Source organism: Pan troglodytes, chromosome 13 (assembly GCF_028858775.2).
Source record: "Pan troglodytes isolate AG18354 chromosome 13, NHGRI_mPanTro3-v2.0_pri, whole genome shotgun sequence".
Taxonomy (NCBI): Eukaryota; Metazoa; Chordata; class Mammalia; order Primates; family Hominidae; genus Pan; species Pan troglodytes.
In genome coordinates, this window is record NC_072411.2 from 139,494,385 (window position 1) to 139,638,342 (window position 143,958).

The 143,958-nt window shown below is 45.8% G+C and overlaps 1 protein-coding gene and 1 long non-coding RNA gene across 3 annotated transcripts; both read right to left on the minus strand.

Moving 5' to 3' along the window:
• Window positions 1-2,422: 2,422 nt before the first annotated feature.
• COL6A3 (collagen type VI alpha 3 chain) lies at window positions 2,423-92,600 on the minus strand. The gene is made up of 44 exons (XM_001153544.7): window positions 92,262-92,600; window positions 75,102-75,222; window positions 72,962-73,579; window positions 65,970-66,572; window positions 59,273-59,857; window positions 56,990-57,589; window positions 55,125-55,697; window positions 52,759-53,367; window positions 50,087-50,692; window positions 46,917-47,531; window positions 45,040-45,639; window positions 44,051-44,388; window positions 42,715-42,793; window positions 41,619-41,764; window positions 40,102-40,194; window positions 39,483-39,536; window positions 38,451-38,522; window positions 37,724-37,750; window positions 37,568-37,612; window positions 37,397-37,450; window positions 36,883-36,945; window positions 36,176-36,241; window positions 35,699-35,752; window positions 33,246-33,281; window positions 31,698-31,760; window positions 30,879-30,941; window positions 29,489-29,551; window positions 28,485-28,547; window positions 26,950-27,000; window positions 26,686-26,721; window positions 26,144-26,206; window positions 24,832-24,894; window positions 23,506-23,538; window positions 23,383-23,419; window positions 23,266-23,277; window positions 22,675-23,168; window positions 20,434-20,530; window positions 18,833-19,531; window positions 17,397-17,499; window positions 14,514-14,911; window positions 13,004-13,267; window positions 11,823-11,921; window positions 3,959-4,123; window positions 2,423-3,213 (listed from the first exon to the last, which is right to left on the minus strand). The coding sequence occupies exons 2-44, from the start codon at window positions 75,190-75,192 to the stop codon at window positions 3,173-3,175; spliced, it is 9,534 nt and encodes a 3,177-aa protein (XP_001153544.4). The 5' UTR covers window positions 75,193-75,222; window positions 92,262-92,600; the 3' UTR covers window positions 2,423-3,172.
• A 7,824-nt stretch (window positions 92,601-100,424) lies between these two features.
• LOC104005429 (uncharacterized) lies at window positions 100,425-113,082 on the minus strand. Of its 2 annotated transcripts, none has more exons than XR_010149685.1 (5): window positions 112,750-113,082; window positions 111,316-111,411; window positions 104,233-104,337; window positions 103,524-103,608; window positions 100,425-100,529 (listed from the first exon to the last, which is right to left on the minus strand). It is a non-coding gene; the product is annotated as an uncharacterized LOC104005429 (long non-coding RNA). The 2 variants fall into 2 exon arrangements; XR_001716133.2 differs by lacking the exon at window positions 112,750-113,082 and adding an exon at window positions 111,529-111,794.
• Between the last annotated feature and the right edge of the window lie 30,876 nt (window positions 113,083-143,958).

The following is a 143,958-nucleotide window of genomic DNA, read 5'->3' on the forward strand; positions in this document are numbered from 1 at the left end:
AAACATCTAGAGAATGGCAGTGAGCGTTCCACAGGAGCCAACCTTGGAACTCTGAGAGGGCTTCTGGGTCACCATAACTTGCCCAGATCCTCCATTAGAACACAGCTGGGTGAAAAGGACCACTCTGACCCTCTGTTTCATCATCTTTAAAACTAGAACAATGACTGCTACTGAACAGCACCACCTAAGATGTGTGTGAAACACCTAGTGCAGCACCTGACCCACAAAGGCTTCTGGATAAAGGTGCGCTGTGTTCGTTACGGTCACACCAGCTGCTAGAACAGCCCAAGACCTCAGTCTCTTACTTCAATAGAAGTTTATTTCTTAGTCACAAAATCCAAAACAGGTTTTCTTTATTGGCAGGCCACCTTCCACGGGCCAGGCTGGAGGCTTCCCCAGAGAGAGCTGAGTGGATATGAGGGTCAGGGACATGTCAGGGTTCAAGAAAGGACACAGAGTCCTTGGCATAGTCTGGCAGAAGAATGTCTTGGGAAGAGAAATCCACGAGCTGTCAAGGGGTTAGGAATCCTGCAGCTCAGATCATGTTTTGCTGAACCCTAAGTTAGGACAGACAATGTAACAAAGGATTTTGTTTTATTTGCTCTGTGGGAATAAATGGGAAAAACTGCTCATCCACCGCCTGAGCACCTTGCCTTACCCCAAGTTAGCAGCACACACCGCTTAACCAGCCACTCACCTGGACTTACATCACTTCCTGCTTCTCCTGAGTCAGGTGAGATGGTGGGTGTGATTGTCCCAGCAACCTTCAGCAGCCAAGGGACACATACAGAGAAGCAATGCATAGATAGAGTGAACCAAGAATGGCAGGGATGGGCATGCTGGCAATAGGAGGTGGAAAGGGAGAGAGGATTCTGGAGCCCTTGGAAGTGAGTCTCCTAGTGATGGGCCCTGCCCCAGTCTATTGTAACACACCTTGAGCAGACCATCTAGGTATGTTACAGATATTGGTGTCCTACTCCTGTACCTTGGGCCTGACTACTCCCCCAAGTTCCACATGGGAGTATCTGCAGGTCTTTGCCAAGAACATTTTCTTACACCACAGAAGGCCCCTTTGCCAGTGTGCCCGCAAGCCAAGAGAACCAGAGCATGAATGCCTCAGTAACCGGTGGAAACAGGTGTATGACTACCCAAACTCCTTCAGCCCTCTGCTGGCCTACGAGGTGCAGTGCCACAGGTGCTCCCAGGGTTTCCCCGAGGGATTAGGCTCTGGGCACCCACAGTGGACGCTGACTATACACCTCTTAACAGTGCTCTCCCTTTGCTTGTCTCACTCCCCACTTCTCAGCCACTCAGTGACTTCCTTCACCTCCCAAATAAACTACTCACACCCATATCCTTAGTCCTAAGGGCTGCTTCCAGAGGAACCCAAAAAGTAAAACCAGATTGTGATGCTCATTTTAGGTCCATAGCAGATCAAGTCAATGGGGGTGGCGGGGGCAGGGATCCCTTGGGAAGTGGAGCACTCAGCCCACCGCTATGGGAGCTGGGCCCACAGCTCTCTGCTCCTGAAGTTCCTGCAAGAGGCTGGTGTTGGGTGCCTGGCGGATCCCAGGGTTGGTTGCCAAGGGTCACAGCTCAGAGCACACTGACCTGAGCACACCATGGTAGCTGCCGAGATAGAAGAGGACTAGGGAGGAGGTCATGGTGACCTTGTGGGGACTAAGTGGCGCTTCTGAAGAGGGCCACACTCCTCTCTCCTTTCCCAATAGACCAACTGGCAAATTCATCCTGATTTTACATAAAACATTTCTGCTGACACCCAAGATTCCTGTAATTCTACCCTCAGCACTTGTCAGGACATACGTATTTTATCCAATAAGTTGTTTCCTTTGTAAGTGGAACTCAAGTGCCACCTGAATATGTATTTGTTGGTTTCTTGTATTATTTCTGAAGAGAGAAAAAAACAGTCTTTAAGAAAAACAAAAAAATGAAAGACCTTGTGCTTTGAAACTCCAGAAAAGGGGTTGGGGGTCGTGGGGCAACACTGAATCTCTCAGCCATTGTGAGAGGAAGCAAATCAACCCCCTGGGAAAGGATCACTGTGGAGAGGAAGACAGGAGGAGGTTGAGGCTCTGAGGGCCAACCAAGAGTCAGAGGAAAAGATGGAAGCCAGCCTGACTCTGAAAATCAGAAACACTGCCGGGACCCAACAGCAGGAACACCTTCCGCTCGGCCATGGAGCACTGGAGCATGTGGGGCTGAATCCACAAAGCGGGGGATGCTTGTCTCCACCCGGTCTCTTTGCACACTGGCTGATAAAGCTCTTTTGCCTCCTCCACTGGAAACGAAAGGCTGTTGCACAGGTCCATGGGGCCAGAACCAAACCCAGTTTCCCCAGCCTAGGGGTGATTCTGACAATTGCTGCTATGGAAACAAGACTGCCAAGAACGTCACACCCAGGAAACTTTCAATATACTTTATTAAAAAGTTTCTTTGTATAAATTTCCTAAACATTTTAAAATTAAAATTAAATCCCCTCCCCCCAGCACAAAAAAAACACACAACATTAGAGGAATGCCAAAAATATTCTCTATTACAACTTTTTTTAATTCTTTAATTAAGGCATTGGTCCCAAAGGTGCACATAGATTAAGGGATTTTGCTTCCTTCTGAACTAGATCATTTGTTAGAGGCTTCAGAAAAAGAAAATTAGCTTGAAATCTAGTCTGGGAAATTGGGGGCAGGGAATGAAAAAGTTGGTCTCTTGTTTCTCCACGATACACAGGCTTCCCATCTAAAGTCATGCTTAACTAAAAGGGAAAAAAAATGAACCAAGCAAAAGTATATAGAGTAGCCGTGACATTTGCATTATTTTCTAGACTTTACATTTGCCTGCAACAGGCATAACATGAAACTCCAGAGGGAATTTGGATTGATAGGAATGTTCACATAAACACCAGCAGTGGCTAACTGTTACACAACATTCAAAGTATTCGAGAGAACTGCCTGGAGACAGAGAGCGAGGGTCCACAGACACATTAGCACCATACTGATAGGTCATGCAGCAGGATGTTCCCTCCCGAGTTCGAGTGTAAATCAAAGCATGAAATGATACAGTGCAAGGGAATCTACACCCGGAGCTTCTACAGAGACAAGTTGGCGATGGCTGACTCCTTCTTCTTCAAGAGGTATATGATGTTGGCCAGCCACGCTTAGGTTCCCATCACACTGATGACTCCGGGTTTGGCGAGCACTGAGCGTCGAGAGAGGGGGTGGGTGGGGTGAGGTGAGGAGCCGAGAGAAGAGAGGAAAAGCCACATTACTGACCCAAAAGGGCACTGTCATTATCATGATACAGTCCCGCAGCCTCTGGTTTCCATCACCTGTCTCACTTTTCTACTCAGTACCATCAAAGGCCCTCTGTGACCTTCTTGGCCTGGGGCCCTGGGGCCCAGGGATGTCTGGGAAATCTCATCCCATTCTTTTGCCCTGCACCATCTACCAGGCCTTTATACGAACTGAACTCTCCCCATTCTGGCACTGACCCCAGGCTCTGTTCAAAGTGTTTATTTTATTACCAGTTGAACTGCACAATATAATGGAGATACTGGATGGCCCCAGTGACAACATTGTTATTTATAGGAAGCAAAACTATTTAAAAGATAAATTTGTGGGGGTTGTTTATCTTTGGTGTTATCTGTAGTTGTTCATTATATTATCTTCCCAGGAATCATTTTTGGTGCAATATTATACAAATAACAGCAACTTAGTAACATTTCTGAAGAATGACAAGGGACAATATGTTTTTAGAAACCCAAAATAGGAATTCAAAAAGACATTTCATGGGTTGTATTTGAACGTCTTCCTTATCTGAGGATACACTTTATCTTCTTTTTCACATGTATCATAATCATTGCACTTCTAATATTTTTCAAGGTGACTTATTGACCTGAATCTCTTATTTGCAGAAGCCATAAACACAAGGAAGAATCACTTACCAGGAGCGCAAACCTTTTCACATTCTTTCTGTGATCCAAATTTGTTTTCGTTTCCACCACAACCTCCATACCAGAATCTTGCACAGCTTTTGGTGTTTGGATCATAGTACCATTTTAATATGAAATCCCTGCAAGTTCCTTCGTCTTTTGGCAACTTGCATATATCTTTAATAAAAACGTGAGAAAAGGATATTAATGAGAACATGTGTGTTACTCGGCTCCCAGTGCTGGGGCTGACAGTCTGATGACCCTACTGTGGCAGAAGGAAAAAAAAGAAGAGCTTCCAGGTGAAAACTCCCTTAACCTGCTCAAATCTCCATTTCCTCACTGCCATATGGACATAGGAATTGCTTACAGCCTTGTGAGAGATAGATGAAATTATATCAATGAAAGGGCTTCATAAACAGCACTCAGAATCCCAAATGCTGGCAATGGTTATTGAATAATTTTAAATGAAATGAATTGTTTTTCCCCTTTCCAATCACTGGGCCATTTGCCCTCCAAGTCCTTCCATGTTAAATCCCCAGAAAAGAAACTGAATTTTAAAACCTCAGGGTTTTATAATTCTTGGCAAAGTGGAAATTCGATTCTGTTGGGATATAGTTCAAAAATAAGGCTCTACCTTTCATTACAAGCCAAGTAGACTAAAATTAAAGGTAAAGCAGAAAAGAAAATCCTTTATGAGTGTGTGTGTGTGTGTGTGTGTGTATGCACGTATGTGTGGTAGCCAAGGGCCTTTGTGACCTGCCAAATGAAACACGTAAAACGAAGAGCTAGCACTGATGTAAAATTCATGATGGCAAAAATGTCACATAGCAGAACTATTTTGAAGACAGAGAAGCATTCTTTTCCCAGTTAAGGAAGTTTATGTTTCAAATGCACACGTCTGATGTAGCCCAGCTGCAAAGTAAAGCAAAGGTCCCCTCGACGCCTGGAGAGAAGAGTTTACAGTTCACACACAGCACGACTCCTGTTTACAGAGTTTTCTGGCAAACTCCAGATTGTTCTGGGAAAGAGAAGCATTGATGTCAACTGTTATCTGTAAGTTTGAAAACGTAAACCTTCTTTCTCCAAAACTCCCTGGAGCCAATAATTCTGCATGTTCCCGTGAGTAGCTAACAGGCTGGAATTATCCAGCTCTCCCCTACAAAGGGATGCTTCTCCATCTCCTTTGTCCCCAGCGAGGCAGGCTGCTCACAGCTGCGGAGGTGGTGAGCATCTGTGTTTCAGATAGATACCAAAAAGGACAAGGAAAACCTAAGTCTTCAGTGGATAATCATAGCTTGGATCACCCACGATGGACCAGACTCAAAGGTGCACAGGACTGAGGCTCAGAATTGGTCTAAAACATTTCCTGGTTGCTGCTGTCACCCAAATTCCAGGCTGGTGGCTGGTGGCTCGTGGCTCCACAGTTACAACACCTCCTAGTTGCAGACGCTCTCAGGGCCCAGAAAGCCAGTGGTCCCCACGAGAGCCTTTGAAGACTCCAGGAAGTCAGAATAAAATGAAGACAATTTACAAAAACAACCTTCTTTCTCTCAAATATGCCAATAACTGAAGGAAAATGCCTGGCTGTCAAGGAAGGTCCTGGAGAGAACTGACAAGGCAAGGTAATTTAACCATCAAAACTTATTCCTCATTTACCGGTGGCTTCCCTGTTAGCGTGAGGCCGGCGTCAAATGATCTCCCTATTCTTCCTTCCTTCCCAGAGCGTTGGCCAATGGACCCTATTTGCTCTATTTTATTTGTTTCAAGTGCACTTCAGTCCTGACCATCTGTGTTTAGCTGTTCAGTTCCCAGTCCCCTGGGCTCCGCTGAACCAGTCATGAGAGGTCTGCCCAGAGCCACGGACACCCAGCCCATGAGTGGCCTCACAGCAGCACACTCCACTCCCCGTCTGATTGGCTTCTCCAGCTTCCTTGGCTCTCCACCCTAGCCCTCCAGTTCCACACCACGGCACTGGTGTTTTCTGCCCTTATTTCAGTGAGAGTCACTACTGAGACCCTGTAAGATTTACTAGTGGAAAATAAGGACACTGTTACTGTGGACAAGCAGATATTTGGAAAACCAAGAGAAATATATTAGTGAAGTGAGAACCCAGCACTATTCAAAGACAAAAACCTGGACTTCTCTACTTCTGAAGCATGAAAACGGAGGATTTTATGTTCTTAAGAAGGCTTCTAATGCAAACTCCACATAATCTTGACTTCTGAGACACGTGGTTTTGGCTGGACTCTACTCAGCTATGAGTGCATATGTTAAAGCAACTGTTTTAAAGCAAAAAAAAAAAAAAAAAAAAGTATTTAAATGTCCTGGAGTACAAAGGGAGATGGCTGGCCCTCGTTGAACTTAACCTGGACTTTTCCCTAGAACGACATGTCTTTGGATGCAATAGTTGTTCATCTTTTCCCTCTGAAATCAGTCTGCCCCCCAGGCATAACCTGTAGGAAGCTAGAGCCTTCTCTTTATCTGAGAGGAGCGCTTGGCTGAGTCTTCCTTAATTTGCTCTTCTTTATTATTGAGAACCTAGTGGGAGCCTAAAAGACAATGGGGACTGAAAATTATCCACAACCTTCCCCGGCTTCCTAACCTAGAATACCAATGTAACTAAGTTTGCTTGGAAAACAGAGGGGAAAGGCTGCCTGACTCAGACCACTGTCTGCTGAAACTTCCTTACTATTGGTCACTGGGCTTCAGGAAAGTAACCAAATAGAAGAGAGGAAACGGAGGCAAGCACAATGTTAGGTTAAAACCCTGTTCTGGGAATCCCACCTGTTCCCAGAAGCCACAGGTTCCTACCTAGAACATCCTAAAAACAACCATTCAAAAACACTGCGGCGCAAGGCACCCTAAGCCCCACAGTCCATTTTTGTAATAATGATGTGCAGGAGTGGATGTGCATGTGCGATGCATGCACCTTCCCACAAGCAATAATATTCATAGAAAAAAATAGGAAGGCTATGCATCGGGTCACTATTGGTTTTCATCAAAAGCCAGCAATGCTGTCACAATGAGAATCGTGTAATATATTTCTCTGTACATCCTGAATGCTTGACAATGCATATCTGTTAACTTTATAATCAGCAAAAAATATATGTATTCTTCAAAGTGGAAAACATATTGATTGGAAAATCTTGTCTTTTTCATAGTTTGATATTCCCATAGTGTTTCAATGCATTTTTAAACGCATCAGCTTTGACATTTCCCAAACATATTGATTTCCAAATCACGATGTAAGTACTTCCTTGAGCAAACTGAAGGAAGACAAACTGAGAGGTGTTTATGCTGCAATCATCAACATGTTCCTCATCAGTTTAATGGTCCCCAAAACAAGAAAATTCAATCACCTTCTCACTCGGCATTGTTGTTACAGTATAAAGTACTTCCATACCTTGGATGCAGGTATGATTTGCCTTAATGAAAACACTTTCCACCGTCTACATTTTGAGCATTGGTCAGTTCAAAGGGTACCAAGGAAACTTACCAAATTTTTAACTTACTTAATTTATTTACTTATTTAGAGACTGAGTCTCACTCTGTTGCCCAGGCTGGAATGAAGTGGTATGATCTCAGCTCATTGCAACCTCTGCCTCCCAGGTTCAAGTGATTCTCCTGCCTCAGCCTCCTCAGTAGCTGGATTACAGGCATGAGCCATCATGCTTGGCTAATTTTTGCATTTTTAGTAGAGACAGGGTTTCACCATGTTGGCCAGGCTGGTCTCGAACTCCTGACCTCAAGTGATCCTCCTGCCTCAGCCTCCCAAAGTGCAGGGATTATAGGCATGAGCCATCACACCCGGCCAATTTTTAACTTTATTTTAAAATGTAGCTGTGGTTAAATTTTACTCTTTCAGATCTTGACCAACGGACTTCTATTTTTTAAGACTTCAAGATAAAAAACACTCCTTTGGGCTCATCATAACCCACACATGACAACTAACCAGAAAACATCCTCACACAGCGATGAACAACAGACAGCCTGGAGAGGACCATTTCCTAAATCCCTGTAGCTATTTAACTTACTTCAGCTGTGGGATTAGTTTGTTCTTTAAATTATTATTAACATAAAGTCAGGTATTTCCCCCAAATATACCATTTTATGCTAATCGATGATATATATTCACATGGAACATGGCCAACCAAATACTGTATTCTATCCAATATAAGAGCTCTTAATTTTATGATGCACCATTATTTTATGTTCCACTAAGTAACACAAAATGCTACCAATAAACCATGATATATTGTCAATTCTAAGTCACATTTCAGTTTCAGAAGTGTCCCAATGAGAAGAAAATTGTGCATCTTAGAATCAATAAGTAAAACGTTAGTAAACACAAAATGATGGTTCCTTCAGGGCTATACAATTGGCCCAGTCATGTCTACTCGGACAAAATGTGATCAGTTCTACAGATTGCTAATTTCAAGAATAAATAATAAAGGACATGATGATTTTGTTAGTTGTTTTGTCTAGTTTCTGCATTGAAACTTCTTTAACACATGTGATTAAGCCAATAATTTAGGATTCATTTTGTAATACTGCAAAAAGTAAATTTTAAGTTAGATTTTTGTTGTTGTTGTTGTTGTTTAGAAATTCTAGACAGTCTTAGCTTTAATAGTAATATGCACAGAAAATATCTATCCAAAGCTTCCTTAGCTAAAAATGAGAAGGGAGAAGAGGGAGGTGGTAACAAAAGCCTAAAACCAAAATTAGCAACTACGTAGCACTGTCAAAATCAGCAGCGACAAAGCAGGTGGCAGAAAGGCCCAGCACACCCATGCTTTCAGGAGGCCATGGTAATGAATGAAAGATCCACTGCTGCTCACTGCCATTTATAGGCAGCAGATGTGTGACAGAAAAGTGGCTGGAGTATAATTCTTTTAGATGCTGAGCAAAGCAAAAAGTGGAGTGAGATATTTTTGTGGGGGTTCATTTGGTTTTATTTAAAAAAATACAAATATTAACCACTGAAAATCAAATCATGTAATATTGTAAAGCTGGAATCCTGAGTGGTTGCTAATGATGCCCTAGGTATATTAATGGAATCAAGGCCTGTTAACAGAATCAACCTTCATCTCAAAGGCAAGAGGCTCCCTGCCACATACCAAACAGGGCCAGATCTTATGGAGGACAAAAAATGCCCCAACCAGACTGCCCTCGCATTACATTCCTGACTCAAATTCCTGATAAACAAGCATCTATTCAATGTGACTGTCAAAATGGGCAAACATTAACATATGCAAATGAAAACCAATGGTAACACTGGTCCTCTCCTCTTCCCCTGCCTTAGGTGCCCAGGACTAGGAACCTTTTCATTTCAGAGTGTTTCTACCTACAAATTCCTTCACAGATTCAAACACAGGTCACCAAGTTCCCAGAATCCAACATGATAAACTATGAAAAATACAGATTCTTAAGACAGCATCTTTTATTCACAGAAGTAAAAAAGCAAACAGTAGCATCTACTATTTAATACTAAGAAAGGGACCCATCTCTGTAAACATGTTTCTAATTAATGGATGCTGCAGAAAGTAAGAGGAATTAAAATGGACACATGTAAATATAAAAAATATATTTTTAAAACTTCATTTTGCCTGAATGGTCTAGAAAATGTATATTTGGAGAAATAATGCATATTGTGGTCATTGGAATTTGGATGCAAAATATACATGCAACTACTGAGTAAGCATGCAGTTATTATCTTGTTTTAGTTATTTAATAAAGAGTGATTCATTGTCACTCCTTTTCCTATATCCAAATATATAAAAACCATTAAAAAATTTTCCCCCCACCCCAGGGGAAATAGTTAAAATGACAATTATAGGAGAAGGTGAGGAGGGGAGGGAGAGAGGTTGGTAGGGGTGGGGAGGATAAGGATTCCTCTCCTAATTCTGGTTATCCATTTTGAATTTTAGACATTTTTAAGTAAATGTCCCATGTATTAGGTCGGCGTGAAAGTAATTCCAGTTGTTGCCATTACTGTCAGTGGCAAAACTGCAATTGCTTTCGCACCAACCTAGTAATTCAAAAAGAGCTCTCAAAAATGCCATAACTGTGTGTACACCAACATATATTCATCAGGCCAAGGCAGGTTAAGTGCTTGTTTGTTACTATGAAGTCATTAAGTTTAAGAGATCAGAGATCAATTATGCAGGGCCTTGTTCTTTTTTTTTTTAAAAAAAAAAAAGGTAATTTATGTCTTCACCCTGGGAAGGAAAACACACATATGCATGTGTACACACATACATACACAGACACACACACATGAAATGGTGAGAGGACATTCACATCCTGGGTCTGAGGGTTATGCCCCAATTAGTATGAAGGAGAAAGGTTTTATTTAGATTCATCTGTATCAACTACTTGCAGCCTTGAAAGAAACACAAGCCCCAATTTCAAAAGCTCTTTTCTCTTAATCACAGGTAGACAGGCGATCTCAGTGTTAAAGGTCTGGATCAAAAGTACCTTCTTAATTCTGAACCTCACAACTCTCTCTCCCTCTCTCTCTCTCTCTCTCTACATATATATATGTGAAAAGAAAAACAAAACAGCCCAGCCAGACCCTTGCTTAAAGACATTGTTGTTTATATGAACTAGGCACTGTTTATACAATCTTGTCCCTTTTGGACCACACATAAGAGAATCAAAAACATCCCCAAATCTTGCTGTCTAGTTTACTCATTATTGATCTCTGATCTCTAGTTTACTCCAAGTCTTTTTCTCTCAATGAAGCACTAAATTGGCTAAAATTTTTCTATTTCCCACACTGTATTCAGGGAGAAGTTAACCAATGAGTGAGAAATGACATACACAGATTTCAGCAACTTTGAAGTTAGAGTTGAATCTGTCCTGACCCACACCTTTGGGGAAAATCTACTGTGTTCTCTGTGGCTTCTCTTTGAGCTCAAGCACCATGGTGGGGTCGCCTAACAGGCTCACTCAACAAACACCTTTAAAATCAATTACAGAAATGAGCATTGTGAAGAGAAATGCTTTCCTCCTCCTGACAGTAGACGATACACCAAAAAATAATGAATTGTCCCCTAGTTAGCAGAAAGCTTTTGCTTCAGGTCTATAAAACAGTATTATATCTAAATTCCCATGGCATTTCCATTTTTTATGTTAGTACCATCATTCTTTGCTGAACACTCTTAAGCAAAGCCTATCAACTATTTTAATAATCAGTTTCTCACGGATGAACAAGCCAAGTCCACATTCTGCTGAATGAGAGATTCCAGGTCTCTCAGAGTTTCACTGCCCAAGAACAAAAGCAAGTAACAGCTGTCAGTTCCTGAATTACACCCAACCAGTCACTAACTTAGCATAGACTATGCACACACTCTGGGGTTCAAGCACATGAGAGACAGTATCACAGACTCACACACTAAGCTGGGGTGTGTGCTTAGGATGTCCGGACCAGAACACCGCATGGGTCAGATCCAAACCCATGCATTTCATGGATTCCAGCCAAATTTGTCTTGTGTTCTTCTAAGCAGTTTTTTTTATTAGATTAAATCACTGAGTAAATGAAACGCCAATCTTCACAGCATCACAGACCACAAATCAACTCGAGTCCCAGTATGAGGCACAGGAGAAATGTCTAATGGATACGTGAATTCTAGTGATAGCCCCAAAAGCACCTCCCATCAAATTTTCACTGAGTCTGATCACAGGTAAAGTAAGACTCCATTTACACCTGGGATTATGCAGAATAAGATGATGTTGGGCTGCACAGAGCTGACGTGGACCTTTTCCCCCATAGAAGTCATGCCTGGGCTAAGACTTAGAACCCAGGAAGTTAAACTGGAATCAAGATGGGTATTTTCTTAGTGCCATTAATGGACCTAATAGTTTCACAACTCACCTGTTTCAGTGAGAGCCAATGGTTCTGTGCTCACCATTAGATTGATGGTTGAACTAGAAGCTGACCTTGCTGGCTGTGGAGGTGGGGGCTGAGATTTCTCTATAAAAGAAAAATATATGCAACTCGTAGGTAAATCAGAAACAGGAGGGCTTGGGAATCCTTAGTGACTGATATAAGGTTGCCTGCTGTGATTAATGTCTTATGTTGGGGAGTGGCGATTGAAAGACACAGATCCAAGACACCTCTACATCCACGACTTATGCTGTGGGCTACAAGTTGGATCCACCTGCTAATAAGCGATGGGAGGGGATCCCTGAACTTCTGAACAAATCCTCTCACTTCCCAGACAGCCTCTTCTGCTGCTGTCCAGGAAAATAGAGCCCTAGGGTTGACTGGGTCTTTGGACTCATATCTCTATGGGCCTAATCCATGGCACTGGTGGGAATTCCCTTTCCTCAAGCTGGTTCTTTGATCTGAATAGCATTGGCCTGAAGAAAAGAGGAGCCTTCCCTTCACATTCCTGGAGCAGTGGGGGTCAAGAAGAATGGGAGGGGGGAACGCAGAAGAATTTAGAAAGATGAGAGAGGGGACCATGAATAATTAAGAAAAGCTGTGACAGCACTCAAGTGCAGGCCTCAGTGAAATGGGGGGGCCCTGGGGACAACAGCCAGCCAAGGGCAGAGCCCAACTATGGTGAGATCAGGGCAGGGAGACTCAGCTATCGACATCCTCCACCCCCGGGGCGGTGAGACTTCAGGGACACCTCCATTACTCCCTAAGGAGCCAGTGACTGGCTGGTGTTTTCCTGAACATGGAAACCTGGACGGGGTGGTGGGCAACCAGGAGCCCTCGCCGGGAGACGTGGCCATCTTTCCCGGGTGCAATGTTGGAAAGGGCTGTGCTCAGGCGACGTGGATCTGGCTTCCTCCATAAAGTAGCCCAGGACCTAGAGGGCAGGACTGCATCCCACATGGAATCCCATTTCCATTCTGTGTTTTATAAGCTTAGGCTGCCACCAAAGCACCCAGGCTGAGTTGTTTTCTTGTTGTTGTTGTTGTTGTTGTTGTTTTTCGAATTTGTGGTTATTTCAGAATAGATTCAATAAGTAAGTGTCTCCTTTGTGTCCTGTTTGATACTCTACGTAGAAATCAGGTACCGACTTGTACTGATCATGTACTTACTTGTACTGAAACTTCCGTGGTAGGTGGCTCTGACCTGAGACCTCAGGTAGCAGACCACAGCCACATGGTATGTCTGCCCAGCGAGCAGGCCTCCAATGACGCGGTCCGTGACCGTGAGGTTCTGCTTCAGAACCAGGGACTGATCATGGGCTGAGGTGACGGTGAGGTCATAAAAATAAGGACCGGGGGGCTCAGGCCTCTCCCAGTGGAGTTTGGCGCTGTTCTCTGTTATCTCAAACACCTGGACTTCACGGGACATCTTAACTGAAAGATAGATCAGAGCGTGAAGATAAAAAATAAAATCCTCCATGACTGTTGTGCATGAGAGAGAGAGGAAATCTGAAAGGGATGTGTTAACAGACAAATTGACTTGAAATTTAGGTGAGGCGGGGAACTAATTTCTTGTTCAAGCCCCTAAAAAACATTGCTCTTATAATCTATCAGCATACATGAAATGTGAAATTCACAGTAATGAAAAATCTCATTATTCATCAACTTTTTTTCTATTAAAAATCTCGCCTGTTAAGAAGATACTTTGGAAATGCAGCATACTAATCCTAAGTTGTGTTTGCTACAAAATGAGCCCCATAATTTAAAATATATTAAGTCATAAAATTTTAGGGTATGACATGAAATTCTTTTAAAGGAATTCTGCTTTCTCTCTTTCATACTGTTCATCAAATGAAGATAATTTCCATTTTATCATGAGCCTTCCTTTACAGCTTGTGACATTCGGTAGTGTCTTCCAGTATCTTCTTTAGGAAAATGATAAAATAACATACTCTTGGTCTCATTAAAGCCATCTACCTTTTGTATCTAATTCAGTCTGAAATATATTAAGTTGGTGCAGAGTCATTGTGGTTTTTGCCATTGCTTTCAATATTTTTCTCATGGTCAGCATGAGCATAGATTTGAGCCTTGGGGAATGACTGATGGTCCAGGCTCTGACTTTTCAAGCTGCTGGACTGAACACCCAGTATTGCCACAGCACACAGCTTAGGGCCCTTTTTCTGTGGGTATGAGGCAGAGACAAAGTTTGCAGTTGCAAAGGGCTCCCCCAGACCTTTTCAAGGCATGTTCTAAGGTAGGCGAGTCCGGCTCCATACACCAGCCCAGAAACATCTGCCTTGCTGCCTAAGAACCAACTGCAGCGTTTTTCTTTCTGTCTCTCTCACTCCCTAAATAGGAGCTAAAATCTTATTTCAACATGGAAACTTTTCCCTTTAGTTTAAGACAACTCAATTTTCAGGTGAGGTGAGCTGTGCCCCCACTGACATTCCAGGGAGAATGAGAGCTTCCTATCCCTACCGCAAGACAGGATTGAGGGCACAGGATGGGGAGTGGGAGGCTGGAATCCCTAACCAACACCTCTTAAAATACATCATCCAGGTGTACAAGCCCAGATCAAGGACTGTATTCTGAGTGTGTTACATGCAGGCTTTGAGGAACACACCCTGGAGCAGGAAATGAGGATGTCACAAGATGGCAGCCCTAGCAAGGGCTTTCTTACCCACGGGCTTAGTGGTGGCTGGCTTGGTGGCAGCTGGTTTGGCTGCCTGTGGCCTAGGGACCTCAGGCTTGGTCGCCACTGGTTTTGCAGCAGCAGCAGCGGGAGGTCTTACAGCTGCTGGCTTTGCTGCTACAGGCTTCGCTGCCATTGCTGGCCTCACCGCCACTGGGGGTCTAACAGTGGCCGTCTTTGTGGCCACAGGCTTGGCAGCCACAGGTTTTGCAGGGGCCGGCTTTGCAGCGGCTGGCTTCACAGATGGCTGATTTATAATAGTCACAGGCTTTGTTGTGGTGGTTACAGGCTTTGTTGTGGTGGTCACCGGCTTCGTCGTAGTCACCGGCTTCATTGTCGTCACTGGGTTGGATGTAGGACTTGAAGTAACGTTATTCGGAACATTTCTGTTAAGACAAATTCAATATTACCTCTACTTTTACCTGCTATCTAAAATAAATAAAGACATAACCCCATGAGCTACATTAAATTTGTTTTAGCAAAATGCATGCAATAGTTTTTATAGATTATGTATAGCAGTGCATATATTAAATTCCTTCTTTTAAGGATCTGTGCCTCCCTAAAAAAAGATATGGAACAGCATATTGAAAAATAGAACCATTAAAAATGAAGCTTATATTGTTCTACAAAAACATCTTTCAATTTCTAAAATAAAGGCAGAGAGAAAATAAGGGACAATAATAAATAATATCCAACAATGTTCTCATTATAGCAATTAACCAACCAAAACATACACCAAAAATTAAATGAAATCAGTAGTTAGCTACTTACATTATAAGAAAATATCCACTCAATCAAATGCTATGTTGAGCTGGAAAATTATAAAGTTAGCATGTACTATTTTGCTCCCAGGGCTTATTATTGGGAGTATATATATTTTTTATTTCTCTTAATTTTTGTGTATGTGTATTTTTTTTTTTTACAATTTCTTGATCTATTACCAATATCTAGAGAGAATAGCAGCCTAATCAAACAGACATAACAACAAGGACCCACACTTCATAGCTTTCTTGATCTTAGAAGAAAATATATTATTTTATAGTCATATCTTGCTACTTGTCCTAGGAAGTATTAATATATTTTCAAGTTAATATCATAAGACTTCAAATACTAGGTTACTTCATTCATTCTGTTTTCCTAAAGATAAAAAGGTTGAGCCAATTTCAGGGAAGGTTTCAGAGAAAAAATACGAATCATTAGAGCCTAGAAAAATAGAGGCTACAAAGCTAAATGAAGCATCCAGTGCCACGATAAGGGTCCTAGTGGCCTTAGCAATGATATTCATTCTTGCTATGCTGAGATTTAAAGCCACTCCTTCTGAGGTCAAAAGAAAGAGCTGAAGGACTTAAGTGGTGATAGACAGAAGGGTCTGCAGTAGGAAGAGATGGGCTCTCTTTCCCCATCTTGAGAGTCAGCCAGTAGTAAGCCAGATAGTCATTTTTGAAGGATCATTTGCGTTCACATCTCATCTGTGTACGAAGTTCAGAATCTGCAGAATCTGCACTTCCCTCCAAAGCATGACACACTGTGACATTCTCTTAAGGAGCACACATTGCTGACACGCTGCAGGGGCTCAGTTCTTGCAGCCACATCACCCCAGCTAGCCCTCTGTTACATGCCCCCACTGCCCTCTTTGCTCCTAGGGTTGGCACCCGAGATGGAGCAGGGCATGAAACACGGCACATGGGCCAGGCAGCAGCATCGGCATGGGTGCCACAGTCCTGCCCACTCCCACCCCTCCCGTCAGTCTTCATAGAACATGCACATGACTTCCTATTATTACCATCATTACATGTTATCACAGCATTAATAATTTTAAGAAGACATGGAGTCCATTTTTTGATGTATCCAATCCTTCTTTTACGTAATCATTTCACACCAGATATGGTAAATTGTTTGGAACTACGGTCTCAATTATCTACCTTCTCTCTGCCCATGCCCTTTCAATGTAATGTGGCAAGTCCTTCCATCAAGCCTAGTTTTCCATTCTTAAATCTAGGTTAGCCTTTGGACATGCTTTGGTCAATAGAACGTGGCAGAAGTAACAGTGTGCCAGTTCTAACCTAGGTCACAAGAGGCCTTGCACACTTGTCTTCTCTCAGGGAACCCTGCCAGGTCACCTGGTGAACAAACCCAAGCTAGCCTGCTGAGAATGAGAGACCACATGGAGCAGAGATGAACCAGCCCATCTGAGACCACTCTAGACCAGCAGCTCTATAGCTGACAAGCAGCTGACCACAAACATAAGGGATCCAAGGAGAAAACAGAAGAACCACCCAGTTGAGCCCAAACAAAAATTGCTAACCCACAGAATTGCAAATTAAATAAGTGGTTGTTGGCCAGGCCCAGTGGCTCATGCTTATAATCCCAGCACTTTGGGAGGCTGAGGCAGGCAGATCATTTGAGTTCAGGAGTTCTAGACAAGGCTGGACAACATGGTGAAACCCCATCTCTACTGAAAAAAAAATACAAAAATTAGCCAGGCATGGCTGCATGCACCTGTAGTCCCAGCTACTCGGGAGGCTGAAGCATGAGAATTGCTTGAATCCAGGAGGCAGAGGTTACAGTGAGCCAAGATTGCACAACTGCACTCCAGCCTGGGCAACACAGCAAGACTCTGTCTCTAAATAAATTAAGTAAGAAAATAAATACGTGGTTGTTGTTTTAAGCCACTAAGTTTTGGGTAGCTTGTTACATGGCAAAAGCTAACTGATAAAACAGATTATTTGAGAAGCATGACCCACATTACCTTTGGGAAGTCACATTTTCTGGATTTCAAGGTCCTCATCCCATAAAGTCAGGAGGTGGTTGGAGGACCTGTGCACTCCCTGCAGCGCTACAATTTTTAAGACAATAATTATAATCACTTACACTTGTTTGTGACCAAACTTCACAAGGTTCTTTGTGGGTTGGTCCCCTTGGAACCAATCACACTGTTTCCTGATATCTGGGGACAAGTAAAAAGCATTTTCACCTAAAGAAAAAAACAAAGAAAACAATTGAACCGCATGCTAATAACATGAAAATTAAAATTAATCTGTCAACAAGTTAAATGAATCACATAACATTTATTTAGCCCATAATTATTGTTGAATTAACTATATCAGACAAACTATGTCCAGTGATTTTAAACATAAAGTATGATGGCATTGGATCCATAAAACATGGTAAGCCAATATGTTCTATTTGGCAATATTTGGGTGATTAAGTTAAAGATATATTTATCCAACATGAGAGAGAAGACAGGGATAGAAGAAAAATCAAGTGGAGAGTTCAACAAGTTCTAGACTCTTGGACATCAGATTATAATCCAACTGCTTTTCAGATTTTCTCAATGCTTTGTTGAACAAAGCTTTTGTTTTTAATCTTTGGAAGACAGGAACAGTGACCTGTGGGTGAACCTGGGGGCTTACCTTTGCTTCACATTTTTCTTTGACTCTTTTGGGGGCCAGACCTTCACAAATGTGAATACTGTTTTCATAGACCTCAACATTGCCTTAAATAATAAACATTTAGCATATACATGTTTACTTATACTTTATAAATCCCCCTCATCTGTTCCAAGCCTTGCCTGTACTGACCCTGGGCTGCACACTGTACACAGGCTCTGGAAACTATAATAGGCTGCACCTCCTCAAAGAGCAGTCTAGGGGACCACAGACCCACAAATAAATGATCAACAGGCCAGGTAATAGATGCCCTAAATAGGGTGTCCGGATTAACCATGAGCAGGCCTTGGGAGCAGCAGCTTCCATGGCGAGCAGAAGCCATTGGAATTGAACTTTGAAGATGAATATGGGTTTGCTGCTGAAGTGCGGTGGAGAGCATTCCAGGGAGGGGGAGCCCCATGAGCAAAGACCCAGTGGTATCCAAGCACGGGGCTGGTGGCTAAGCCCAGATCAAAGCAACTCTTTCTAGAAGCTTTCCCCGGTGCCCCTAACAGAAATCACTTCTCTCGCAACATGCCAGCCTACTATGTCATGCGTAATAAATGTGCATTTGATCCATTTGCCCACCCATTTGTAAACTGTTAAGGACACCAAGAGTGCCTTATGACTAGGTGGCGCTTGGTCAAATGTGGTGGAATAAAGGAATCAATGAGAACAAGGATTCTGTCTGCATGTTCCCTGCTTACTCTGGCTCCTAAAAGCATTTGTGGCATATGGCAGGTGTCAATATATGTCTGTTCAATGAATGAAACAGTTCCTGTCAACACATCGGTTGTCTTTTCCATGACTGTTCCTACACTTCTCCTGGCCCGAGCATAAAGCCAGGCCAGGGCACATGCTGTGCCACGCAGGACTTACTGCTGACGAAGGACGGCAACAGCCTCCCAAAGCGCATCAAAGGCTCCTCGTTGAGCTCGGTGGACTTGTCCACTAATTTGAAGAAGACATCATTTGGCTCACTGGCGAAGGTGTATACCTCCTTGATGTTCACCTTCCTGCCAATGCCCAGGACCACGAAGAAGTAGCCCTTGCATTTGGCCTGCAGGATGACTCTCTGGGCCTCCTCCAGCTGCTGCTCCGGCACCTCGCCCGTCAGCATCAGGACCACAATTTTCAGGTCCCGTGGGTTTGGGGCACTTTCAAAGACATTCTCTATGGTGTATTCAATGGCACTGCCCAAGGCCCTGGTTCCCTGCAACTGTGTCATTCCCCTGCTGAGGAAGTCCACCAACTTCTCCTTGGAGCCATAGTCAGTCAGGGAGAATTCCACCTTCACAGGTGGCATGCTGGCATTGTCCACGGACTCAGAGGGCGCGTGCTGCACAACGGCCACTCTGGCGAAGTGCTGGGAGGCCTTGGGATCTGGGCTCATGTCCAGTTGTCTGACCAGGTACGCTATGTACTTCTTCATCTCATTGAACTGGAACAGGGTGGTGGTCTCAGCGCTGTCTAAGATGAAAGCCATGTCGATGTCCACATCGCTCCCTGCCGCTCTCCTGTCCCTGAAGGAAGGCCTCCAACTGCCAAATCCACAGGATGGGTCGATGTTGCAGACGTCTAGAAAGAAGCATGGCAGCCTATTTGTTCTGTGACACCCACAGCAGGATACACAGCTCATCAATCTGCTGGGAGACTTGGTTGATTAAAATGATCACATAAGATCAAAAGCGGGCCGGAAGCAGTGGCTCACGCCTGTAATCCCAGCACTTTGGGAGGCCAAGGCAGGTGGATCACGAGGTCAAGAGATCGAGATCATCCTGGCCAACATGGTGAAACCCTGTCTCTACTAAAAATACAAAAATTAGCTGGGCCTGATGGCGCATGCCTGTAATCCAAGCTACTCTGGAGGCTGAGGCAGGAGAATCGCTTGAACCCAGGAAGCAGAGGTTGCAGTGAGCCAAGATTGTGCCACTGCACTCCAGCCTGGGCAACAAGAGCAAGACTCTGTCTAAAAAATAAAAAAAAAAATCACAACCAAAACCAATTTATATCTTGCCTTGATTTGATTATGGCCAGATTTCAGTTTCTATCACCTAATACTTAGTAGATGAAACAAATCACTAACCTAAAATCTTTGTAGTATACCATGTGCTGGCATTTTTAAAAGAAATGAAAAATTATATTACTTCTCTGCCACTCTTTGAAGAAATATGTTCTAGAAAGTCACTAGTGCCAATATTTTCATTCTAGATTCTAATGTCAAAACTTAAGCAGAAACTGCCTCCTCCTTTGTTACCTATAAAATGAATTATCCGCCATCAAAGAGAAGCTCTGTTTTGGGAGGTCCATTTTTAATATAGAAACTGCTGCAGTAGTATTTACTCTGGTAAATACGAGGCTTTGTGAATCAATTGAACTCAAGCTCTTTTTACAGATCATCATTATTCTCTCACTCTCCCATGGATATTATGTTTTGCAATTGCAGCTGAGCAGATCTTCCTGTTAGAGAAACAGCTTACCCAAGCAAACATGACACGTGAGGACATTCTCCAGGAAGTCTGTGAGGTCTCTCCCTGCAGGCAGGACAAGCGCATGCCCCACTGCTGTGTTATTGATCTGGTTTAAACAAAAGAACAACTTTGGTAGGGGCGTACATGATCACTAATATCTGAAAATATGGCAGAGGAGTAAATCAAAGCTACATCAATAAAATAGATTAACTTCCCAATAGGGCAGTATTGGGAATATCTTCTCATTTGGGGGTGGGGCTAGGCTCTGAGTATAATAGAAAGACATAGGTTTTATTCTACTAGGGTGAGCTGGAGTTCATATCCCGTTCAAATGGGGTTCAGTTTTTTTCAGCTGTAAAATGGGGGGTAATACCTTCCTAATGGTGTCATTTGGAGGGTTAAATTAGATAATAAATGTTAGTAACTGGTGTATCCTCTGGCAAACAGTAGGAACTTAATCTTATCGTTATTTTTAGCAACAATATGGGAGCTCCATCCCTTCCCCACCCTCTCAGGTGTGGTTAAAGCAAGTAACAAAATCACTCCCAGTGGGTGCAAAGAGTCCTGTCTATCGCCGTACCTGGCACACGATTAGTAATTATTCATTTAACAAATAGCTAGTTTGAATGAATGAATGAGCAAATAATTAATGAATGAACAATTTTTTGATCTCGTTGAAACCATGCTAAGAAACTCACGTGGTTCTGGGTCCCGCAGCCCACACAAGGACAGACTTATGTGAATGAACCCCCCCATCAAGAGCACATGGCCGGTAGCCCAACTTCAATACTGAATTCCCAAGCCCAGCGCTCTATGCACAAATCATCCTGTGTTCGGCAGAACAAGCCCTGAGGAATGGCAGCGATGACCCAATGTCTTTCGCCGACACAGGCTGTGGTAAAAGCATAGAATATCCAATGTGGAAGGAAAGACATTAGCAATCATCCTGCCCCAGTCTCAATTTACAGGTGAAAAATCTGAGACGCAGGGACGCTAAGTGGTGTGCACATTACTTTAAATGGGTGGGGGGAGTGTGGAACCAGGCCAAGGCCTCCTGACTCCCGGGTGGACTCCTTGCTACCCATCACCCATCTGTCTTGAACAGTATCGCCAGAACTGCACTGAATAAATATTAATTGATGTAAGAATTAAACTAGTTGGCTGGGTGCGGTGGCTTACGCCTGTAACCCCAGCACTTTGGGAGGCCGAGGCAGGCAGATCACGCGGTCAGGAGTTCGAGACCAGTCTGACCAACATGGTGAAACCCCCGTCTCTACTAAAAAAAAAAAAAGAAAGAAAAATACAAAAATTAGCTAGGCTTGGTGGCGAGTGCCTGTAATCCCAGCTACTCAGGAGGCTGAAGCAGGAGAATCACTTGAAACTGGAAGGTGGAGGTTGCAGTGAGCCGAGATCACGCCATTGCACTCCAGCCTGGGTGACAGAGCAAGACTCTGTCTCAAAAAAAAAAAAAAAAAAAAAAAAAACACAATTAAACCAGTTACTTAATAGAATTACAAGCGACACTTGGCCTCTCCGTGGGCTGACCCTTGGGGCCTCACTGAAGAAAGCTTTGCACAGTGGTGTAGATTGGGGGTGCTGAGTCGGCATAGTTTTGGGGACCTCATTAAGAGACTGCAGGCCTCCAGAGCCACCCTGGATATTCACCTTCAGGGCTGATTGGGACAGAGTGGAGACTGGAATGGGTATCATCAGCACATGGGTTTCAGAGTCTAATGGACTAGGGTCCTAGCCTCTCACGAGCACCTCACTAACAGCAGGATCTTCCTATCCATGAGGTGAGACTGATGATACAAACCTCACCAGCCAGTTATGGGAAGCAAATGCCCAGTACACAGTAAGACACAGCTCAGAGTGTGCACAGGGGGCCATCTTGGGAGGAGACAGGACGGATCCAAACGTCCAGTTCCTCATGAATAAAGCAAACAAGTCACACCACCTTGTTAGTAGACAGAGAGTGTCACCAACACTAGCATCACTAACCGGCAAGAGCTGTCAACATGTGAGGAGGGACCTGGGGGCAGTGCTACAAGCATGTAGGCGTCCCTGTAGTGCTGGAGCCACGAGGTTGTCCTGGAGACCTCACAAGAGAAGTTCTCAGGCAGATGGCCTCATTGGGGATGTTTTAGGAGCTATGGGACATGAAGCCACAAAGGAGCATGGACGTGTCTGAGAACCTTCTCAGAGCCCCAGAAGAAAGGGAGATGCCAACAGCACGCACAGAGCACAGACCTGCAAAGCGTTGATGAGCTGCCGGTCTTCCTGCCTTGTAAGGAACAAGGGGGTGATCCCCGCATCTGAGAGCTTGAGCACAGCCTCTCTGAGCTGTGGGGATGCTCTCGTGGGCGTGTTGCTGAAGAAAACAGCCACTTTCCTCATCAGGAATCCGTTCCTCACACGCTTAAATGTGTTCCTGGCCACAAACGACATGGCAGTCTCCAGACTCTGCTGTTTGGATGTCAGGGCCACCTGAAGGTTCTTAATCTTGTCCAGGAGGACCGACTTCCTCTTGGAGTCAGCGAACCGGATCTCCGTGGTCACCTCGTTGTTGTAGGTGACCACAGCCACCCGGGCCCCCCGTGGGCAGTTGCTCTCAGCAATGGTCAGGTCATTCACAATACTCAAGACCACATCTCGCATCCGGCCGAAAGTGTCTTGGTTGACTCCCTCAGAGGTGTCTAAAGCAAAGGCTAGTTCTGTTGGGAAGACGGGGCACTCCAGGGGCCCTGTGGAAAGTAGAGGGTGGAGGGTTAAAGACAAACTGTACTTACTACAAAAGGGAGGCTTCCTTTCCTTAGGAGAAAGTCACCAAAATCAACTTACCATAACAGCAAGCTAGAAAAGAAGCAAAGAGAAGAAAGGGTGAGAGACTACTCTACCATGTGAGAATTTCGAATGTAAAAATATGCATTGTGAGACAACAGAAAATCATGTACTTACGGCATTTGTCTTTGATGCTTTGGATGAGGGCACATTGCTTTAAAAGAAAATAAAAGAATACGTAAAGAGAGCAAATCAAAGGCTCATGAGGTTAATGAGTCATTCTGGACACATGCAACTTACATCGATGGAGTCGCCCCTGTTGCCCTTGGGACCCTGTAAAACCAAGGAACGAAAGGTGAGAGGCACAGCAGATGGGGAATTCGAATAAACAGGCTTTGGCCCCCAGAAATACACAGAGCAAGACAAAGGGGCCCCTGGATAACCTTGATTGTTTACAGCCTCTCCCTATAAACCTGATTTTATCCCTTGCAAAGCAAAAAAGAGAAGATTCTGGAGCAAATGTGTTTCCCTGGGAGGTCATTTGGCTTTTGAAATAGTCTCATGTTCTGAAACCAGGAAGCTCACCACCAATCCATGTAAAGCCCACGAGTGAACTTGGGTCTAGATTCTGCTTCTCTTGAGAAAAGAGCTCCCTTTCACACACTTGCTTGATACGCTGTCCCCTGCTGAAGGGGCAGTGAGAGATCATTGAGCTGCCCTGGCTCCCTCCGTCTCTAAAGCATCCCAGCTGAATTCCACCCCGAGGAGCTCTAGGGACTGACTCGTGGCTTCCCTCAGTGTCCCATGCCTAAACCTCACCACCCTGACAGCCCAGCAGGCATCTCATGGGCCATTAGTTGTCTTTCCAGGAGGCTATTTCTGCCTGCTTGGTCTTCTGCAGGAACTGGCTTAATGTGCTCCCCCCAACACTTCACCTACTTAAAGACAGCAATCAGACCCACCTGACCAGCCTTCTTTTCCCTAATTCAACCAAACTAAGCCCTGAACCTTTCCTTCTAGGAATGATTTTCCAACTCCCGAATTATCTTTTCCATTATTTTTTGAAACTCACCAATTTCAATATTGAGGGACAATATATGGAGAAATTCAAATAAGAAAACAAAGGTATTAGCAATAAAGAGGTTTGGAAGGGCTGTGGGAGGATGCCCTCCCGGCTCCTGGTGGCAGCATAACTAGTGGGCTTTAACCACAAATCAGGAGCTCCCTTGGGGATTTCATAGACCACAGGAAGCATTGTCAAACCAAGGCCTGGCATAATTGCACTGCTTCTACAAGATGCAAGCAAAAGGTATTTAGATTTCTCCTCTTTGGTTTCTTCTCCACACAAACCTCAAATGCACCTATGCCAGGAAACTATAAAGGCAAATTACAATACTCCCTAGATGACAGGATATCCCATGAAACCTATTTCTTTAAAGTTTCTTGTTACTCTAAAATTCAAAATCTCTTTGCTGCATCATGATGTCAGAGAGGCGGTTTGACAACCAAGCAAATACAAAGAGAGCACATTTTCTTGTGAGCAAAGCAGATGGTGGGAAGTTTTCAGGGACCACGTGTAAAGCACCCAGGGCCAGGTGGCTGGGTCAGAACTGGATAAATACTTACAGCTGGTCCTGGGTAGCCAGGGTCTCCTTTCTGTCCAACTATCCCTGGAGGTCCCGAATTTCCCTAGAGGGAGCAGAACAAACATTGTTCAACTGTGTCAGAAAGTGGAGAATTTAAGGCTCCTATAGTTGGAAGGGACGGTAAAAGTGATCTAACCCAAGGGACTCCATCACCACGAGAAATCTCTCACTTTAAGGGAGCTAAAGTGTCTCTTAAATGCAAGTTTAGGGACAAGCAACCTCAACAAAGCCAATGGGAGTCCCCCACCAACTATAGAGGTGTTGTATATTGTGTTCTCTGCCAGGCTAAGGTAAGACAGATGCTTTCCCAAGAACCATTAATATGATTACTAAGGACTCCCAGGAGAATAGGTAACAGACAGTGAATTAGCTCATGTGTTCAGTGTAGATAATCATCATCCAATGTTTTAAAGCTCTTTGGGACATTAAATGATCTAGTTTGACTGTCTTCACTGATCAAATTAATAGGATAATTATGTTTCTTTTTAAACTACATTTCAGGCTGAAAATAACTGTTAGCAACATTTACACAGATCTAGGCCACAATTTGCTAATTGAAGACTCTGCCGTTTTAAGAGGGTGAGTAAACATCCATTGAAGAATAATCTGGCCAGGTGTGGTGTCTCATGCATGTAATCCCAGCACTTTGGGAGGCTGAGGTGTGAGGATCGCTTGATCCCAGGAGATGGAGGTTGCAGTGAGCCAAGATGGCACCACTGCACTCCAGCCCAGATGACAGACTGAGACCTTGGCAACAGAGTGAGACCTTGTCACACACACACACACACACACAAAGAATAAAAAGAAAAGAGCTATCAGGGCCAAAAGTAGCTTAAGGAAGAGGAATCTCAGCACCAGTAGTCTGAGGAGCCCATGGCCTTGGCCTGGCTTGCTTGCAAGCCCAGAGGCTTCAGAAGCAGTTGCCATGCCTCATTCACTCCCATTGCCTGGCCGACTGGGTGGGTATGGCCCAAAGTGACTGCACAGACTTCCCAGTCACCCATAATGAGATTGGAGAGTGTAGGTGGGTGCTGTGCCTGGAGTGAGCTGGGCTGGCGACCCTGGAGGTGAGTTGGAGGAAGAGGAATACACCTACAGGAGGAGAGCCATGGACCACAGCCATGGTGGCACCCTGAGGACATTGGTCTGGGGCTCAGGATTCCCTTCCTTCCACCCTGTGCTATCCCTGGCCAGGGTGCAAGTGAAGGATAATTGTCAAAGCCTCAGCAGTTAATCACATTGAGACATACGTTCTCATTCCTCACCTGCAGCCAAGGCCCACGCAAACTTACCCTTCGGCCTCTGATGCCTTTGGGTCCTGTTGTTCCATTTAGCCCAGGCTCGCCTGGGTTACCCTGGGAAGAAAGCCAAGAAGTGGCACAGTAAGCTCTGGAACAGAAGATCTCACTGAGGGTCCGTGGGGTAAGACATCCAGGAGACGTGTGGGTCACACTTTTCCAGGGCAGCCAAGTGGTTAGCTTTGATTCACTTTTCCAGTGGGTTACTACTATATTTGTGGTATTTGCAGATGGTCTTAATTTAATTAATCAGTAATGATACTATCATGTAGGTTATAGCATTTCACAGCTTACAGAGTACTTTGATTGCAGCATATTTTATTTAAATCTCATAAACACCAGGACAAGTATGTATCATGACCTCCACTTGACAGATGAGAGAGTATTTTAGGGAAGGAAGGGTCTTTCTCAGGGTAGCCCAGTTAACTGAGTGGCTGACCCAAGACTAATGCCAAGATATTCTGATTCTCAGTCCATGGACATACCAGAGCCATCCCAAAATCATGATGATGCTTCACCGACCAGGGATTATTTACCTTTGGTCCTGGGTATCCAGGGAATCCTCTTTCTCCCTATAAAGGAAAAATAGATTATTTAATACTTGATTCTAATTTAAATTCATCTAAAATAAATGGACCTTGAAAGAAAGAAATGTCTGCTGAGTCATCAAAAGAAAACACTCACTCAAATACAAAGACAATTTTTAAAGAAATAATTCTTTTAAAACACAACACATCAGAAGTTGTCCTTGGAGCCTCCTGGCAGCAAGGACGCTTGGATAATCCTCAGCAGATACGTACTTTTTTGCCTCTGCGCCCTTCACTGCCAACTCCGTCTCTCCCGTCATCTCCCTAAGAGTGGGAAAGAGATGTGACTATAGGTCGCCATGCCTGGCACACCATAACCACCGTCTCTGCCCTGCCGCTGCCCCCGAGAAGTGGATCCTTGAGCTCCTGAAATGTTTGCAGACTAAGGCACAGGAGTAGGCATACTTCCCACTCCTGTCCTATCCTCCAAGTGTGAACAAGACCATTTCTGTAGGCGGTGGGCTCAAAGGACTCCCGTAGCAAAATGGCACTGGCAGACTAACATAGAAAGAACTGCTGGTTGCTTTTGGTAAAGATTCTGTTTGGATGTAGAATCAAAGACTCGTCAACCCCAAGAATCTTAGAATTGACAGGAATCTTGATGGTTACTTTGATTCTATGCATCCATAAGTCTTTGATTCTACTTCAAAACCAAAACACTGAACTCCATCTCTCAGGCCCAGGTCATATTCCCCCTCCCCATATCCCTTCCCTTCCTTCCAAGTCATCACCCCTAGACCCCCTCCTTTCCAACACCTCCCCCCAGCATGCTCAGATCTGTTCCTGTTGCTCTCTCATGAGGAGCATTCAGAACTGGACGTCATTAATTATGAATCAGAAGAATCAGAAGAATTTGTGTGAATTGTACATTACTATCTCTAACATATGTAGGAATTGCCACTTAGTTAATTTACAGTTTTCAACAGATATCAACAACTAGAGATCTGTTGACCCAAATTAATAGAAACAGAATCAGGAAGAGATTTCCTTCAATGGTTTGAAGTCTGATTTTTTCCCTGTGCTTCTGAGATTAAAAGTAATACAAACAGATTCGTTTTTAAACTTCAGTTAGTTGAAAAGACAAAAATGAAAGAAAGAAAAATATTTTGATGCTTGGAATTAAAACAGTCAGATCAACCTGGTCCTTTTATAGAGTGCTTAGGTGCCATGACTCCTTTTGGAAAAAGTCACAATGGACCGTAGATTTCTTTATTCTTTTGTAACGTAGAAATGTACATTACAAAATTATTGTTGGTGAGTTCTTGGGGCATTTTTAAATAGCATTTAAAAAATGAGTTACTGAGGTAATAATTTCTATTCCTAAGATGTCTCATTCAAAAGAAATTGTTTCCATCTGGACTGAGACCTAATCAAATCCAATTCCATTTTAACCCAAATGACATTTACTTCTTTGCAGAAAAGCTTCATCTAGTTATGCTTGCAAAGCATTTGCGGGACCTAAGATGAAGGTGGTTTAAGCTTCATTAGCCTCTACATTCTCTTGTATCAGGAAAAACACAGGGGAAAAAATGTCTCTCCCCACGGCCCGCCCCACCTCTCTACCCCTGCCAATAAAATAAAACTTGTTAAATTAATTTGCCATGGATGAGCAAGTTTCAGCATTTCCAGCCGTATCCCCAATAATACAAGAAGCAAGGCTCATCTTTATTTGGAACCCTCTCCTGGCTTCCTGCACCTTCCAGCAAAGAGTCAGCGACAGCCTGACCCCAAGCGCGCTGTGACCTTACCGTCTCCCCACGAGGGCCCCGGTTCCCGATTCCTCCTTTTGGTCCTGGCTCTCCGGGCTCACCCTAGACATGAGAAACATGGCTGAGACCCTGTGGCCTGAGGCTGGCTGAGACCCTGTGGCCTGAGGCTGGCTTACAGTGTGATGCCAAGCCATGCTTTTGCTCTAGGTAAGGGTGCTGCAACATGCTGACTTCACCTTTGAGATTTCGGTGGAATGATTTTCTAAATTGCAACATTCATGTGCAAATTCCTGGAAAAGAATCCAGGAGGGTTTGTGTTTGTCCTTTTCACCAGCGTGGCATGGGGGACGGGCTGATGAGAAGAGAGAGTAACAGCTGGGAGAAGAAGGCACGGAAGGTGGTGGGCATTGAGCCCAGCATAAAACCCCAAAACACTCTCCAGGCAGAGACCATCGTGGATTCACAGGAAATCATTTCTTTTACAGAGAACATGCAGTCTTTTCGGACTGGTTATGACAAATTGTAATTTATCTCAAAGCGAAAGGAGGTTCTCAGGCAGCCTTCATACAGCAGACTTGCTGTTATCCAGGACAGTCAGGGTCGGGGCTCTCGGATGATCTAAATGTGATTAGCTGAGCCGCTGTGCGTGCACTGCCCACGTTTAAAGACTGCTCGTTCCATATTATACTGAAACTGTACCAAGCACTGCCCGGCTGCTCTGACGGCTCAGAGGGTGCTGCACTATTGGCACAAGCCAAGCAAGAGAGGAGCAGAAAACCTGGCAGCTGATGGAGGGCTGTGGCCAGGAGAAAGCCAGCCCTCTGAGCAGAGATGGTTGGTGGCAGGGATGGTGGTGGGAATTATGGTGGGGATTGTTGGGGGACAATGATTCCACTGGCCAAGCCGCGATCAACAGGGGAGGCTGGAGTGGGAACCAGTAGTACTGAAGAGGAGGGACAGACAGACTGACCAAAGAGGGAGAGGGGCATGTGTGCCTGGCTGGTCCCTGTCCTCAGGAAAGCTCTACCTTTCTAAAGACAAACCTTTCTTCCCAGGGGACCGGTTCTGCCTCGTTCTCCAGGAGCACCAGCGGCACCTCCGCTTCCCTGGAGCAGGAGGGGAGGAATGGGTCAGTCAAGTGGCCAACCGTCCAGGCAGATTGGTCTCTGAAACCTGACTCTCCCCTGCATGGAAGTCAGAGCCTGCCAGGGGCATGGGACCTGTCCCGCCTGCAAATCCCAAGCACTCAGCTCTGAGCACGGGGCTACGGACTCAAATATAAACATGCACAGAAATGGCATGCACAAATGTAAAACATGAGTATTACCTCTCAGTGCCAGTTTTCACAAATTAATGCATGTTGCAGTTATTAATGTACATATCCTAGGTTCCTGACAGGACGGCAAGCTCCCAGATTTTATGTGACTTTATTCTGCCTCCCTTTTCACACCCTCACAGTGAGCACCTGGTACATATGGGTATGTTAAAGCCTGTTAGGTGAATGAATAAACTGATGGATGAAATTAACTCTTAAAATGTGGTACAGTCTACCCAGCCCAGAAATAACGTAAAAGAGATGGTGAAAAAGTGCAAATTAATAAATGTTTCTGGAGCTACTGGATAACTATTTGAATAGCTTTGCATCTATACCATCTTAAATTGTTGATTAATTACAAGTTAAGTAAATGTTTTTTAAAAACGTCTAAAGATATGTATTTATCAGCTTTCAAGCTAGAGAAGGACTTTCTAAGCAAGTTCTTGCCTGCTTCCACCATAAAATATTTTTGTACATTTATGTAGCAACATATTGAGCTCGTTACCAGTTTATTAGTCATTTTTTGGTAATAAATGATAGGATGCCTCCCTCAATATCATCTCAGACATGAGGGAAACCCGAATACGTAATTCCGTGACACCTGATCCTAGCCCAGCAATGACAGTGTGTCTCTGCTCATCATTGCTGATAGCTGCATTGCAAGATAACATCTGCGGTCACAGCAAGTTTAAGGGCCATCTTCTGTGCTGAACTCATGGGTGAACTTGAGGCACTCACTATACAAAATACATAAGCACAAGGGGCTATCTCCAGGGACCAAAGGTGAAACACCTTGCAGAATCTAAGCATTTTGGTAGATTTACATTTTCCAGGATTCCATCCTGAGGCATATCCCCTGATTTCCACCCAGGGACACTTGGAAGGAGCAGAATTGAGACTTAGAGGCCCGTGGAGCACCAAAAAAGGAAACTCTTACTTTCTTGGGGTGAAGTAGCCAGTCACTGCAAGGCCTGAGGTTAAATCTGGGGGTTTTGTTGCCAAAGAGGAGAGCTAAAGGGAGGTCTGTCTACAATAGCATCATCCGTGAAACTCTCAGCCTGCTTGGCAATGTGCCCTCTGTTCAGCTACAGAGGGGGCTGGTATTAGGACAGGCTTACCCGAGGTCCAGAAATGCCTTGTTCTCCTATCAGCCCTGGAGGACCGGCAGGACCAGCTGGGCCCTGAGGAAGGAAAAGACCATCGTGAGTGCTAATGAGGTGACTTTCCATGAGAAGCCTCTGCATGGCATCTGCCCATCCCACAGGGCCTGGAACCTCACTTCTGCTGGCCAAAAACGGCCACCAAAACCCACAATTCTCCTGTCTTAGCTGCAGTAGCAGCTGCCTCAATCCAGAACGTGAATAGGCAAGTGAGCTTAAAATGTATACAAGCAACAAGCATTCAGACAAAAACGTGTAGGAGAATCTTCACAGAAGCATCATTCACAATTGCCAGAAGGCGGAAACAACCTAAATCTCCATCAACCAATGAGTGGATAAACAAAGTGTGCTGTAGCCACACAACAGAGTATCCTTCCACCATGTAAAGGAATGAAGTGCTTCTACATGCTGCAATGTGGATGAAGCTCAAGAACATGATGCTCCGTCAAGCCACACACACAAAGCTGCCTAGTAAGTGATTCCATTTATACAAAATATCCATAGTGGGCAAATCCATAAAGAGAGAGAGATTAGTGGTTGCCAGGGACTCGGGGTGGAGGGTGATGGGGAGTGACCGCTAATGGGTACAGGTCTCCTTCGAGACTGTGTTTTGAACCTAGATAGAGGTGATGATTGCACAGCATTGTGGAAGTACTAAATGCCACTGGATTGTTCACTTTAAAATGGTTAACTTTCCGGATATCAATGCCACCCAATCACTTTTTAAATGATTTGTGAAATATCAGAGAGCACACAGTCACACACGGGAGCACTCACCTGTGCACCTCTGGTCCCCTGCTCTCCCTCAAAGCCCGGCTGGCCAGGACCGCCCTTGTTGCCCTTTGAAATAAGAGAAGATGCAGGGAGGAGTCAGGATGGTTCCTGTCAACGTCAGCTCTTTGCTCTACAGTCATTTCTGGGCCAGGGACTTGGAAAGCAACCAGGGAAAACTCAGCTCTTCCAGAGGTAACAGATGATCAAAGCGGTAACCCCAGGCGAGACACTAAACACAGGAGCCAGCTGTCTCCCTGCACTTCTACAATTGTTCCTCACTCTTGCCTCACCTCTCCTCGGACAGCTTTGTGAAACAGGGATCATTTAGACCTAAAGCAGAGGACCGAGACACCGGGAAGTTGCGGGTTGCTGATGGCCAGATAGGTGGGCACGTTCTGGAAGAGGCGCCCACCTGGGACACTACTGCCTCAATCATGTTTCCTGCACTTGGACCCCAAGTCCCCACTGGGCACCATTTTCTCTAGACTCTGCAGAAGAGGCTGTTTAAGGAGACGGCTGACAGAGCCTCGGGAGCCATGACAGCCCAAGGAGGATGAAAGAAAAATAAATCTCAGAACCCCAAAATCGCTAAGCCAAAGGGAAAAGTCAAGCTGGGAACTGCATCAGACAGAGCTGCCTCCCATTCTGTTCTTAAATAAGATAGCTACAAAGAATTTTTTCTTTTTTTTTGAGATGGAGTTTCACTCTAGTTGCCCAGGCTGGAGTGCAGTGGCATGATCTTGGCTCACTGCAACCTCTGCCTCCCGGGTTCAAGTGATTCTCTTGCCTCAGGCTCCTGAGTAGCTGGGATTACAAGCTTACAAGCATGCACCACCACGCCTGGCTATTTTGTATTTTTAGTAGAGACAGGGTTTCTCCATATTGGTCAGGCTAGCCTCGAACTCCCAACCTCAGGTGATCCGCCTGTCTCAGCCTCCCAGAGTGCTGGGATTACAGGCGTCAGCCACTGTCCTGGCCAGATTTTTTTTTTTTTAAGCTGCATACCTCCCTCACATTCTGCCCACAGGGAAATTCCTTGTGGACAAAGGACAGACAGAACTGAAAGTCATCCCTCTGCTCATGGGAGACAAAGGCATATCCAATTGCTTCCTTCACCTTATTTTTCACTAAGCCTAACTAAGGCATAGGTGACTGTTCTGGTAAACTGTGTATTCAGTGAAAGGCTAATCAGAGACTCAAAAGAATGCTACCTTTTGTCTCTTATCTACCTATGACCTGGAAGCCTCCTCGAGTTGTCCCACCTTTCTGGACCGAACCAATGTATATCTCACACATATTGATTGATGTCTCATGTCTCCCTAAAATGTGTAAAACCAAGCTGTGCCCCGAACACCTTGGGCAGGTGTCATCAGGGCCTCCTGAGGCTGTGTCATGGGCATGTCTTTAACCTTGGCGAAATAAACTTTCTAAATTGATTGGTATCTGTCTCCGAAGCTTTGGGTTCACAGGAGAGAGTGTTTTTCACTCCTGGGCTGGGCGGCATCTGGGCTGTTTGAAGAGAGTCTCCAGGGGGCACTGCATGAGGCTCACCTTAGCTCCGGGGGGTCCCCTTCGGCCAAAGCCACCCTGTGGAAGAAAAAGTCCCACAAACTGTGAGGGGGAGCATGGGACGCTGGGCATGGGGCCTAGAGCTCTTTCAGACTTCACCCTCTTATTCTGCGGTTACTCAGGGGAATCTTCCCAAGCACCCACATCGTGCCAAGAACCAGAAACCACGCCTCATCAGCCCTGGGGAAACTTGCACACACAGACACCCTTCCTCCACCCTCATCCGGGTGAAGTTTTGCTTCCTTGCTGCTCCTGTTAATCACGCAATGGAAGTTTTGAGAATTACTGCAGACTTGCCAAGCAAAATAATGACTCCTTTTGGCTGCACGATCCCAGCCAGTTTCAAATGAGGAATATGAAAAGGAATGTCAACCTGTCTATTTTTCTTCCACCTTCCCAACTGTACTGAGAAGTCATGAAATACGTTAATTATAATGGAAGGGAGTCCCAGGTTCTCCAAGTGATCCCGGCCAAACACAACACACACTCGGTTAAGTAAAATATCTGAAGTGCACACATGTGCACCTAAACGTCTCGTGTACTTAGGTAGGGCTCACAACTTGGCAACATCTTCCTGGATGCTCCAGAGGTGACCTTTAGTTCAAACATGTGGGCTTACTTCACAAGTAATCCATTAATTTCCACCTCAAAATTGTTTCCTCGGCAGTAGAAAGGTTTGGGGTGGGACTTTATGAATGTCCCAGGCGGTCTTTGCAAAGTTAGGGTTGGTGTTGCAGAGGCTGTGACCGACTAGCTCTGTTGTGGGGCTCAGTCATCTGCTACATCAACCTAGGAACCTCACTCTCCACTTCCAATGGAGCAGCCCAGTGATCTGCGGTGACCAGTTTGCCATTATTCGCTGTAATGCCACCTGCTTCAGCAGAAGATCTTGGCCACCTTCCATGGAAAATTTGAGACAAGGGGACACTGTTCTCCTCTACAAAGCAACAATCTGGCCTGGCCCCTCCCAAAAGAGACATGCTAGAGTTCCATGAGAGTCCAGCAGCACTCAGTGATACATTGCTCAGGCCAGAGGCCGCCTGTGGAGACTCTAGAAAGGGGATGTAGGCATGCTGAAGCCCAGTGGGAGGGACACATTTCAGCTTGGCCTGAGCCTGGCACTGTGGTCCTAAGGGAAGGGATACCAGGCCATTAGACCACAAAAGGAAGAACTGAGTCCTCAAGAGCCCGTGACTGAAACCGAATTCAAATCCAGTTTCTACCTTGTGTGTAGAATTGAAATTAATTGTATGAACTACTCAATTTTAAGTCATTTCATGAAACCAAGTTTTGGCTCTGCTCACACGCTGAGTTGTAATAGCCCACTGTAGCATTTGATGAGTATTTCTTCTTTTTCATTATATAGCTTCTTTTTCATTATATAGCATTATTCAAAAATAATGCTCACTTCCAAGCAGTTGATCCAGGTCTTTACAATTTATTAAAAATAAATAAATAAATAGTGCTCAAACATTTTAAAATGATATTTTCAAAATTTCTATTTTCTTCTGAATTTTCAAAGCAAAATGATGCCCATAGTCCATCATTTGATTTTGGTGAGTCGCTCCTTTTGAAAGCCCCTCACCCCAGCGAACTCTACTGGCCCAAGTGCTGGGGCCGAACGAGCCACTGCCCCTCAGGGCGTGGCTGAGGGCCCAGTTCCCAGCACCCAGCCCCAGCTTGCAGCCTTTGTGCTCTGTTCATTTCTGAGCAGAGACCTCCCCTAGGCGCCCACCAGCATCCTGAATTTCCTCTGAGAGGTTACAAACTTCTACACCACTGCCTCCCTGAGCAGGGGTCTTCTCCCAGCTACAAGGCAGACGCTGTCTGTGCCTGAGGACCCTGGAAGCTTTTGGTTGGCTTCAGAAAGATCATTCACATCACTTTGACTTTAGCATTTATTCAACAAGACTGAGGATTAGGCATACAAGGAGCTATTCTGCCACAGACATTTCTGAAATGTCTTGAAATTGCAAGATGCAATACGCCAGAAAAAGAAGAAATCTAGTTTTGTTATTTCACTTGCAGCATCCCCCCAAAAACCCACAGATAATTACAAAAACAACAAATCCACAACTCCCTCAGCCTTCTTGCCCCTTATTCCCTCCCTCCCCCAGTATTAGGATTTCCATTTGGGTTTCTTAAATATTTAGTTGGATCAAACCTGGCCCGATATTTGAAAGTAGCAAAGATATTATTTTTAAAAGCATCTGTTCAGTATGTTCTTGGGGAGAGCAAGAATTGGGGAGAGAGAAGAGATGAAGCACCAAGGAAATTATAAGAATGAAAATAAATTGGAGTAACGACCGTTTCAGAAATCCTTTTACATTCACCCAGTGCAGAGCTGTGGACTAACCATGCACCAGGTCATGTTGGGCAGATCTTATGGCACTAAGAATTGTCACAGAGCCCCCCAAAGCCCTAATGGCACTCACATTCTTCCCAGTTTCTCCAGGTCCTCCAGGTACTCCATCTCTCCCTGGGACACCCTGGTGGGGCAAAATTAGCATGAGATTCTCATCTGCAGAGAAGAATGTCTAGCTCTGAAATGCTGCACAAGACATTGCAGGGAAAGGGGTCGATTCACAGAGGAAGAGCCCGTCTGCAGGACAGTTGCACACTTTGCAGGATGCACCGGACTTCAGTACACTCCCACCTCTACAAGCCTTTGGCTTAACAAGCACCTTCCGTAAATATCTAAGGGCACAGATTCTGCTGAGAAGCCCCACTTGGCAAGGGTCACTCTGGTTCCCCACGGAGACTTCCTTCACGGGGACTCTGCTGCTAATCTTAGGCTACGCTGCAGTGTTAAAGGCCACGTCTTTGGCCTCTGTGGCTGCTGATGAGCCGAGAAGTGTGTCCTTTCTCTTGCCCTCAGTACAGGGAGAGTCTAGGAATGTGCAGCACCTTACCATGGGGCCGAGGTCACCGGTTTCTCCTTTGGGTCCTCTCTCCTGGCTGTCTTGTCCTGGGTTACCCTGAAAGCAACATGGGAAAGGGAAATGAGCCACATATGGAAGGAAAGCAGCTGCCACTGGACTGGATGGTCAGGGAAATATTAGCAAGGACCTGCATGCAAGGCTTCGAGGGACAAGCCCTTCGGCCACAACCCATCCAGGTAACATCCATGCAGGTCTTACGAAACCCAATCACGGGATCAGCAAAGCACTCTTAGCCCCAAACAGGTGCAATGGTTCTTCCCCAGGGAGGAGGATGCCCCAGGCTCACTCTTGCTTATCCTTGGCCACAGAGGCAGGATGGACTGGAAGAAGAGGCGAGCTTGTACTGCTCATTTGCTTAAACGTTTTACAGAGACACAAAATGAGAAAAGCTGCAAACTCTTCTCTTTTCCAAAAGCAAATTTGAAGTGCCCTGATACCACATTTTTGGAAACTTCTCAGATATTTGTATAACAGGACTTGCAAATGATTATCTGGTTAGCAAGAGAACCAACACATCTCCCCAAACCCCCAAACTGCAAGAAAAAGACAAAGCACATATTTTATCAACATGTTTTAAAGCAATTTCAAAAGTAGAATTCTTCCTTTCATCCGCCTTTCCCAACAACCCTCTTCCCCAGGCTCAGGTCTGAAATCGTCAATAAAGAAATCTTCTTTACCGGGTCCCCTCGAATCCCGACATCTCCTCTTTCTCCTTTCTCTCCTCGAGGTCCTTTATCACCCTAAAGAAAAAGCACAAGTGGATGCTAAAAACTAGATGTTTCCATTTTTATCTCACCCTAAAAATCACATTCTTCAATTCATAAATCTTAACTAGAACAATGTTTACAATTTACTCATTCACCATGAAGGCAAATTCACTTCCACGTATTTTTCATTCGTTTAGTAAATCCATGAATATTTATTGGGGACCCACTTTGTGCCAGGCACTGGAGATTTATTTATAACAAAACAAACTCAGTCCCTGCCCTATGGGATGTGATCTCGAAACAAGAAAATGTACTGTAATGTGTCAGAGCTGAGAGGGGATGTAATGGGTGCACTCACAGGGGAGGTCAGGGAAGGCTGCCTGGAGGAAGCGGGCTTGATGTATATGAGGAAAGAAAGTAACTATTCCCTAAATGAAATGTTTATATTCTTTCCATAATAGCACCACCGTGGAAATACACCTACCCTTCTTCCAGGATTCCCTTTCTCTCCAGAAGAACCAGGCAATCCTTTGTCTCCCTGCCAAAGACAAGGATTAAAGGTCACACCTGCTGCAATTTCTATCACAGACTGAGTTGTTAGTTTCTGGAATCTTCAGAACCAAAAGCAGTTTGGACTTAGAGTAAAATCACTTACATCTTCACCATCCAGACCATCCAGTCCAATTTCTCCTACTTCGCCCTAAGAGGGAATAAGGCGGACAGGTAAGTATAGAAAGCTATTCTGGCAAAGGAAGAAATGAGAAATACTGGGAGAGTTTTCCATTTGTAAAACAAAACCAAGCTTGCATACCTTCTCTCCTGGGAATCCCCGAGAGCCCTAGAAGGCAAGGGGATAGGGGAAGCATTAGCTTTTCCTGCAGGGCTGGTCCCTCGGGCAGAAGAGGCCAAGGGCTGTTCCCCCACTCCACCCCATTTGAATGTTGCAGTGTCTGAAAATTTAATATTAGAGTCCCACCCCTTTGGATTCCTCTCTCACCACCACGTGCGATGTTTTAAAACTAAAACTAGAACTGAATGCTTGGGTGGTCTTGGCTCCCTGGGCCGGCGGGGGTGGGCCCCAAAACCCAGGGCAAGGAGCTGACTTTGTAACTTTGCAGCCCTTCCCTTCAGCACCTGCCTTCAAACTTCAGCAAACAGAGAAGCAAGTTCACCAGCCTTCAACCCACCTGCTGTCCTCTCACTCCACTCCCTTCCCTGACTGCTCCCACGGTCCAGGGCTGGGGCCGTGGGCACCAGCCTCCCCTCCACCCTGGCCCATGTTCTCCCCTTGTGAGGGTTTCCTGGCTTCTTCATGTTTCCATAGGAAACTATTTCTCCATTCTCAGGCTCCCCACCAGCTGCAGCCCCTGCTCCTGAACCCACCCTGCTCAGAACTGCCTTCCAATGAGAGGTCACGGGCTGCTGAATGCTGAGGTCAAGAAGCCTGGACCAGCGGCCTCCCTCCCTGGCAGCATCTGGAGAAACTGCGAGTCACCTGACCCCTCCCCACGCTAGCAACCCCATCACCCACGCCTCACCTTTACTCCTCTCTGGCCCGGGCAGCCCTGGAAACCTTGAGTGCCGTTCACACCAGGCGGACCACGCTCACCCTGTTGTGAGAGACAAAGGCATTTTGCAAGCTGGAGCCCTTCATCACCCTTTCTCTGCCGGGCTTGCAGCAGCGTGAAGGGTACTGTGAACAGCATGCAGCAGAAAGCAGATTTCACCATGGGGAACGCCAATCGAGGCTACGTGAGCCAGGGAGCCTCTTGGGCCCCTGCATGAGGCCTGGCCTGGAACCTGCAGTTTCCCTGAAGGGAATGAGATCTGGGAGGGTAGCAGCGCAGACAGCACTGCCCTGTGGGGCAAGGGTGAGTGGCCCCCAGCACTGTGTCTCTGTGGGTGCTGAATCCCAGGAAGACCCACTGGGCTGACAGCTCCTCCAAGTGATGCTTGATTCCCAGTTCTCTAGCCGAGCCCTGCCGGCTGGGCCCTGGTGACCACACTGTTCCTCGTGAGCCCCTCTGTCCCCTATCCCAGGGCTGGACCTTGATCTAAGGTCCCAAAGCTCCCCAGACAGGCGTCTGTCCCGGGCATTGCTCCCATGGACCCTGCTACTGGGGTCTGTCCATCCCCAAGACCCTCGGACACTGATGATCTGATCCAGCAACATCCCCTCCAGGGACTACCCTTAACGGGGTAACCCTACAGCCCTGGTGAGGTCTCCTGCTGTGTCCCTGCCCCTCAGCTCACTCCCATCTCTACTTCCATGTCTTAATCTAGTAGATACTGGGTGTGCAAATTCGGTGTCCCTCTGGCTCAGAAACCAATTAATCCCTCCTTCTGAAACAGAGTAAGAACAAATCCCACCCTTCAGGCCCACATTTGTCATACTTCAATTATCGTACTTAGACATCCGGGCAAAGTTGTTAAGAAAAGTATAAATTAATTTTTCTCCCAAAGGGAAAGCCATCAGCAACTGAACAAATGATGAAATCCACAATGCAATCCCAATGGGTAAGGATCAAGGAGGGGGTGAAATTTTAGGGACTAAAACAATTTTTACTTACGGGCCCACCCTCATCACCAGGATAGCCTCGGTAGCCGTCTTCTCCAGGAATACCCTGAAACAGAGTAAATCGGGTCCTCTGTTTAATCCTGTGGTCTTCTTTGCTCTAGAGTAAGAATCCCTGTGGTCCCCCTTCATTTGGCAGAGCAGCACTAAAACTCAGCATGGCTTTCCCTGTTACTGCTTTTCCCCTCAGTACACCATGTCACGATTCTCTCTATCAGGATCTCTAAGGCTCCTGCTCTGCCAAGAAAGCCTGTTAGTTCCTACTGACTCAGAGCAAATGCTATGAGTTCCAGCTGCCATTCGCAGCCAGGCTGCTGTCAGGGACGCCAGCTGCCTTTAACATTACTTTATGAAATGAAGGACCAAGATGTTAAAGCACAGATCCCCTTATCCTGTGCAAAAGGAGGGTCCCGCCTGAACCATCTTCACTGGAACAGGCCCCAGCAGAACAGCACGCGGGTCTGCCCCTCAGAGCTCCTCCTTCTAACATAAGAAATGGTCTCTCGTCTCCTCCTTCATCTCCACACTCTTCTGTTAGAGAAATTACCCCACCAAAGTAATGTCGGGCTTCTGACACCTCATCTCAGGCGTGGGCAAGGGTAAAGCCACCGTACCTTTGGCCCAATGCTGCCGATGGGCCCGCGGTCTCCCCTCTGCCCAGAGCACTTGCAAGGAACCCCACAGCAAGCTTTCTCGGCAATGTTGTCCTACCAAAAGGAAGAGAAACCAAATGTTCAGATCTCAAGAAATGCCCAGCAGAAAATCATAAATGCGCTTTAAGGGTCAAAATCGGATGCATGGGGGTTTCACGGTGTGAGATGAAGTCCCTCCAGGTGACATTTGCTGGACGACTGACGATATGATAGAAATTGCCAGCGAAGTCAGGAGGGCCCAGCTCCTGGCGGTCGGGGTGCAGATGGGAGGTCACCAATGGGAAAGTAAAGAACAACCAAAGTAAGATAGATCTTATCCACAATATCACTGCAGGCTGGACCTTATTTCTAGAAGTTTCCATCATCAGATCTTAACTATAACTTACATATGTTCCAGTTCCAAAGTGCAAAGCCAAGCAAATGGCAGATGGCCAAGACTGAAGGTGGTTCCAGAACAGATATCCATGACCACCCTTCCTTGGAACCAGGGTGAGAGTCATGGGATATGGTACCAGCCCAGAAAGAGGCTTCCAGAGCAGCCATGGTGGGAGCAGGCACAAGTGGTCCTGGCCTCGGAGCCACAAGCTTCTCAACTCCAGGTCACACAGACACCCTCTACATTCTCATCCCATCTGGCCCCTGACCTTATGTGGGAAAGGGCATGCCCAAATACATTTCCATCTGCTAAACTAATGGTGGGCACATGCACTTTCTTCCAATGAGCTTCCAAGAGCTTTCCCTTTCTCCCATATCCCAGATTTGTGAGCTAACTCAACCTACTTCCACTAGGAAAAAAATCCTGATTCTAGCCCTGCAAAGAAGTATGGAAGAAAGGAAGGAGCCAGGTCCATTCCTCCCATTCTCGTAGCCACAGTCCACTGTTGCTACCACCAAAGAATCTCTGAGTTTGCAGCTCAGCCCCACATCTTCCAAAAGCTCCATCCCCAGTCTAAACCCAGGAGGTCACACCTCCAGCTGAGAGAGGTTGGCCCTGGGGAGAATGAGGAAGCCTCAGAGGGAGCTTCATTGACACAGAGGGAAACTAGGGAGGGCAATTAAAGCACTTCTCCACCCAGAAACAGCCTTTCTTTTCCTGCATGTTGTCTTTATCATGCAAGATTTCAGATGCTGTTGACATGGTTTCCAATGGGAGGATGGACAATCTCGATGGTTTGCAACCCAGCAATGGTGTTAAAAGAGGCCGTTGCTAAGGGAGCAGAGAAAATGCTAAGGCCACAACCTCAGCGCGCCCAGGATCCCCTTCCAGCTCGCTGGATTTCCAGTGATTTGCTATCTCCATTTCCAGATTCACATGTGTTATGGCAACAAGGCAGTTCCCAAGTGAATTAAATAAATTTAACTATCTACCAAGGCCCCACCCTCCCATTCACCTGCTGATAATTAACTTCATTCTCTTGAAATGCCAAAAGGTGTGTTATCTACACTGGTCTGCGGATAAAGACATAAAAAAAACTCACAAGCTGCTCCGCTAGTTCATAATCCAAGTCCAGCAAGTTAAGCCTCAGGGGCCTGTCATACATAAACCCTCGCCCAAACTCCAGATGCATTAGCCGCTCCAAGTTGGCCACTCGTTCAAGGCCCACCAGGATCAAGGCACGGACTCCTGCAAAGAAAGACACATTTAATACAGCTCACCTAGGCGCGTGGAAAATGCAATGTCCTTTTTTCCTGACTACATTTTTAAAGAAAACTTCAGCGTAAAATTTAGCTTTTAACTTAAATATATTTAATCAAGTTTATTGGCTACTCTGAATTGTTGAAATACTCAAACTTTGGACTCTGCTGAATAATTGTTTCCGGTATGTCAATAACTAAACCTATTACTAAAAATATAGGAAGTGGCATCCATGAAGTGTATTCATGCATGAGTTCTCAAACTCAGGCCCTCTGTAACATGAGTATGCTGTGGGAAGTATTGAAATACTAACACCTCCGAAATCAGATAATAGCAGCCTCATCTCCATTGCTTGGGAAAAGTAAGCTAATAAATAGAACGTTCTTAGGATAAATTACACCTCTGTAATGGCATCCACTTTCTGATAGTCAGTGCTAGCAAACGCCAAAGCAAGTGAAGAGTCAAAGATCACATCTGATAACAGGCATGGCTGTCACCTTATGTTTGGTACGTCATTGCTTACATTATTTTCTTTGTATTATTTGGGTGTAGTGTTATTAAATGTTGAACTGTGATAACTGCAAACCAAAAATAGAACAATGTATTTTTATTAGTAATTAATTCCTAGTTTATATGATGAAGTTAAGTGAATCAATATTTCATGATCTTTTGCAAAAGCATCATGCTTTCTGAACATTCTACCACCTGAACAGCCACAACACAGCAGTAAAGCTGTCTAAGTACAGAAAGAATTTTTGTTAGCTCCATCCCACAGCTCCAAGCAGGTGATGAAGGGCCACGACGCTGGGAGGAAGAGTCTCCCAAGACACGCTGCTCCCTTGGGGCACTGCATTAGCAGAGAGGTTTCTCTCCAGCAGAGCAGTACACCCCGCCTCACCAGGGTTTACTTGTCATATTTAGAAAGCCTTGGCACCTACCTTCTTGGCGGAGGTTCTCAGATGCTCTGTGTAAATCAGCCAGATCTCCGTCTGCTCCATCAGTAAAATGAATGACCACCTGCAGATAAGAGAGCTGTCAAATCCCAGGAAAACTAAAAAGGAGTGTTGCAGACTGCTGATAGAAAACTGAGAGACTCGCTGTCTCAAACCCTTCATTTTACACTTAAGGAAACTGAGGGCCCAAGTTGAGGAATGATTACCCATGTTCACAAGACTTTGATATTGCACTTAAAATGGAGGAGTATATTTGAGTGCTTAATTTATTTAAAAAAAGACAAGCAGCAATGACAATAAAAACAATTTATCTCATTCTCATATTTCTAAGATGTAGTTTCTGCAAATCATATGCATATGTGTGCATGCATGTGTGCGTGCATGTGTGTGCATGTGTGTGGGTACATATGTGTGTGTATGGGTGCATTGTGTGTGCACATGTGTGTGTGCATGTGTGGGTGTGTGGGTGTACATGTGTGTGGGTGCGTATGAGTGTGCATGTGTATGGATGCATGTGCGTGCACGTGTGTGGGTGCATGTCTGTGGGTGCATGTGCGTGTGTGCATGTGTGCATGTGTTATGGGCTAAATTGTGTCCCCTCAAAATTTGTATGTTAAGTCCTAAACCCCAGTACCGTAAGAATGGGACTGTATTTGGAGATAGGGTCTTTAAAGAGGTAATCAAGGTTAATGAGGTCTTTAGAGTGAACCCTAATCTAGTATGACTGATGTCCTTTTAGAAGAGGAGATTTGGACACAGACATGCACAGAGAGAAAGCCATGTGGAGACACAGGGAGAAGACCCCTGCCTACAAGCCAAGCAGAGAAGACTCAGGGGAAACAGCCCTGCCGACACCTCGAGGATGTCAAGCCTCCAAGACTGTGAGAAAATAAATGTCTGTTCCAAAAGCCCGCCAGGCTGTAGTACTTCATGATGATCCCTAGCAAACTCACATGGTGTGTGTCTACACAATATATATGCATGTATATACACACATGCATGCATGCACACATACACACAGAGAAATGAAAGTGGAGAACATACCTGACTGGACTATAATTAAACATAAATCAATCACAAATTCAACTCATTCAAGTTAAACTACTGATTTCCTGGATTCTTTTAGAGCTTATGTAAGACTACCAAAATGAGGAAGACAGTACATGACATTAGATCAGTTAATAACTAAGAGATTTTCCATATAGACACTAACAACCCAGTGAAACATGAAGAGGATTTAACTTGGGGGAAGGGCTTCCTCCTTTCCAGTAAAAATCTGGAAATTTCCCAGGGAGCACCTGAACCAACTGGCCCCACAGACCTTCACGCTGTCCGGCGAGGACTGTCTGAACTTGTTCAGGTAGACCTTCAGGGTGTCCTCCGTGAGGACGTAGGGGTGCTGGCTGCGCATGTTCCGGAACTTCTCGAGCATCTCTGGCTGGTACTCGTCAAAGTCAAAGGCCTCCACCGGGCCCGAGGGCGTGTTGGCCACCACTGACACACGCACAGTGGGTGAGCGGCCACCGCTGCAGCTGACCCTGTGCATCTGGCTGATTCTGTTCAAGATGGCGTCCACCTTGGACTCGAAGCCCTTCTGGGCCACAAAAACATTCTGGTCTCTAGAACCATCAAACCCCAGAATCACATCCAGATTACAAGCTGGAAAAGAGAAATGCAGGTGATGAGTTCTCAGCTGGGGCTGAGGAGATGAACTCTACTTATACCAGCAATAGGGACAACCCAGGCAGAGGACCAGGGCATCGCACTCGAGTGCAAAATGAGATCCTGTGTGTGTGAGCTTTGAGAAGCAATTCGATCCACCCCTCTCACAGAGAGAAATGAGGGTAGCTGTTAGGTGCCAAATAGTAAGCTATTTTAAAAAGTCAGCTTTGTTGGTGGTGTTAATTAACTTTGGTGTGATGATACACCATTGGTGTTTAGATGCACCCCAAGTTTGTGCTTTAAATTAAAAGCACTTGAAAATCAAATATTCTGATCTCAAATACTTGATCTAATAAATCTATAATTAGACACAGGAATCAATAAATCTGAATTGTTTGAGGGATTAAGGAATAGGGGAGAAAAGTAAATCTTATAAAAGCAAAATATGACAGACTTCTACTCTTGTCTTGGAAGAACGCCCTAGGTAGTGGTGAGGTGGGTGTCAGGACCAGTCCCAGTGGGTATAAGTAAATGTATGAAGCTACCAAATGCCTAAGGACTCCAGAGGTCAGCACCAGGGACCAGACAGCTAAAGAGGCACAAATGTCAACAGGAAAGGATGGAAAATATGCACATAATGGGAGTTACCTTTGGCAGCATCAGTTACACCAGGGCAAAGGGTTTCATGCATCGCATCATGCAAAGTTTCCAAAACTTGCTCGCTCAGTTCGGACAGCTCCTGGACGTTGCCCACGCGGAACGCTGTGGCGCTGTTGGACGCTATCTTTCCAACCTCCTCCGAGTCGATATTCCTCACTCCAACAGCAAACACTTTGACCCCCCTCTGGGTGAGGGCCAGGCTCACATCCTGTGCATCTTCCACCGACTTTCCTCCCGTGATCACAAAGGCAATCTGAGGGACCCGCTGGTCCAGGCGGCTGCCTGCCTCAGGCACAAAGTGGTTTACACGCAGGTGCTCAAGGCCCACCTTAGTGTTGGCGTGTCTTCCCCCTTTGTAGACCACTTTGTTGATGGCGTCAATAATCTGCCTCTTGGTGGAGAAGTCCTTCAGGAAGAATTCGTCAGTGGGGTCAGAGTTGTACTGGACAAGCCCCACTTGGATGGAGTCGCCATCTTCATAAACTGTGTCCACTATTTCAGACACAAAACGAAGCACTTCCTGGAAACTGTCCCTCCTGAAGTTGATGGAACCATCCAACAGGAACACAATGTCTGCTTTCTTCTTCTCTAGAAGTGATTAAAGTGAAAATAAGGAGAGATTAGGTTTCCAGACCCAGAACATAAATACACAAAAGGTAAAATTAAATAACTGAAATAAGACATTCCTAATAATTTATTCACAGTGAAACCTTCACTCAAATCCATGCCTCTTTAGCCTGTAGTTCCTGAATTTGCAGCTTCCAAACATGCTAAATACAAGAAGATGAATGATAAATCTTCTAAACAAAAAGGAAAGGAGAAAAATTATTTGATGTCACACTCTGTGAAAACTCAGTGACAGAGAACTTCAGTTATCCCGTGCAAAATGGCATTGTGACAAGAATTCAGTAGGGACCTGGCTTTGACATTTGTGATCTCAGGTGTTTTACAAAATGCCACTAGAACTTTCCTTTGTGGTCAAGAATTTTAAATGGTTCCTGGAAGTGAAGAGATGTGTGTTAGGGGCAAAGCAAGGAAGGACTGGGAGAAACAGATTGGAAAATAGGAAGAGACCCCTTAACTTTTGGATGATGGTCTGAGAGCTTTGTAGGAGCTGGCTGAATATCAGTGGTGTGGAGGGTAATTTCTTGATTATAATTAAGCAACTGAGACTGGAGTAGAGAGGAGAAAGGATGAGACACAGTGTGAGGGATGTGAGATGTGCCACAGGCAGCCTGGTAGGGAGCAGTGAGCTAGGGAAACAGGCATACTGCTCCCCTTTGAAGAAACAACCCTAATGGTTTGCTTCAGATGTCTACATGGCAATTACTTGGAGGAGGGACAAAGAAAAATATGGGCTGGTGGAGAGATCCACTTTGCTTTTGCAGCCCCAAAGGCGAGAACCAGGAGCACGGGGTAGAAGCTGAGGTGGACGACTGCAAGTCTTCCAGGAAGGTGCTCCCTGATGGTCCCACCAGGCCAAGGAATGAGGGGACCTGGACTATATTGGGCATCTGGCCAGTAGGCATGGGCCAACTTCGAAGTCATGTTCAGTGGGCCATGGACTGGCTGATTTCAAAGATGCCATCCTATTCTGAGAGCCAATGAGTTTGTAATTATCTCAGTGCAACACTACAGAACCTTTCAATGGGGCTATGATTAGTCTCAGGAGTGATGGAAGATCAATAATATGCTTCCTTCTGCAATTTCAATGGAACTACTTTTCCAGTATTTAATTTCTAATATTATCTGAAGAAACAACCCAGAGAGAAGAAAATTATTAAAAATGACTACTGATTACTTTTTTAACTAAAAAAAAAAATGTTGATGTCACACTCTGTAGTCATGGGTCACACAGTGCATACCTGGCCGTGAAGGAGGAGGGGTGTCCACCCCTGGAGGTGCAGGAGTGGCTGCGGAGGGTCCAAACGAGTTCATGATCCTTTCTTCTATGTTGGGAAGCTCTCTGAACTCTCGCACTGTGAAGACCAGTCTGGGGTCATTGGTGATGGTCTGCAGCTCTGTTCTGTCGATGTTCCGGTCTCCTACCCCTAAACTCACAATGCCCGAGGAACGGATCACCTGGGCGAACCTGGACACGTCGTCCTGGGATTTTCCACCCAGGACCAGGACCAGGTGTTGGGGCACCCCGTCTTCTATGCGACTCCCCGCAGACTTAACAAAGAGGTTTCTTGCCACAAATTCGAGAGCCTTGCCAGTGTTCAGTGGGGACCCCCCTCTGAGCCTCAGGCGCCGTATGGCATCCAGCACCGGGGCCTGGGATCTGTAGGTCTTCAGATAGAATTCTGGGAAGACATCATTGCTGAACTGCACGACCCCAACTCTCACTTTACTGGGGCCGATGTTGAGTCTTCGAACAATCCTGCTAACAAAATCTCGAATATGTGCAAAGCCATCTGGCCTAACTCCCTCAGAGCTGTCGATCAGAAAGACGATGTCTGCAGCATCACTCTCAACTGCTGCAGATCAAAGAAGAAAAAGGGAAACATTCAGTGTGTAAGTAGCCCTCACCCAGGTTTGGTGTGCACCTTGCACCATAATCCTAATCAACCTTAAGATTATATCCCAAGATGCCTGTGTTGTTTGTATCTCGGGCTTTTTGAAATTAGCCGTTAAAAATTGGACCTTTTACACCAAAACAATTTCTGCTCCTTAAAATATTTGAAGTTATCCAAAACATGTCTTTCTGAATTTACTCTATTTAAATTTTGGCATTGTGGTCTGGGTTACTACTGATTTCTAAAATGTAAGCAACATTTAGAAATCAATCTTGGGCTACCATAATCTACAGAATCATGAACTGTTGCTACCAGAAGAGACCAAGGCCACTGGGATCTATATCTTTGTTGTACAAGAAGAGAAACAGCTGAGGCCAAAGGTTCTCGCCTTGTCCAAGGCCATCACTTAGCAAGTGAGACCCCTGAGGAGCCCAACACCATCCCAGCATGCGGCCCAGTCTCAGCCCATGGGGGCAGGGTACATATAACACAGTGCCATATCCAAGGGGTCACATTAATGCTCCCCAGGCATTTGTGCCCTTGTATTTCCTTTTTGCTCACACATCTCTAGCATTTATATGAAGTTTTTATTTTTCACTATTATTCCTCTGTTTCCTTTTCTTTCTTTTTTTTTTTTTTTTCTGAGACATGGTCTCTTTCTATCTCCCAGGCTGGAGTGCAGTTGCACAGTCAGAGCTCACTGCAGCCTTGACCTCCCAGGCTCAAGCAATCCTCCCTCCTTATCCTCCAAGTAGCTGGAACTACAGACATGAACCACCATGCCCGTGCCTTTATTTTTTAAATTTCATTAAAAATTTTTTTTTTATTTTTTGAGATGAGGGTCTCACTGTGTTGCCCAGGCTGTTCTTGAACTCCTGGGCCCAAGTGATCCTCCTGCCTCAGCCTCCCAAAGTGCTGGAATTATAGGCATGAGCCGCCATGCCCAGCTTCCCCCACCCACCCTGACTCATTTTCTTTACATTAGCGCATTTTTAAAAATATTTAATTCTATTAAATAACTGGTTTAATTTTTTTTTTTTTTAGATGGAGTCTTGCTCTGTCGCCCAGGCTGGAGTGCAGTGGCACGATCTCGGCTCACTGCAACCTCTGCCTCCCAGGTTCAAGTGATTCATCTGCCTCAGCCTCCCGAGTAGCTGGGACTACAGGTGTGTGCCACCACACCCAGCTAATTTTTGTATTTTGAGTAGAGATGGGGTTTCACCATATTGACCAGGCTGGTCTTGAACTCCTGGCCTCGTGATCAGCCCACCTCGGCCTCCCAAAGTGCTGGGATTACAGGCGTGAGCCACCGCGCCCAGCCTAGTGCATTTTTAACAATAAAATTAATCAAAAGATCCTGAGAAAGATGAGCCACATTTTCCTATTAGTTAGAATTTTAGGTACTCCTCAGATGCTATTTTATTAAACTTGTATGTTGCTACTCCACACATTTCAACCTGCCCTTTGCCTCATACACAATTGGGCAATTTACAGTGTAAATGCAGCATAGTGGAAGCTGAGCAGCTCTTGTGATGGAGCTGTTTAAGAAAGAGAGAATCAGCCCCTGCACTGGGGAGCTGGTCCAGCACACATGGCCTTGGGGTTCTCCTGTTGAGCACACATGATCTCACAGAATCCCCACAACAGACAAGGCTACTCTGTGATCACAATGGGGCAAGATGAAAATGAGACCACATTGTAACCCTATCTGAACACAGACAAAAAGAAAAACATGGTGCAAACCACAAAAAGGACAAAAACACCCCCTGTCCTGGTTAATAAGAGTGACTGCTCTTCTCTACCAATCTATACCAAGGCCATCCTGCTTCTAGGTAAGACTTAAGATACAGCTACAGAATCACCTCCACGTCTTGACAACATCCAATCCAGGCCACAGTTCCATTTCTTTAAGCCTTCCACAAAATGACCTGCCACTAGCTCAAGTCCCCCCAGTCCTTCCGGCCACCCTCCTATGGAGATGCCCCCATGCTTTGCCACGGTATGCATTCTCCCTGGATGCCATGAGCAATAGACCCAACTTGTTCAGTCGCAGGTGTGTCCTGGTGGGGTCTGGCTGGTGGGCATGAAGAACATAAAGGTGCTGGGCGCGGTGTCTCAGGCCTGTAATCCCAGCACTTTGGGAGGCCGCAGCAGGTGGATCACTTGAGCTCAGGGGCTTGAGACCAGCCTGGCCAACATGGCGAAACCCCGTCTCCACAAAAAATACAAAAATTAGCCGGGCGTGGTGGTATGAACCTGTAGTCCTAGCTACTGAGGAGGCTGAAGTGGGAGGTTGGCTGGATCCCAGAAGGCAGAGGTTAAAATGAGTTATGATCATGCCACTGCACTCCAGCCTGGACGACAGAGCCAGACCCTGTCTCAAAATAAAAAACCATAAAGGTAAAGGCATACAACCTTTATTTTAATTTAATTTATTATGAGTACCATGGCCTTTGAGCCTGTTATTTTTCATATGGAAAATGCTCCAAGGAGAACCTCCGACGCCCCCATCTCACCTGGAGGTGGATAGCGAGTGCTGGCTAAGAGCTTCTGGATCTGCTCTGAGGTCAGGGTCGTGATGGGCGTCAGCAGTTTCTGCTCCAGGCTGGGCAGCTCCCGGAAGGTGCTCACCGAGAACACATATTCGGGGCTCAGCGAGATCTTCACCAGCTCCTCCTGGTCTGCGTTCCTGGCGATCGTGAAAGGGGCCACGCCAAACTGCTTGAGCTCCACCGCCGGGTCGTCCACCTCATCGTCAGACTTTCCGGACGAGATGAGGACCAGGAACTGCGGGACGCCCTCTTCAATGCGGCTCCCCAGGGGCCTCTTGAAGATGTTCCTGGACACGTACTCCAGGGCGCTGCCCACGTTGATCTGCCGCCCTCCCTTGGGCCTCAGCCGCTGCACCGCGTTCTGCACTTCATCCTTGCTGGAATGGGCGTTCAGCAGGAACTCCACCTTGGGGTCATCGCTGAACTGGATGACGGCCACCCGGGTGGTGTCAAAGCCCACGTCCAGGTAGTCAACCAGCCTCTCTATGAGGGTGCGAATGTACTGGAACTCAGGCCCGGCACTTTGGGACCCATCGATGAGAAAGACCACGTCCCTCTTGCCGCCAACACCTGCGAAACAAATGTGAGCATGGCTTCACCTTCATCGTCACCAAATTCTTAGCGTTCATGAGCCACCGCCCAGTTTGTCATGGATTCACAGGCAGGGGATCCTAACACCACTGTTAAAAGTCCAAGAAGTGGGAGTCCTGGGCATTTCAGTGTTTACACATCAGAGAGAAGGGGAGCAAAGGATGAAAAACCCGACGGAGGCGGAATCAGAAGAGCTGCATCAGCACTAGCGAGGATGGTACTTGGGAAGGAGGTGACCTGCACTGCATCAGGTGCTGCTCAGGGACCCGAGGGTCAGCCACTGGGCTTCGCCAGAGACGGGGACCTTGTCAGATGGAGTGACCTCAACTGGAGCACTTGGGGGAGGAGCAAGGGTGAATGACAAAGTAGGTTGGGCGCAGAGAGGATGAGAGGAAAGGAACTTTAGAGTATAGATAAGTCTTTAGGAGACAGGTGCTGCTGGCAGGGGAAGTGGCGCATCAGAGAGGGTGTTTAAGAGAGAAGAAGCAATGCATTTTATCATGGATGGAACCATCCAGCACAGTGGAGAAAGGGTGACACAAGAGCAAGAAAGGGAACTGCAGATGGTGCCACTGAGCAGGTGAGAGGAAAGGGAGCTGAGGAAGCAGAGACAGGCCACCCAAGGAACCATGGGATGACGTGGCCGGGGACAGCTCTCTTCGGGTTTACTTGCATTTTCTTGGAGAAATAGGACTCAAGATTACCAGCTGAGAGTCAGCTGGGTCAGGAGAGGTGTGAGAGAAGCCTCCGAATGGGGAGAAGGGGGAAAGAGGGAGGCTGTTCTGGAGCGCAGGAGAGCGAGTGGGCAAAGAGCCACAGTGTTGTGGAAATGTACGTTCCTGACAACAGAAGCTGCACCCGCACTGTGACAATATTCCCAAAGTCCATTCTCGGCAATCTGGGGCCAAGACACAGCATCACAGAGGCCTCCTGCAGGCAGATACATTTTGGAAATGTTGCATTTCCTTTCTTGTCTTGGAGACACACAAAGTGCCTTAGTTAGGAAGAAAGAAAGCCTCTTTCACTTTGTTTATCCCACTGTTGCCCAAATTTACCTGATCATAAATGCTCAGGAACATCCCACAGAAACCTGGTGGGCCACACTGCTCTCTTCCCCAGACACCAGCGAGGAGAAACCAAGCCCCTCTCAGTTGCACCCAAATAGTCATCCTCACCTCCCTCATCACCCACTGTATCCTGCAGTGATTTCCTTTCACTTGCTTTTACTCCTTCCTCCGCTCCTCCCCAACTTTCCTTCTTTTCTCTCCTCTTGGAAGAGCAGGCGAGTGAGTGCATATGAGGAAGCAAGGCCGCATCTGCCTCCTTCGCCACTGTGAACCCCCCAACCCGAGTGCCCCAGGAGAGTGGCCCTTGGAGGACATTTATTGAGAGGTAGATATATCTTTCCTCCTTCCTTCTCAGCACCAGGGCTCCCACCATTTTTTAGTTTATTGTACCAGGCCTAGAAAGAGGGAACAGGAAGAAGAAAATAGAATAAACTATGGTCATAAGAGCCAGGTGGCCTTCCTGCCAGTTAAGACACTTCTCAGCACCAAGCAAAGTCAAAATTATCTTCACACCTTGGCTCTGGAGATACCAATATTTCAGAGTCTATGTCCCAGCTTGCAGAGTGTCCCTGGTCAGACTCCTTCCTGCCTCACAGAAGGCTGCTGACCAAACCTACCAGGGGGCGCAGGACTGATACGGAACAGGCGTTATCAGTTAGACGGCCACTCCCTTTGGATATCTAGACAGAAGCCTTCATGCAAAGTTAAGGAGTCCTGAACTCCAAGCTGCATATATGTCCCTTTTGGAGAATTTAATTTGCCCCAAAACATGAATCTTAGCATCTCCCCCCTTGAACCTCTGCCATTTCTGCCCATCGAGGCCAAAAAGGGCATGTGGGTTCCTAAATTTTCCTGTAATTTTAGTTTTCACTTCATATGGCAGGAAAAGCAAAATTGAGAACACCTTGTGGCCCACAGTCCAGACAAGTAGCCCCAGACAATGACACCGAGTGAGGATGCAAAGAGTTCCCTGCGTACCTGGGCTCGGTAGAGGCTGCAACACCGGCTGCAGCCTGCTCAGCTCCTCGCGGGTGAGCTGGGTCACCCTCTCAGAGATGACCTGTTGGACGGTCCCCAGCTGGCGAAAGGTGGGAATGGCCACGGCAAAGTCCGGGATGAAGGAGATGGTCTGCATCTCTGTGATGTCAGCGTTCCCAATGCCAATGCCAATGGGCACAGCCCCACCCCTCTTCACGACCACGGAGGGGTTCCGCACATCATCCCCAGACCTGTCGGCCGTGAGGACGATCAGCAGCTGGGGCACACCTTCTGTTATCCTGCTTCCCGCAGAGCTGACCAGGATGTTCCTCAGGACAAACTCCAGGGCGGCCCCGGTGTTGGGGGTCGGCCCTCCCAGCAGGGTCAGCTGGCGGACAGCGTTGACGACGTCCTGCTGGTTCATGTATGAATTCAGGTAGAACTCGGGCCTGGTCCGGTCGCTGTACTGCACCACGGCCACGCGGACCCGGTCCTGGCCCACATCCAGGCTTTCCACCACTCTCTGGACAAACTCTTTCAACAGAGGGAAGCCGCTCCTGACACCCTCAGAGCCATCAAGCAGAAATACCACGTCCTTTTCACCTGAAACTGGGAGGAGGACAGCCTGGTAACTCACACAGGACATCAGAGCAGCAATTTCATATCAACGAGGTGGGCTGCATAAGAGCACCCCAGGGATGTCCAAGTCCAAATCCCTGAACTTGAGAAAAGGACTTTGCAGATGTGATTCAGGTAAGGATTTGGGGATGGGGGGATTACCCTGGAATTAGCCAGGTGGGCCCAATGTAATCAATCACAAGTGTCCTTATAAGAGGGCGTAAGAGGGTCAGAGTTAGAGAGAAGATGTAAGGATGGAAACAGAGGTCAGAGAGGAGAGAAAGTGCCAAGCTGCTGGCAATGAGGATGGAGGACAGGGCCAGGAGGCAAGGAATGCAGGCGGCCCCTGGAGGCTGGAAAAGGTGAGCAGATGGAGAGTCCCTTAGAACCTGCAGAAAGAACACAGCCTGTTGACACCTTGATTTTAGCTTAGCGACACTGGTTTCCAATTTCCAGCCTTCAAAACTGTCAGATAATAAGGTTTTTTGTTTTTGTTTTTGTTTTTGTTTTTGTTTTGCAGTGGAGGGGTCGGGGGGTGGACAGAATTTCGCTCTTGTCACCCAGGCTAGAGTGCAGTGGTGCAATCTCAGCTCACTGCAACCTCCGCCTCCCGGGTTCAAGTGATTCTCCTGCCTCAGCCTCCAGAGTAGCTGGGATTACAGGCACCCACCACCACACCCAGCTAATTTTTGTATTTTTGGTAGAGACAGGGTTTCACCATGTTGGTCAGGCTGGTCTCCAACTCCTGACCTCAGGCAATGGGCCCGCCTCGGCCTCCCAGAGTGCTGGGATTACAGGTGTGAGCCACTGCACCAGGCCTGTTTTGTTTTTGGCCACTAAATTTGTGTTACTTTGTTATAACAGCAATGGGAAACTAATACACCAATATAGGGACCCCTTTTATTTTGGAACTTTTCAATGCTTGAAGAGTATTGTTAGCTTTCAAAGATGTATTCAAGAAAAAACTTGGGATGGGAGGAGAGATATGAGATGGCAGCACCTGCACAACCACTAGCATTTTATCGATGGGAGGTTTCAATTGAGTTGCTGCAAGTCACAAGTGGGTTAATGGGAGGAAACGGAACCCAGATGTCGGAGTTACCATCCCAAGCCAAGGGCCAATGGGCCCAGTAATCAAAGGAGAGGCTCTGGAGTCTTCATTTTTCATCAAAAGGCATACAGGGGAAATTACTCTCTTCACTGCATTTTTATCACTAAATTAAAGTGGTTAAATGAAAAGTCATGGCAGTGTCAATTAGCAGTTGGGGGATTTTAATGCAGAGTTTATGGTGGAAAGTTATCTGCCTCTTCTACTCCTTTAATTTTTAATGAATGTAATGAAGAAATTATAACAATATAAAGGCATTGGGTGAATATGAAGATGAAGGCTGTTTTAGGTACAATGTAACCATATGATATGGCTTTTATTATGCATACCATAAAAACTGTTTTTAAAAAAGGATTTTAACCACTGATATCTAAATCTTTATAACATGTCTTACTATGAAATAATCTAATGCCCTTAAAAATACTCACCCTCATTCTCCTGAGAGAGCAGCTAGAGAATCAAAGTAAGGAAAGACATCTCATATTCTATTGTTCCTGCTGAAACCAGCAGGTGATTAATTTTCCACCTTTCCTGTAAACTCAAGGAGGGCTTCTATCTGAGGACCAGTGGCCAGCAGCCTACCCTCAACTCATGCATTAGAGAACTGAGTGGCAGAGCAACTAGCATTTCTCTACCATACCTGGTGCTGGTGCTCCGTTGTGCACTGATTTTAAGAGATTCACTATCTGTGGTTGAAGATCTCCAATCTTGGGAAGCGACTCCGCAGCCAGGATAAACGCTGGAGACAGCACGATCTGCTCTAACTCAGCAGGGTCCGCGTTCTTGGCTTGGAAGATGAAAGGCACAACCCCACTCTGCTTCAGGTTACTTGCTGGCCCATCCACACGGTCAGATGACCTTCCCGCGACCAGCAGCACCAGGAACTGAAGCACTCCATCCTCGATCCGGCTGCCAGCAGACTTCACAAAAATGTACCTCTGTGCATAGTCCAGGGCGTAGCCCAGGTTGAGGGCTTTGCCCGTCTTGATCTTCATTCTCTTCACAAGATTCAGGATCTCAGGCTTACTCTGGTGCTCATCAAAACGGGACTCCACCTTGACATCATCGCTGTACTGAGCCACCGCAATTCGGGTCCCCTCTGGCTTCACATTGAGCTCATCGATAATCTTGTAGAGAAAGTCACGGACAACAGGGAACTGGCCCACAAGATTGGCTGAGCCGTCAAAGAGGAACAGAATGTCTCGCTTGCTCTCTGCAATGAAGGTAGATTAGGATACAATGAGGGACGAGAGCATAACAGGCACCAAAGCGACTTCAGCCCAGCACCATTTGACAACAGGAGTTGGTGAAACTCATCTGATGACCACTGTGCCAGCAAGAGAAGAGAAAACCCAAATTCATACAACTTGTCTTGAAAATGTCCTATTTCAAAGCAGTGCATATTTGCAAAGCTAGTAACTAGAACAGCCTATCCCATCTAGCATCATGCTTCTTCAATAAAGCAAGCCAGGGAAAAGCCCCACCAGGTTGTGTTCTTACATCAGGTGGCAATCGCTCCAGGAAAACAGACAGCATTTTCAAACTGTTACAAATAAAAGTATTGAAAACATGGCCCTTAATATACTTTTGCTTAAAAAAATTGATCTCAATCTCTAGAAAAAAAAAGGGGGGGCTGATATGGGTCAACCACTCAAAGATAACTGGGTTGCCATGAATCTGCTGTAATTGAATGATCAAATCATTAAATTTGAGGTTACGGGCCAAGACCCACAATAGTGCCCATTACTGCTGTGTGGGTCAGGCTCCTTGTCAATGCTTCCCAATCTGTTGTAATGAGACAATAGGAAACATAGATGACAGGCCCTATGGCACCGCAACGTGTAATGTAAATAACATTCTCAGTTCAAACAATTCTTAGAACTATTTTGATTAGGTTTCAATTGGTTTAGTCTTGCCATTCATCTGTGTGATGTTAGCAGACTGGTAGATCTGATACAACCATATCTTACCACCATAATAATTTGCAATAATAATAATAAGTTAGCCTTCCCCTAGAAACCATTTTACCATTGCATGAAGATGCACCCTTTGTTTGTTTTATAACAAATAATTTTCTAGATACAGCAGATGTTGAACATTTAAAAATCATGTAAAAATACAATTTCAACATTTAAATAATCCCAAGGCATATTCATGTAAGAAAAATCTCTCTCTGTCTCCCTCCACCCCATGATCCCCAACTCTGGATTCGAACTCCAGAATCCTCACAGTCATTAGAGGCAAAAAAAATCCTTCTGAATAAAGGGTGAGGCAAAATGGACAGAACATAAGCTGGATGTTCTAGACTTTCCTTCGTGAACACCCTTTAGACAGAGTCCAGCCTTGCTGGTACAGTGTCTCAAGTCCCCATTCAAACTATTTCAATGGAAGGGAGCCAATTGTCTTTGTACAGTCCACAGTGCTCTTGAGTTCAGACTGGCAAACTACCCTCTAGGGTGGTGTCTGAGGAAGGAGAGGGAGTTCCCGGCAACAGGGGAGGTTTACCTGGCTGAGCGAGTGGTACTTCCTCCACACCTCCACTAACATATGTGGTTAGGGGCTGAATCAGCTGCTGAGGCAAAGCTGGCAGGGAGCTGAAATCATCCATGAGATACACCAGGCTTGGGTTAAAAGCAATCTGCTCAAGCTCTGCCTTATTCGCCTGGCTAGCTCCCACACAAAAAGTCAGGATGCCCGCGCGTGTCAAGGCGTTGGCAGCTTGCAAATAGGAGTCCTCAGACTGCCCAGCTGTGAGCAGAAGCAGGAGCTGCGGCACGTGTTCACGGATCCTGCTGCCGCCAGCTTCCATGAAGTGGTTGGCATAGACATAGCTTAGGGCTGAGCCTGTGTTCAGGCCCGAACCTCCCTGGAGCTGCAGCTGCCTCAGATGACCAAGGATATCTGACTTGGTCTGGTATGTGTTTAAAGAGAACTCCGTTACAGGAGTGTCACTAAATTGCACTAAACCAACACGAATATTGTCATTTCCAATATCAAGGCTGTTAACTAGGTTCATTACAAAGTCGCGCACATAAGGGAAATTGGTTTTTCCAACGTTGGCTGATCCATCCAAAAGAAAGATGATATCCCTTTTGTTTGAGTGAACTGCAGTGAAGCACAGAAAACAAAGTGAGACATACACAACCACGGAGAGTTTTATCATGTGTGCCTACAACACGTGCACACATGCCAACATTTAGAACACAGAGAAAGTCAGCATGGCAAAGCATGTCCATCTTGTAAAATATGGCAGATGGCTGCATATTTTCCTCTGGTGGTGGCTGGTGTTTGTGAGACATATTGGTAGCCGAGTTTACAAAACCAAGTTGGCTCAAAGAGAGCTACAACATCAAAGTTAGAATGTTTACAGACAACAAAAGTGATCAGAATCCTTGAAACCAAACACTCCTTCCCTAAAAATGAATACTATGAAGGTGCTGCATCAGTCCATATCACTCATCCCAGCCAGGTTTAAGTTTGCCTGGCTGGATCCTCTGGGGCTCACCTCTACCCACTAACAGAGGGTCTTCCATCCATAGCTCAGAAGCAGTTAGCCCTCACTAACCTGAGAACACGAGTTCCTTAAGGCTAAAAAAAATAGCGAAAGTAGGCTGGTCTCATATTGAAGTCTTCTTCAGACTTCCCCATTTGTCATTCTCCACTGGGACTCTTCTCCTATTAGGAAGTCACAGTCTTGCTAGGCAATCATCCAACAGGGGAATTCCCCCAAAGTGAGATGATGGGACCGTAAATACACAGCAAAATAGAAGGAGACTAGTTGCTAGGCTTGGCCAAACTTATACACATTAAGAATAAAAAGTATCATTCTCAAAATAGTGTATTTGACCCAACACATTTAGCATGTGCCTTTAAAATTTTATTTTTTATTTCTTCCCTGATGCCCTACTGTAATTTAGACCTCACAACTAATTGTATCCTAAGTTGAACTTTGGCTATGAAAGTGTGGATTAAAAGTTTTGAGAAAAATTTTAAAAGAGAGAGAGAGACAGAGATGGATATAGAAGACCAGGGAGTGTGAAGAGAAAGCATGCATCCAGGCAGCATGGGTCATGCCTGCATCAGGCAATCCTCTAGTGATCGAGTCTGCAAGGTGGGAAAGCATCATTCTGTGATGCTCATCTTCTCTTCATTAAGGGCAGTGAATTGTATTTCTTCAACTCATTAGCTCATAGATCTGTATAATGTCTTTAAAAATAACTCTCCACTGGCAATCATATTAAATGAGGGATTTGAAGAACCACTAGGTTTGAACTCCACACTTAGCCATTCAATATGCTTTCCCATTGAGGGTAATCCCTTAATGAGAGAGAAGAGAGGGATTAAAAGCTGAGGACACTGTGCCCTAAACAGCTCAGACTGGGGCTGTTTAGAAGTAGATGGACAACTCAGGAAAGGAAAGCTACATCCTGGTGATGAGGAGGAGACTGGACAGAAATCACCAGTAGAAACAGAAGAACACAGGGATCTGACAAGCAATAAGAACTGAGATGTGACCTCCTCGGCCAGAAGCTTCAAAGACATGTGGTGGCCCATGGTCCTATGGTTTAAATCATATGGTTCTTATATGAAATTTTATTGCATGACATTGTAAACCATACAATCCTCAACCCAGTGCAAAAGGAAACCTGGAATAAATCGTGTTTGTTGCTGCTGTTTTCATCATTTGTTGTCTCTTAGCTAAACACAAACACACTTCATTTTGTTTTGTTCTTAAAGGCCCTGCCTGGAGACCACCCCATTGTGTGTCTGAAGCCATCACCACCATACCTTCAGGGGTTCCAGAGAGGGTCCTGAGAGGTGCCAGCAAGCCAGGCAGCATGCCTTGCAATGGGGCGGCTCGGAACTCAGCTGGGATGAACACCAGGGAGGAGTCGAAAGCGATCTCTTCCAGCTCAGCCTGATCGGCACCCTTGTTCCCGATGGCAAAGGCCATTATGCTGCTTCTCTTCAGCTCCTGGGCAGGCTGGCTGATTTCATCTAGGGACTTACCACCTGTGATCAGCACCAAAAGCTTAGGAATCCCCTCGGCAGCCCGGTAGCCGGCTGAACTCGTGAATAGGTTGTTACGAACAAAGTCTAGAGCAGAGCCCGTGTACAGGGCCGAGCCGTCCAGGGGCTTCATTTTCCGCACAGCGGTTATGACTTCCCTTTTTGTTGGATGGGTATTGAAATAAAATTCAGGCCTCACAGTGTCTGCATACTGGGCCACTGCCACCTGGATAAGATCCTGTCCGATTTCCAGCCTCTGGATGACTTTAGCAATGAAGTCTCGGATGGCATTGAAGTTGGCCAGTCCCAGTGCAGATGAGCCATCCACCAGGAAGACTATGTCTCTCTTGTTGACTTCAACGACTGTAGGTGGCAACATTATAAGGCAATTAGAATGGCCTTACCAAGCACAATCAACAATGACTTTCTACAAAGCTAACTCCATTTAAAGGACACCCTCATTTACTGTGGCCAATGTGACCACAGGGCCACCCCAAAGGGAATTTGTCCTAATGAACACATAAGTTATGGTTGCCTCCCCACCTGCTGGAGGAAAGCTGGCTCACCTTCCACCCTGCCCAGTCAGTACTTTTTACAAAATAGTTGCACAAAAACAAATTTAGTTTTAGTAGCCACCTGTTTTGTATGCTGTCACTGAAAATTCAATAAGTTCTCTTCTGCCGTAAATACACAACTTGGCCAGAGTGAAGTCATTGCTTGAATAATTAAAGAAACCACTGATGTCTGCTCAGAGAACCCTTTGCCTCACAGTCTTGATTTCAAAATGCTCATTGTCAAGTGCAAAAGCTGAAAGAGCCTGCACATCCCTGTTCTCTTCAGTTCTATATTCCCTGTCTTCATTTGACAGACGAAAGAATTACTTAACATAAAACTTATAAAAAAGAAATCAGCATCAAAGCCAGCAAGTGCCGCAAACATTTTTCACTTAAGAGACCTGCGTTTTGGCCAGGCACAGTGGCTCACGCCTGTAATCCCAGCACTTTGGGAGGCTGAGGCAGGTGGATCATCTGAGTTCAGGAGCTCAAGACCAGCCTGGCCAACAAGGGGAAACCCCATCACTACTAAAAATACAAAAATTAGCCGAGCGTGGGGGCAGACACCTGTAATCCCAGCTACTCAGGAGGATGAGGCATGAGAATCACTTGAACCTGGAAGGAGGAGGTTCCAGTAAGCCGGGATTGCACCACTGCACTCCAGCCTGGGTGATAGAGTGAGATTTCATCTCCAAAAAAAAAAAAAAAAAAAAAAACACCTGTTTTTAAAGATCCTAAGTAATATGACAGTGATAACTTAAAGGCAAACCATAAAGCAAAAACATCTCAATAAGATAACTGTCTCACAGTGACTGTGAACTGCTGTATCCATGTGCAGGCACCCCGCCCATATTGCAAGAACCATGAACTCTGTTAAGACCACAACACCTAACCCAAAAACCTGACAGAGCTTCCAAGAAGTAGAGGAACATAAATGATTAAACCTGAGATGGACTGTTTTGCAAAAGAGTCCTCTGTTACTGTATTCCATCAGATAGATTGCATGGCAAGTTGATTTTGTAAAAGCAGACAAAGGAAACAAAGTTTGGGATGAAGGTAAGGAAGAACTTTCTAAGAATCAGAGCTACCTTCTAGAACATATTTTTATTTTCATTTTTATTTTAGGACAGAATGTCACTCTATCACCCAGGCTGGAGTGTAGTGGCACGATCTCAGCTCACTGCAACCTCCGCTTCCTGGGTTCAAGCGATTCTCCCACCTCAGCCTCCGGAGTAGCTGGGATTACAGGTATGCATGACTACGCCCGGCTAATTTTTGTTTTGTTTTGTTTTGTTTTGTTTTGTTTTGTTTTGTTTGGTAGAGATGGGGTTTCACCATGCTGGTCAGGCTGGTCTCAAACTCCTGACCTTGAGTGATCCACCTGCCTCAGCCTCCCACAGTGCTGGGATTACAAGCGTGAGCCACCACATCCAGCCTAGAACACATTTTTGAAATGCAGTTCATTTCTAGTTGTTTGGACCAGAAGCTGGGAGCGTGATGCCTGGGGTGAGAATCGCTGATACATGCCAAATGAAGACAGCAGTGCCTCATCTGGGTGCTCACCTGTAGCATCAAGACAAGGTCTATGTTCTAAGAGAAGGGTAACATGTTATGCACCAACGTCCTTAATACAATAACACAGTTGCCTACTGGTGTAACAATGTGTGCAGAACATCATTGAACCTTTCCTCAATATTTCATGGTCATTGTTATGAACATCCATTCTGGGCTTTCCTTCCTTCATTTAATTTAGACCATGCTGTCTCTCTGGGCTACCCCTTCATTTTGATTTAAAATATCTTTGCAGATAAAACTAATGTGTAGATCTCTAGAAGACTTATACCTTTGTACCATTAGAGAGAATATATATGTATATAGATAGATACACACATACACGTATATAGACACATATAAATTCCATATATGCTATACCATGAATCTACCACTCATGTATTTACTATGTATATCACACATGACAGAAAAATAGACAAATACTCATATAACAATGACCTGAGAAGCTCCTTGCTCCTATACCAAGTGGCCCAGATTGTTATATTCTTCTTTATAAGTACCAGCAATGGCACAACTCTTGGGGTGGGAGAAGATAAATATCATCCCCTCCCCTCCCACGTTTTCCCTCCCCCTACCACTGCATCACTAAAAGTTCTCCCGATGAGCCAGCGGGAAGGAATACCTTCCAGATCTAATGAAACAAGTGGCCCAGTCTCCTTGCACCCAACAAGGATTCAGCTCTGGGAACCCTGAAATGCACCTCTGGTTCCCAGAGGCTCTGTCCCAGAGTCCCCTTTGATTAGGTAAAAGGTCATTTACGTTTGATTTTTATTCAAGTCATGGGAGCTCATAACAGATGATATGCCTAGAACCATGCTTAGCCAAATACAGTAAACACTGAAAAATATTGAGTAACTGGAAGAATAACTGAATTCCTATGTTTGCTTCATGACTCTGACGCAATTCACCTAGGCTTTGCAGAATCATTTCATTTCTCTGGGGGCTGCACCATGAATCTCCTCTGACCCAGTGATAAAAACCTTGGGATTCTCACAGCTCACTTCTGTGAGCCACGTCAGGGATGCATACGCATTTCCTTCCACTTGACATAAATATCAACCCAAACACAGCTGTCTTATCTCTTTAGTGTGGCTCTGCAGGGCCTGACTTCACTGCCTTGTTGGGAGATGAACTTGAAGGTCCTGCTACTCCTCACTAACATGGCACAACCCTCTTCAGCCCTCCTCCCACGCCTCTCTCTGTTTTCCTCCATGCCTCATCCCTGCACCTCCATCAGACTCTCCTGAAAGCCTCCATCAGGCCCACGGTCTTCCTCATGCATCACCCAAGCAGTGGACATTCCTGGAGAAGACCACACAACCAGGTACCTGCATGCCACGCTTGGAACTCCAGACCCCCATCAGGAGACCTGTGCCTGCCCACCATCCTCCCATGCCTCCTTGGGAAGTTGGCTGTCCTGTCCTCCAGAATGACTGTCTCATGGCTGTGCTCTCTGCTCAGCCCTCTGCCACTGCCTCCAAGGCCTCCTCATCTGTCTCTGAGAAAATAGAAGCCCTCAGAGGAGAGCCCCTGCCCCCACCACTAACCCACAGCCTACCTTCCTCTGCCATTGGCTCCCAGCCCACAGGCTCCACTCCCTGTGGCTTCTCATCCCCCTACAGCAGCTGCTTCTCCAGCTTCCATGCATCCAGGGAGTCTGAACCTCAGGCTCCCTGTCCAGTGTGCTCCAGCTACACTGCCTTCTGACAGTTCTGGGAAGGGACTAAGTGCCTTCGTGTTGCAGGGCCACCCCTCCTGCTCTTCCTTCTGCCTGGACCACTCTTCCCCCTGCTCTCCGCATGCTCATCTGCCTTCGGTTCCACACCTTCTCAGGGCCTTCCATCCACCTGATCTAAAATTCCCTTCCCCAGTCTTCCTATCACAGCCCTGTTGAATGCCCCAATGCAACTTATCATGCTCAGAATATTTTGCCTGGTCACTAGTTTATATTATTATTGTCTCTTTCCCCATTATCCTGTAACAGACGAGCAGCCACATCTGTCTCATTAAACAGCACCATATCTCCAGTGCTTGGCATAGTGTCTGGCACATGCCAGATAGTCAAGGATATTTGTTGAATATTTACAAGTTAATCATTGATATTAAACATGATGTTTGTAATCAAGGGGTTGAAACTCTACTTGGCTAGGGAAAATCTGAAACAAGGGTCATGTGCTGCCCATTTTCATTAAAAAGTTGAAACTTCTCCTGGTACAGACATATCTTCATCTGGTGCAATTCCTTTGTCATAAATTCAAGAAATCGAAACCCAGAGAGGTTGCATGACCTGCCCAGGATCACATGGCAGGTCCACAGAAGACCCAAGACCAGAGACCAGCTTTCCCATCTACAGCCATGTTGCATCGTCGGTGTCTGCAAAACATAGGGAAATCTCTGGGCTTCTATACTTTGGGATGCACACCAATAGTATGCAAGCTCAGAGAAACCTCAGCAGGTCATAAATTTTCACTTGATTGTTTTCTTAATTGCCAGAGTCACAAAACGGCACCATGATGGAATGAGCATGAGCAGCTCCAGGCACCGGGCAGGTAGTCCTGCACACTGTTTCCATTGCTTCTCAATGTCCATTTGCATTCAGAACATTATTTTCAAAATTCTAGTCTCTCTATTAGCTCATCTGGAGGATTTGGGCCAATTTTATGGTCCCATCAAGTGAGAGGAAAAGCTGGAAAACTGTATGCAGCAAAAGCTAAGCCACACAGAATTGGCCTTTCAAACTTAAATAAATGCCAGACACAGCCTTCTCCGGAAGGCAACACTCACATATACTTTTCTTGCTACATCACCAGGTCACAGTTCCAATGTACAGATTAAGTAGAGATGCCATAGCCTGAGCTTTCTACCTGTAATTTTTATTACAACAAAAGCTGTGGTTTAAAATCATTTGAAGCAAATTCAAGCTAACTCAGTGTGAATTTTGTAACCCTTGTAAGGAAATGTGGTGTGTTGCCTTTACATGAATGCAGCAACTAGAACTAATGATTAGCAAGGCACTATTAAGTAGAGGTCAGTTCCTTAAATAAATAGATAGTGATGTTTTTAATTAAGACTTTAAAATCTTCTACTCTTAATTTCATACAATGGCATATTCTCCAAAAGGGCTATTTTTAAATTATTTTCACTCCTTTATCAAAGGAAAGCCTCCCTTGATCAATTGTAATTGATACAATGGGTAAAGCAGTATCTTCTTACAATATTTATCTTGTAGACCCAGACTTTACTTATAAAGTTAGCAAATAAGAGTTGTGACAATGTGTTATTTCACCCAAGAAAATTTAGATGATTGGTTGCAGATGATAATCAGAGTCTTATAGGAGCCTCGGTATCCATTCACCAATTTTCATTGAGCCCATACTCTGGAAGGACAATGAAGAATAAGGTCTTATAGTCAAGGACTAATCTCATTAGAGCATCCCAGTGTGTAAGCAACACTGGAAGTGAGTTGGGTGTTTCTGGAAACTGTTGGGGGCCACTGTGTCCCTGATTTACCAAATGGCATCCTATTGGCCTGACCTAGGTAATGAAATTGATAGGTCTGAAAAGTGACTGATGTCTCAGAAAACAGTTCAAAAGGTAGAGGAGGCTATGCATCCTGATGCCCCCACCATACCTCCTATGTTTGTTAAGTGCATATTTTTTATGTGACTTGGTTGGTTTTTTTGTTTTTTAAACCACTCCAATTGGCTGTTTTGCCAAAGGCCCTCCATTTGAGCCTGTATCCTAATATTGTCACTCAGGAGAATTACTCCTACACTTCACAAGCACAAGAAAAAAAAAACTTCATAAATATTTCATCAAGTGATTGCACTGTTATTTCTTACCTTCAGAAGTATAACTCTCAGCACCCTAGCACAAAAGGACTTTGAGGAGACACCCTCACTCCATCTTTGCTTTTGGAAAGATACTCTGTCTATGAGCACACTTCTAACACTGACTTTTAGAGCTCAATGCCATGGTCCTGGAGTAACTTTCTCAGAACTGTAATGAGCCCCTCAAGCCCATTTTTAGGAAGACTGGATTATAAGTAGTTAATACGGTGATGTTTAATAATCTCAAAGCAACAGGTTTGTTGAATTAGCCTTAAAAGCACGCTTTCTCAGCAACTCATACTCTCGTAAGAGCTTTCACTCACTCATTGGTCTTTAGTTTTTCTGCACACATGACATCACAAACATGACATCCAGGACCCAGCTCATCAGGGAAGGACTGGACTGTGGGTACTTACAGCTTCTCCCGTGGCGAATCATGCTGGTACCCACCTTACGTCTATGTAAACCAACACACACAACACCCCACTCCCACACAGATGGTGAGAAGAGGATACATACCTTGTGTGACAATGGTTGGCGGTTTCAAGACAATGTGCCTTTGGGCCACGCCAACAATGTACGGCAGTAATTTCTCCTGGAGGTCCCCAAAGCTACGGAATTCCGGGACAGTAAACACCAAGTTGTCATCGGTAGCTATGTGCTGAAGCTCTGCCCTGGAGGCGGCCTGGGCTCCGAGGCCGAATGAGAACACGCTAGCCTGCTTCAGTGCTACCACCCCGTAGCGAATCTCGTCACTAGAAGGCCCGGCACTTATGAGGACCAGCACCTGGGGAACCCCTTCCTCCACGCGGCTGCCCCCTGCCCGGGTGAAGTGGTTCTCCACCACGAAATCAAGGGCGAGGCCGATATTGGCCAACTCCCCACCAGCAAACCCGAGGGCTTTCACTGCACCCAGAACCTGGGCCTTGGTGGAGTAGGTGTCCAAGGAGAACATGGTTCTGGGCTCATCGCTAAACTGGACCACCCCCACTCGGATCTGCTGAGTTCCAATTGGGAGTTTCTCAAGGAGATTTACAAGGAAGTCGAGAATGACTGCGAAATTGACACTTCCGGTGTTGTTTGATCCATCAATAAGGAAAATAATGTCAGCAGAGTCTTGTGCTTTAAAAGAAAGAAATGCAAAAAATGTGAAAGCATTAGAACAAGTGACCACATGCATTATTCAGTGTTCTGACATGTTTCTTTGGAAACCAATAAGAAACACGAAATATGGGCAAACAAAACACATGTTGATGAAGGAATGTGAAATTCTCTTTCAGTTCTGCATTCTGAATGGATAAGAGGCAACCTCTTAGAAATCATGGTGTAAAAAAGGGACATTTATAGCAATTTTTCATTTGTGCCATCCTCATAGTTAAATTTCCAAACATCATATTCACTTTTCTGAGGGGACAATCTTGGGTACATATTCTAGAAATTTCCACTAAATTTGGAGGGAAAAGTAGTTGCATGAATTGTCCACTACCAAACCTACCAGGGAAAATCAATGAGTAGGTTAACAAAACTTTAGAGATGATTTCTAATTTTTGGTCATTTCTCCTGCCTCCTCAAATGATTAGAATAAGTTTTTATACAAATCCACAGCTACAAAACAGAGTCACGATTTGGTGATTCCTCAACCCAATATGTTGCTGGATGCCTTAAGAAACTATTGTTTCTTCTTCTTTTCTTTAAAAACCAAAATGACCTTGTACATGCAACTTTGTGAATCAGAACTCAAACTACATTTAAAGTTTTCATGTAAAAAATACTTTGATGAAATTTTTGTTGTTCTTTTTTCTCAAATGATGTTTAGTTGCATAAAACTCAAATGCAGGTCTGGGATTGGGCAGGATGTTTTGTTCATTTATTTTGTCATTGCCTCTATATTCAGTCACTTAATGCAGAACAATGTTAAGCAGAGTGATATGAAACCGGTCATGACATAATTATCCAACCTTGTTTTTATGACATCCTAAACTAGTTACCTAGAAGGACCATGAGCATCGAATAAACCCTGATCAGAATTAGCCTGGGGTTATACAAAGGGCAGAAAAACAGCTGACCAAGACCTCTTCTCTCCCCCATAATGGCAAACAGAGAATTCCCAACCTGATGCTGAGAACGGGGTTATATAGCAGCCCTGAGGGAGGAATAGGGATCGAGAAATCTAAAAGTCAGGGCCAGAGATTTCACAGCATCAGTTCGAATGTTTAAATTTGGCTGATTTAAACTCAAGGAGGAGCACAATTATTCTAGTCAATGTTTTTGATAACTTGAGTATGTGTTAGGGACAAGAAGAGATTATATGTGAGCTTATCTATTTATATTCTGGGATTCCAGAAAACTACACTCAGTGTATCATTTTTAAATGATGGTAATATTATAGGTAAGACCATTCACTCTGATCTCTGATCTTTTCAATGACAGTGAACATTTTATATTTAACATTAATGTTTCCTTGTGCCAACAAAATTGTTTTTGTTCTCACTGTAGAAAAGGATCCAAAGCTTGTCTCACAAAATTGAAGAGTTCTGCTCTAGTGAAATTACATTCTTACCCAAGCTCTTCTCATTGTGTGAACTGAAACAGAGATTGCCAGGTTCGGAACTGCCCTCTTCCCTTCCTAATATACAAGAAAGTTCCTAACAATATATTTGCAGATTAATTCTTTGCATAGGGAAATATATTAACCTGGCAACATTGCTATCACAATCCTTCTTATAAGATACAACGAGTAGGATAATTGTTGTGCTGCAGTAATTAAGATCTTGTGTTTTTAGTAATTGCCACACAAAAGTTTTATATAAGACTAGGCCCTTGATTAGGGCCCAAAGCATTTGCCACTGTTCAGCCAAAATATAAGATTCCTGAAGTATCTTCAAGAGAGTGTGGTGCCAGGGGGTGTGAATTACACAGAAGGCCATAGAAATGGCCTACATCATTGTATAATACAGAGGCTCCACAAATCCCACAAAATTCTTCAACATTTCCCAGGCCTAAACCAATGACCTCAAAGGACACGGAAGGATTTGCCACTTCCTCAGCATATCAAGACGTTTAAAAGAAGGATTAAATATGATCAATACAGTCAAGCTTTTAAAAATGATCCCTAAGTCGCAGGATAACACTATTTCTTCTCCATTTGTAACTTACTTTTGGGTTGAAATTTATAGTCGTGCAAATAAGATAAATGGACCCTGAGGGAAAATCCTTGAACATTCTCTTGTAAAAGACTGAACATCTACAGTGGCCAGTCATAGAAACACGTTGGATAATTTGTCATCACTGAATAACAACATTATCCTCTTACACACACAATAATGGGACATACAAGGGCATGCTTTGTTATTCAAGAGAGCTGAAGCCTCAAGGGCACACAGGGGCCATGTGTGCTTGTGTACAGCAAGGCGGACCAATGACCAATGTTAATGTTACAAGGAATCAGATCTATGCACAATTTAAAAGCTTTAAAGTTGTCTGGTTTTCTGCTTCTATGCTTTGTGTATCACATCCTCTATGGTGTTTTCTACAGAAAAGTTTTACAGTGTCCAAGGAAAATTCACAGTTTCCTTCGACATCCCTGGAAGCTCTTTTCCCGAGCTCACTGGTGTGGGCACAATGCCTTTCTTAGCTCATGTGATGCCTCCTTTCATTAAGAAAAACAAGTTCACATTCTTGTTTCCTATGTAAAACACAAAATTGTAGATATATTTTACAAATTTTAAAAATCTTCATCCTTTACAGAGAAAAGAAAGCTGATGCCAAAATCCTCCCTGTCACCTTTAGCTTTTGTTTTAAAATAAAGGTTTTATATCTCAGGTATATTCATTTTTTTAAAGAATGACAGAGGGATTTTTAAAAACACAACCATTAGAGATTGATTATTTGAGTAGAGTTCATTGACAACAGTGGTGATCGTTCATATTTTACACATATGTGTGTTTTATAATCAAGAACGCTCTATGGGGAAGTTACCCAGCAGACAGGTAGTAAGAAGAGGCAGCCCTAACTAATTAGCAATCTCTATAATGCCCTTCTAACTGGCTTTCCAAAAAACTATAAGCAGAGATGTACTGTTCTTCCTAAGATTATTATCCTATGTTTTTGCCGTGGAACATGCAGCGGGACGTGGTACTAGGAGGAATTGCAGAGTGATGTTAATTAGAAAAGACACATGAATGGATTAATTTTCTGCCCTGGTGCTGCTAGTGGCTTGGACACTAGAAGACAGAGATGCTTTCTTGGCATAAAAACAAAGGTTTTATCATCTGTGTGGAAACACACGATGTTGGTAGTTTCATTTAGCATTCACTATGGTAATCTCATTGTTTGTCCATTACATAATGGTTAAACATAAAGGCAAACTCAGCTATTTTTGTGAGTATAACAAAACGTCAATAAAAGATGTTCCATTTCTCTACTGGTCCCTTTCACTGTTTGTTTGTTTGTTTGTTTGTTTGTTTGTTTGTTTGTTTTAGACAGAGTTTCACTCTTGTCACCCAGGCTGGAGTGCAGTGTCACAAATTTGGCTCACTGCAACCTCCACCTCCTGGATTCAAGCGATTCTCCTGCCTCAGCCTCCCGGGATTACAGGCACCCACCACCACACCTGGCTAATTTTTGTATTTTTGGTAGAGACGGGGTTTCACCATGTTGACCAGGCTGGTCTCAAACTCCTGACCTCAGATGATCCTCCCGCCTCAGCCTCCCAAAGTGCTGGGATTATAGGCGTGAGCCCCTTTCACTATTTTTTGGTAGGTCTTTGTTATTATCCCGATATTCCGAAATGTGATGGATCAGGGAATTAATGATACTGAGACTATCGTAGCGAGAAGTGCAGTTCATTGTAGATACCCTCTTGTCATTTCCTGGTAACCTGAGTGTTTGGTTTGGGGTGCTCTTGGAGACACCCAGCTTTTCCTGTCATTTGGCAGGACTGATGCCTGTGTGGTAATGCCAGGGGTGAGGCCTGTCATTTGGAAGCAGGGAACACTTTGCAGTGTTTGAACTGCCTCTCACTCTTTCCTATGGAGAAGCAGACCCACAGGTAAGGGCATCAGCACTGCCAGCCCCGTTAAAGCTGAAATCAGGAGTAACCACTGGGAAAACCATTTTATGAACAAACTTCTGAAACACCCTGGAGCTGGCTAGTTCTGAAACCCTCTTCTTCATCAAGCTCTGCCTGCTCAAGACAGCTAGTTCCTTTCTGCTGATGTTGGGTCATCTCTCTTCAGCTCCTGCTTTCTGAATCCTTGTTATGAAAAACTGACATCTGGTACTGCTTCTCTGCAACTGCTCCAGTATTCTGATTGCAATCTTGCAATTCTTCTGCTGTCCCTCCCATGTGGTCCTGTAGAGTGATGTGTGCCTCCAAGCCTCAACTCTCTTTTTTCTGCCCCACCATCCATGTGTATTCACAAGAGACTGACTCTCCATCAGTCACCTCACCTCCTACCTCCTGTCCCAATGGCCATCTTGGTGGTAACCATTTTTTAAAGTGTAGGAGAAAAATCTGTTCATAAATCTTGCTTCCTATGATCAGTTCCCCTATGCCATGTGGTTGCCCACTCATTCTTTTTTGATTCAAATTATCCACTTCCTCATGCCTACTAAATACACAGAAGAGAGTCTCCAACATTCCTACGTGATTTAGTTACATTATGTTCAGCCTGTGTTCACACTGCAGACTCTGTGGTCATCTCCAGACTTTAAGGTCTGTATGGACAACCTTTGTGAGCACCACCCTCTCTGGTTTCTGCAGTGGCTGGCTGTCTATAGTTCCTACACATCTGAGGACCACACTGAGCACCATTGGAAACTCCTCAAGCCCCGCGATTGGCCCTCAGAGGTCTCCCTGTCTACACACCAGCAGCTTCTCCAACTTGCACACTCAGCTGTCTCCAGGACTCTCCTTCCGAGACCTGGCCTCTCATCCTCTGGCTCTTCAGAGGTCTCCTGGCCCATTCCAGCTCTCATTAGCTCCCCATGCAGCTAGGACACCATGGCAGGCTGTTTCAGGAATTTACTAGCTACCACTCTGGATTTCCTTACTGAGAAAATTTTCTTCTGTCCTCTCTATTGTTCCCTCTTTGCAAGTTCCAGTTCTGGGAACTCCTTTGATCCTGGGAGTGCCTGAGATATCTGCAGAAAGGCAGGGATCCACACTAATGGAGACACCCACTGACTCGTAATCTCTGATAGCAACTGGATGCCACTTCAAATCAGCAGTTGCTTCCTGAATGTTTTGTGACCCCTCTTCACATCCCTATAGCAGCTGATCAAAAATAACTTCAATCCCTCCAAGCCCCCAAGCCCCACTGCTTCCCTCCTTTATTGAGATGATGGATGTCAACTCAACTTGAACTCTCTCAATGTGCCTCTTATCCACCTGAATATCTTGGAAACACAGCCCCTTTTCTCATGCCTTCCCTCCATCTCAGAGAACATGTGTGTCTCCTTTCTGGAGCTCAACTCTCCCCCTGGATTCCTCTCTCATTTCCTGCTCATTCCACCCAGAATTCTCTGCTACCAACTATCAAATGGCTGCATGGACTCATTTTCTAACAAGGGGAGGTCCCTCTGCTCTGCCCATCGCTGATGAGTAAGCTGTGGGCACTCATTACAGTTGCTGTGGTATGGTAGAGTTTGAAATTGTACTTGTCAAATTCCTTCCCCACTGGCCATTTAGGCACTTAGCCCTGGAAGGAGAGCTAACAGGCTTAACTGGTTAAATAACCTGTCGGCCAATTAGCTCTGTACATGCAACTGCACATGACACATCGATGCAATGTCCGTGTGCTCTCAGTACTTCCAGAGTGGTTCTCATCAACTCCATTAGAATTAGAAGAGTCTCTGTGGGCACAGCCATGATTACCGCATGGAGAAGAAATAAGAAGACCAGACCCACAGCCCAAATGCACAGCCTCCAGCTCCGGCTGTCACTAACCATCCAGGACTAAATTTTTTCCAAATCAATCTAGACTGGATCATAGCTGAGGTTTCTTGTAATTCCGATTCTACCAACACTCTTAAATTAACTCCGTAAAGTAGAAGAGAGAAGCTCTCTGCTAGTCCACTGGACACAAAAACAGATGCCCTCGCTCCCGTCTCAGTTCACGCACTCTCCAACAGGGAGCTTTCCTTAAAGGAAACAGATCCCAACACCAAATAGAGGAGTTTGATCAGATGCACACCTCACCACTCTGAGGCTTTCTTTTCTAAGGAAGGCAGAGGTATTTTATGGGATCATAATATTAGAATGTGGGTTTTTTTAGACTGAAAATATTAGTTGTTTAAAAAAAGACTCTTCTTGTATGTAGGTGAATGCCCTACTTGGGGAGAAGACTATGGAAGAATATTCCAAATCAAACCTTTGTTTTTAAACCTGTGAACACTCATCTCTTCCCTGGCCCGCGCGCCATCCTAGCTGTTGCTTTAAGGCCAGCAGTTGCCAAGCTCATCTCCCAAGAACAGCAGGGCAGGGCATAGCTTGGTGGCGTTGCCATTACCTGTGATGTCTTTAAGGGTTTCCGTGTCCCCAGCCCTTTCTGGACTCACGGATGAATGCACACAGGACACTAAGTTTCCTACTATGTCATGAAGTGAGGTAAAATTCTCTAGGTTGAACATATGCATATTGAGCGGTTCACTTGCTATTTCTTTTAACGCTCCTTCATCTGCATCCTCAACTCCAATTGCAAACACGTTAACATCAGCAGACTTAAGTTCCGCTGAGGGCAGAGCAAGGCCATCCTTCGAGTGTCCATCAGTTAACACTACGATAACCTGAGGGACTCCGTCACCGGCCCGGCTTCCAGCAGCCTTGGTGAGGTGGCTTTGCATTATGTATTCTAATCCTTTTCCAGTCTGATTGGTTCCCCCAATATAAGACATGTTGGAAATATGAGAAAGGACTTCTTGTTTAGTACGATACGTATTTAACAGGAACTCGGTATGTGGGTTTCCGTTGAACTGGACCAGAGCAAAATGGAAATCATTTTCTCCCACAGCTAAGGATTTTACAACATCATATAGAAACTCTCGAACAAGTTGGAAATGTTCCTCTCCAATGGTCCAAGAGGAATCCACTAGAAATATTATATCAGCAGCCGCACCATTTTTGACATCTTTAAAAAAAGACATTGGTTTAGATTTTTCTACTATGTAAGCAATTACTTCCTATCAGTGCAAAGCCTTCCTAAACAAATTTGGTTTACACTATACTGCTACTAAACACTTCACACCTCACTGATAATACAGGAAGGTAGACTCACTTACCTGGGAACCAGGGACCTGAGCCCATGCACTCAATAGTTGCTGGTGCCCAGTCACTAGCCCAAGTTCCATACTCAGAGACCATCATAAATGGGCCAGTAGCATGCTCCAGATTGGGGAAACAATTTCCTGGGCTGTCTTTAACTCAAGTATGATTCCCTGTGGCAGTTTGAGCCCCAAGACCCACCTGATTAAACCAGAAGGAAGTCTTATCACAGACAACCAACCATCATTTTATAAATTCATTTTTTAGTTTGGAATACGAAACCGGGCCTTGACAAAAAAGGAAAAGTAAAAATTGCTATTTTCCATTCACTAACCCCCAATGCTTTGGGTAATTTGCGTGAAAAATAAATATAATAAATACATGTTCTTTAAGCGAGGAGGACTTGTGTAAATGTAGAGAAGGGAAAAGACGTATTTTTTCCAGATTTTTTGAGCATGAACAAACTGTACTCTATTAGTTACTGCATATTTTTCAGAGCCGGAAAAGTCTCCATAGATGTCAAACATTATCTATCTCGTTTCCAGATGAACCCAGTTCTCCCTCAAGGGTGGGAGCTCAGGGTATCAGGCTGTCAGTGGCCCCAGGAGGTGCCCTTCTGCAGCTGTGAGCCAGGCTTGCTGCTGGACTCTACTTACCTCAGGCTGACCTGATGCCCCAACCCACGTTCTTCTTCCATTGAAGTGACACTAGACTTCCCTCCATCTAAGAGCAACCTGGCCTGGAGGAAGAATCCCTCAGAGGCCAAGCTCTCTGGGTCAAGGAGAGGGAGACCCACCTGAATCCTTTCCAGCTTGCAATGCATGAAGCATTTCCCACTTTTCTAAAACTCTGAAATCAAATTCTTAATAGAGTTAATTAGAACCCATGCTTTTAATTCGTTTTGGGAAACAGAAATCTTAAAGATTCAAGGATCCTAGATGAAAAATGCATTCCTGCATCTGGAGTTAGAGAGAGAGGGTGATCTTTGTATTTTTCAGGGAAAATAGTTTTTACTCTCAATCATTGACTTCTCCCTACTTTATGTGCTCAGAGACCAGCCAATGCCAGAAATGTGGAAAGTCCCTTCAGGTGGTAAAACATTTGAGATACAAACTTTCCGTTCACATCCAATGTAAAAACAAATCATTTTCAAGCCAATTCCAAGATACCAAACCCAAGTTTTAATAAAAATAGGTCATCTCTCACTGGATAAAGAGTATCTGAAAAGGTCTATAAATCCTAGAACTATCCTATCTGACTATCCTATAATAAATGGCTTAGCTACCTTAAAAACATATCTAAGCTCTATGTCAGTGCCTGATGTCTAAGATCTAAAATCAAAGAATGATATTCCTTTTTACAAAATCAAGGACGTTTCTGGCTCTTACCTGCTTGCTGCTGCTGGGCATGAGTTGTAGGAAAGCCTGAGAGAAAGAGGCAAAAGACGGCCACTAAGGGCAAGTGCCGATGTTTCCTCATTTTGAATTTGTCTAAGCACCAAATATGAACCTAAAAGAGAAAACAGGGCAAAGGGAATGATCAGTTTTTGACTCTCATTATGCAAAATCCCTCAAAATCCCATGCTTTCTACGTCCTTTTTAGACTTCCAAGAAGACTTTGTATCTGATTCATTCTTTGAACCAGCAGCAAAAGGATGGATGATAGACAGTTAGATAGATGATAGATAGATAGATAGATAGATAGATAGATAGATAGATAGATAAAAATCTATACAGATACATACATGTGCACATATATGCATATATAAAAGGAAGGGAGGAAGGAAGGAAGGAGGGAGGGAAGGAAGGAAGGAGAAGGGAAGGGAAGGGAAGAGAAGTGAAGGGAAGGGAGAAGAGAAGGAAGGTAAGGGAAGGGAAGGAAGGAAGAAGTGAAAGAAGGGAAGGAAGGAAGAAGTGAAGGAAGGAAAGGAAGGGAAAGAAAGGAAGGCGAGAGGGAGGGAAGGAGGGAAGGAAGGAAGGATGGAAGGAAGGAAGGAGAAGAAGAGAAAGAAGCAGAAGAAAAACGAAGAGGAGAGAAGGAAAGAAAGAAAGAGAGAGGGAGGGAGGGAGGGAGAGAGGGAAGGAGGGAGGGAGGAAGGGAGGAGGCAAGGTGGGAAGGTGGGAGGAAGGTAAAGAATAGGTAAGTGAGAAGTGAATAGGCAGAGCTCTCTGTCTAAAGGGACCTCAGACCTCTTCTTGTTAGCAGAACATAGGTCACCTGTAATGGCACTGCTCACTCTCCTCTCTGGACATTCTTAAACATAGTTCAAAGAACACAATTACATTTTTAGAAAATAGGCATTCGTAGTAGTTTCTCCACAATCTGAAAATATTCTCTTTCTTTTTCAAATTACTAATGAATGAAAAATTTATCCATTATGAAAGATAGTTTTGATTAAACATATAAATGAGAATTTTTGAATCTAGTGACTATTACTTTGGCCACAGCTAAAAGCTATGCAATTAAACCTTCTTTTCCTCCCAAAGTGATGTACACAGCAATTTGGAAATAGCATATTCCTAAGCAAAGAGCAGAATGGAAATGGGTCAGGAGTAAAAGCACTCATAGGCACAAGGCATCAGGTTTTGACACCCAGCTTAAGTTTGTAAGTCATGTTTAAAAGAACCTCAGAGGAAAGTTTCAGTTTATGGAGAGAACGGGCTTTGCCCAAATTACACCAAATGCAACCCAACCACAGCAGCTGGGACCATGTCAAGCCTTGTCCATATTCTCTATTAATATTTAGCACTTTTCCTCCAAGGAAAATCTGCCATATGCCAACCTCCAATCTCACAGTGGAATGAGCCCGGGGTGATTTAATTAGTAAGACTGTGAAGCCAGACCTGGAGGCTAACTGCCCTGATGCAGAGTCTCCCATACCCACGCGCCTCTGGGGGCCGCACACATGATGCCCCACCAGCCAAGTTCACGTTCACTTGAGCTCAGTAGCGTGCACCATCAGACCTTTCCCCTGCCAACACCTTTTCTTCCTACCACAAGATTTTGTGACAGCCTCTTCACTCTCCAATCTCCAATCTAAGAGATCAGCTTGGGGGCTGGGGTCTCCCTTAAGACCCCTCCAGAGAGCTAGGGTCTTTCTGTCTTGGCTGAAGTCCCCTTGCCAGGACAGCATCTTTTTTCTCCTCTCCTTGACACAGGATTCTGGTTTCCTTTAACTTTTTCTTAGACCACAGACGGGGCTGCCCACAGGACCCTGTGCTCTGAAGGGCCCCATGCTCAGTTTGATGCTTTGATGTTGCTATCTTGGAATTCTTAAAACATTTGAACAAGAAGCTCATTTTCATTTTGCAATGATGTGCATGTCAGTGACTCTTCTTACCCAGACTGGCCAGGGGTTCCCCAGTTAGGAGCTGTCTGGTCAGGGGTTCCCTTTTCAGAGGTTTGGGTAACAGTACTGGGGAACAAGGCCATTGGCGACACAGGTAGGCTAGGATGTTATTAAACCGCTGTTTTGGGTGCCATGTTATCAAAAGTTATTCAGCATCTACTATGTGATAATTGCAGTTTTTCATAATTTTTCATAATGTGTGTTATTTATCTTTACATTATCCTTAGAGGTAGATGCTGATCCTCATGCTTACAGGAAAAAATGGGGGTGCAGAGAATAAGTGGCCAAGGTGCACAACTATTCAGACACCTTGGTGCTCAATAGCACCTGCCACATTGAGGGTTCATAAGATGAGAGGATAAGAAGAACATTTTTATTTCTCCATGAAAACCCCATGATTCCATAGCAACTTTTCAATCAAGTTCACCAGCCTGAATTTGGGCTTTTTAGGAATCAGAAAAGGAGCCAGAGATGTTGGGGAAAGACAAGGTGCTTGGAATCAGATAAATCTGGATCCTGGATCCACCACACCCTACCTCAGGCAGGTGGTATACTTGCTCAAAGCCTCCATTTCCTCCTCTATAACACAGAACAATGATAGCCATGCCTCTCTTCCAGCCCTCTGTGAGGAGCATGTGGCAGGCTGTTTGGTAAATGCCTGACGCGGAATGGATGGTAAGTGAACTCTAACTACAATTCTCCAGCAACGTTTCATTCATCAGCATTTCCCAAAGCACATTTCATGGAACACCCATTCCATTCGATGTTCTAAGGGGAAAAACAGGCGTTCCATAAGCAACGCAGTTTGGAAAGTGCTGAATACCAAGCCTCCTTCTGGAACAGTTACAATATACCTTAATATATAGCAGTTCTGAAAAATAAAGTAAAGAAACCTGCTGTACTTGATTTAACCGAGAATTCCCCAAACACATTTCATGGGCTATTCCTCTCCATGTCTAATTTTGCTAAGCTCTTACTCCTCTGAAGCAGCAACCAAAGGCATCTCCACCTGCCCAGGCCTCCACTGAGCCCAGATCACTGGGTTTGCAAATATCTGTTCTCTCGGACTCCATTAACTGTAAGTGGGACCCATGTCCCTTGATGGTGGAGCTCACCGCCTCCCTGTGACCAAGTGAGAGAATTAGAATGGGTAGACGACTGACGTTTCCCCGGAGAAGCCCAGGGGAAGGACCAGACTCAATCTCATTATCAGCATGAACTTTCATGACACTAGTTAATATTGTCATTTTTTCTTATACTGAGTTTCAGGAAGAATTATTTGATATTGGAAATGATATAGTGTAGACTACAGTTAAATTAGAAATTCCATTTGACTTAAGAAACTGAAATACATATAATCTAGGGAGATTGAGTTTTCATCATCATTTCACTGTTAGGGTTTGAAGGTTAAAAAGAAGTCTGTTTCACAGATTACAGCATGTAAAGGCATTCAGCATCAGTGTGAATGAAAATCAAAAACATCTTTCTGGTTATCAAGTATATGTCAGATTTTGAAATGTGACTTTTTTCATCTTATAATTCTAAAACTCCAAATGCTTACAAATTGGTTTTATATCCCCTGCATCAGGAATAATTTGGCAATTCCCTGAAGAAAGCAAGGAGAAATGAGAGCAAATCAGGCACGTGAAATTGTTTATACAAGACTTTGGAAAGACTGACAAGACTCCATGAGATCTGAAAGAAGTGAGGAAAATAACACACCAAGAAACTGGATAACCTAGAAAAAAAATAGATATTTGCTTGAAATATACAATCCACCAAGACTGAATCATGAAGCAATAAAAAAAAATTCTGAACAGACTTAAAATTAGTATGGGGTTGAATCAGTAATCAAAAACCTTCCATAAAAAAAAAAAAAAAAAAAAAACCCAGGACCAGATGTCTCTCCTGGAAAATTCTTCCAAACACTTAAGGAAGAATTAACACTAATCCTTCTCAAACTTTTCTCAAAAAAATTAAAGACGAAGGAACACCCCCAAACTCATTTTTATAAGGCCAATATTGAAAAGAAAAATACAGACCAATATCCCTGATGAACACTGATGCAAAAATTCTCAACACAATACTAGCTGACCAAATCAACAGCACATTAAAAGGATTATACACTCTAACCAAGTGGAACTTATTTCTAGAATGCAAGGATGTTTCAACGTATGAAAACCAATCAATGTGATACACCACATTAACAGAATGAAGGGGTGGAAAATAGCAAAGCTTGAGACCTCACACTTATAATTTCAAAACATATTACAAAATGGCGTAATGAAATCAATATGATGCTGACTTAAAGACAGGCATATGAACCAATGGAACAGAATAGAGAGCCCAGAAATAAAACCTCATGTATATGATCTTTGAGCTTCAACAAAGCTACACAGTGGGGAAAGGCTAGCCTCCATCGTATGAATGTTCCTCAAAAAACTGAAAACAGAATTATCATATAATTCATCTATCCCACTTTTGGGTATATCCAAAAGAAGTGAAAACAGGATCTCAAAGATATATTTGCACACCCATGTTCATTTCAGCATTATTTGTAATATCCAAAAGGTGGAAACAACTTAAAAGTCCATCAATAGATGAGATGAATAAAGAAATTAATTCATTTCAACAGTGTTTTATAGTTTTTAGTGCACAGGTTTTTTTCTTCCTTGGTTAAGTATATATATGTATATATACACACACAATGGAATTTTTTGCAATTATGAAATTGATTATAGATTTCCAAGGCTGCTTTATCACAAACAAAGAGTCTTCCAGGACTGTGAAGCTCAGCCACACTCTGAGCACAGAGTATGGCAAAATGCCTGTCTGTATCATTGTAGGTGTATAATAAATATTTGTTAAATTCATTAACTGCTATTCCTACAGTTCTCCTAGGACTTTGCACTGTTATTACACCACTTACACTGTAATTTTTTTTTTTTTTGAGACAGGGTCTCACTCTGTCACCCAGACTGGAGTGCAGTGTCACGATCACAGCTCACTGCAGCCTCAACCTCCCAGGCCCAAGAAATCCTTCCTTCTCAGCCTCCTGAGTAAATGGGACTGCAGGCACACACCACCCCACCCAGCTAAGCTTTGTATTTTTAGTAGAGACAGGGTTTTGCCATGTTGCCCAGGCTGGTCTTGAACTCCTGGGCTCAAGAGATCCTTCCACCTTAGCCTTCCTAAGTGCTGGGATTACAGGCGTGAGCCACTGTGCACGGCCTACTGTATTATACTAAGTCTTATACATGCCACATACAAGGAATATTATTCAGCTTTATAAAAGAATGAAATCCTTTTATCTACTACAACATGGATGAATCTTGAGGATATTATGCTAAGTGAAATAAGCCAGTTACTAAAAGACAAATACATTACTTTATAATTCCATTTATGTGAAGGTATTTAAAGTAGTCAAAGTCTTAGAAAAAGAACTTAGAATGGTGTTGGCCATGGGCTGTCAGGAGGCGGGCAGTTGTAGTTACTGTCCCATAGGTATAGAGCTTCTGTTTTGCAAGATCAAAAAGTTATAGATATTTGTTGTAGCACAAGGTGCGTATAGTTAACACTGCTGTACTGTACACTTGAATATAGTCAAGATAGTATGTTTTATGTTATATGGTTTTTACCACAATTAAAATAGAAATGAGGACAGGAAATATCATTTGCCAGGTTTTAAAAGCATGGGTAACTACCCCTAAAATGTAGCCATCAATTTAACAGGAATGATGTAAGTGCAGCATCTCTTTTTTGAGGTGTGATAGAGTTTAAGAGCTACTAGGAGAAAACAGTACAACTAAACATCCTAAAGTGTGTCTACATGCCGCTGTATTCAAATAACACAATGTTTGCCCTTACTTCTAAATAAGATTTGGAAAGAAATAAGAAAAGAGTATATGTCATGCAAAATGTTAGGCTTTGGCAAAGAAGATCAGAGTCTCATGAAAGTGGGAAAGAATCTAATATGAACATTCAGACCTGGTGCAAACATGGCTTCTGCCTTGACTAGTATCCTCTGAGCTTTGGAATCGGCTCCACCCAAGGCCTGAGCTTTCGTATCTCTATCTTAACCTTCCTCTCTCCACAGGTGCCCCCATGGGCTCTGCAAGTCTTTATGGTTGTCTGTTGTGTAGCACAGGAATTCCATTTTCCCCATACAGCTAATGAAATCAGGGATGAGGATGATCTAATGTTCTCAGCCTTGCCATCTGAAGATTGATAGCAGAGGAGAGTCTGTCCGGCTGATGAGTGATGTAACTTTGCCATGAATGGAGCAGCAGACTAGTGTCCAGATGGACCACTTAGCAAAGGTACAGGGAGAGCCACAGAGAGTTATTGAGGCTGCCAGTCAAGGACAGGAGCTAAGTGGGTGCAAAGGAAACCTGAAGCTCAGTCCCGTGGATTTGCCGTGAAATTCCCCCTGCCTGAGGTCAGGCCCAGAGGGAGAAGCTGGAGTCCAAATCTCGTGGCCCAGCTATGAGGAAGACGGAACACAGTGTGGGCCCTGGGCCTGACCCGCCAAAAATTGGTGAAATGGAGACAGATGAAGCCATAAACAAGGGAATGAACACCAGGACCCATGTGGCTTTGGATTTCCAAAGAAAGTCAACAAAAAGTACCACCTGTGATGAAACAAATGTACCCTGTGATTCAGATTCTGAGAACTTGAAGCCATGATCTCAGCAGCTAAAATAGAACCACCTGTCAATACAGCAGTCTCTTGGAAATGCATCAACAGTGAGAAAGGAATGCTGTTCTAATGATGCTCAGGAGGCCAGTTATCAACAGAACAGATTTTTTTCTGCAACAAAGTGACAGCAATGAGTGGTGATAGCGGCAGTATTGCAAAAGCTCAGCCCGATTTTTTTGCCTTGCCATGGTCACTGCCTTTTGGACATGGATATATGTTAATACGATGTAGAAGAGCAGTCTCCAGTGCTTGTGCTGTGGTTTGACAATGCTCCCAAGCTTTAGCCCGGTCGCAGCACAGCAGGGCTCAGGGACCCCCGACAGGCTAGACTGCCTGTTCTCCTCCCTCCACTTAGGTTGACCCTACCCCCACCGTGCCACAGTCCCAACTTTGCCCCTTCACTCTCTAGGAATCCCTAAAGCCCATGCAACCCTGGGAATCTTCCAGACTTTTCCACCAAGCTCTATCTTTCTTCCCTACAGTCTGTTAGACCCATTCCTGAGTGTTTCTTCAAATAAAAAAAAAAAAGCAATTACAATATCTAACTTTTTGTATGACCTCAATTAAATAATGATATATACTTCAGAATAATATAAAAATACATTTTATATGTGCTATTCTTGATTCTTTCTATCAAGCTTGAGCGTCAATTTTTTTTAGCAAAGGTAAGCTTCCTGCTAGATTCTTTCCAAGAAAATGGCCTGTTCTTTCCAAAACAACCTGTATTATTGTAATTGGTCCAGATCAATGTTTTAATATGGGATCAACAGATTCAAAGAGTCTATGATCCTCCCACAGTTGAGTGCAAAATTGCATCTATGGATGAGGGTTTTTCTGGAGATAAGGGTCCATGTTTGTATGTGATTCTAAAAGGCAGTTGTGCCACTCCTCACCCCCCAAAAGTTTAAGCATCACTGCTTCAATTAAAAATTTTAATGCAAATCTTCTGGAAGATCCAGTTTGATTACTTTAAATGTTTAATCCATGTTCAAGAGGCATGATTTTAAGTGGTATTTTTGTTTGTGAATGAGAACACAAGAGTATTATAGAGGCTCTTTGTAAAGCATTCGGCTTTGTAATCCAGGTGGAAAAAATAGGACGTGATAAGATGAGAGCTGTCTCCTCACTGTTGAGTCTGGGATGGGAAGAGCTGCAGACACCTGTGCAGGGAGCACTGACAAAGAGCACAAGTGAATTATGCCTTGAGCAGGTTTTGCTAATGGTTTTCTTAATCATTCCCATACCTCACACAGTGAAAGCCTTTGAATCCACTGATTCTGTCACATATAAAGCATTGAGTGGGCTCACTCTGGAGCAATTCCAAAATTACATTTCTCATCTTCCAGAGTGCTCAATACAATCTAAATAGTTACAAAATAAAATCCGGGAAGTCTAAGACATCACTCAGTTACTTCAACCATTCTGAGTAAAATGAACTTTAAGTTCATTGAAAATCATATGTAAAGATTTTTATTTTCAAGATGTGAATCTTTGGAGGAGTAGCCCCCTCAGTGGAGATACTTCCCATTGGAACACAAAGTAATGGGATAAATACACTGTGCACAGGAATTATTTTATCCAGAATATATCCAGATATTGAGGGAAGAGGAGGCGAGGGAAGAAAAGGAAAGGAGCCCTTCCAGCTCTGAAAAGGACGGGAGATAATGCCTGTAGGACAATGCGTTATCCAGGCTCCACTGATGATTCAGAACCCATATGGTTTGACTGAGCTGAATTCCCAGGTGGGAAAAACGCCTTTGGCCCCACACACTTTCCTGCCATCATGCGGGAAGCAGGTCTTGTGGCTCGTGGGCTCCTAGCCCAGCTGTTGAATATTTGCTGATATTTTCGTTTGCAATTAACTCTCTTCTATTGTTTGTCATGTCCTCGAGTCTCCATTTATAAAAAAACGAAATTCCCTGGCAGCAAATTTTGGAGAACTTTTTCATTTAGATTATTAAAAGATGTCAAACACCATCTCCCCAGATGACCACCCGCCCTCTTCAACAAGGGGGAATGAGGCAGCCATCCGAGCTCATTCCCCGACACCACCCTCCCGGAGGAAGGAGAGAGGAGAGTGCTGGTAACGTTTCCTGGGCTTCTGTCTTGTGGGTGGGATTTCACGCCCTCCTCCCAACCACCCGATGGCTGATTTCCCTCCATTTTATAGCTGAGAAATTGAAACCCCAGCAAGGCAAAGTGATTGTTCAAAGCTACATAGATAAAAACAAGATAGAACCAGAACCCTAACCCAAGTTAGCATTTCCAAAGCTCATGGGAAGAACCCCGGGAAACCCTAGAGGCTGTGCCAGATTTGGCCCAGATCTCAAGGAAACTCCCCATGCCTTTTGGGGAAAAAATAGACTTCCTTGGTGGTGACACACCACAGATTCTATGTCAATGGAAGTCGGCTGTCTACTATCATTCTTTCAAATATGAAAAAAAGACTCAGAATTGGCTGCTTGAGATCCTTGGACTGGAAGGGGTCTGTTCCTTCATCCTAGATTCTGTGTCCTAAAGGCAACAGATTCAATAAGAGACATTCATCACATTTTCATTCTCATCTTTCTGTTTAGGATTATTCATCTTTTTGTTTACTCTGCCTCATTCTAAAAAGGATTTGAGGTGCCTTTTTCCGTTTAGTTTCTATCCCTTTGAAATTTAAAAGGATACCTTTCATTACAAAGATTGCCCTACATGGCCCTTCAACCTGATATCATATTCAATCATATTCCAATGAATATGATTTCCCAAGCTATTTTGCAATTCTGTAAATTAGTTTTCATTTAGCCTACTCAAAACCTTTTTCATTTTCCATGTCTGGAAATCTTTTTTAAGAAAGAGACACACACGCATGCACACAAGGAAATAGTTTGAAAACAAAGACTGAAATAAATCCAGAGCTTCCATTTTGAAGGCATTTATTTGGTTTTCTCCAAGCACTGCTTTTTAAAATCAGCCTGTCCCTCCTATCAAGTTCCGGGACTTCTGTTAGTTCCTAATTGTCCTGTTTAAAATGGGAGCAGTAGAAATAGTCAAAGCCCACAGTGGGAGAGCCGTGCACACTGACTGTGAAAGAGAAAGTCAAATTTCAGTAAATTTGAGGCACTCATCCGCCCTTGCCTTTACCACGCCCGTTCCTAGACTGCGAGAAGGAGCGCCCCATTTTTTCTCTTTTTCTCACTCTTTCTCTCTCTTTTTGCATGAATCCTGGGAAAGGAGTCCCCGTTCTTTTCCTCAGGGAGGAAGCTAAGAAAGGATTTATTAAGTCCTGCAATTAGGGTAGGAGGAGAGTGGAATTTAATATGCTCTTGGTGTTTGAAAGACCCAAAGGAGAATCCTCAAAAGTAAATGTTTTGGAAGAGCTCCAAGAAACCTCCAAAGAAATATAGCAAATTTTGTTTTTTTACTGTTTATTTAACAACTTGGATTTCACATTTCTTTTTTTCTTTTTTCCCTTTTTTTTTTTTTTTTTTTTTGAGACAGAGTATAGCTCTGTTGTCCAGGTTGGAATGCAGTGGCATGATCAGAGCTTACTGCAGCCTCAACTTCCTGAGATCAAGCAATCCTCCCACCTCAGCCTCCCAAGTAGCTAGGACTACAGGTGTGCGCCACCACGCCTGGCTAATTTTTTTTGAATTTTGGTAGAGACAATATCTCACTATATTGCCCAGGCTGGTCTCAAACTCTTGGGCTCAAGGGATCCTCCTGCCCTGGCCTCCCAATGTGCTGGGATTATAGGCATGAGCCACTACACCTGGCCTTTGAATTTCTATTCTATGAAAATACTCTAGAACAATAATCTGTTTGACTCAAACTGAATGTGTATCCTGTGATAGCAACATTTTAAAACTCTTCTCGTCAGGCAGGGTAACTAGACCTCCTTTGTCACCTACTGGGGTCCTTTGTCACTTACGGGGGTCCTTGTTAGATATGGAGTAGCGGATTCGAGATCTTCAACTCTTCCTGGTAAAATCTAACAAAGCAACACCTGTTCTGCAACTTGTGGATTATAACAAAGCAATGCAGAAAGATAGGGCCTGGACATCCCCTAGCAATGCCCTCCCTCTGTTAATGAGAACACCTGTAAGAACATGCCGACCTGCAGCCAGGCTTAGGCCAAGCTCCTCAGAGGTGGGTCTTCTTCCCATTACAAAGGCAATTAAGAAACTCCAGATTAATTACCCAGATATTTGAAAAAATTACTTTAAAACATATTCCTAGCATTGCAGATAATAACCATGAGGCAGAAAGTTCCATATCTGGTGTGATTTGAAAAGCTAGACGCCACCATGCAAATGTAAAACACATTCCACATTCTGAAATATACAGCAGCCAGACAAGATTTTGTCTGCACTTATACTGCTAATTATAAACATCAGGCAGAGACTAGTTCCATTTCAACATTAAAGAAGAAAGGTACATTAGAAAATGCTTCAAGAAATATTGCACAAATGCCCACTCCATTCCAACTCCTTGCCACGTGACACTGCTGGATCCAAATTGGAGCTTGGCACTTATTCCTGTCTTTTCCTTCTTGGCAATGAACTAGGGTGCTACTGACCTTTCCAAAACTGTGGTGTTCCATTGTAGATGATTAAAGTGGCTGAAAGGTGCTCTCTTTGTAAAGAGAAAAGTTAGATATTTTGTTTTCTAGTCTAATTCATAATCAGGTAGAGAAGATAAAATTATTCTTGAAAACAGAAACCTTTTCAAAAATCAAGTTGGAACATCTGATAAAATATCATCCATGCTGGATTTATTGCAGTAACCTGGGAAATTCTACTTCCTTACTGCCTCTGTCAGCAATGGTCGGCCAATCTCTCCCAGCCTCCCTTTTGTGTAAAAGAAGGCTCCTTGCCTGTTGCTCGAACAGGCCATAGTCCTGCGACTGCTCTCTTCCATCTGTTGCCCTGGGCTCTGATGAATGATGGGTTTTCTGCAGCCCCAGTTAGAAACAGAGCACCCGGGTGCACCGCCGGGCCGGCTGTGGGTTTAGCTGAGTTGGCGCTAACTCTGGGTACCGGCCCTGGGCTGCTGAATCAACTAATGAAGATTCCAGAAGTGAAAAACCAGTTTCCTGGAATGGTTTCCCTTGAGATCTGAGTCAACTCCAGCTGCTGTTCAATTTTTAATTTTGAAATTAAACCGAGCCATGAGCTCTTCCTTCCAGTGACCAATTCCTGATGCTCTGGGTTCCTGAAAATCTAATGTATAGCACACACAGGGGGTTTTACAGAAACATTTCCCATTGTACTTTTCCCTGGCCACTTGCAATTCTCAAATGTTTCTCTGTATTTCATGAGTTTAAACTTCAGGAGAACAGTAGGATCATACTATGCTGAATGCAGCCAGACCCCTACAAGACTAACAATTTGCCTTTGGGAGAGGGTTTGGCAGAACTTTTCGTATTTGTTTTTTGCTTCTCTCCTTTTTCTTTCCAGATTTTTTTAAGCAACAGTTACTCCTCTGCTGAATCAACTTAAAAGAGGCTACTCCAAGGAAGACTGGGAATGGGAAGAGTACCTTTCTCCACATGGCACCCTAAAATACACTCTTAAAGGCTTGTCCCCCTTGAAATGTCCAGATTCCAAGATGTCTGCATATTGGAAACATCAGACAATTCTGCTACTAGCTCTGTGGCCCTGTCACTGGGCATGCCTCTCTGAGCTCTCTTTCTTCATCTGAAGCATAAAGGGCGTGGAGAAACCATCCACCAAGGTAGTAGTTTTTTTGATATTTCAATTAGCCAAACAGAAATTATATGTTTGCCAACCAGAAGAGAGGGGGCTATGTCTTAGTCATTTTTTTATATTCCCCAAGAATGTATTCTCTTTTTTTATTATTTTATTATTATTATACTTTAAGTTTTAGGGTACATGTGCACAACATGCAGGTTTGTTACATATGTATACATGTGCCATGTTGGTGTGCTGGACCCATCAACTCGTCATTTAGCATTAGGGATATATCCCCTCCCTGAACCTCAGCGCTCAAGGCCATGATGCACAATAGGTCTTGTTAAACTTAAGTAAACATGAGAACACAAAGACCAACCAAAGGGTTAGGTTTTTGTTTTTTTGTTTGTTTGTTTGTTTGTTTTGCTCTGAGCTAGAATTCTCTCCCTCAGAGTCTTAATGCTGGTTATCTCAAGCGAACAGACATAAATCTGAGAGTCAGTAATATATATTTGTATTAATAAATATTCAAGACGAGACATTCATAATTATAGCTTGTGTGAATTTTTAAAAGTATGTTAAAACCCATTGTCCATTATTAGGGGAAAGTATCAAAGGACATGTCACGAACACCCTTACAGTTCTAAAATCCGGTAATTCTACAGGGATACGCAATGGCATGAATATGCAAACTTACTTTGGTTCTCAAGCACCCGACTGTTCATTTAAACCTCTGTAATTAGATATGGGTAAAATGCTTCCTATAAAATGTCTTATTTGCTGAATACCCTTGTAATGCAATTGTTTGGGAACAAAGATGCCTCCTTTGATGGCACAATTTCATCTCAATACACTTACACCTGAGCAGAGAAGAAAAACAAAGCTCTAACGTATGTACACTTCCGTTATTATGAACAGCCACAATAAATATAATAATGACAATCATGTATTGAAATATCAGTCCTAAAACTGCCCGCAAGCTCTGCTGAGATGGTCATCACTGAGTTACTGCAAACCCTGAAACTCCACCCTGGGAGACTCCAGGCACCACTTCAGAGATTTTTCTGAAGCTCGCAGAGATACACCTCCCTCTAGAGGAAAGAAAACCAAACTGCCTTTTCAAAAACAGACCAGGATGAACGTGCTAACTCAAAATTTCTTTTCTTTTTTTTTTTTTTTTTTTTTTTTCTGAAACAGGGTCTGGTTCTGTCGCCCAGGCGCTGAAGTGCAGTGGCATAGTCACGGCTCACTGCAGCCTCAACCTCCCAGGCTCAAGTGATCCTCCCAACTCGGCCTCGTAGCTGAGATTACAGGCACATGCCACCATGCCTGGTTAATTTTTTAAAACGCTTTTGTAGAGACAAGGTCTCCCTATGTTGCCCAGGCTTGTCTCAAACTCCTGGGCTCAAGCGATCCGCCCACCTCAGCCTCCCAAAGTGCTGGGATTACAGAGATGAGCCACAGTGCCCAGCCCTCAAAATTTCATCTCTTTCCCAAAATGGACTATAAGACCAGAATGTATTAAAAATTATATTTTTCAAAATTAACAAAGTGAATTGTTGAAGGGAATATCTCTGCAAAATCAGGACCTGCGGAATACTCCCTGGAAATAAGACATTCATGACCACACATTAGAGGGGGCAAGCAACATGTTTTATTTAAAGAATAGGATTGTCCTTTCTTTGCACTGAATTTTTACACTGAATTCCACTGAAGTTTTACAGTGGAAACAGAGAAGCTGTATCTAGAAACGGGAGAATGAAGATAACCATTCTTGTCTAGTTCATGGCTGTCTGAATTAGTAGGAAACTTTAAAGCTCCCCCACTTTAAAATTTGGAGGGTTTGCGGCTTTCATTTCCTTAGCTAGAGCTAATAGGATTTTCTTTAAATGTCAGGTCCCTCCTCAAATCGTCAGCTATTTATGTAGCAGCGATGTGTTTTTTACTGCCTGCTTGCTGCAGCCAGGACACCGTGAAAAGTTTGCTCCCGTAAGTCAGGGTGGAAAAGCTGCCTGGTACACAACATCCCTGTCAGATGGAAACCGCCTGCAATCCTTCCCCCAAGAGACAGCAGATTTTCAGCTTCTTCCAAAAAGAGCAGTGACAAAACTGAACTTTCAAATAAAAATTTTTGCTACAGCTGTTACTGCGCCTGCAAGGAAGTGTCACGCAATAGTATTCACGACTTGCCGGTGAATTTTAAGTCCTAAACATGGAATTTCACATATAAGTGGGAGGTGATATCAACCGCTGGTGAAGACTACGCTTGATCCAGTTGTCTAAACACTCTGAGCAAGGAAACAAATGAAACCTCGCTGGCAAAAAGCCACTGCCAGCTTCCAAAGCTTCCAAAGAAGGCGGTCTTGTTTCAAGCTGGCTTTAGGCATCCAAGTCTATGGGTTCCGTTCCTGAAACTAAGGTCAGGATGAGCAGCCTCATTGGAACCACAAATCAACAATCGACTGAAGAGAGGAGCTTCTTCCTACTTTCTCATCGGGGACGTATTAAGTTCTAGGATAGGAAATCACAAAACGCACTGATGATAAAGTCAGTGCAATTTGCTGAGTCCTGAATGCTTTAGAAATAAAATGAAGCGTGAAGTAAAGACAATTTTTCAGAAAGGTGCCTACCTCGTATCAAAAATATCATTCAGACCCCAGGTTTGGACATTTGCCACACGTCCCCTCACCTGTGGGCCACAACCATAGTGGGGTGGAACACGCTCCCTGCCAAGCAGGGGAAGAGCGGGGCCAAGGGCTAACATTCTAGAGGCTTCCCCAGCCACCTCCCAGAAAGGTGCTGTAGCCACACCCTCCAATGCCTGGATAGGAAAAGCCAGGACAGCCTCACTTCACCCCGACATGGAATTCCTTCCCAAGCCCTCTGCTCCACTCAGTGTCTGCTTCCTGGCTTCTCTCGACCATGAGTGAGGAAAGGAGAGAACTAAACCTCTGGGTAGCAAGAAACCCCCTAAACAAAGAAGTCCAGACAGGCAGCTGTTCCTAGATCCTGATCTTTGTAAAAGCCACGCCTCCCCACCCCAGGCTTTCATCCTCAGCTACAAGCCCACTTCAGAAAGAAGAGCATACAGGTCCCCTCCTTCAGTGCCCTCCACCCCCAGGAGGTGGCCTGAGCAGGGCGGCCAGCCCCGGTATTCTGGTCACGGAACCGATGCCCCCGCCCCACGGTCCACCTCCCTTCTTCCTCGGTTCATTGGTAGAGTCTTAGTGAGCCCAAAGCAGTTTTCCCAACGAGATGTGAGTTATTTGGGATCCTCCGTCACTGGCTTGTCTGCTCTCCTTCAATGGGGAAGGATTTCACTGCCATCTCAGGCACTCGCTCCCTGGCCTGGGCAAGGAATTCCGCATCTCAGAGCCCCTGGTTGCTCATTTTGAAAACCAGGAAACTACTGCATCAGTGGCTTCTGATCAAAAATCTCTTCCATTATCTTTAGCCCAACAAAAACCTCAGAAGTCCCAGTAATGTCATCAACGGCCACCCACTCAGTTTTCAATATAGTTTTGCTTAGGAGCAATGTAACTTCGATTTTAAAGCCATTTCGGTTGTTTTTTACAGCATTAAGAATGGGACCCTGGGGAGCTGGGGGATCCCAGGTTGAGCATCCACCATCCCCGTGAGCTCTGAGCACCCTGCAGCTCTAGCACCCTGTGGTCCTCATCGGGGTGAGCTGTATGTGGGGAGAGAAGCCGGTCAGCCGGGGCCACAGCCCTGCCTCCTCATCCAGCACAGCAGACTCCCCTGTGCTCAGAGGGGTTTGCTCCTGGGGTCTGCACCGGCCTCGAAACTGGCTCCTGGGGCTTCCTGTGGAAGCAGATTTTTCTTTAACCACTCCCTAGTCCCTCCCAGCGACCCCACCCACACTTCAATACCCGTTCATTATCTAACATAGTAGGCCCCTTGAAACAGGTTCCCCAAACAGGCTGGCCACTGTCAGTGAACGTGTCCATCCTCAGCAAGAGAGGACCCGAGCCCCACCCTGCATCCTCCGGGTCAGAGAACAGCCCTCGGGGCCTCCCAGCTTGGCACTGGCCTCACCTCCGTGCAGCATGGGCTGGCCCTGCAGCCCCAGGGGCCCTGCCTTAGACACTCAGCATGCTGCCCAAATGCCCAATTCCTTCTTCTCCTCTGACCCCTGCAACTCCTTTAAGCAACCCCAAGGGACAAAGTCTCCAATAGAGACTTCAGGTTCCTGGAAAGACGAAAGCTTGACGGCAATGACTGAGCGACCCTTTACTTGGCCCTGATCCTGAGCACCAGAGTTACTCCAATCTCGTGAAAGCAGCAAATGTGCTCCACCAGCACCTTCCCATGGGCGGCCCTGGGCAGAAAACCCATGCAGGTTGTTGCACCCTGACCTAGTGTCACCACCCAGAGAGCTCAGAGAACATCTCCCAGCGGAGCCGCCCGGCAGGGAGCTATTCTAGTCCTCAGCAAAGACGCTTCTGCAAACAAAGCGGATCCCGAATGGGTTTTAGAAGGCGGCAGTAACTTAAATAAATCATGGGCCGAAACACGCTGCCGCCCGGAATGCACAGGGCGCGTGTAGCAGCCACAGACACGCGGTGGAAAAGTGCTCACGCTCTTAGGCAATCATGACCTTAACCAATTTAAGGAAATCCCATTGCCATAAAGTGAGAAAGAAAAATCAGCAGAATCTTCCAGAGACCTAAAGCATGTACAGAAAACTGGCGATCAGCATGAGCGTAAGAGCCACTAACGCTACCTAGAAAGGATCACTTCAGGTTAAGAGCATTTCCTTCTAGCCCCAAACCTGGAAAAACAGAAGAGAAATCACACTTACCCCTGAGCAAACCTGAAGGCGTGTGTCCCTGGGCTCCTCGATTCAATTAGGTTTGAATAGGATGCATACTTTTCCCACTCACTGCGTCTCTTTTTCTTTTTGCAGCCTTTCTCCACCAAAAAAGTGGAGACTCAGAGCTGCGGAGGAAAACTCTTGCAGTCCTTGCAGGAGGCTGGAGCCCAGGAGAACTGAACGGCCTTTGGTGGAAGACTGAGCTCCAAACTGGACTGGGGCCAGGGATACCAGTCAGGGCTTCCTCCAGCTCCTCCTCCTCCTCCTCCTCCTCCCTCCCCGACCCCTCCTCTCCCCCTCCTCACTGCAGAACTGACCCAAAACTGTAAATGAAACCAGACTCCTCCACTCTGTTTCTTCTGGCCCCCGCTCAGGCTGATGTCACCCTCTGAATTCTGTCTTCACCCTACAAGTGTTTAGCTGGACTCCTGCAAGCCCCAACTCTTAAAAAAAAAAAAAATTGACCACTCCTACTCGTCACCTTTTGGGCTGGGCCCTTGGCGTCAAAAAGAATAAATTTTGGAATTTCTTCGTGGGTATCCATGGTTTTCCTGCAATGTTTTCCAACACCATCTGAAAGGAAAACAGGAAATGCAGTCCCCCCCTTACCCTCACCACACCCTCCCATTTCTTCTTGAAGTTTCTGAATTGAGACTTCTACTAATAACTTCCCCCTTCAAATAGAAAAACCAGCAATTAAAATCGCCTTGGTTTTCTGTTAACCAAAGCTCTGTTCACCGGCAAAAAAAGGAGGCTACATTTCTTTTAATTTCTATATCTAATGGTTCTGATTGTGGCGCTTATAGGCCCATTCTAGGCACAGACGGGGTAATAAAAATGGTTATCTTGCCAAAGCTTCGGGAAAATACTTGAGTAAGAACTTCTGTTTCTAGAAAGCTTTGCACATTTCAAAACACTTCAATATACATTCTCTCCTTTATCACAAACATCAACACCCTAAGCCCTTTTAAATAGAAAGATGTCTTCTTTTATTAGGTGAAATTGTGGTCCCATTTTACAGATGAAAGAAACAGGCTGGGCACGGTGGCTTATGCCTGTAATCTCAGCACTTCGGGAGGCTAAGGCAGGCAGATCACAAGGTCAGGAGTTGGAGACCAGCCTGGCCAACATGGTGAAACCCCATCTCTACTAAAAATATAAAAATTAGCCAGGCATGGTGGCAGGCGCTTGTAGTCCCAGCTATTTGGGAGGCTGAGGCAGGACAATCGCTTGAACCCAGGAGGCAGAGGTTGCAGTGAGCCGAGATGGCGCCACTGCACTCTAGCCTGGGCAACAGAGTGAGACTCCAAAAAAGAGAAAAAGGAAAGAAAGAAAAGAAATGAAAAGAAAAGAAAAGAAGAGAAGAGAAGAGAAGAGAAGAGAAAAAAGAAAAAAAGAAAAGAAAAGAAAAGAAGTTCCGAGAGAGTAAGTGACATCGTCATTGTCCAGTCTGGGTTAGTAGCAGAGCTCAGATGACAACCCAGCTTTGGCCATCCCCAAACTTCTCACTGCTCTCCCATCATGTGGTCCTTATGAAAAGTCCATTAATGTGAAATATCAAGAGACATCCGAAAGGTTCTTTTTGACTGAGAGATCCTTCCAAACCAAGTTTGAAGAGCAAAGAAATCATTAACTCCTTTCCATGGATTATCTCCCTCCAATTTAGGGAAGAAAGGAGACAGCACCCCAGAGAGAATGCCTGCTCCCCTCTGCAGCTCCAGGGCTCCCTTCCTCTCCCATAAAGAAGCCCAACCCATCTCTAAACCAAAGGGCTCACTTGCAGAGCACTGGAGTAGGGAACAAGGATGGAACCTGAATTATGGGGTTCTTAGGTGAAGACACGCTGAGCAGAGGCTCCGAGTATAGAACCGCGCTGCCTGCATGACATGTAGAAGGACAACACGCCCCTCCAGCGGCATCCAATTCTCTGCCCTCATCCTCTCTGCACAGTGCAGGCATGGACTCAAGCCCCTACAGAGACCGGGGATACTTGCTGCCACCCCCTTGGTTAGAGTCTGCAACTTCAGCACTAAGGAGGACTATTTCTCCCAGAACATTGTCTGCTGCAAAGAAGACAACCTTTGATTACAACCCCATGCTCCAAGCAGCTCAGCAAACTGAGGTTAACTGAACAAGCACGTTTTAGGTGTTTCCACTCCACGGTTTCTTTCAAATACAAATACACTCTTTTTCGCAAAATCGCTAGGCAGATGCATTCCTTGGTATTGAAAGTTTCTATTACAGTCGACCTCGTATCCATGGGTTCTGTATCCATGGATTTAACCAACTGTGGTTCAAAAATGCTTTTTAAAGTAGATGATTGCATATATACTGAACATGTACAGATGTTTTTCCTTGTCATCATTCTCTAAATGACACAGTATAACAACTGTTTACATGGCATTTACACTGTATTAGGTATTATAAGTAATCTAGAGATGGCTTGAAGTACACAGAAGGATGTGCATAGGTTATGTGCAAATACTACACCACCTTCCTTCAGGGATTGGGGCCTCTGTGGATTTGGGTATCCATGGAGGTTCCTGGAATCAATCCCCCATGGATACCAATGGATGGCTATATTTAAATAGCAAGGGCAAGAAATCATTTAGAACATGATTTAAAGAAATAAAAGCTCCCATTCAGTAGGAAACCATAATCTTTAATATTTAGCTGCACCTACTCATTGATGATCCAGATCCTCTTCAGCACTGCCCATGGCTCTAGAAACTTCCAGAAACTCATGGTAAACCTCCCTTGTGCTAACAAGAGAGAATTTGGGTTTTATGGCAGCTTTCTTCCTTAATCACCACTATGTGGATTCCCACTTGCATTTCCAGTTCCTCTCTGCTACCTGATCCCAGGAGGAAAACAACCTCAAAAGTTTGAGCTGCCCTAAACGTCCTGAGTCCTGGATCTAGGCCCGGCCATCGGTGGGACCTCATAAGTCACTGAATCTCTCAGTTCACCTCATAAGTCACGGAATATCTCAATTCTGTTTCCCCTTCACTGCAGGCTTGAACTGGCTCTTGGCACCTCTTCCCATTTTCTTCCCTTATCTTGTCCTTAACTACACAAGTTAGCAAGTTCAGAACTCCATTTTCCAAGCTCCCTTGTAGCTGTGGCCCTGATGGGGATGGGGCCTCCCCATCCAGATACACGGCTATGGGATTGGAAGGTGGCCTGAGGGATGGTGATTTTCTGAGACTTTGGCTGCCCTTTCTCCTGTGGGCAAGGACAGCATGGAAGGTCCCATGGGTGCTTCTGCAAGACTCCCCTCAGATGAGAGTCAAATGTTAGTGGTTCACACCCACGCCCTTTCCTGGAGGACTGTTCATGGATGCTGGGAACTGTCTCTTCTGGACACATTGGGGTGTGTGAGGTGGGTGGAATTCCAAGATGACCCCCAGGAGTCAAGCCCTTGTGTAATCCACCCCCCTTGAGTGCAAATGGAAGCTGAGCCCTGATTCCAGCCTTTGAACACGACAAAAATGAATGGTGTCCCTTCCTGGATTAGGTTACAGTTGGGTCGTGGGAAGTCACCCAGGGATCACAGAAGACTCTGTCTTAGGAAACGGCAGGGAGAGATTATCTTGCTGGCTGCTGGGGTCTGGATGTCATGTCCCCCAAAAATCCATATGTTGAAATTCTAACCCCCAAAGTGATGGTATTGGGAGATGGGGCCTTTGGGAGGTTATTGGGTCGTAGAGGAGAAGCCTTGATGAATGGGATCAGTGCCTTATAAAAGAGGATATGGAGAGACTGCTCCATCCTCTCACCATGTGAGGACACAGAGGGAAGGTGCAGTGCATGAGTTAGGAAGCAGGACCTCTCCAGACACTGAATCTGCGGGCACTTTGATCTTGGGCTTCTCAAACTCCCAAACATGAGAAATCAATTTTTGTTGTTTAAGCCACCAAGTTTAAGACATTTTGTTACAACCATCCAAATGGACTAAGACACTGGCCTTGACAAAGTAAGCCGCCATCCTGTGAGGGCCCATGGCAAGGAAATGTGGGGGCCTCTGGGAGCTGAGAGCAGCTCCTAACAAGCAAGGAAGCAGGAACCCCAACTCGACAACCACAAGGGCCTGACTTCTGCCAACATCTACGTGAGCTTTGAAAAGACTCCGTGTTTCAGAAAGAAATGTAGTCTCCCAAACGGAGGTTTCAGCCTCTGAGACCCCAGCAGAGGACCCAGTGAAGCCAAGCCTGAACTCCTGACCCAAGATACTAAATGCATGTTGTCGTAAATTGCTAGTTTGTGACAATTTGTTACACAGCAGTTGATAACTAGTACAGGGTTATAGCCCATCTCCCTTGGGGTGGCCCACAGCCAGTGATGTCTGATGTGGGATGTGACACTCCAGTCCATTGCCTCTGGGCCAGAAAAACTTGGCAAGAGGATTCTCACTGCAGAACACCTGCCATGGGACCAGCCTGACTTCTCAGAACCCACTCTTTGCCTGGCTTCTTCTCCTGCCCTCATCCTTCTTCCTGCCTTCCTTCTAGGTTTCCCCTGGGAGCTCTCCCTCAGTAATCGCTTGCACAACACCCTGTCTCAGGCTCTGCTAGAAGGAACTTGAACATACACACAGTCATAGAGAAGCCAATATGAAGACTCCAGCTCCCTGAATGTTAAGAGGCAGTGGCAGACTGTGTAACAGACTAAGCATCCGAGTTCCATCACAGTCTCCAGGACTCAAAGGGAAGTTGCAGCCACAGCAGCAGCATCTGCCACACCCCGCATCCCAGCATCCAGACAGTTGCTGAAGGGTGCCTCGATCTTTGTCCTGTAAACCCTGGATTGCGGCTGTGCAGTGTGTTCCTAAGTTCAGTCTCTCCAGTACAGGCTCCTGTTTCCCTGCCTCCCAGAATAGACCAGAGGGTTTATGCTGGGATATCCTGGGAGATATTCCTGGAGGGCCAGCTCAAGTCCACTCTTCTCACCCTCCCAACCAGCTCCCAGTGATGGATCTGCAATCATGTTAATAGATTTGCTTGTTGCAGTGAGGCTGGAGTTTCCTCTTATTGAAGAGGAGGTATGTGAGATTCCAAAATCAGCTTAAAGTAAAATGCTCCACTGAGGCAACTAGGCCTGTTTCAAGACAAGAAGGATTAGAAGCCCAATCAAGGAAGAGGACTTGAGGCTTCCACTGACCCCACAGCCAGAGGGCAGCTGGGGTTTCTCATTCCATCCCTGTGCCTGTTTTAAGCCTCCTCGAGTGTCAGAGTGGAAAGTTGAGCGGATCTCTGGGAATGAGGCCCTAGTGCCTTCTTTGCTACTAACTCACCACAGGTTTTGGGCACGTCAACTAAGCTTCCTGCCACTCGGTTTTCTCTTCTGCAGAGTGAGTGGTAGCTGTGCTCAATAATGTCCAGAATCATCCAGCAATAACCCCTCAGGGATCTGGGCTGCATCAGCCATATTCGTCTCTGCCTCATTTCTAGCCTCAACTTCTATCCCTGCCCCAATTTGCACATTTCAAAGCTCCCACCTCTAGATTCAGTCCCACTGAGACCCGGGCTCAGGAAGAAGGATGGACCAGCTGCCCCTCCCCATTCCCTAAACACTTCATATGGACATGTTGGTGTGAATTTTTCCTACTCTATTCTACTGCACAAATGATGCTGTTTCTGCGATTTTCGAGAGTCTAAAACCAAATAGCACTTCACTTTATGCTACTAAAACACACCAGGCTATGAAGGAAAACGTAGTGCCAGCCATGCACAGAAAGCTGTTGGGTCATGTGTCTAGACCAACATTTCTCTTATTTCAGGAATGCCCATCCCCTACTTTGACCAGGGGTTCAAATGAGAGCTGCTATCTTCCAGAAGAACCTTCTAGCATCTCCTCTACCAGGTGATCCAGAGTTGGTAAGCTCATCCCCAGGTCTGCCTGCTTACATCTTAGAGCCAGCCAGTCTTGAGCCCTCTCTGATAATACCAGGAGCTTCCATATTTGCTACCATTTGGAGGAAGCCAGTCAGGGAGATCAAAGCAGAGAGAAGTGGAGAGGAGAGAAAGAGAATGCAATCGGCTCTCTGATTTCAGACATCCTTTCTATACTAGTTCAAGTTAAGTTCCCAACACTTACAACCAAAGAAGTCCTGCCTGGTGCACTAATACAATCTGTTTGAAGAAGACACATTTCTGAAATAAGTCCTGGACTAGCAGATCAGTCAAGCCATTACACTAATTCCCACTGTAATTCCATGATTTCTTCTGCTGTGGTAAAAGTGTAGCTATTCTTGATTTTCCTTGACTTTTCTTAAAAACTTTTCTCATCAAAACAGGCAGGATTGGGAGGCCGAGATGGGTGGACCTCACCTGAGGTCAGGAGTTCAAGACCAGCCTAGCCAACATGGTGAAACTCTGTCTCTGCTAAAAATACAAAAATTTGCTGGGTGTCGGGGCAGGCACCTGTAATCCCAGCTACTCAGGAGTCTGAGGCAGGAGAATCACTTGAACCCGGGAGGTGGAGGTTACAGTGAGCCGAGATCGTGCCATTGCACTGCAGCCTGGGCAAAAAGAGCAAAACTCAGTCTCAAAAAAATAAATAAATAAGTGAAACAGGCAGGAAGGGAAGTCTTTGTTTCTGAGTAACACAAAAGCCTGAAATATAAAGTAGATGTCGAGTATGTGTCCTAAAGCATCAACCCAGGGAGATATGGGCGAGGACTGGGGGTCCTAAAGGGAGTCTTTGAGTGTATGGGAAACACCTTATGAAAATAAATATTCTTGTGAAGAAAGTCTAACAAACAATTTTATATTCATCTTGAATGATTAATTTTGGGGGGACATGTGAACCTGGACATTTGGGGAGGATGAGAAGATTGCATTAAAGAGAATGTGCCAGCTTTTAGCTGGCTCTAGGAAAAATCAGTGTAAAATTGCCCAGTTAAAAATATAGCATTTTCCTGGCCGGGCGCGGTGGCTCACGTCTGTAATACCAGCACTTTGGGAGGCCGAGGTGGGCAGATCATGAGGTCAGGAGTTCGAGACCAGCCTGACCAATGTGGTGAAACCCCGTCTCTACTAAAAATACAAAAAAAAATTAGTCAGGGCGTGGTGGCGAGTGCCTGTAATCCCAGCTACTCAGGAGGGCTGAGGCAGGAGAATCACTTCAACCCGGGAGGCGGAGGTTGCAGTGAGCCGAGATCACACCACTGCACTCCAGCCTGGGTGACAGAGCAAGACTCCGCCTCAAAAAAAAAAAAATAAATAACATTTTCCCTAGATTTTTGTGAGCTATAAACCATGCTCAGCTGATTAATTTTAAGGATGTCAAGCCCAAATGTGAAAAGATCCAAGAAACTTTTTGCAGTTGATTGGAATTCAAACATTTTAGCAAGGAGATGTTTGGTTTTATAATTATAGAACGACACCAAAGTGCCAATTTGGCCTTTTTCGGTTTGAAATATAAATTTCCATGTGTAAAGGATGGGTGGACCAGTTCCTTTATTTAACAATCTTAGCCTTAGGAAGAATTTTCTCTTAGGCACAAAGTCAGATGTCTACTCATTTTAGCTTCAAAGTCATCTCAACTCCTTCATTCCTTCACTTATTCAACAAATGTGCACTGAGGGGCTATTGTGTGGGGAAGCCCTGCCCTAGGAAGTGGAGGTGACGCCAAAATGAAGCAGGCGTGGACCTCGAGGATCTCATTGCAGACCCGCGGAGAACCGGAGCTAAGGGGCCGGCCGAGACGGGCCGGGAGGATGCTGGAGACGCCAGAAGAGGGCGCCCTCACTTCCACCTGGCAGGAAGCCCTGAGGAACGTGTAAACTGGAAATCCGATCTGCAGTGATAACAGATCGCTCAGGAACTGGGGGCTCCCGTTATTTTCCAAGACTGAGCTGAGGCTGAAAGCACAGGGATGAGTTGGGAGTTTCAGTAGGGAGGACTTAGGCCCCTAGGTCCCCACCCCACGCTGACCACTCCTCCCTCCTCACCCTGGGATTAATTTCAAGAGCAATTAAACCAGAGAAGCTCCAGACCCGGGGACAACAAGCACAGAACAGGGCCCGGGGAGACCTACAGCAGGCGCAGAAGTGGAGTGGGGGTTCAGGAAATGCTTCATCAGAAGTGGAGGAGGTTCGGGAAAGTTCTTCCCGGGAACTGGAGGGGGTTCGGGAAAGTGCTTACCCATCAAGCTCCTGTCCCATTGGCCAGCATCTTGGGCAGCAGTGGGCACACACACTCTCTGTGTTCGTTTGCTAGGGCTGCTGTAACAACGTGCTACAAACAGGGTCTCCTAGAACAATAGAAAATTATTTCTTACTGTTCTGGAGGCTGGGAGTCTGAAATCAAGGTGTTGGCGGGGCCCCACTCCCTCCAGGCTTCTAGGGTAGGCTCCCTCTCTGCTTCCCCCAGAGTCCCTTAGTTTGTGGCTGCCTCACTCTGATCTCAGCCTCCATCTCCATAAGGCTTCTCCCTTTGTCTGTCTTCACACGGTGTTCTCCTCTGTGTCTGTCTCTCCTCGTCTGTAAGGACGCCGGTCATATTTGATTAAGCCCCCCTACTCCAGCATGACGTCATCATCGTCTAAATAATTACATCTGCAATGACCCCATTTCCAAATAAGGTCACATTCTGAGGTACTAGAGGCTAAAACTTGAACAAATCTTTCTGGGAGGACACAATTCAATCTGTACCACTCTACCAGCGGAAATGGCAAAGTTCCTCCGTGGAGAAAGTGACTGGACCAAAAGAAAAGATAGAAGATGCTAATATATAAGGTCTCCCCACAACCACCACCCTGAAAAAAATAGGTAAGTCTTCAGCCATTGGGAAACTCACTACCCACCAAGTCCCACCCATAAATACAGAGCTCTGACTAGCTTTTCAGGGACTCATTCTCAAATATGAACAGCCAATCACACCCTCTAAGGATATCCCTAAATAAGCAGCAGAAATGTAAATGAAAGTGGGAAAGAAGTCAGGGCACGGTGGCTCATGCCTGTAATCCCAGCACTTTGGGAGGGTGAGGCGGGCAGATCACCTGAGGTCAGGAGTTCAAGATCAGCCTGACCAACATGGTGAGACCCCATCTCTACTAAAAACACAAAAATTAGCTGGGCATGGTGGTGGGCACCTGTAATCCAAGTACTCAGGAGGCTGAGGCAGGAGAATTGCTTGAACCTGGGAGGCGAAGGTTTGTGAGCCGCTATTATGCCATTGCACTCCAGCCTGGGCAGCAGGAGTGAAACTCCATCTAAAAAAAGAAAAGAGGGAAGGAAGGGAGGAAGGGGAGAAGGAAGGGAGGAAGGGAGGAAGAAAGAGAGAGAGAAAGGGAGGGAGAGCAGGAGGGAGGGCCAACAGACTTGGAGGAAACAGACAATACAGAAAAAAAGAGAAAACTGTTCTACAGGGAAACAATATTCACAGGGCTCAAAGAAAAAATAATAATCCGTGAAACAAGACAGGAATGTTACTTTTGAAATGAGAACATTTACAGAATAAGAAATCTTTTTTGTAGTTTTAGTAGAGATGTGGTTTCACCATGTTGGCCAGGGTAGTCTAGAACTGACCTCAAGCAATCCACGCACCTCAGCCTCCTAAAGTGTTGGGATTACAGGCATGAGCCACTGTGCCCGGCGTGGTGGCAGACACCTGCAATCCCAGCTACTCGGGAGGCTGAGGCAGGAGAATCGCTTGAACCTGGCAGGCTGAAGTTGCAGTGAGTCAGGCTCAAGCCACTGCACTCCAGCCTGTGCAATAGAGTGAGACTCCATCTCAAAAAAAAAAAAAAAAAATCTTTTAGAAATCAAAAATACCATAGCAAAAATTAAAAGTCAATAGAAGTTTTTACATTAACTTGAGAAAATCCCTGAGAAAGTATAATAAAAAGTCAAAGAGAGGTAATAAAACAGGGAAGCCTAGAAAATTACAGGCTCATCCAGGAGGTCCAACATCTGAGAAACAAAAGTGACAGAATGAAAGAACAGAAAATAACAAGAAGGAAATGATCAAATAAATAATATGGAAAAATTCCCAGGATTGGACAGTGTAAGTTTCCCGATCGAACAGTGAAACAGTGAATGAAGAAGAATTCTCATGAGGAAACATCCCTGTCACATTTCACAACACTGATAATAAAGAGAAAATCCTAACAACTTACAGAAAGTTAAAAAGAAAAACAAGATTGCATGGGTTTATACAAAGCATCAGGAATCAGAAAGCCTATCAGACATTCTCATCAGCAGCACTGGAAGGAAAGAGCCCATGGAGCAATGCCTTTGAAAGCCTGGAAAGAAAATATTTCCAACCTAAAATTTTACATCCAACCATTAATCAAATTCACTGCTAGGTAAGATGTCAAAAGTTATTATCCATTATCTTTGCTCAGAAGTTCACTAAAGGCTGTATTACACCAAAGATGTGTAAAACCAAGTTGAGAGAGAAATCAGGAAAAAGGAAAACAAAGATTCTAGAAGACAGGGAACCCAGAGAAGACGCAGGGACAGTGCATTTCCAATACATGAGAAAGAACAACTGCTAATGCAGTGGGCACAAGGTCAAGATCAATGAGCCAGGCCCAGAGCAAGAGGATAGGGAGGTCCCAAAAGGGAGGCCTCCATGAATTTAGAAAGCAGATGGATCAGTGTTGCATTTAATGATTATTGAAGAGTTTTGGGGAAATATATATATATATGCACAAGCGAACAAACCAAAGAAGAGGTTGTTTTAGCTCTCGTGATCATGTAAACACTGAAGAATTCTTTAAACAACACTTGTGATACAATTATCAGGGAGAGAGGAATGGCTGACATAAGACAAGGAAATGCTCATTCCCATAGAAGGAAGTCAGAGATATTTATAACTGGAGAAGCTGAGATGAACAGGATAAGCATTTCACAGGGAGGAAAATGACAGAAGAAAAAGTGAAAAGAGTTAAAGTGGCTTCAGGAAAGACAGAGGGTTGCTGGATTGTGGTTTATTTTTTTTAATCCCTTTTTAAAAAGAGAAAATCAAGACAAAAATTTTTTTAAATGTAGCTCCCTGTCAAATAATTCGTTTTCAAAATTTCTGAAGATGATTAAAGGGTGGAAAACTGGGGAAAAGGGTCCTAGCAACAGTATCAAGTTTATTTGTTCCCAAGCACTACTTTTCAATTTGGAGAGATGGAATTTTGGGCTTAAAGTTTAAAACTTTCTGACATAAATTTATATACACATATCCTTTTTACCATTTTAAAACAGAAAGAAAGAAAAGCAACGGATTGGCACATTCTTGAAATCCACCATACCTTTCAAAACAGCAGTAGAAGGAAATTGTGTGCAGTCTCCAAGGTGTAGTTTTCTGTCTTGGTGTCTCAGTTTTAAGGATTTGCCCTATAGCAAGCCGAAGCAAGAAGAAATTTATTTTAAAATGCCTTTTCTCATCTGTTCTTATTCTACTGAGTCCCTCAGTCATAAGTAAAACAGATAGATTGTGTTTTCTGAAACAGATTCCAACCTTATCACAAACTGATAAGCATATCCCATCCTTGGTGATTTGAAGAGACTCTGGAGTGGCTTGGGGCACTGCCTATGGACTAGAACTGCCTGCCAAGGAGACCCATGCTGTTCACAGGTCATTCCTGATATTTACATGTACTGGTAGTTTTAGCTGTGCCACGCCAATATGCCTTCCAAAGGTGTTTTTCATCATTCTTCTAAGACACGGGGCTTAGTTAGGGAAGGTTCTGAAGACTAAACTATAAATATCTGCTTTTCATTAATTCTAAATGAACAGCCATTCTGTGTTCCCAGAAAATTTTCCTGCTTAGGAAGGAAATCCAAAAGATAATTTGGAGAGTTGCTCCCCAGATGTACTATATTTTGTGAATGAAATTAACTGCGGCTTTTGTGTTTTAAAATCTGAGACAGCACAAATAAAACAACTACTAAAGAACAGGACACATGATCATCTCAACTGTGTCTGTGTTCCATCATTCTTTAACTCATTCAACATACCTTTTATGCAGTAGGCACTATATTAACTGTAGGGATGCAGTCTGGTGAGCGTCCCATCCACCATGTGAAGCCAATCTGAAATTTCCAGTATCTGTGACTTTTCCCCTGTTTACAGGAAATAGAGGACAACCTGCTGGGTGTGGCGGAGGGTATGATTGTTCCTCTACCATGTGTGCTCCTGCCTGGTAGAAGATTGTATATTCCCTCCAATCATCATTGATTTACCGAACCCACCTTTATGCAGATTTTAATTCTTTTTTTTTTTTTTTTTTTTTTTGAGACAGAGTTTCGCTCTTGTTGCCCAAGCTGGAGTGCAATGGTGCGATCCTGGCTCATTGCAACCTCCACCTCCCAGGTTCAAGCGATTCTCGTGCCTCAGCCTCCCAAGTATCTGGGATTAAAGGCATGTGCCACCACGCCCGGCTAATTTTGTATTTTTAGCTGAGATGGGGTTTCACCATGTTGGTCAGGTTGGTCTTGAACTCCTGACCTCAGGTGATCCACCACCCCACCCGCCTTAGCCTCCCAAAGTGCTGGGATTACAGACATGAGCCACCTTGCCCGGCCTAGATTTTAATTCTTCATCGCACTGCCAGCCTTGACTATGTGACTAGCTTGAGCCAATGGAACTTGAGAAAATGTGATATATGAGAAACACATCACAAATTTCTGCAACCCCCTAACTCTCCTTTCTACATGCTACAAAATGAGCACATATGAAATAGGAGCTGTTTTTCCAGGATACTGGATTCCTAGAGTCCAGCTGCAGCAGCCCCGCTGTTAGCGAATCCAAGGCCACTTTTTGTGTAACATAAGGAAGAAAGAAATATTCAATGTTCAAAGTCACTGAGATTTGGGGGTTGTTTGTTATCACAGCAGAGCTCACTAACAGACCAGGTTAGTAGTACCATGGCAACAGCTGTGTACTGCAAAGATGGTGGAAGATAGTTTCCTAAAACATAAGGATCTTCTCTTTCCACATCCTCTCTTTTCCCAAAATACATTCAGGCTTGCGCCTCTTAAGGTCTAATTCTACTCTTCACTTTTAATCTGTACCCAAAGATCTGGATTGAGCTCTTTGAAACTTCTAGTTAAATCCAAAAGTCTAGTAAAAGCCCTTATTTTCTAAAAGAAATGATTCTACTTGGGCTGGGCGCAGTGGCTCATCCCTGTAATCCCAGCACTTTGGGAGGCCAAGGCGGGTGGATCACCTGAGGTCAGGAGTTCGAGACCAGCCTGACCAACATGGTGAAACCCGGTCTCTACTAAAAAACAAACACTATTAGCCAGATGTGGTGGCACATGCCTGTAATCCCAGCTACTTGGGAGCCTGAAAATGGAGAATCGCTTGAACCCAGGAGGCGGAGGTTGCAGTGAGCAGAGATTGTGCCATTGCACTCCAGCCTAGGCAACAAGAACGAAACTCCATCTAAAGAAGGAAGGAAGGAAGGAGAAAGAAAGAAAGAAGGAAAGAAAGAGAAAGAAAGAAAGAAAGAAAGAGAGAAAAGAAAAAAAAGAAAGGAAGGAAGAGAAAGAGGGAGGGAGGGAACAAATCACAATACCATTTAAGACTTCTTTTGATTTAACTTGCCATTAAAAAATATGGTGGCCAAGAAAATGTATAATGAACAAATCTTCTGTAGGTAGCTGTTGATAAAATTTAACAATTTCAAAACAGAAATGGGCCAGAGTATACAAAAGTCATGGCCATCCCTGTGGAAGGGGAGGAGAGTAAGGCCATGCTTGCTCCAAGAACCATCCTTCAGAGATGTGAGGCCAGGTCACGCCTCACTGGCCCTCATTCTCCTGAAGATGGACATTGGGATGAGCTTTATGAGTCCTGAGTGGTAGGCAGACCAAGGAATCATTGTTGTTCACTCCCACTTCTCAGACACGGACATTACGCAGCTCCAAGGGAGTTAGGACTCAGCAGCTGAAAACCACCAATTCATGCCTCATCAGTGTCAATGTCAGTCCCCACACTTGTTCTTCCAGATGTCTATGAGGTTGTGTCAAGCAGCCCCTCTCACATGCCTTACCACTGGGTTCCAGTGGTGTCTCTCCTCTGGCTGTGAAAGGCCATGTAGTGCAGCACAGTGGCCCCTCAGCCATTCTGGGGTGGCTTTGGTTCATCCCTTTGATGTGAAGTCCTACCCTCATCTCCTGCAAGGTGGCTATCCATCTCAGTCCATAAAGTTCCTGCATGGCTGTGAGTCTCTGCAAAGATGCAGTTCTGTCCCCTCTGATCTGCTTGGTTAATGACAGGACAGCAGGCAAGCTGAGTTTCGGGTCTTGTTTCTGGTTTGAGGTTCGGTTTTGGTATTGATGTTCTTCACTACCCAACAATGCCAACTCCTTCTCTGACACCAGGTGCCTCCCTGACTCATCATCATGGGGGAGCCCCACTCTCTGGAAAGTGGCCCCAAGGTCAGGAAGCCTCATCTGCTATAGGCTCTGTGCATTCTGTGGGGGCCCCTGCCACCTCCATCAAGTGGCAATGATCAGCACTGAGTGCAGGCTCAATGGTGGGAACATCACATGCTTTGCCTTCTCTAACCTCACCACAACACCATGAGACACTCTTGTCACCATTGACATCTACAGATGAGGAAAATGAGGCTTGGAGCAGTTAAGAAATCTGCCCAAGCTCACTGTTCTAATAAGTGATAAAACTGAGATTTGAACCCAGACAGTTGAGCCCTGCACAAACTCCCAAGGGGGGAAGATGAAGACAGACTTCAAATAGACCCAGAGTTCAGTCGTAAAGGTGCTTGAGATTTAGATGGGCCTGGGAAGAGAGCCCCACAGCCCCAAGCAGTCATTGTGCATCCTTCCTCTATTCATAACTCTCTCAACTCTCCATCCCTCTCCCTCCTCTTAAAATATCAGGGTGTTTACTGGGATTATTCTGTAAAGGAGCTGGAGAAAATCAAGCTTCCTCAATTCCTAGCATTGAACAAATGCTTTGCCAACCAAAACCATTTCTCCTCACAATTTGATTGGATGTTGGCAGGTGGCAAAGGAAGCAAGTGCTGAGTTCTCCACTCATTCTTCTGTCTGATGAGTGTCTTGAGCCTCCTCTTTCCCATGAGTCTCTTTGAATCACTGGTGCAATAGGAGAGCTTCATGTCCCACCAAAATATGTCAATCCACAGAATTCAAAAATTTCATCATTAAAAGCCTCCTGAGAGAGCATCTAGTGCAAATCTTCATCCTACAGATGAGGAAACTGAGGCAAGAAGAGACCATGACTGGCACAGGAAGGTCTAGCTGCAGATCCACTGCAGAGCCTCAGCCTCCAGCTCCCTGCCAGTCCCAGCTCTCTTGATGACCTTCTCATCTTTTTGTGGTTCTCCATGTGGGCTGCTGCATACTCTCTAACCCTCAACCACAAACTTCCTGAGGAGAACATTGACTTTTTCTCTATATTTTCAGCGTCAACATGTTTTTACTTTTTTTTTTTTTTTTTTTTTTTTTTTTTACTATTTCGATCTTTGGTAGAAGATACACTATAATGATGCTTCTTCCCTATTGTAAATCAGCCTTGGTTTTTCCCTCATGTCATGCACATCACCTAAGTGACACTGAGTCACATCCCTGCAATGTTCATGGGGAAAGAAACGGGCTTCTTCTGCCCTTTTGTCCTTGTTGGCTTTCCAGCCCTCAGCCTGTATCCAAGATGCAAACAGTTGAAGCTTCTATACAGTTGCTTGAGATCACAAGTCTCCAAGATACTGAAAACATATGAAACTCAAGTTTCAGATACAAAAATTACAGGCAGAATAAAGACAGGGTTGAAGGCAAAATTCTTTTATCCTATTAGCCCCAAAATAAACATAAGTGTGTCCCTAGCTTGGTGAGAACTTTTTGCAAAGGCTGCTGAGCAGCCCTGTGGGACTCTGGGGATTGTTGGTGCCCTGAATCCACTTACAACCCAGAAAGGAGGCACCCAGCCAGGAGGCAGGGCCCATGCTCACTGGAGTCCCTCAGCTTGCACCACTCCCTCACCTCTTGACTATGCTTCCCGTGACTCTGTCTCTATAGCATCTGACTTTTTTATCTTTTTAGACAAAATCTCACTCTGTCACCCAGGCTGGAGTGTGGTGGCACAATCTTGGCTCACTGCAGTCCTCACCTCCTGGATTCAAGCCATTCTCCTGCCTCAGCCTCTTGAGTAGCTGGGACTACAGGCATGGGTCACCACACTCAGCTAATTTTTTTGTATTTTTAGTAGAGACGGGGTTTCACCATGTTGGCCAGGCTGGTCTCAAACTCCTGAGCTCAAGTGATCCACCCACCTCAGCCTCTCAAAGTGCTGGGATTACTGGCATGAGCTACCACACCCAACCTAGCATCTGACATTCTCAACACTTCTTCCATTGCCATTCTGAGCTTATTCCTTGGGCTTAAGATGATCAGGATGTCAGAAATTTGGATCTATAACAAGGAAAAAAAGAGCTAACTTCTTGGTAGAACTTGACAAACTGATTCTAAAATTCACAAGGTACCCAGAATATCATGTAAAAGTAGAGCAGAGCTGAAGGACTCACTCTTCCTGATTCCAAAACTTACTACAAACCAACAGGAATCAAGACCACATGGGACTTACATAAGGATAGACATATAGATTAATGAATCCAAAAAGGCCCAGCAATAGACTCTTACATTTATGTTTAATTGATAACTAAACCTTTACATTTATGTTCAACAAGAGCACTAAAACAACTCCAAGGGAAACAGTTGTCTTTTCCATCATTCTTGGGAAAACAAGATATCCACATCCAAAAGAATGAACTTTGATCCCTACCTCACCTCATATACAAAAATTAACTCAAAATGAATCAAAGACCTAAATGTGGCTTGATGCAGTGACTCATTTCTACAATCCTAATGCTTTTGGAGGCCAAGGTGGGAGGATCACTTGAGCCCAAAAGTTCGAGACCAGCCTGGGCAACATAGTGAGACCACGTCTCTACAAAAGAGTTAAAAAATTAGCCATGCATGGTAGCACACAACTGTAGTTTCAGCTACTCAGGAGGCTGAGGTGGGAGGAGCTGGAGCCCAAGAGGTTGAAGCTGCACTGTGATCACACCACTGCACTCGAGCCTGGACCATGGAGCAAGATCCTGTCTCAAAAAATAAAAACAAAAAAACAACTAGCCATAAGAGCTAAAACTATAAAAACTCCTAGAAATAGATATAGGGGTATATCTTCACAACCTTAGATTAGCCAATGGTTTTTTTTTAGATATGACACATAAAAAAGCAACAAATAGAAAAATAGAAAAATTGGACTTCATCAAATTTTAAAACTATTGTGTTTCAAAAGACACTTTTAAGAAAGTGAAAAGACACCCCACAGAATGGGAAAAAATACTTGCAAATCACATATCTCATGAGAGATTTGTATCTAGAATAAATTATGAGTTCTCACAACTCAATAAAAAATAAAAAAACCCAATCTGTAAAATGGGCAAAGCGCCTAAATAGACATTTCTCCAAAGGAGATGTACAAATGACCAATAAGTGTATGAAAAGATGCCCAATGTCACCAGTCATCAGAGAATGACAAATCAAAACCACAAAGAACTACCACTTCCAATTCACTAGGATGACTTAGATAACAAGTATTAATGAGAATACAGAGAAACTGGAACTCCCACACACTGCTGGTGGGAATGTAAAATGGTGCAGCCACCTCAAAAAAAAAACTTTCTGGCAGTTCCTCCAAAGGATCAACATAGAGTTATCCTATGACCCAGCAATTCCACTCCTAGGTATACACTCAAAAGGATTGAAAACAAATGTTCACACAAAAGCAAAACAAAAAAAAAATGTTTATTTTAGTAGCATTATTCCTAATAGGCAAAAAGTAGAAACAACCCAAATGTCCATCAAGTGATGAATGATCAAAATGTATTACATCCATGCAATGGAATATTAATCATCTATTAAAAAGAATGAAGTATTGATACACGCTACAACGTGGATGAACCTCAGAAACATTACGCCAAGTGAAAGAAGGCAGTCACAAAATATCATGTGTTCTATGATTCCATTCCTATGCAATGTTTGAATAAGCAAACCTGTAAAGACAGAAAGGTCAGTAGTTGCCTAGAGCTGGGGAGCAGGAGGCAAGCGGAATAAAGTGAGACGAGATGAAGTGAAATAGGATGAAATGAAATCATGCATCTTGTGCATTGACCCAGCAATGGAGAAGTGGGGGGCAGGCTGCAGGCTGGGGGCTGTCACTGGTCTGAAGGAGAGGATGTAGATTGTTGGCTACTCCATCTGACCTCCAATTTCTCTGTGGTGAAATGACAATAATGCCCTCATCTTTCCGGCCTCCCAGGGTTATCATGGAGATTGGTTGAGAGGAGTAAGTAGAAGAGATTAAAGGCCACAGAATGTTTTAGCACATGTAACAAATAAAGAGCCTTGGAACTTCACAGCCATTCATACTGTTCTCTTTGCCTGGAACATCCTCTCCCTCTTCTCCACCCAGACACTTAACAATCACTTCTGCTGTGCAGCCGTCCTTGGCAACCCAGACAGAGTGATGCCCTCCTGCAACAGGGCTGCCAGCAGGAGTGTACCCGACTTCCGTGTCATCACTTGTGCACACTGTGATAAGACCATGCACCTCTCGCAGACAGGACATGAGCTTTCACCTCTCTGTGTCCAGCCCACTGCTGACCACAGCACTGCAGGAGGATGAGCCCCTGCAGGAAGGAATGCTGGCTCTCTGGGGTAGATAAAGAAGGTTCTGGGGAAGAGAAGGGAGGAACAGGAACATGGGCTCCCTGCCAGGCTGTCCCAGGTCCGGGATGCCATCGGCAAGTGGGCGGGGACAGGCCTGGGTAGATGACATGGTAGTGAGTAAGTGGGGAGGCAGGCCAGCAGAGGAGCCAGGCTCACCTCCCGCCCGCCCACCTCGGCCACAGACCGGGAGGGGTCGGAGCACTGCGTTGGGGTTGATGAGCAGACGACTGCCAGGCAGCCGTTCACAGGAAATGGCACAGACGCACCTTGTTCCAGCTACCCCCCATCCTCCCTCAGGGGCAAAGTGAATGAGATACTCACCAAGGAAGCCGTTAGCAAAGGCGGACACTGATTCATGGTTTATAAGCAATGGTGAAGTCCTTTTTCCACTGGCTGCAGCCACGAATGGCCGAGAAGCTGTAAACAGTAACCGTAACCATGCATGAGCATCCCTACCTCGCTGTCTCCTCGACTCACCTCTCCAGCCCCGAGCGGGGTCACTGAGCATTGGAGAACTGCCCCGTAGCTTCTCACCTGCACGTTGGCAGTCTGCGTCCCCAGGAAACACACATGATCACTCTCTCAGACACCCAAGACCTGCATCAAATCTGCCAACTAAACTCTGGGAGGGGTGGCGACTGGGCTGCAAGCCTGTTTCTTAGAAAGACAGTGAAGGAGAAGATAACAAGGCCTCAAGTTTGCCCAATAGGCTTTCTGGACAGCAGCATGGCCGGGAACTTGGTGGCAATAAGGTTGATGGCATCATTGCTTTACTCATTCATTCATGCCACTAAGCTGTCCCTGAGAGCTACCATGTGCCAGACTGTGCCATGGGCTAAAGGTACAGAACACAGATGCCTGCGTGTGACTCTTAGTGCAGGGGAAGGACTTTGCACTCTCAGGACATCCTCTGCACCCTTTTGCCACCTTCAGACTCCCAAGGAAGGAAGCCCATCCAGGTGCCGCCAGAGAGAGGTGCCTGGTAATCATGTCTATTGATGGCAACCACAGTGGAGATCCCGGAGCGCAGGAGAAAAAAGCCCAGGAACCTTCCCTTTCCAGAATTGTCTGGGCCAGGCTGAGCTGCCCAGATGGCTTACAGCTCTGCACTCTGTATCATGGCTAAGGATGAGGGCTGTGATGGCCACATCATTGGCTACTCCCCCTCCAGCCCCTAGGATTCACTGTCCACGGGAGAGCCCATCTCCCAGCTGCTGCAGGTGCTGCTAAGCACTTGCACAGGTAGCCTTCCCTGGAGAATCATCCCTGAGCAACAGCGGCCCCTCCCCAGAGGTCCCAAGAACTATGTCTCCCTCCAGAGAAGGCCCAAAGCCAAAGACTGGCAGAGGGAAGGCTGCCAAGCACTACAGGGCAAATCTAATGAATGCCCCTGAGCTCCGTGAGAGCCGGCTCGGCTGCACTTCCCGGGCACACCCCTTGCCCCACTTCCTCCCCGACCTCTCCCGCTCCCCTCCCTCCTGTGCTAGCTTCTCCCACAGCATCCATATCCCTTGATCAGTCACTTGCACTGAGAATTTGTCTCAGGCACTGTTTCCACGGAGCCAGACCTAAGACAGGTGTAAGCCAGAGGGTCTGGATCAAATCCCAGGTGTGATAAGTCACCGGGGGCCAAGTACTCAACCTCACCAGGTCTCACTGTCTTTCTCTGTAAAATAAGGGTAATAGTCACACTTGCACATAAGGGTGCAGTGCAGAGTGCATGCGTGCATAACACTTAAAGTAATTGGAACATACCTGGCCCATCAAAAGCACCTGGAGGAGACATCAGTTCTTACCACTGTAGCCAGAAGGTTGTCTCTCTGAGCTACAAATAAGACACTGGACGCCCATTTAGTCAACCTTCTACAGACGATCATAGCCCAACCCAATCAAGCACCTATGTTTCACATTAGGCATGTCCATTTCAGGGTGTCTTATCCAGCGGCTGAGTTTGAAGGATCATTTTCAGGGTGAAAATTGGAAGAACTGATGAAGCTTACAAAAGCAAATAAATAAGCACGGCCTTTGCAGGATGCTTTGAGCAGAGCAGTGCTGGCAAGCCTGGCTGCCTGTCAGAGCCACTGGGGGGCTTATTAAAACTGCTAGCTCCCCTCCACCACCATCCCCCACCCCTTCCCCAGCTCCGCCCCGAAGGTCTAATTCAGTCTAGTCAGCTGGAGTCATAAAAGCCTTCCTGGAGAAGAAGACACCTAATCTGGGTCTGGAAGGATGTGTGGGAGTTGTTCAAATGGAGCAGCCGTGCGGGGGCAGGACATCCCAGCACAGGGGACTGTGAGAGCCACGGCGTGGGCCCTGGAACCCTGTGGTAGATGCAGAGAACCACAAACATTTCCGTACGGCTAGAAAGCGAGTGGGAGTGGCAGGAAGTGGTGGGAGGGGCTCACGATGCCAGTAATGGCCATATTCAGGGGTGCTCCCGAGCCCTCCTGCCTTATGCCCCACGTGCTCCCACATCACCCCAGGAGATAATAAACGAAGACGTGCACATGGGGGTCAGGCCCCTGGTAGTCAACAATGACTTAGGAGACCTCAGAGAGTCTGCAAGAAGCTTCCCTGGCTGCGTCCCTTGCCCCTTTAGGACCTGTAGGGGCCGTCTTTGCTGGGTGAGGTGCAGCTGAACTAAGGGTGAGCTGCTTTCCTCTGCCACCACAGGACTCAAATCCCATGGAGCCCCAGAGCAGGTGGACGGTGGTCCCCTGGCTTCTGCATGGCTGTGCCAGCCCACCCTTACAGGGACAGCATCACAGGCAGCAGAACTTCCAGCATTTTCAGAGGAGCTAGAAATTCCACCTTTTTTGTGAGATTTGAATTTTTACATGTTGGAGCAAATTTTTTCTCTGAAGCAAAACACATTTGCAGAGTCGCGACCTCTGCCAGGGAAGTGGGACAGAAGCTGGAGCCAGAAGACCTGAGGACAGATCTCAATTCTGTCCCCTGGCTCACCAACAAGGGAGGGGTGGGCCACAGGGTCTTTCAGTGCCTTCCCAGCTGGACATTTCTGACCCCTCCTCTTCTCCTCTCCAAAATAAAAAAAAAATCCTTAAATTTTCTAACCACCTCGGTGTAATTTTACTAGAGCATTAACTGAATTATAAATGTGTCTATTCAAACAAGGGCCTGGCCAGTGAAATTTTAACCAACTACCTGATTTCCAACTGTTTTCCATTGACCCATATATTAAAATAGTAGAAGGCCTTGGTCTCATGAGGCTTCTGGAGAAGCCTGCATGCAGCAGGAATGACGCCCCGGTTGTGGAATTTCACTAGGCAACAGGCTCCAAACAGAAAATGTTAGCACTTTTGAGGACAAATACAGTGTTTCTGGTACACTCTCTCCCCACCCCTTTCCTTTATCTAGTTTCTGCTCTTTCTTTGCTCTTTTATTTTTACTACTCCTTTTAAGAGTTCGTGTGTATTTTTACTACCTTAACTTCAGTAGTACATATCCCCTCACCAAAATGCTCCCTTCTCACTTTACACACTGCTGAAAATTATCATGCTGGCCCCTTCCTTGGAGTACAGCTCTGCCCTGTTGAAATGCTCACCCAGGAGGGGGCACCGAATTCCTGCTTTGTCACCAGGGACTGGGTGTTCAAAGAGTCGTTCATGGGGTGGGGCGTGTGGCCATGCCAGATAGCTGGTCAACCCCGGAGGAAGGCCAGCCCCAGGAGGGAGCAAGTGCAGTGTAGGGTCCAGCCAAGGGTTTATGAGCCTGAAGATTGGTTCAGGCAGCGGCGCCATCCTAAGGGAAAAACAGATACACCTCGAAGAGAAGCTGCTCCACCACTGCACCTGCTCTGTGCCACATGGAGGGTAAACGTCTGCTAAATGAACGCAAATGAAGAGGCCACCCCTTCATACTGTTGACTATCCCACCTGTGAGGGCCCAGGAGCAGAATGGTCACCTGGAGATCCAACAAGGTGGCTGTTTCCTTCATAGTCATTAGTAAGACTCTGCAGAAAACTCACTCCACAGGGATTAGGCCAAAAAGAGGATGTGTCAGGAGTTTACAGGGTGCCCTGGGTTGAATGGTGGCCCCAGAAAGGTATATCCATGTTCTAATCCCTAAACCTCAGGATATGGCCATATTTGGAAAATGGGTCTTTCAGGTGTAATTAAGAATTTCGAGGCCAGGCGCGGTGGCTCATGCAGGTAATCCCAGCACTTTGGGAGGCTGAGGCGGGTGGATCGCCTGAGGTCAGGAATTTGAGACCAGCCAGGCCAACATGGTGAAACCCCGTCTCTACTAAAAACACAAATAATTAGCCAGGTGTGGAGGCACGTGCCTGTAATCCCAGCTACTTGGGAGGCTGAGGCCAAGATTCACTTGAACCCAGGAGGAGGAGTTTGCGGTGAGCCAAGATCGTGCCACTGCACTCCAGCCTGGGTGACAAAGAGAGACTTTATCTCAAAAAAAAAATTTTTTTGAGATGAGATTATCCTGGACTGCCTAGGTGGGCCCTAAATCCACAAATAGTGTCCTTAGAGAGGGGGAAGAGAGAAGACTTGCAAGGGGAGCAGGAGGGGAAGGCCCTGTGAAAATGGAGAGATTGGGGCCGAGGAACACCAGAGCCACCAGAACCAGAAGAGGCAGGAAGAATTTTCCTCCAGAGCCTCTGGAAGGGAGCACAGCCCTGCCCACACCTGGATCTCAGACTTTTGGACTCTAAAACTGTGAGAAAATACATTTCTGTCATTCTAAGCCATCACATTCATGGTGATTTGTTATGGCAGCCACAGGAAACTAAGAGAGGGTGTCACCCTTAGAAGGGGTCCCATGGCACCTTGCCCAGTGAGGACAGGAGCTCAAATAGGACATGGGGAGGGTCAGAGAAGCAGCACTGGCTGGGGGTGATCTAAGCACCTGAGCCCATTTCTGTGGGCAGCCCCAGAATCAGCCATGGTCAGTGGACCAGAGAAAGGCCACTCCACGGAATAGCTTTTGGGGACCCAGGAGCCCGGTGGGTGCTGCGCCTGTCCAGGACAGCTTGCTAAGGCATCAGTCATCACCAGAGTGACCCGCAGGCTGCCAGCTCCAGATGGTGTCTGCCAACCATCCATCCACAACGTGAGCCCATCAAGGCCCCCATCCACTCTGAGCCTCTCAGACCTAACTGTTCAGGCACCCCGGGGAGACAACCCCACAGCCCCGCAGGCCACTTTGTGCCTGGATTTGAGGAAGAAAGGAGCTGCTGTACTTAAACTCTGGGGCCAGGCTGCATGATAAACCCCTTCAAAGCAGGCATGAGTGCAGAGAATGCCCTGTTACATTTTATTTTTGAATTTCTAATTTAAAAAAATACACAGGGGAGTCCTAGTTTTAAGATACTGGAGTAGAAGCTTTTCCACTCCCAACTTTTCTCAAAAAGCACATTTTAGCAAGGAGAACAGGGAAATAGGGACACAAAAGATATTTATAACCCCAGTTCACAACGTGAAAGCAGGAAGCAGGCAGATGAATGGGAAACTTACAGCAGGGCCAGAGAGAGCGGGACTTAAGGCCGGTGGGAGAGAGAATAGTGAGAAGCAAATCCAGGAAGGCTTGGGAACTGCAGGTGACAGGTACCTGTGCAGGTAACTGCAGGTGACTTAGCCTGTAGATCCTCCACCCAGGAGGCGAGGGCAGGGGTTGCTGGAAATAGCACATGGTGTAAACATCTGTACAAGGAGCCCTCTGGCCTGGGTTCCACATCCAGGTGGCCCCAAGATGCTGAGACAGGAAGTTTATTCTCTGGGGAAAGTGAACCAAAGGAACCAAACCTGCAGGCACATTGGGAGAAAAGAGTGGCTGGACTGAAACCCAGCGGGCCAGGAAATTGTGCATGCCGAGCCTGGAAATTCCCAGTCCTGCCTTCTCACCCAGATCACCAGTAGCCCTTGCCCCAACCCAGCTGGCAATCAGAGAGTCCTTTTCTACAGAAACCAAACTGCTCCAGAGAAAACAGCCACAGAGATTGACCACTGGGGGTTCCTAATGAACAAGCCAGTTAGCCTGCAGCTCACCCTGCAGTAAAGCCCAAGTTACTCATGTTTAGAAACCCTCCCACCATCATCCTGAGGCCCCAAATTTACATATGTGCCTGCCATAGAAGTCAAAGACCAAGGACAATCAACAAATGGGGAGGGGGAGGAGTTAAAGTAAGCAATAAAGAGAGCAGAATAAAACTTCAAAAAACACTATATTTTATAACCTCAAAGAAAGAAAAAATAATGCATTCTTAAAACAAGAGCAGGATGTTATTTTAAATTTTTTTAAAGGCAGAATATTTAACTGCCACTTTAGTTAAAAATACAAGGATCAAAAGCAAAAAAATAGGCCAGGCACAGTGGCTCACACCTGTAACCCCAGCACTTTGGGAAGCCAAGGTGGGCAGATCACCTGAGGTCAGGAATTCAAGACCAGCCTGGCCAAAATGGTGAAACCCTGTCTCTACTAAAAAATACAAAAATTAGCCAGGCGTGGTGGTGGGAGCCTGTAATCCCAGCTACTTAGGAGGCTGAAGCAGGGAGAATTGCTTGAACCTGGGAGGCAGAGGTTGCAGTGAGCCCAGATCACTCCACTGCACTCTAGCATGGGCAACAGAGCAGGACTCCATACCAAAAAAAAAAAAAAAATAGCAAAAAGGATAGACAATAATGTTGAGAAAATCTCCAAGAAGGCTGAACAAAAATAAAAGGAATTTACAATGGAAGGGAAAAGATAAGACCATTAAAGGATCGATCTATCCCAGAAGCCTCAAAATGGAGAGAAGAAATTATTAAAGAAATAACACAAGAAAACTTCCCAGAATTGAACGACTTGCATTAATAGATTGAAAGGGTGGCCAGGCAAGGTGGCTCACACCTGTAATTCCAGAACTTTGGGAGGCCAAGGTTGGAGGATCTCTTGAGCCCAGGAGGTTGAGGCTGCAATAAGCCTTGATTGGACCACTGCACTCCAGCTTGGATGATAGAGCAAAAGCCTGTCTCAAACAAAAAAGAAAAAAGAAAAGAAAATATAAGGAAAAAGAAAGGGCCTAAAACAACCAACCATTAACTCTTGCTATGCCTCTTGAATCCCATGTTATAACAGGACATGATGCCCTCATCTTCCCTCTGCCCCTCCTCAGCACCTTCCACCACCCGACTCTGTGGAATCATTGCTCTTATTTTATTATTTTTAAAATTTTGGGAATATTAACATTCAATGCTGTTTCCATATGGAGTAAATTATCCAAAAATTGAATCTGAAAGTTAAAAACCTATCACCGCTACACACAGATATCACACACACACAATGTAAATGTGTGTCACTGCACAGCTGAGTAGGGTGCTGGTGTTGCATTTCCTTCTCCAGAAGGCCAACAATGCAACTAAAAAGGAATTGTCTCTGGACATGAGTCCTTTTTGCACTCCGCTAATTGCCTTATATCTTTTCAAGACCCTCCAGGATCTCAATTGCTTTATCTCTTTTACTCTTTCCTCCTTTCCCAGAGACTTCCTCTCAGCCTTTCCCTCCAGCCTGTGCCCCACTGCCACCATCCTTGCAGAGAGTATGGTGCTCTTACAATCAAATGCACCAACTGCTAGAAGTCAGGTCTGGCTCTTTCTTGATTTAATTTCTTCTCTTTTGGGAGAATGCCCTCCATTCACCTCCCGTGAAAGATGCATGAGAGGTAAACTTGCTTAGTTAGTCCACGCGTGAAAAAATCTTTGTTATTCCCTCACACTTGAGCAATAGTTTAAGGATGTTGAATACTGAGTTTAAGGTGTCGTAAACTAAAGTCCTTTTCCTTTAGAACTCGCTCCATTGGCTTCTAGCAGCCAGTGCTGCTGGTGAGGATTCTGAGAAGCCTAGTATTTAATTCTTCATGAGTGATCTTTGTCACACTCTCTGTCATTGAAAATGTCTTCCCCTCCATGCTCCCTGGTCTTGCTTGTTGTCTTTTTGAGGCATGGGAGGACAAATTTAGAACAAATTGAAAAACAAGGAAGTGCCAGATGGGAGATAGAAAACATCACCTATATTACTGGGGGAGGCCAAGTTGGAGGATGTGCCTCATGGTGAAAACCAAATGAGACAGCTTCAGAAACAGGACAGCTTCAGAAACAGGACAGCTCCAGAAACAAGACAGCTCCAGAAATGACACAACTCCAGAAATGAGACAGCTCCGGAAATGACACAACTCCAGAAATAAGACAGCTCCAGAAATTGCACAGCTCCAGAAATGTTATAGTTCTAGAAATAAGACAGATTCAGAAATCACACAGCTCCAGAACTGGGTTGACTCATCCACCCAGTTTCAGTGGCACTGGGGTCACAGCAGACCTCCTGACAGGGGGACAGAGTAGAAAATGCTCCTAGCAGGAGGCAGTTCCCTCTGAAGAGGAAGAAAGACAGGGCTGCCCTTGCCCAGTAACCTTCCAACGTTTACCCATCAGAAGGGTCACAGGGCCCTTCCTGGAGAGAGATCTGGGAGAGGAGCAGGGAAGTGTGAGTGCCACATCAGGGAGAGAGAAAGGCTGTCCCCGCATTGTAGTCTCTGAAACTGCGGATAGTGAAACATCAGAGCTTCTGCCTTAAGCCTTTGTGGCTTTTCTCCCATATTCTTTATTTCTCGGTCTTTTTGTACTATTTTCTGGGAGATTTCTCCTACTTCTCTTCCAACACTTGTACTGATATTTTTCCCACACTTTAATTTCGCTGCACCTTCTCGTGTGACTGTTCTATTCTCACAGCCCTCTATTCATGCTTCGTAAATTATCTTTTTACAAAATTCATCTAAGTTGCTCATTTAGATGGGGTTTAAGGGTTTGTTTGATTTCTTTTTTATTGTTTTTCTTGCTGGTTGTGTGTATGTGTGGGAGGAGGGAGGGAGAATTGGGTCATCTGCAAGGCAGACAAGAAGACAGAGTCAGAGAGAATGAGATGTGTTGGCAGAAAAGCCTGTGATGATTAAGATCAAAGGGAGAAGGAGGCTTTCCAGCCTGCCTCCAGATTCTGAGCTGAACCATCTGTAAACCAGGCTTCAGCTTTTTGTTTCTCCTCTGGCAGAGCCTATCAGACCCACCCACAGGGCTGCTGATGCTAGCTGGGGGAGGGCACTGGCCCATCGTGGCAGGGGACGTGGTCATCTGGGACCACTGCTTGTATAGCTCACTTATGTCCTCTGGTCCTGTTCAGGCTCCATGCCAGCTGTGCCATTTCCATGTGAAAATGGACTGCCCCAGGCACACCCAGCTATATGATGTGGTGGGTCTGACCACCAATCCTGCACTCTTAAAATCCCCAAGGCTGAGCCTGATCCATCCTCCTCCCTTCCAGAGTATGGAATTGTGATTCACTCTCATGGTGAGTGGGGAGTAGAACTTCAGAGCACTCTACTTGGTCTTCCTCATCACAATTGTTCTTACTCCATACTCCAAGATTCAGCATGGGTGCTGAACCCACTGCCAAATATATTGACCCCAGTTACATATCTGGGAAGTGAATGCAGAATTAAATGCAATGCAGTAATAGCCAGCCATTTTCACTCTCCTCATGTGCACTGTTGCCTCTGTATGTTTCAAAAGATCGAATCATCACACTCGTCAGGACTTTCCCTCTTGAGTGGGACATTTCTCCAAGTCACCGCCATTAAAATTGTTACTGCTGGGCCACTATCTTGTGCTGGGGACTATCCATAGCCCCATACCACTTAGGATAAAGTCTCCCTTGCCAACCAGGCAGTGGGAAATCCAGCTCCTAAACCCAATTCTTAGGTCCTCTGCAAACAAAAGCAAAAACAACAACTTTAGATATTGATGTAGGTGTAACACCTATGTAGGGAGAGGGAGGAAGGACTGTGATGGTGGGAAGAGCCTCCGCCAGCCCATCAGGGAGCTCTGGTGCAATGATATCCTCAGAGAAACAACACAGAGCTGGGGATGGGTGGCCCTTGTACCACCACTGTTCTCCATCTTTGGCTGGGGGCTGCTGGCAGAGCATGTGGTCTTGGCTCAGAAGCAGGGCGGAAACTGAAGGCACCCTGTCAGAGCTGCCTGTGAGCTGCAGGCTCCCTTGGAAGGAGATCGGAGTGGCCCACCTCCATGGCTGGCACATCAGCCTTTATGCTCATTTCCTCTGCATTTCTTTCTGAGTGTTTTCCTCTGTTCTCCTCCACATTGCCAGTTTAAGTGTCTGGCAGTCCCTGGCTGTCTGCTCATTTATTTGAGCAGGTAATAGAAGCTGCCTGGGAGAGGGGCCAATAGCTGGTAGATCTCACTTCAGGTGATGGCACTGGTGCAAACAACAGCTCAGGATCCCAGGACCAGGGTCCAGGGGAGGGGTCGGTAAATGTCAAACTGCACAGGGCTTGGCTCCGGAATACCGGCGCCTTCCAAAATAACTTCTAGACCTCCCAAAATAACCCATTAAATTTCCTTAGAGCAGAATGCTTAGTTAGTTGGTTGGTTGGACTGGTTGGTTGAACTGGTTGTTGGTTAATTGGTTGATTGGTTGGTTGGTTGAATTTGCAGGGGAAGGTGGGATAGTCAGGGGTTGGGGAGAAGGAATAGGTAAATGCCAGGTACCCCAGGGAGAGGAGAATGGGGTGGTGCCCCTGTTTCAGGCCCACAGCTTTCTCCACACCTGGCGCTCAGAATTCTGGGCGTCTCTGGGCTCTGCAGGGCTCTGCCCCCTGCAAGTGTTCATATGAGACACCTCCACCAAACGCCCTCTTCTGCTCTCCACTTTCCCAACATTTGTTGAAATTGCTTGTCGTGTTTTTTTTGTTTTTTTTTTGGGGGGGGGGGGAGATGGGGAGTTGGGAGTTGGGTTTTTTTGTTTGTTTTTATTTTGTTTTTGTTTTGAGACAGGACCTTGCTCTGTCATCCAGGCTGAGTACAGAGGCATTATCATAGCTCACTGCAGCTTCAAACTACTGGGCTCAGGCAATCCTTCTGTCTCAGCCTCCTGAGTAGCTGGGACCACAGGCACACACCACCACACCCGGCTAATTTTTGTATTTTTTGTTGATACGGGGTCTCACCATGTTGCCTATGCTGGTCTTGAACTCCTAGGCTCAAGCGATCCTCCCACCTCAGCCTCCCAAAGTGCTGGACTTACAGGCGTGAGCCCCCACACCTGGCCCACTCACTGTTTGAAGGATCCTCTCCCATCTCTTCATTTTTTGTGGGTTTATAACTTAAAAACTTCTTGACTGCATTTAATGGAGCTGCAGACACACTAGATACAGCTACTGAGCCATCTGTCATCTTGATGTGAAGTCTTTACCATTGTGCCTTAAAGCTTGAGCATGGCTATCTTAAGTCCTCTCAGATTGTGTTTTGGAAATCAAGCCAAATTGTTTATATTTCTAAAACTGCAATAGTGAAGTTTACAAATTGTTATCTTTTCTCATTGCTTCCTACCTCTTTCCTCTTGACCCTGCCCTTGGCTCCCTCCAGAGATCCAGCCCCTGGGGCATGGCTATCCTCAAAGTCAGTTGTCCTCCTGCCTCTGAAAGAGGATTGGAAGCCTCCTCTTGCACCCCATACCACACACAGTCCCATCCAAAGAAACAGTCCAGCTGCCTAAACATGGTTGGAAGCAGCAGGAATGTCCACGCCTCTGTCTCTCAGAACTGCCCAGGGAAGAATACTCTTAACTCTCAGGCCTTCTTGAGCCTGCTGCCCAGCCTGCCTCCCTCCCAGCAGCTCTCCTGCTCCACCCCTTCCACAGGCCCCTCGGGGCTCCTGCGCCCATCACTTCCTCCTTCCTCTGCACCGCCCCTCACCATCTGGGGGCTACCTCCTCAGGCTGGGTCATCACACCCCACAGGAACAATCAGCCATTCATTGACAAAGCACAGATACCAAAGCCAAAAAGGAGGCGCCATCCCTTTTCTCTTAGAAAGGCTGCTTGGCTGGGGCACCTGGGGACTCCAGAGATGGCCGCGCTATTCTGGGTCTCCAGCCAGAGGCAGCCAGTGTGGTCAACAGTGACGACAGTGTCCACGGGAGAGGGCTACGCTGGTGAAGAAGGGGACAGTGTCCAGTGGAGGCCTCAATGCCCACCTGGAGAACAGACCAAAGGAACCAGAGGACACCTGGACCCTTTGCTCAGTCTCCAGCCCACACATCCCAATGTATACAGACAGCAGCAGCCTTGGGGAATCTGGGGCACCTGGGAGAGAAGGGTTGGGAGGAAGCAGAGCTGGTGGAGTGGGAAGAAAATCATTGTGGCTGGGACATGCCATAGCATAAGGAAACACAGGTATATTTTACAACTATTAACGTGGCTGTGTACCAGATGTTCTTATCTTGTTTTCTGGGGGTACATTTTTTCTGTCCCAACACTCCCCCAGAATGCTGAAGGCAGAGCAAAAACCAAGGCTCATGTAGCTTCTGAATTAATCACTTAATAAGCATTTATTAAGCACCTCTAAATATTCAGCACTGGGTCAGGCACGGTGTGAAGACACAAAGACATAGAAAATAATTCCTCCCCTCGCAGAGTTTGCAGTGAGCTGAGATTGCGCCATTGCACTCCAGCCTGGGCGACAGAGCAAGACTTCGTCTCAAAAAATAATAATAATAATAATTCCTCCCCTCAAGGGACCCTTGGCCCCTTGGGGAAAAGGAAGACTCACACACATAAAAAGTTAGATGCTTTCCACCCTGGAGATTTAAAGTGTTGCATCTGATACTTTTCTCGAATCCCAAAAATGTGCATGTAATTATATAGCATATAATTCATTGTATCACATGAAACACAACTTCAGTGAACATTTGAGCGGCGCCTTCAGATGATAATCAATGCATGCAAGATTAAAGTGATTCACAAAGCAATTTTCTCTCAAAGAACTAGCCTTTTTGTTAAACCCTCCTTACTTTCATCTGTTTCCACACACCAGCACCAGCAATTGGGGTTTTCCTTTTTTGCAGAGAAACAAAATCTATGCTATTGTGTGGGAGTAGCTATGTACCCCCCAGGAGTCTGGGTGGGGAGGACCTCTCAGCCCAGGGAGGCACAGGCTCAGGCACAGTCCCTGGCTAGCCTGGCGCCATGCTCAGGTGCAGGAGCCCCAGGGCGGGGACACTGGCATAAGCGCAAGTGGCCACAAAGAACAGAGCCCCAGGGTCACTCACCAACAATAAATGCGATGCTGCATCTGGGCCCTCCCCGCCAGGCTTGACTCAGGTGCCTGATGAAGAAAAGAGCTCCTGAGGGGTAGGTGGGCTTACAAAAGCCTCTCGACCTGGGTAGGCCCAATGGCCCCATGGCAGGCAGGTATGGCTGCGTGAGAATTGGCTGGCACTCTCCTTGGACCTGGTTTCCGGGTTCCTACCAGCTGCGGCAGCTCCCGCTAGCCCCACCTTGCCGGGCAGCTCTCTGGGCACCAGGCTTCCTGTGGAATGTGGCCTTGCCTGACCCCTCCCGCATGGCCTGGGGCATCGCCATCCCTGCCCCAGTAGGGTTCATGGGAGGGCCTCACACAGCAAAGGCTTGAAAGCCAGGGAGCATGGCGTCTTCGCGGGATAAACTAGCACAGGGAGAGTGACAGAGCAGGACAGAGAGAGCCTGGTCGGCCCCAGCGCTGACTCCAGTCCTGCCCTCCCCATGGCTTCAGTGAATGCTGACAGGTGACCGCCATGTGGATCACGTTTTTTGAGAAGAAAACTGCATTTTTTCCACATATTGAGCAACTCCCAGTCCTGAGGACCTGGTTGGAGGAGCCTCAGATTCCAGCGCAGTTCCAAGAAGGGAAGTCCCCCAGCCAGAGTCTGCTGTTGGAGGAGGAACGGTCCTGGTGTGATTTTTATGCCTGTGTTAGGCTTTCTAAATAAAAACATTTCCTAATCAGAGAGGCGGGACAAAGAGATTTAATATGGAGTCAAGCAACCATCCTTTTTTGCTAACAATGTAGAATTCAACTTTTGTAGATGAAAGTTTAACATCAATGCACATTAATTGCCAAAGACACCAAGGAGTATTCAACCCAGCTATCAAGTTGCTTTCACTTTATAGTGTTGTACAAACAGAGCCCTTATTTCAGGCTGTTCTAACAAAATGCCATAAATTGGGTGCCCCATAAACCACAGACATCCGTGCATCCCAGTTCTTGGGGCTGGAAATCCAAGATCAAGGCACCAGCACCTGGGGTGTGGTGAGGGCCCACGCTCTGGTTTATAGATGGTGCCTCCTCGCTGTGTCCTCACGTGGTGGAAGGGATGAACAAGCTCCCATTTCATAAGGACACTCATCCCATTCATGAGGGTTCTGCCCTCATGACCTAATCCCCTTCCCAAAGACCCCACCTCCTATACCATCGCCTTGGGAGTTAGAATTTCAACACAAGAATTTGGGGGAACACAAACATTCTGACCATAGCAGCCCTCTTCGCTCTAGAGCAAAATATAAAGACAAATATTTGGAACAGATTAATTAGGAAAAACCAAAACCGTTGTCATCAGAAACAGCCCCTGAGAAGGCTTACTATGAAGACAGCATTACATTACGGTTTTGATGAACAGTTAATTTCAGTTGATGAACAAGTAACAAAAAAATTCAAATACAAGTGCTAGTAACTATAACAAAATTCAAAGACCTTTTCCTAACACTTCAGTGTATTCATTATTCCAGAGGGGAGACAGCCCATTTCTGGAAATGAAAATAGCCTTTGAAATGAAAATGAAGGAACCAGGTTACCAATCAATGAGAACAAGAAGATGCTCCCATGCTGGGGGCCACTGACGTGCTCGTGTGGCTGGTTTAATTTTCAGCATTTGGTAGGGGCCAGGGTTCCCCTAGACCTTGTCTGCGATGCTCCGAGGCCTCTCTGGTCCTTCACTGCTCTTGCCTCTCTTGCCTCAGGTGGGTTTTGCGGACCTCTCAGATTTTTCCCAGGAACGCTGCTTCCCAGGCTCTGCTAGCAGCGGCATGTGTACACCATCTTTCTCACCAAGAAACAAGTGTTTTTTAAAGAGGGAGAAAGAGCAGAGGCCTGGGTAATTCGAGGATGATGTGCAAGGAACCTGCTCTGGTAATAAATACCCCAGCTAGGGCTTCCCCAGTGAAAAGCAACCCACCCAACCCATCAGGCTGTTTTCCATGCTCTCCGGCAGCCACTCCTTCCACAGCGTTTGCTCCACCGCCTGTCCCCACGTTTTCCAATAAAGCAGTTGAGGCTGGAAAAGTCAAGATATTGGCCTGGAATCCAACAACTCACTAGGAAGTAATGCCCAAATCCGAGCCACATCTGGAGATTCCAAAGGTTTTTCTTTAATCCACACAGCTTTCTTTTAGTCCAGACTTTGGAACTAGAGGTGCTGGGACTTTCATTGTTTGCCCATTCATTCCATGAGTCCTGAGCTGTTCTCAGCCCTGAGGACGCAGCCTGAGACAAAATAGGTCAAGATCCTTGCCCTTCGAAAGTGACAAGAATCAGACCCCAAGCCCTCGACCTCTCCTGCACTCTCACAGGCATGGCAGAGGTGGACGCCTCAGTCCTCCCCCGCACCCCAGCTCCAGAAGACGTTCACTCTCCCTGCCCTCCAGGGGCCCACCCCTCCCCTGAGGACAGCCAGTTGTCCTGTTACCTGAAACTTCTGAGTCGCTGTCCCCAGTGCCATTTGCCTGGGCAGGGATTGAAGCTGAGTGAGGGGTTCAAGACTGGGCAGGACCCAGAGGACAGCACGCTGGGCTCATGGAGCGACATCACCAAAGGCGGGAGCGCCCCAAGCTGCTCCTTGCCAGGCCATGTCCCAGTTCTTCAGAGGGCCGGAGACCTAAGGCTGTGACCTTCAGGTGTCCTTCCTCAAGGAGGGTGCTGAGACAAGGGGCTTAAGACCCACATCTAATCCAGAAAGTATTTCGAAGACAGGGTGCAAACATGGATCTCTCGGGGCTGGCAGAGGGGCCATTTTAGTAAAGTATTTCCAGGCCTACCCAGGAAAGGGCTTGAGAAAATGAGAAGGGGAGCTGAGTCCAGGTGCTCAGGGCCCCCATCACAGCTTCGTCCATCACCAACAACCCCCAACTCTCCGACGCGTTAGAATTCAGGTGAAGAGGAAGGGCAGAAGCCCAGCAGCCAGGCCACAGTGACTCCAACCCATCTCTCTACAAAGGCCCAGGCCCAGGCAGCCCCTCCCTCACATCTGGAAGGTTCTGAGCACAAGCAAACCCACGGTCCTTAATATTTCCTGATCTGAGCAGGTTTTTAACCAAGCTGGAAGAGACCACTTAGAAAAGAAGGAAAATAAAATTCCCCTTCAGAATGCCAAGATGGAGAGATTTATCTTCATTCTAAAAAAAAAAAAAAAGTGGAAAAACATATGTCTGTGGCCCATTTTGAGTGGCAAGTTTTATTTATTCAACTGTTTATTGTTATTTCTCTGCCCACCACAGCAGGGTGAGGGCAAGTCTGATCTGCGGCCTCACCCTCTCCAAGTGCCTCCCCCAACCGCGCTCCCTTCCCCTCCCCACTCCCGGGAGGACCACGTTGGTTCCATCCTCCCTCAGACCCAGCCAGGAAGCATGCTGTGCCCTCTCCTTTCTCCAGCACCTGAGCCTGGAGAGAGGCCCTGTGTGCCAGGGGCCTCCGTGGAATCCTTGACAGCTCCCCCAACTGCCCAATGTCCACATCAACCTCCTCTAAGTTAGCACTTTTGTCAAAGATAAGAAAAGTATTTTCAGGAAGCCCAAATGTTTCCTGTTTGGCAGAAGCCAGGCTGAAACGCCCCAACTGGGAGCAGGGAATCGGGCTTGACCTGCATGTGTTTACAGAAGTCAGCTCAGAAGGAAGTGCGGTCCAAGGGTCTTCTTGTTCGTTTATTGAAAAGGCCATTAACGGTTTTTGTCCATCTCTGCTGCTGCTGTTGATGCTGTTTGCATAAATGACACCAGATCCTGCAAACCCTGCCAGTCTGGTGTGTCACTCACTAGAGCACTGGCTGCTCTGTAGCTTTCCAGCCAAGGGAACACACCGTCCTGCCTGCTTTCTGCTATGGATCCAACTGGTTCTTCTTGTGCCAAAAATGACTGCATGGTGTCATGTGCACGGCACTCCGTTTGATCGTTTATTCACCAAGCCTGTGTTGAGAAGCTTCCCTGTGTTGGATGCTGCTCTCTGATGCCCTGGGAGACAGGAGACAGGCTAAGGCTCCTGCCCTCAGGGAGGTTCCACTCTAGAGAGGGATCCAGATACATAAGGGAGACCCTGTTGTGTTAAAGTGAGAAGAGCTAGGACAAAATCAAGTAGGAGGGGCAGAGGAAGTGTGAGGGGAGGGCTGGGATTTTAGAGGGAGAGGCTGAGGCCAGGGAGGGCTGACTAGAGAAATGACACAGAAAGTTCTAGAAGGTGAGGTGGGAAAGTGGAACCAGCTTGCAGCCATCACTCTGAGTGTGAGAAGAGGCCTCAGGGCTCATGGGCAGTAAGGACAAGGTTCAACCCTGGTCCAGGGGGACAGCTCCAATTCCCGTGTTGAGGCACCAGCAAGGGAAAGGCAGGCCCAGGGAGGCAGGAGCTCCCCAGCCAGGCCTACGGTGCGTGATGACTGTGTACCACGTGACAATGTGATGTGGTGGTGGCCATCTGAGTTCTGACCTCCAGCGGATAACGTGGTATCTTTCCATATCCCCAAGTCCCAACAAATTCAGGCAGTTTTCTTACTGCCTATTTCCTCAACACATTTTTGCTAAAAACATTTTCTTAAAGCAGGCATCATGGTGTTGGGAAAAAGCATAAACGACCATTGAACAGGCCCTAGGGGGTGTCTGGCTGTAATCATGGGTCAGGGGCTGACTGACTGGCCAGCAAGCCCGTTCCGCATCCTGCAGAGGGAGTGATAAAGCCCACATCTGAGAGACGAGGAGCCGAGTACCTTTTCAACACCCACACACTCCTCACCCTTTCCTCAGTTCAGCTCGTCCACCCCAACTACGCACAACAGCAGCACAGCAGTAAGGCAAATGGTGCAAGGCGCTGGGCTGCCCGGCCTGGCACACAAGCTGCATGGGAGGTGGTGATGCCCAGCCAGATGGGCACGGACCTCCCCACCCTGGGTCTCAGGCCAAGGCCACAGGGCAGCAAAAGGAGGTGCTGTAAGGGGCCAGCCTGCGCTGCATGCCCACCTTCGACGAATCCCAGTGACCAGGGAGGAGAGGCACGTGTGGCTGGTGGCCACCACCGTGAACAGGGCCGGCAAATGTTTCCTTCACTGCAGAAAGTTCTAGAGGAAGGGGCAGTGCCTGGCATCCCAGCCCTCTAGGGAGGTCACTCCACCAACATTCTGCATGGAGAGTTCTTTCCATGTTCTGGTTACTAGTCCTTTGTCGGATCTTCCATCTGCAAATGTTTTCTCCTTCTCTGAAGCTGTTCTTATTTTTTTAAAACAACGTCTTTCCAGAGCAAAAGCTGTTAATTTTGATGAAGCCCACTTTATCACTTTTTCACTTTATGGGTTGTGCTTTTGATTCCAAGTCCAAGAACTCTTCACCTCCGCCTGGTTCCCAAAGATTCTCTCCTGTGCTTTTCCTAAGCACTTCACAGCTTTATGCCTGGCATTCGAGTTCATGATCCCTGTTGAGTTAATGTTGTATAAGATTGCCTGTTTATTCTTTTGCCGGCAGATGGCCATGAGCTCCGTCGCCATTTGTTGACAAGATGACTTTTGCACCTTTGTCAAAAATCAGTTGGGCAAATTTGCGTCAAAGTTCGTGCACAGCGCACAGAGCTGTGGCAAATGACACGAGGAACCTGTGGAGTGCTTAGCTCACCCTGCTATGTGGGGATGCACACAGCCCTACAGCACACATCGCAAAAGAAAATCTGAGCTCCCCTGGGCCCCGGATGAACCCTTAGCAAGTCCACGGCTGTTTCTTCTGGCATCATCCAGTCCCGCTGTGGCCGCTGCAGCTCCTTGGAGGCACACACAAGCCCTCCATAACAAAAAAAGGAACCGGCCAAACCTCTGCCCAAACTAGCATGTCCTGCTATCACCACCCTCTCACCACGCAGGCCCCCTCTGCGTGGGGCCTCCTCCAGTCGGGGAGGCACGTGGGGAGAAAGACGGAGCTGACTTTCCTTCACTCCCGCTGGAGGATAAGGCACCATGCTCCTTCCGGCACCCCTGGGACTCCTGACCCCTCTCTCCAGAGCCACATCATATGGCCCTAAAGATGCATCTCTGCATTTTGGGCCCCATCCAGAACCTGTCTCTGGAATGACAGCGTCTCCCTTACTTTTGAAATGCAAGACCCTTCCTGCTGCAGCTGAGACCCATTTCCTCTTCAGTCCCCTGCGAAAATGAAAAACAGCTGGGAACCATCACTCCAAACACAGAGCACTCAAGGCTCTTGGACTGCACCACCCCCACCTCTTCCCCAGAGTTAATGGCAAGTTCACATGGCTGGTTCCATCTCCCCCTGAGCATCCCAGTTCCTGCTGGCCATGCTCGGGGAGGTTCTCTCCCCTAAGGCCTTTTCAAACTGCTTCCTCTCGGATCACAAAGGAAAACCAGTCCCACGCAGAGAAAGGAGAGAGGGAGGTGGCCCGTAGGGAGTGGGCGCTCAGCCTCACTTAGTGAGCACCTACTATGTATGTGCCAAGCAGGCTGCTCTGTGCTGCAGGGACAGAGGTGCATTCAACACCTTGCATCCTTCCTTTCCCCGGGAACTTGGGCCCCAAAGATGGCCAGGCCACAGCTCAATGCCCGTGACAGCGGCGGAGGGAATGTGGGTAAGGGCTCCTTAGGAAAACTAGGACATTCTGAGGGAGATGCTGGTGCCTGAGACGGCCGCAAGGGGAGTGTGTCCTCTGAGAGGAGACGGAAGGAAGGCACATCAGATGGCAGCAGGAGAAGAGAAAGGAAAGGCACGAGCAGGGAGTGAGAGGCAGGACACACCGTCCAGGGCACGGGGACCCCACCCCAGTTTAGCCCTTTCACATGGGCCCTGCGTGTGGCACTAGGGTCCTTGTACCCCAGCATAACTAGGAAGGGTGAGAGGTCACAGGCTAAACCTCGCCCGTCGCTCTGGAATGTTGCTAAACTCCAAGCTGAGGGTGGCAGACTAAAGTCATTGAAAACATTATTTGATGGTAAGTAAAATGGTGATAGATTATGTCATAGAAAGCAAATTTCACTTGCTTGTTATGGATGAATGTCAAGACAGTGGAGAGATTTCACCCAGCCCACCGAGCCCAACCCCTGGTGTCTGGGCTGCTCATTCACTGTCCTCCCCAACTGGAGATACTTGGGGAGGAAAATCTAAGAATACCAGATTCTACGACAAAGCTGTGAATGCATCCCCAGAGAGAGGCTGCCTGTTAAGTCAACAGCAGGCACTAGTTCTTCCCCAGAACTGGCAGTGAATCACAGACACCAGCAAGCCTGAGTAACCTTGAGGCCCTGCAGGGAAAGTGGAAGGGCCTTGAGGAACCTGCCCAAGGGTAGGTCAGGGGCCAAGTAGATATGGCCCCTCAGGGATGGGGTGGGAGGGGAGAATCCTGGCCAACAAGTTGAAAGGGCATCCCCACTGTGCCTGGAGCAAATTTGGTCAATGTGGGACCCCTGGCCATTCCACACCTGATGCAGGCCAGGCAGTAGCTGCCTTAAGATCCCTCAATAGCAGCAAATATAACCCAGCACCTGTGCCGCAGGCTCCCCATCACTTCCAAATGTCTCTATCCTCAGTTAACAGGGTTCCCGCCATGAATCACAGAAACCCCAGCTCCAATGGATGAAAGCAAAAAGACTCACCCAGCAGGACAGTTCGAGAATGGTGCCAAATTTGGTGACAGCTGGATCCAGGGACCCAGTGAAGGTTGTGCTAGGGTTCTCTCTCTTTCTCTCTTTCTCTTTCTCACTCTTTCTGTCTTTCTCTCTCTCTCTTTCTCTCTCTCTGCCAGTCAGCCCTGCATGGCTCTCCTTGATTTATTCTCCAGGGAGGCCTCCCTAGTGTGACACAGTGACCACCAGCAACCCCATACTTACAGCCTCCTATGGCAAGGACAGAGGTCTTCTGTCTCCCAGGACCCACATATCAATCTCAAGGGAGAGACTGGTTGGCCCTGCATGGGTCATGTGCTCCTCTTGAGCTGACCACTGCAGTCGGGAGGAGGGAACACTCCACTGGGCCAGGCTGGGCCATGTGCCACCTGTGTGGCAGGTGGGAAGTGAGAGATCATAATTAGCATTTCCCTGGAGTTAAACAGGCAGCCAAAATTTATCTTCACACAGACGTTTACAGAGATCTCTAAAATTAACAAAGCATTTTCATAGACATTACTTCATTTCATTCTTGAGACAGAGCAGGGACACCTCTTAGGGGTCTGCCAGGTGTCTCCAAGCATGGAAATAAAAGAAAATCTTGAGTTCCTTCAAGGGAATTTGCAGGCACCTAGCTGGCCCTCAGAAGTAAATAAGCAACCTGATGATCAAGAAGGTAACAACAACTTAAAACAATAACCAAGAAACTTAGAGCCACAAGGTGTGTGATTCCTATCAAGACAGCATCTTAACATAGGTCTCTGAGTTATTTTTTCAGAAGCCCAAATCCCCACAAAATCGATCTGCTGGCATGCAGTCTCAGATAAGGGGGGAGGTGAGGACTGAACTCTGTCCACAGAGACCTGGAGAAAGTCATGACCATGGGCCAGATCATAACGTTCCTTTCTGCTGACCCCAAGGTTTTAGGCAAAGCTTCACTTCCTTAACCAGTTGCAAATAAGAGAGTTTTTGAATGCACCTATAGGAACTGTAAGCCCCCAGGTTTCAAGATATTCGTCTTTTTAGAGCAAACCAATGTGTAACCTCTGTATTAGTCCATTCTCACACTACTAATAAACACATACCTGAGACCAAGTAATTTATAAAGGAGAGAGGTTTAATGGACTCACAGTTCCACATGGCTGGGAGGCCGCACAATCATGGTGGAAGGCAAGGAGGAGCAAAGCCATGTCTTACATGGGTGGTGGCAGGTAAAGAGAGAGAACTTGTGCAGGGAAACTCCCCTTTATAAAACCATCAGATCTCGTGAGACTTATTCACTATCATGAGAACAGCACAGGAAAGACCCACCCCCATGATTCAATTACCTCCCACCAGGTCCCTCCCACAGCATGTGGGAATTGTGGGATCTAGAATTCAAGATGAGATTTGGGTGGGGACACAGCCAAACCATATCAACCTCCATGTACTGATTTACAATTTTGCCTGTAATTTCTGCTTTCCTGAAATTTACCCCCGCCTTTAAAAGCCCTTGCTTGTAAGCCATTGAGGACATAGGGTCTTAAGTGTGAGCTGTCTGATTCTCCTTGCTTGGTGTCCTGCAAATAAATGCCCTCTGTTCTCCCACTGCAAAACCTCAGTGTGGACATCTGGCCTTACTGCCCTGGGCGAGCAGATCTCAAGTTTGGTTTGGTAACATTTTCACAGCAGCCCCTTGAGGTAACAGGGCAGGGATTACAGCTGCCAGAGAGGTTGAGTGGCTTGTCCACTGTGGCACAGTGAGGCAGGGGTATGAACCAGTTCTTGCAGTCCAGAGTGGGTGCTCTCTCCGCTTCATGACACTGTCATGAATGGCCTTCCATAGCAGACACTCTTGTGTCCCACCCAGAACCTGGAACTCCTCTCCCTAGCTTCCCACCGGCTCCCCTGCAGCTCAGTCTGAGAGCTCTCTCTTGACACAGAAGCATGCATGGCCCCCAGGCAGACAGGACAAAAGCACCAGGGTGCTACTCAGCCACAGGAGCCCCACTCAGTGACAGACTGGAGATGGGGACTCCCACTTCCTCAGCCCTAGGGAGGGACAACTCTGGGCCATGCTCTACCCAGTCCCCATGAGTTCCACAATGAGACTGAGCCCTAGCAGGCCACAGTGGCCACCTGCCTGTTTGCACACCCTGTCTCACTGGACCACTTTCAGGTCCTCCTGGGATCACCTCCCAAATAAACTTAAACTCAAATTCTTGTCTCAGTCTGCTTCTGAGGAGCCCCAAATTAAGATATTCTGTCCATACTAACAAACTGCTGCCAAGAAGGCAGAGATAAATAAATTCTGTACAATAAGTAAATCATGTCTCAACGCCCATCAACCCAGGATGGCACATTAGCAGTGCGTGGCCATGGGGATTTCCTCACCACCCCTCAGAGACAGACGTGTCTAATTGACCATGGTGCTTTCTGAAGCTGTGTTCACACACAGGGAAGAAAGAGCATTGTGACCAGTCAGTCACCTCTGTCCCTGTAGAAGAGTTGGGGTGGTGGCAAGTGCACAGCTACTTCTCATCCCTACTCCAGCCCCTGGCTTACTGAGCCCTGAGAGCCATAAAACAAATGTCACTCTCATAATGTCACCAGTTCCCAAAATGGCTAATTTTCCTTCTTTCCATTGCCAACCCTGCTAAGAGTCACACGTACAGAAGGATTGGCCGGAAAATGCCACCAAATCCCTGACTGGTCTAGCCCTCCGACACTGGAAATAGAGACACAGAATCTGGAGAGCAGTTGGGTGGCACCGGGCCCACCTGGGTGAGTGGAATGCTAAAAATAGGCATGACTCACATCTGGCTGGGAGGGCCCCACCACCACTCCAGCGGGAGCAAGCCCTCCCCCGCCTGCAACACCATCTCAGGCCTCCATGGAGCAGAACCATGTGGACCATGTGGACAGCTCCGTCTACACTGGCCCTCACTGCACATCACATGGCTCAGGGAGGTCCTTCGGGCTCAGCTCCTCGGGTTACACTGAGGACATCTGGAGCCATCTGGCCCCAGCACCCGAGCCCACTTGGAGTCCCTGGATAAACACATCCCCTCACTTAGGAAAACAGAACTACATTTTCCATCACAATGAAATGAACCTCTAGGGGGTATTTACAAAAATGTATACTCAGCTAGGGGACAATGTGGTTTTTGCCAGTTAGCTAGAAGAGGAAGTCTGGGGATCTTTGCATAGCATAACGAAAAGAAAAAACGTAAGAGAAAGAACAAGAGTGAGGAAAGGAAAGCCCAGTTAGGTCCACTTTCAAAATAAACAATTTTTACAGTTACAGACAGACCCTGATTTATATGCAGGCTGAGTTCCAGGACTGTGTTTCCAAGTCAGTCGTTTGGAGTTTGAAACTCATTTCCCCATAGAAACTATGTGCATTGGTCATAAAGTTAACCCATAGATGTCTCTTTCTTCAATAAAGTATCTGAAATGTACTACCATTTTCACCTTTCCAGTTCCCCTCAACATCATCTATAGCTTTGCTTCCCTAAGAAGTTAAATTCTGATGTCCAGATCAGGACAAGGGAGCCCCTTTCTCCTGTCAGTGAATGGCAGTGAGGAGGGCCTGGTGATGGTGTAAGGCACTCACAGGAACATGAGGCAGTGGCCATCAGCTTTGGAGACCCACAATATGAGTGTGACTCCCAAGGCCACCTCATGCTCTGATCAGATGCTCACCCTGTCTTGGCCTCAGTCACCTCTCAACTCTGTCACCTCATCTCCAAATAGTCTCCGCCTTATGTTGCTGTTGTGGGGGGGGATAAAGTTGTACAATGTATATAACACACAAGGAATGGTAGTTGGTCCCAAACAAGTGCTCTACAAATGGTGGTTATTATCTTTACTGTTGCCTTTCATATGCAGGAGGGAACTTATCATGAAATCTGAGCATCTTAGGGTTTGAGGGGAACCATTAAATGTTCTCAACAAAGGACAGAACCACATCTACTTTGCACCCTAATACGATTCCCATTCCTGGCCCATGGCAGGCTCTGACAAGGATTTATTGGATGGATGGATGGATGGATGGATGGATGGATGGATGGATGGATGGATAGATGGATTGATGGGTGGGTGGATGGATGGATTGATGGGTGGGTGGATGGATGGATGGATGGATGGATATATGGATGGATGGATGGATGGATGGATGGATGGATGGATGGATATATGAATGGATGGATGAATAGATGGACGGATGAGTGGGTGAATGGGTGGATGGGTTGGATGGGTGGATGGATGGGTGGATGAGTGAATGGGTGAATGAGTGGGTGAGTGGGTGGATGGGTGGCTGGGTGGTTGGATGGGTGGATGAGTGAATGGGTGAATGAGTGGGTGGGTGAATGGGTGGATGGGTGGCTGGGTGGTTGGATGGGTGGATGAGTGAATGGGTGAATGAGTGGGTGGGTGAATGGGTGGATGGATGGGTGGATGGGTGGATGGGTGAATGGGTAAATGGGTGAATGGGTGAATGAATGGACAAATGAAGGGATAGACAGATGGACAGATGAAGATCTAATACTTTTTGCTCACCATCGCCTCTGGCTTGAGTCTGGGGTTCTGCTGTCAGTGCCCCTCTTAGCACTACCACAGGCTTTGATACCACTGACTCCCTCTCACTAAGTAAAATTCTGACCCCAGGCTCTGAGGAATCATCTCTTTGTCTCAGCTCTTCTTTGGTCTCCCTCCCTGATTGCTAGCTCCCCAGGTGCCAGTTCCATGGAAGCATTCTCCATGACTATCCCTCTGTCTTCTCCCTTTCCCTCCACCCTCTCCATGGGTGTCATTCTCTCATGGAGTCAGCTCTCACTTTCCCTCTTATATCCAGCCTTGGCCTCTTGTCTGAGCAGCAAAGTTAAATTCCCTCTACCTGATGGTTACTTTCCTATTGAGAGCCCATCAGCACCTTAAATCCAAAACTCGAATGCCCTCTTTTTCTTATTTCTTACCTCAAGCAGACCTACTCCTGTTCCTGGGTCCCCAGCCCTCATTAAAAACCATAAATCCTCTCATGGTCACAGGCTGGGACTCTCAAAGTCACTGTCACTTCTCTGCTCTCAGTCTCCTTTTCTACTCAATCAGGAAATGAGGAGAGCAACTGTTGTGTCTGCACATTCTCCCAGTCTTTATACCTTTGCCTGAGCTCAAGGCTATCTCTTGATCGATATAATGCACTAGTCACCTGCTACCTCAAGGAAATAGACACTAACAGTCCCAACAAACCGCCAAGTCATAGTAGCCAAGATTTCACCAGCTACTCTCTCACTGCATTGGTTGTCTATTGCTATAAGCAAAACATTCTAAGATTTACTGGGACAAAACAACCACCATTCTATTATGTCTCATGATTCTGTGGGTTAGGCAGGTTCTGCTCTGTGGTTCTTCTGCTCCACAGGATGTTGGCTGGTAAGGCAGTCCCCTAAGACCTCAGCTGGGCTGGAAAATCCAAGATGGTTCACTCACACACTTGGTACCTTGACAGGGATGGCAAGAACACTAAGATAGCTGAGCATCTTCTCTCTCCATGTACTCTCAGGGCTTCTCCCTTCCAAGTTGGTAAGTTCAGCCACACTTCATACAAGGCAGATTAAGGCTCCCAAAAGTGAAAGTTACCAGGTCTTCTTAGGGCTTGGATCCATCTTGGATCCATAACTGGCACAGCACCCCTTTTGCCATATTCCATTGCTTCAAGGGAGTCAGAGGACCAGCTCAGATTCAACACAGGAGGGCATGATACAAGGCTGTGAATATCAAGAGATGTGGTTCATTGAGGCACTCTTTGAAGACCAGCTACCATACTCATTCAAGTTAGTCCTGGGCAGGCCAGTGGCCTCCTTCATCTTACAGCTAGCATCATTTGGATCCTGTGGTCTCCAAAGGCATCATAGCAGAGGCAAAGAGAGAGAGCTGGAGGAAGTACAATGACTTTCAAATGCCTCTGTCCAGAAGTGACATATCACTTCCACTCACATTCCATTGACCAGAATGACCATGTGATCCCCACTTGACGACAAGGAAGGCTTGGAAGTTAGAGGAGTGGATGACTATTTGGTTGGCCTTAAGTGTCTCTGCTCCCTCATCTATTTCCTCTGTGGGACAAACGCAGCATATGCAGAGATTCCCATACTCTGTTGGTGCGAGTGTAAACTGGGACAGCCTCCCGTGGAGGACAGCAGGACCAACCCACCTTCTTGCTTGCTCTAGGATGAGTTTGGAGAATACATCATGTACAGGGCCCTTCCAGCTCTAAAAGTCAGTGGGCATTACTGAGCCAGAAAACGAGGGCTTAGTAACATCAGAACACCAGCCTCTCATCTTGTTTCCAGAGTATTCTGTGGTGTTGGCCGGAATGGAGAGGAATTCATTCCTCTGAAGGGTGGAGGCTGCTTGAGTAACTGCTGGTTCCCACCTAGTGAAGAAGGAGAACACACAGCATCTTTGTGGGAGCCAAAATTGGCCACATAGGTCAAGTCAGTTTGTATGCCCTTTTCACAACACTGTGCCTAATTCAGGATGCTATATTAGAGCAAAGGTGGAGAACCCAGAGGGAAATCCAAGAATAACAAAGCCACTTGACCTATAAGTGAAGGTGGAAGGGACTGGGATTCACTCACCAAAAGACAGGAAATGACTCAGCATCAAATGCCTGCAAACAGCAAGTCATGAAGAGTGTGGACATCGGTGTCAAATGGACCTGGGGCTGGGCACTGACTCCATCACTTATAGCTGTGGGGCATTACTCGTGTAGCTTAACTTCTCTGAATATCATTTTTCTCACCCATGAAACAGCCAGAGTCAGTGTAGCTTCCTCAAGGTGTTCTTATGACCATTAAATGAGATGATGTGTGTGCCGGACTCATGGTACATGCTTGCTAAATGTGGGTGTTGTTATTGTTGCTGCTGTTGTTCTTATTCCTATTTCCATTGTTGGCATAACACGATGATTCCTACAAGTTATTGGTTTCTTGAGAGAGGGAATTATTAATACTCTGTCAATGACACTGACCATCAAATCCTTAAGTGTGACACAGAAGACCCTCTCATCCCTAGCCTCTGTCTACCCCTCCAGCTGTGTTCCTACCTCCCACCACACACCCCATCCATGATGAACGACTTATACCTTGAACTTGTTAAAGGCTTCTGTACAAATAACAGAAATGAACTTGAGCAAACTTAAGCAAACTGAGGATGTCCTGAATCCAAGGAGGTGTGGAAGAACCAGGACTCAGGAAGGGCAAGAACCAGGCAGCTCTTGGAGTTGTGGGGACTTCAGAGGCCACTCTACATGCTCTGAGGCTCAGAGATTCACAAGAAAGGCAGCCTAGCACAGCAGAAGCATAGATGGCCTAGGATCACTAAAGTGTAACTCAGGCAAGGCCATCTGGGGAGAGGGATGGCCACACTAATAAGACAGGGTCAGTCTTCCTGGGCACACAAATCGTGTTGCCTGGGAGGAGGTGCATGTGTCACCAGAGTGCAAGAGATGATCTCTGAGGGTTTAGCTGCAAGCAGGTTTTGTTTTGTGTTAGGGAAAAAAACCTATTAAGCACACCAAACTCTTGGTCTTATGGGAATTACTACTTAGGAAACAGGAAAAATAGGCCTTGACTCTAAGAGAATCCGTTTTTAAAGTTTTAACTAAGTAGAGTTGGCACATGGATATGGCAAGTCCCAAAAGAGAGTTCATGGATGAACTCATGAAGCATCGCCTTGAAGGGATAGTTAGGAATGCTAGCATACTTAGGAAGCATCGACTTGAAGGGATAGTTGTGTGCTCATTATAAATGGAAGTGGTCTCATGGATCTAGGGTTCTAAATTCAAATGTTTTCAGGGACCACACAGGAAATCTAAATGAAGAATGTGGGCCGGGTGTGATACAATAGGGAGCGGTGGAGGCGGTGGTGAACTAGAAAGGGTGTGCTCAACTCGCTCAGCTGCACGCAGCTGTCACAACGAAGACATGCAGGCCTGATGTTGTCCAATCTTTTGTTTTCAAAGAAAAGCTGGATATCTGTCTTCTTATGAGAATTTTTCAGATTTTGACATGCGAGTATCTAACTCAAAAGTTGTAAAACAATAGGTGAGCCACACATAGCGCGTCCTGGACTGAAGCCTGCCCATGGGCACGCAACCTATGTTCCCACCAAGATGGAAGGCAGACCACCAATACTGCAGACCCTGGGAGTTCCACTACCCCTGTTTTCTTGTCAAGGAGAAAGATAACTCATTTTATGAGGCGAGCATCATCCTGATACCAAAGCCTGGCAGAGACACAACAAAAAAAGAGAATTTTAGACCAATATCCCTGATGAACATTGATGCAAAAATCCTCAATAAAATACTGGCAAACTGAATCCAGCAGCACATCAAAAAGCTTATCCACCATGATCAAGTGGGCTTCATCCCTGGGATGCAATGCTGGTTCCACATACGCAAATCAATAAACATAATCCAGCATATAAATAGAACCAAAGACAAAAACCACATGATTATCTCAATAGATGCAGAAAAGGCCTTCAACAAAATTCAGCAGCCCTTCATGCTAAAAACTCTTAATAAATTAGGTATTGATAGGATGTATCTCAAAATAATAAGAGCTATTTATGACAAACCCACAGCCAATATCATACCGAATGGGCAAAAACTGGAAGCCTTCCCTTTGAAAACTGGCACAAGACAGGGATGCCCTCTCTCACCACTCCTATTCAACATAGTGTTGGAAGTTCTGGCCAGGGCAATCAGGCAGGAGAAAGAAATAAAGGGTATTCAGTTAGGAAAAGAGGAAATCAAATTGTCCCTGTTTGCAGATGACATGATTGTATATCTAGAAAACCCCATCGTCTCAGCCCAAAATCTCCTTAAGCTGATAAGCAACTTCAGCAGTCTCAGGATACAAAATCAATGTGCAAAAATCACAAGCATTCTTATACACCAATAACAGACAGAGAGCCAAATCATGACTGAGCTCCCATTCAAAATTGCTTCAAAGAGAATAAAATACCTAGGAATTCAACTTACAAGGGATGTGAAGGACCTCTTCAAGAGAACTACAAACCACTGCTTAATGAAATAAAAGAGGATACAAACAAATGGAAGAACATTCCATGCTCATGGATAGGAAGAATCAATATCATGAAAATGGCCATACTGCCCAAGGTAATTTATAGATTCAATGCCATCCCCATCAAGCTACCAATGACTTTCTTCACAGAATTGGAAAAAACTACTTTAAAGTTCATATGGAACCAAAAAAGAGCCCACATTGCCAAGTCAGTCCTAAGCCAAAAGAACAAAGCTGGAGGCATCACGCTACCTGACTTCAAACTATACTACAAGGCTACAGTAACCAAAACAGCATGGTACTGGTACCAAAACAGAGATATAGACCAATGGAACAGAATAGAGCCCTCAGAAATAATACCACACATCTACAACCATCTGATCTTTGACAAACCTGACAAAAACAAGAAATGTGGAAAGGATTCCCTATTTAACAAATGGTGCTGGGAAAACTGGCTAGCCATATGTAGAAAGCTGAAACTGGATCCCTTCCTTACACCTCATACAAAAATTAATTCAAGATGGATTAAAGACTTAAATGTTAGACCTAAAACCATAAAAACCCTAGAAGAAAACCTAGGCATTACCATTCAGGACATAGGCATGGGCAAGGACTTCATGTCTAAAACACCAAAAGCAATGGCAACAAAAGACAAAATTGACAAATGGGATCTAATTAAACTAAAGAGCTTCTGTACAGCAAAAGAAACTACCATCAGAGTGAACAGGCAACCTACAGAATGGGAGAAAAATTTTGCAACTACTCATCTGACAAAGAGCTAATATCCAGAATCTACAAAGAACTGAAAGAAATTTACAAGAAAAAAACAAGGATATGAACAGACACTTCTCAAAAGAAGACATTTATGCATCCAACAGACACATGAAAAAATGCTCATCATCACTGGCCGTCAGAGAAATGCAAATCAAAACCACAATGAGATTTCATCTCACACCAGTTAGAATGGTGATCATTAAAAAGTCAGGAAACAACAGGTGCTGGAGAGGATGTGGAGAAATAGGAACACTTTTACACTGTTGGTGGGACTGTAAACTAGTTCAACCATTGTGGAAGACAGTGTGGCGATTCCTCAGGGAGCTAGAACTAGAAATACCATTTGACCCAGCCATCCCATTACTGGGTATATACCCAAAGGAATATAAATCATGCTGCTATAAAGACACATGCACACATATGTATATTGTGGCACTACTCACAATAGCAAAGACTTGGAACCAACCCAAATGTCCAACGATAGACTGGATTAAGAAAATGTGGCACATATACACCATGGAATACTATGCAGCCATAAAAAATGATGAGTTCATGTCTTTGTGGGGACGTGGATGAAGCTGGAAACCATCATTCTCAGCAAACTATCACAAGGACAAAAAACCAAACACCGCATGTTCTCACTCATAGGTGGGAATTGAACAATGAGAACACTTGGACACAGGAAGGGGAACATCACACACTGGGGCCTGTTGTAGGGTGGGGGGAGGGGGGAGGGGTAGCATTAAAAGATATACCTAATGTAAATGACGAGTTAATGGGTGCAGCACACCAACATGGCACATGTATACATATGTAAAAAACCTGCACATTGTGCATTGTGCGCATGTACCCTAAATCTTAAAGTATTACATATACATATATATAGAGAGAGAGAGAGAAAGAAAAGGCTGTACAACTGTGCTCCCTCGAGAAGTGGCTATGCCAGAGGCTTGCCTGCCTCTTTCCATTGAAAGATAAAAATTCTACTTAAATACATTTATTTTAAACAATATTTTATTATGAAAATGCCCAACCATACAGCAGAATTGCAAGAATCTCATCATCAGGATTCTGCCATTAATATTTCACTGCACATTTCCTTTATCACGTTTCAATCCATCTCTCCACCTATCCATCCAGCCACCTGGCTGGAATCCTAATGATATTTTTAGTGAATTCACAGAAATGAAGTTTTGGAAAAAGCACCTGTGTCGTTTCCGTTTTCTTTCAGATTCATATCCTGACCTTTCCTTCTTCTGCTCTGCACTGAAGGAAAATACGGTTCCCAGGCCCCACTGTCTCCTAGCTTCTTGGTAAGTTTAGACAGGGCAGGCACTGGTGGAAGACTGGAGGGGGACAGGCAGGGAGAAGGTCGGGGTGTTTCTCTCTCTGTCTCTCTGTGTGTGTGTGGTGTGTGTGTGTGTGTGGTGTGTGTGTGGGGTGTGTGGGGTGTGTGTGTGTGGGGTGTGTGTGTGGTGTGTGTGTGGTGTGTGTGGTGTGTGTGTGGTGTGTGTGGTGTGTGTGTGGTGTGTGTGTGTGTGGTGTGTGTGTGGTGTGTGTGTGGTGTGTGTGGTGTGTGTGGTGTGTGTGGTGTGTGTGTGGTGTGTGTGGTGTGTGAGTGGGGGGTGTGTGGGGGGTGTGTGTGGTGTGTGTGGTGTGTGTGGTGTGTGTGGTGTGTGTGTGGTGTGTGTGTGGTGTGTGTGGTGTGTGTGGTGTGTGTGGTGTGTGTGGTGTGTGTGTGGTGTGTATGTGGTGTGTGTGTGGTGTGTGTGTGGTGTGTGTGTGTGGTGTGTGTGTGTGGTGTGTGTGGTGTGTGTGTGGTGTGTGTGGTGTGTGAGTGGGGGGTGTGTGGGGGGTGTGTGAGGTGTGTGTGGTGTGTGTGGTGTGTGTGTGGTGTGTGTGTGGTGTGTGTGGTGTGTGTGGTGTGTGTGTGGTGTGTGTGTGGTGTGTGTGGTGTGTGTGTGTGGTGTGTGTGTGTGGTGTGTGTGTGTGGTGTGTGTGTGTGGTGTGTGTGTGTGGTGTGTGTGGTGTGTGTGGTATGTGTGTGGTGTGTGTGGTGTGTGAGTGGGGGGTGTGTGGGGGGTGTGTGAGGTGTGTGTGGTGTGTGTGGTGTGTGTGTGGTGTGTGGGGGGGTGTGAGGTGTGTGTGTGGTATGTGTGTGTGGTGTGTGTGTGTGCGTGTGTGTGTGTGCCTCTCTGCTTAGGTAGCACTTGAGGCAGTGGCTGCATCTCCCCCATAGCTCCAGCTCCCCTGATGCACCCCTCTGGAGTTCTAGCTGCCCCCAGACATGCCTGCAATGACTCCAACTTCCTCCAGGCAGCCCCAGGTCCTGGATTCTACTGCATCTTCTCCTGCTTTATCCCTCCAGGCC

Excerpts from the sequence above, each read along its gene's own strand:
- COL6A3 (XM_001153544.7), bottom strand. The coding sequence starts at position 75,192 with ATGAGGAAACATCGGCACTTGCCCTTAGTGGCCGTCTTTTGCCTCTTT. Across the intron at positions 66,573-72,961 it reads AACCCTTAAAGACATCACAG|CACAAGACTCTGCTGACATT; the intron begins GTAATGGCAACG and ends TTTCTTTTAAAG. Across the intron at positions 45,640-46,916 it reads CCCTCCTCCTTCACGGCCAG|AGAAGAAGAAAGCAGACATT; the intron begins GTATGCACTGTG and ends AATCACTTCTAG.